The 144,179-nt window shown below is 40.8% G+C and overlaps 2 protein-coding genes across 3 annotated transcripts; one reads left to right on the plus strand and one right to left on the minus strand.

Moving 5' to 3' along the window:
* Positions 1-2,438: 2,438 nt before the first annotated feature.
* Positions 2,439-31,338, plus strand: rnf139 (ring finger protein 139). Its single transcript, XM_060823559.1, has 2 exons — positions 2,439-3,009; positions 27,567-31,338. Exons 1-2 carry the CDS (start codon positions 2,847-2,849, stop codon positions 29,396-29,398), a joined length of 1,995 nt encoding a protein of 664 aa, XP_060679542.1. The 5' UTR covers positions 2,439-2,846; the 3' UTR covers positions 29,399-31,338.
* Positions 31,339-40,987: 9,649 nt separating this feature from the next.
* tatdn1 (TatD DNase domain containing 1) lies at positions 40,988-99,464 on the minus strand. 2 transcript variants are annotated; one of them, XM_060823560.1, is made up of 12 exons: positions 99,386-99,464; positions 96,450-96,515; positions 92,480-92,529; positions 90,442-90,505; positions 87,499-87,642; positions 87,299-87,341; positions 81,239-81,324; positions 76,314-76,354; positions 73,895-73,971; positions 52,068-52,138; positions 48,495-48,621; positions 40,988-41,968 (listed from the first exon to the last, which is right to left on the minus strand). In XM_060823560.1, the coding sequence occupies exons 1-12, from the start codon at positions 99,426-99,428 to the stop codon at positions 41,866-41,868; spliced, it is 915 nt and encodes a 304-aa protein (XP_060679543.1). In that variant the 5' UTR covers positions 99,429-99,464; the 3' UTR covers positions 40,988-41,865. The 2 variants fall into 2 exon arrangements, with proteins under 2 accessions (XP_060679543.1, XP_060679544.1); XM_060823561.1 differs by having other exon boundaries at positions 96,450-96,494; positions 99,386-99,428.
* Between the last annotated feature and the right edge of the window lie 44,715 nt (positions 99,465-144,179).

A 144,179-nucleotide genomic window follows, 5' to 3' on the forward strand; every position in this document is an offset into this window, starting at 1 on the left:
GTAGATGTTTCAAGTGATGTGTGCTTGATGTCTGCCATGGACTGTATGCAAAGGCCTTCACAGCTGAAGTAGAGGTCACATGACTATGGCAAGCTAGCCAGTACATTACATATATTTGCAAACAGCATTCTTTTAAAAAATTCCATGTATATCTTTTACAATTCCAAGTTACCTAATAAATACACAGAATATTAAAATTCCTTAACAAAACAGTCTGTTGAAGGGTCATTGGACCCAAAACATTAACTCTGATTTCTCTCCACAGAAATGCTGCCAGACCTGGTCAGATTTCCCAACAATTTTTGTTTTTGTTTCAGATTTCCAGCATCTGAATTTCTTTTTTTTTTGCCAGTGTGTTTATTTTAGACAGTTCCATTTTTGTCAGTTTGTTTATGCAAGTCTCCTAATGGTACTATATACATTGTTCTTGTCAATTCATCTGCTATATGCTGCATTGATGTTTCTTTTCTGGGGAATAGCATTCCTATGGAGGGTTCTTTGACATAGTAATTTGTTGCGAATCAACATTTCTCTTGCTGAGGATCTGTGGGCCTCTGGGGCTGCTGGTCTTTCTGCAGGTGGTGAGGTCTTCCTGTTCAGCTGCCTGCAATGAAGACCCAGGTATGTGTGCAGATGCGCACATATGATCTAGGTGACAACTGCTCAACACAGATCCCAAATCGCCATGTGTTTCAACTCTTGTTGAAAGCATTGAATGTTTGCACTCTGACTGACTCTCTAATGCTTACCTCTGGCAATTATTTGTTAGATTTAATGCTGCACATCTCTATGACTCAAAGTGAAATTTGGCTTTCTACTCTTTCATCTTGATTTTGTTACTTGCATCTTTTTTTTCTGCTACTGGGAGCAGTATGATATTAGTCTTTGGACTGTCTTCTGTACTGAGCTTTTTTTTTCAAATAGCCATCCAATTAGACCTAGTCACCTGCTCTTTTTCCATAAACTGAACAACGCTACCTGCTGAGCAAAATGACACGAATAAACATCCAAAACGATCATGGAATACATTTTAATATAAAGCACACCAACTATTCTTTCTGAGTTAGAACTTACAATTAACTTAGCTTCAATATATATATATAAGTGAGTGCTGTGCAATGCAAAAGAGCTGATGTAATAATCTAGCAACAGGGTAATACAATTGGAATGAGTTATCAATAAACAAATTTTAAATTGACATAACTGGAGTTGTGCAATCATAGAACGATTCAGCACAAAATAAGACCAGCTAAACCTATTATACTAATTCTTTGTTGGAGCTAATTATTCCCCTGTTCTATCCTTTATTCTATTGTAGAATAGTTAAAGCACAGACAAGGCCATTCAATCTATCAAGTCCATGCCAGCATTTTGCAAGAAAATCTTGCTCATCACACTGATCTCATTCCATATAAGAACCATACAAATATATTTGACTTGAAACATTAACTCTGTTTTTCTCTATCCCCTGCTGATGCTACCAAGCCACTGAGAGTTTCTCTGGTACTCTCTGTTTTCGTCTCAGATTTTCAGCATCTGCTGTAACTTGATTTTGTTGTAGCTAAGCCTTCATCCTCTTCTCAAAGCCCTTTGAAGGTTATGGTAGAAGTGCTTCTGCCACCCTTAATACTATGCATTTCAGATCATAGCCATTGGTTGCTATGGCATAGATGCACATAAAAAGATAATGGAAGGACTTGCCTCTTCAAAGCATGAACCTTTGGTCCCAACTCCACCTTATGCAGGTTGACAACACCCATTTCCACCTGACATTGACACCATGAACTACAGATTAATATTCAGCTTTCAACAGGATTTGCAAGATCTTATTTATTTTTCCAAAATGTAGTAAACATTTTAAACTCTCAGCACTTTGGAATCAATGACTTTCAGGAACAAAGCAGGAAGTCAAATAGCAAATTCTTGATTATTCATAGTATCATGTGTACGAGACATGAATTTAAAATGTGGAAGCAATGAACACTAATGAATGTTCTTTACTATATTAAGGAAAAATTGGAAGGGAAGAATACGGGACATAGGTTTAAGGTTTTGGAAATGAGATCCAGGAAATGTGTTGAAGAACTTTTTTTTGTATGCAAGTAATGTGAATAACCCGAGATTGCTGCCTTATGAGGGCAGGGAATATCAATGACTTGAGACTTGTAAGTTTTGGGGATATTGGGAGCAGCGAGAAATAAATGATTTCATAAAGAAATGAAAAGGGGTCTTGGAAGACAAAATTGCAATGCTCCATGATAGAACAGGAAAGAGGGACTGAGTAGACTTTTCTGTACATGTATTCGTGGTCTAAGTTGCCTCTTGCCTAGCCGTAATGACTGGTTCTACCCGCTCACAAGTTACACCAAACATTGCTGCAACAATAAGAGTACACGGTCACGTGACAAAGTTCCAATAGGCACCACAGTGGGAATAGCCTAGGCCGATGTTAAGGTATCTACGCAAACTCAGAACTCTGTACGTGTCCCTCACACGCGGCGATCCCGCTGAACGTTCCATCCTGCATGTGATTGTGAGGTCACTGCGTCTTCTTCCTCAATCACCCTCCATCCGATTGTGACGCGTCGGTCTACGTGACGCGCCTTTCGCGTTGAGCGGGAGTCACGGTAGGCAGCGGGTGGCCCGGGCGATGGGGAGGAAACGGAGAGACGCGGCGGGACAGCGACACCCGGCCGACAGCTGACTTACCGCCAGCCAGAGCTCAGCTCAGCCCAGCCAGATAAAAAGGCGTTCGACACTTATACGCCGGCTGGCTGGCCGAGCCACCCGGTCAGCCAGCAGCGGACTTTGTGGTGAGTGGGCCGCAGCGCTGCCGGTGGTTACCCATGTCGGCGCAGTGGCTGTCGATGGGGAGTCACCTCCGCGGGGTCCTGGACGTGGCCTTGCGGGTCCCCTGCATCTTCGTCATCGACGCCATCTTGAACTCCTACTTTGACGGCCTTGAGAGCCTGTCCACGGTGGCTCGACAGGTATCACAGCGGTTACTGGGTGAGTAATTGCGGGAGGAGACCAGACTGCGACTGGAGAATGAGCAACGCGGAACCCCGGTGAATTAGGGTAGCCCTGTCCTCGTCGTGTGGTATCGCAACAACTCTGGATTAGTTAAGAGAAGGCTTGCCAAAAAGAAATTCTGCGTGGCCAGTTTGCAGCGGTGATCAAAGGGAAGGGCATGTCATTATTTCATAGAGCAGAACAGACTCTTCGGCCCTCGATGTTGTGCTGGCCTTTTATCTTACTCTAAGACCAACCTACATGCTCTTCATTGTATCATCTTCCATGTGTTTATCCAAGAGTCACTTAAACGCCCTCAATATATGTGACTATACTACCTCTGCTGGTAGTGCATTCCATTCACCAACCACTCGCTGTGCAAAGAACCTACCTCTGACATCTCTCCTAAACTTTCCTCTAATACCTTAAAATTATGCCCATTGTGATACCACCATGGGAAACTTCTCTGGCTATCCACTCTATTTATGCCTCTCAACATCTTGCCCACCTTTATCGAGTTATCTATCATACTACCTTACTCCAGTGAGAAAAGCCCTAGCTGCTTCAAACTTTCTTTGTAAAATTTGCCCTCCAGTTCAGGCAACATTCTGGTAAATTTCCGATGCACCTTCTCTAAAGCTTCCACATCTTTCCTATAATGAGGCGACCAGAACTGAATGCAGTAATCCAACTGTGGTCTAATCAGGACTGTATAGAGCTGCAGCATAACCTCTTTGCTCATCATTACATGATAACCTCTCTTTATCTACAGAAAAAAAAGCGCAAGTTGTATTCCTTGAATGTCTGAAAAAGCGCAAGTCAGTTGAAGTATTAGTTCAAACCCAGTTGAGGGTAGGGATCCTCTCAGATATGCTGCTCTGAGAGGAGATTTATGCTGAGTTATTTGAAACTTACCTTTTAGGTTGAGATTGTAAATTTGGAAAGTGCTGTCGTAGAGTGTGATTCTGCATAAAGTTTTTAGATTCAATCAGGAATCATTGCTGGTAGAGGGAGTAACTTTGTATGGTGTGACCTACCTCTCATTTGTGCTGGATGGTGTCAGACTTGAGTGTTAGAGCTGTGATTATTCAGGCAAGAGGAAAGTATTTCATCAACTCCTGACCTTCTCTGTAGATTGTAGCCAGATTTTGGGAATTTAGGAGAAGTCATTTACTAGTGAGTACTTACCATCTTACTGGGTCTTGTTGCCATTGCATTTTTCTGGCAAGTACAGTATGGTTTGTGAAAAGTAGGAAATCCTACCCTTTGGGGCACTTGATGTTATTACTGCTGACTGCCAAGGGTTATTGGTTAGATTCTCCTGGAAATTATTTTTGTCTGGCACTTGTGTATCAACATAATTTTATCTATCACTTAGCCCAGGCTTCAATGTTTTCTTAGTCTTGTTTCATGTGGTGTAGACTACTTCCTTTGAGCCATTGGTCATGAACACTCTGCAGCTGTCACTGAGCTAACTCACTCCTGAAGGAGGAAGGCCATTGATGAAGCAGTTAAAGGTTAGGTTGAGGGTGCTTCTCTGAGGTCTCCTGTATTGTTAAGCAAAGTTCGGGCTCTAGCAACTAACTTTTTGTATTGAATAATGGAAAGAGCCGTAAGAATACAAAAGCAAAAATGTGTAAAGGAGTGATGGATTATATGGAGAAACTTGAAATTTCTCCAAGGTGTAACATAAGAGTAAAGAGAAGACTGCATCAAAAATGTGCTGTCACATTTTTAAAAAAAAACTGAAACTAGGTAGTATTTTTGAAGCCTCCTCATTCCAGCCTATACAAATGTGCAAGTTAGGAGCAGGAGTAGATTGTTCTGGGCCCTTGAGTCTCCTCTGCCATTGATGAGATTCTAACTGATCTGATTGTGGCCTCTGATTTTGTTGCTTGTTCCCTATATCCTTTGACTCCCTTGTCAACGCATAAGCTGTCTAACCCAGTCCAAAAACTATCCAATAAATGTATGATATGTAGAAAATGTTGAGGGAAAAACTGCTCCTTTACCTTCCTTTAAATTCCCGTTTGTGTAATCTCTCTTTGTATTTAATCTTTGATTTTTCCAGTATCATTCTGGTTAAATCTATACCACACACTTTCCAAGACTGGTATGTTCTCCCTGATGTGTGATGCCAGAATGACTCATTAGTCCAGATGTGGGTTTAACTAGGGATTTGAACAGGGTTTTGCTGAAGCATATTTTCTACTCCCTTTGTATTCTAGTCCTCTAGATATAAACACCATACTTGCATTATCTTTTTGATTATTTTATCTGTTCACAATATTTTAATAACTTTCTTTGCATCTACACTATTTCTAGCTTTTCATTATTAAGGACAGTACCCTGTTCTGTCCTTTTTGGATCCATTTGATACAATCTGCTCATACAATTATTCTCAGTATTTCCATAACATTGTACTGCTTATCTTTGTGTCATAGTAAAGTTGAGAATGTGGATTTGATCATCAAATCAGTCAAAATGCAGCAAATACTTGAAGCTCCAATGCATATTCTTGTGGAATTCTGGATCAGTGGTGCTGGAAGAGCACAGCAGTTCAGGCGGCATCCAAAGTGCAGCGAAATCGACGTTTCGGGCAAAAACCCTTGTGGATATCTAGTATTAATCAGCCTCAGCATTTTGAGTACCTACCCTCTGTCTGCTGCTGTTCTACCAATTTCCTAATCAAGTTAATAATTTCCAGTTCCACGAGTTTCAACTTTGGTTAGTTATTTCTTTTGAGAGGGTTCATCAACAGCTTCTGGCAGCTCATTATAGATATAAAAAAAATGCCTAGACACTTCACTGTCCAATACTTTTGAATCGTCCTTTTAAAGTTTTCAATCAAATTTTTGACTAACATTTTTCAATTTTCAAAGTTTGCAATCCTCAATTCACCTATCTTTAATTATTGTCTTCATTTCTGGTATCTTGCTTGTTTATTACTAAGAAGAGATGTATGCTGTTGAAGCTTGTTGTCTTGCACTCATCAGGACAAACACAGAATGCCAAATTTCAAACAGTCTCAACAATTTGTATTACTACAGGGAAAAGGCAACTGTTTTGAGGTGATTCAGAAAAGATGCAAGGCTTTTGTTTGCAGAGACAAAGTCCTTGTGTATGCATTACACCTCTTTGATCAAGAGTAATTGAACCATATTGCAAGCTCAACTCACGGGTTAGTTGGTGTAGTAATCAGTGAATTTGGTATTTGCGATGTTTATTGTGGATAGTGTTTCATCCCACTGAAGTCAGCGTTTTCTCAATGTAGCATTTAACTAGCTATTTTACTTTTCCTTCAAGTTCAGTTGATGCCTGCAATTAATTCAGTTTTCTCCATGCACTCTGTACCTTTGTATAAAGAGCACTTATTTGGGGTCAGACATCTATGTGTGCTTTTTAGCTTTTTATTTTACACTGTTCTTATGAAGCTTTTTTCTTTACCTGTAATTTTTGAAACAGTTCCTGACTGTTACTGTACTTTGGTTTTTGAATCAGTATTTTGTCACTTTTACCATCCCTGCTCTGAGTGCTTTAAAGCCCTGTGATCATGCTATTCATCCTTTCTGCTGCCTTAATATAGTGCTTCTTGTTTCATGAATTGAGACACCACATTCCCACTCCTGCTATTCCCAACCTCCTCATAAACAGAAAATCAAGACAAAGCACAGCTGTCAAGATTTGAGAGGTTTTGACCATTTTTCTTTATTGTTGAGAGGTGCATTCATTTTTTAGAACAGATGATCAGGTGAAATTTATATCAAATTGACAATTTAAAAGTATAGACAATATTTTGCCATAAATTTAAAAATGCTTCACATGAACCAAGTTTTAAAATTATCCAGTAACAATTTTAATTTTGAAGCATTTTCTTTGGATACTTGACATTAAATTTTACTGTATTTTAGTAGAACATACTGTCTTTACACATTTACGCATTATTGTAATGATGTCTAAAATTTGTGGTTCAAAGTGTTTGTAATTATTATGCTACTTTGAAGATCATTGCATTGCAGAGACATAAAGGTACTTCAATGAACGAAAGCTCTAAGTGATGTAAGAAACTGTTAGAAATTAGCTGTTTTTGGCTATCAAAATTCTGAGGTGGGAGGGGGGGGGTGTTGATATTGTTGGTGAGTATCCAATCTATTTTGCAGCATTTCCTAAGTATTCCACTGAATTGGAGATTTCTTAATTTTGAAGCCAAAGCTGCAGGGAGGATAAATATAAGGGATCACATTTTTGCAGATTCAGGTAGTAAACGCAAGGAAGTTTTAAAAGAATGCCAGTGACTCTGAAGTGGACAAAAAAGATTTTAAGAGATGAACTATACGGGCTAGTGTGACTGCGTAACAGGGAACAGCTTTGTACCTTCCTGGAAAGTGAGTTTCAACAACAAATTGTTTGCATTTTTAATCTAGCAAAAGTGTTTCTAAGATGCTTTCATCAGATATTTTGTCATTGAAGAAAGTACTTGAGGTTCTTGGAGGTAGCTTTATCAGTGAATAAGATGTGAAGTTTCCATAGAGTATTCTGTAAACTTTCAAATAGTGGTAGAGAAGTAGTAAAGGGTCACTGGAGCTGAAGTATTGACTGATTTCTCTCCACAAATGCTGCCAGATCTGCTGTGTTTCTCAACCAATTTTGTTTTTTTGTTGAGAGAGCTAGATTTCTGGGGTAATGGTGACATTCTGGTAATCTCATTGGACCAATAATCCAATGCCGGGCTAATGTTTTTGGCACATGAGTGAAATCCCATCATGGAGTTGGTGGAATTTAAATGCAGTTAATAAAGATAATCTGGAGTTGAAAGCTAATCTCATTGCTAGGTTCACTCCTTTTGAGGCAAGGAAATCTGCCTGGTCTAACCTGCATTTGACTCCAGATGGTCAGTAATGTGGTTGATTTTTGACTGTCCTTAGTAAGTCAGTTTGTTCAAAGGCAGTTGTGATTCACAAATACTGAAATGCGTAGAAAAAAAGGGGAGAAAATCAGCAAGGAATCTGATACGCAAGAACCACAGAATGAATATTTGGGTGTCAGATGGTTGGATTGCTGAACCATTACAGCCTGTTTTCAATGCTTTTATTCTTCTAATGATTTTAATTCAATAGAGTGACTTGAGAGGGGAAGGGTCATACCCGCTCGATGTAGATTGAGAAAAAAGGTTTGCTTTCTCTAAAGATGTTCGTAAGCCAAGCTTTTTTTTACATTGGCTTATTTTTAATAGCTTTGTATTTCTTCATGTTCTTAAAATATGGAGGAATAGCCTTCAATTTCTTGAAACTCTAGATTATTTGTCTGTCTCTGATTACTAGTCCATTAATCTAACCATTACGTAATTGTCCTGAATGTGAGGGGTGAGATTTTTTTCAGGAGATTACATGTTCTGATCCACAAACTACCAAAAATACAAGTTTAAAATAAAAAACCCCTATCCTGTTTATTAAGATCGATCATTGGAAATAAAAATCCCAGTTGCACATTTAGTGCATTGTAAAACAATTCTGTGATTTTCTTGAGAAGAAAGAAGAGCTCAATATCCAACCTGCCCCCATTCCACCTGTGCACTCCCCACAGAAAGAAATTAAAAACAAACCACAGGGGCGGCATGGTGGCACAGTGGTTAGCACTGCTGCCTCACAATGCCAGGGACTCGGGTTCAATTCCTGCCTCGGACAACTGTCTGTGTGGAGTTTGCACATTCTCCCCGTGTCTGCATGGGTTTCCTCCGGGTGCTCCGGTTTCCTTTCAGTCCAAAGATGAGCAGGTTGGGTGTATTGGCCATGTTAAATTGCCCGTAGTGTCAGGTGCATTAGTCAGGGGTGAATGTAGGGGAATGGGTTGCTCTTCGGAGGGTTGGTGTGGACTTGTTGGGCTGAAGAGCCTGTTTCCACACTGTAGTGAATCTAATTACATACTTTTGTACGTCTTTGTGGACATTCTTATGAGAATATGACAATTGTCTATTTTTAATCAATCACCGTGCCGCCCCTGTGCCTTGGTGTGACGATTCCACAAGAAACATGCATTTGGACCAGGACTGCACAATCTGGCTAGTGTCTTTAAGTAGTTTTCCTCCAATGAGAAGGCAAAAGATTGGGAAACTATGTACGATGAGACAATTTGTGGAAGTGGATGTTATTTTACTATTTTGAATTCTGAGAAAGCTCTTGGGTCATGAGTTTCAGGATAAGTTTAAATTGATCACAGCTATTGATAACTTGCTGGTTGTCCATGGCTTTACAGTTATCAGTCTTCTCAGAAAGACCTTAAGTCTGGTATATGTCATGAACACGTGTTATTCTGTTGTCAGACTGTCACACTTTTGAAATCCATGTGTTAATAGCCAAAACTGTGGTTCCCTTAATTATGAAAGAGAGCTTTATTGATTGTTTTGATTCCCCTTAACCAAAAAACAGATTTGGCTAAGTGAAGAAACGCTTCAATTTGTATATCAATAATAATAACTCTTTTTTAGTGTGTATTTTTATCTTATCAGGCAGCTGGGTCATTGTAGAGCAATTGCATAAGAAAGTCATGGCTTTGTACAAGCTCTTGGTTCTGGTCCCAATATCTTTGAATTTTTGACACATTTATCTGTTTGAACTGGGATTGAAGTTCAGTCCAGTGAAGTCTATTTAATATTGTTGTCATAAACTATTTGTGCTGGACAAATCCTTCCAAACGCTGATGATCCTTCTATCTGCAAGAGATAACAGATATGAAGCAAAAGATCCATTTAAGTATACTTTGGCTGTGAAGGTCAATCATTGAGAAACAGGTTTTGGCACAGATGCAGCACGTACTGCTACCAAGTGATGTTACAGTTGTTTCTGATATTGGGATCCTTTGTCAAGCTGCTGTACCTACCCGTAATTGTGTAAGTAAGTCCATGGGAGATGCCACCATTTTTTAATTTTATTGTTCTGCCAGCTAATGACTCCCAAAAGCAATGTTCTGAACGTTCGTGTCACACTTGCAAGCATTTTGCAGCTGAGTCTTAGATGCTCTGGTTGACTGGCAGCCTTGAGTGTGACTTTCTTCCATCCCGTGGATGTGGCTAATCCACCAAAGCAGCCTTTGTTTGAAGCAGAGTTCCCATGTATGTTGCCACAAATCAGAGGTAGCATTTGTAGTTTTAATCCCTCCAGAATGTAGTCGTAATGTACTGCAGGTGGTAAAGGTGGTTTTTCTTGGCAGCTGTTGGTCACCCAAATTTCAGTCATATTCATCATTTCCTGTGAATGAAAGGATGCTGGACATAAAGGAAAATATCTGGTTTCAATTTAGTCACGTTGCGATCATAGATGTGTGAATAATAATACCAGTGCTTTAATTTCATTTCTAATTATCATTGCTTTTATGGAAGCTGTAGACACTGAATAGATTACCAGTACTTTCTTTATGCTAGAAGTCCAAAACAATTTCATAGGATAATTATTTTTGTACATTTAGTAGATTTTATTTTACATTAAAATTATATCAGCTGAAGGCTGGCTGAAAAATTTGGGAAAATGACCAAATATGTCCTTTCACAAAATGCAAGAAAATTTGAACCTGGCCCATTGTTATCCTATTGGGATTTGTTAATGATCCTCACTAGAATGATAGAAAGAGTCTTCAGCAGTGCTATTAAGCTGCTTGGCAATAATCCCTTCTCAGATGCTCAGTTTACGTGCTGCCAGGGCCATTCAACTCTACCCTTATTTCAGTCTCTGCCCTAACATGGACAAAAGTACTAAATCCCAGAGGCAAGAGTGACTGCTCTTGACGACATGACATTACTGACAGAGTGTGACATAAAGGAGCCCTAGCTAAACCGAAATTGGAGTTGAGGGGAAAGAACACGCAGTGGAAGCATACAGCAAGATGATTATTGAAGTGATGTCCTGGGATCTTCAGAAATTCCTCAGGGGAGTTGTTCTGGTTCACCTTTATTGATATTATCTATTTCTGTCAGAGATGTGATGGCACAATTAGAATTTGAATCTAGACCTCTCTTCCAGAGAAAGGGTCACGAGGGCTGTGCCACAAGAACCCTAATTTCTTAGGGTAGATATATTCAATCAACTATTACATGCCACTGGAACAGATGGGACTTGAACTCAGGCCTCTAGGCTCAGAAATAGGACACTACCAGTGCACCACAAGAGTCCCAGTTTCCTCTGGGTATATGTTTTCAAGTCAAAGTTTTGTTTCAACTCTTTCATGATTGGCTGCAATCCAATTTGTTTCTTGTTTATAGTTAGTTCATCAGCCTGTTAAGATGCATGTGGGACAGATGCATCTTTAACATGGTCCAACTGAAATTTAATTCCTGATCTCCTGTTTATTAGGCAGGGCTAATTAAGCCACACCACCTATTTCTCAGGGTTTTTTTTAAATTATTAAACCTACTGTTAATGCATATTAGTACACCTCGAGAGCAAATGGACTTTGAACCCTACTCTTTCAGTACCCCCAGATCCCTTAGGTTTTCTTTCTTTATTTAAATTATTTTTCTAATCAATCTATTCAGATTGTTGTAACACCTCTGGAGCAGAGAGGACTTGGACCTGGATCTCTCAGTCCAGCGGTAGGAATACTACAATAAGAGGGCCTAGATGCTTGGGGTAGTGTTCTAGATCAACTCTCTTAATCAATGATTTTCTCTCTGATGTCAGAAGTGGAAATGTTTGATTGTACAATATCCAGCACACTTCTCTGACTCAGACACTGAAGCAGCACTTGTTCAAATGCAGCATGACCTGGATAAATGGCTTCAGTTTCACTGATAAGTAATACTTTTGTATGTTAATTGCCAAACAGTGACTGTTTCAAACTGGGCCAGTCATGTAATGCTGTGACTATGATAACTGGTCAGAAGCTCTGAATTCTGTGGCAAGTACCTCATCTCTTGACTTCCCAAAGCCTTCCACCATCTAATTCACTCTAGTGAAGTATACGTGGGTGAGTGCAGCTATAAAAATACTTTAGTAACTCAACCATCCAGAACAAATCTGCCTGTTTGATTTTGCACACTATTCACTCACAGTAGCGAGAGCGTGTGCCATTGAAAGATGCATTCAGTAACTTATCAAGCTTCCTCTGACTGCATTTTTCTAAACCTGTGATCTCGCCATATAGATAGACAAATGCAACAGATGCATGGCAACATCACCTATAAATTCTTCACCAAGCCCGATACGATCTTGTCTTAGAAGCAAATTGTTGTTTCTTCACTGTTGCTGGGTCACAATCTTGGAACTCCGATCCTAATAGAATTGTTAGTGTTATTGTTTAAGAAGGCAACTCACTACCACCTTTTAAATGTGGTTAGAGATGTGTAAAAGGTCCTGGCTTGGCCACAGGTGCCCATATTCCTTTGGGAAGCTAAACTCTTTTCTGGGAGGTTTCCAGATTCTAGCAATCCCCTTCACTTATTTCCTCCTTTTTTTTTCTTTCCTTTAATAATCATCCCACTCATCAACAGCTACCACTGTCCATATTTTTTCTTTCCTGATGGTTATATCATTGAGTGTCTGTGCCATCATTGATATGAACATCATTTCCTCAAAATATCCTTTCCCTCCTTCGCCTTTTATACCCCCCCCCCCATAGTCATGTATGGCACTGCAAGAGGGTTGACTATTTTTAAATTTTAAAGTGCTGTTCATATCTGTAGAGTGTTGTAATTGTGTTATCTATCTATCAATCTTTGCATCATAGGCAGCAAAGCTGTTGACAAGTTATATTGTAGTGTATTGGCAGTTTGTAGTTTGACTGCAAAGATATTGGATGACAGCACTTCAATGTGTAAGGTATTTTTACTGGATTGCAAGTTGTTGCCACTTGGATTTTAGATCAGCAGGAGTCATAGAGATGTACAACAAGGAAACAGACCCTTCAGTCCAACTCATCCATGCTGACCAAATATCCCAACCCAGTCTAGCCTCATCTGCCAGCACCTGACCCATATCCCTCCAAACCCTTCCTATTCATATACCCATCCAAATGCCGTTTAGATGTTGCAATTGTACCAGTCTCCACCACTTCCTCTGGCAGCTTATTCCATACATGTATCACCCTCTGTGTGAAAAGTTGGCCCTTAGATCTCTTTCTATATCTTTTTTTTTCCCCCTCACCCTAAACCTATGCCCTCTAGTTCTGGATTCCCCAACCCTAGGAAAAAGACTGTCTATTTATCCTATCCATGCCCCTCATAATTTTATAAACCTTTTTATAAGGTCATCCTTCTGCCTCCAACGCTCCAGGGAAAAAAGCCCCAGCCTGTTCAGCCCCTCTCTAGCTCAAATCCTCCAACCCTGGTAACATCTTATAAATCTTTTCTGAACCCTTTTAGGTTTCACAACATCTTTCCAATAGGAAGGAGACCAGAATTGCACGCTATATTCCGACAGTGGCCTAACCAATGTCCTGTAAAGTCACAACATGACCTCCCAACTCCTGTCTTCAATACTCTGACCAATAAAAGAAAGCATACCAAATGCCTCCTTCGCTATCCGATCTACCTGCAATTCCACTTTCAAGGAGCTATGAACCTGCCCTCCAAGGTCTCTTTGTTCAGCAACACTCCCTAGGACCTTACCATTAAGTGTGTAAGTCCTGCTAAGATTTGCTTTCCCAAAATGCAGCACCTCTCATTTATCTGAATTAAATTCCATCTGCCACTTCTCGGCCCATTGGCCCATCTGGTCCAGATCCTGTTGTAATCTGAGGGAGCTGCCTTCGCTGTCCAGTACACCTCCAATTTTGGTGTCATTAGATTAGATTACTTAGTGTGGAAACAGGCCCTTCGGCCCAACAAGACCACACCGACCCGCCGAAGCGCAACCCACCCATACCCCTGCATTTACCCCAACCTAACACTACAGGCAATTTAGCATGGCCAATTCACCTGACCCGCACATCTTTGGATTGTGGGAGGAAACCGGAGCACCCAGAGGAAACCCACGCAGACACGGGGAGAATGTGCAAACTCCACACAGTCAGTCACCTGAGTCAGGAATTGAACTCAGGTCTCGGGCGCTGTGAGGCAGCAGTGCTAACCACTGTGCCACCCTTTGAGAAAATAAAAACATCTGCAAACTTACTAACTGTACCTCTTATGCTTGCATCCAAATCATTTATGTAAATGACAAAAAGTAGAGGACCCAGCACCAATCCTTGTGACACTCCACTAGTCACAGGCCTCCAGTCTGAAAAGCAACCCTCCACCAACAACTTCTTCTACCTTTCAGTCAGTTCTGAATCCAAATGGCTAGTTCTCCCTGTATTCTGTGAGATCTAACCTTGCTAACCAGTGTCCTATGGGGAACCTTGTTGAACGCTTTACTGAAGTCCATATAGATCACATCTACTGCTCTGCCCTCTTCAATCCTTTTTGTTACTTCCTCAAAAAACTCAAGTGGGAAAGAAGCTGTTCTCAATCGAGTTTGAGAGACATGATTTCCCACTCAAAGCCGTGTTGACTATCCCTAATAAGTCCTTGCCTTGCCAAATACATGTACGTACCGTCCCTCAGAAGTCCCTCCAACAACTTGCCTGCCACTGACATCCAGCTCACTGGTCTATAGTTCCCTGGCTTGTCCTTACGACCCTCCTTAAACAGTGGCACCACGTTAGCCAACCTCTAGTCTTCCGGCACCTCACCTGTGACTATCGATGATACAAATATCTCAGCAAGATGCCCAGCAATTACTTTTGTAGCTTCCCACAGAGTTCTAGGGTACACCTGATTAGGTCCTGGGGATTTAAGTGAAGCAGCTTTGGAATATATTCAGTCTTGCGCTAGTAAAATAATTTGGCATAGGTTATTCCAGCTTGCAGAAACTAAAGTATATAGGCAATGGTTCTCAAAATTTGCATTTGTTTCCTGAATTGATACTTTGCCCTGACACTATTAATAGTTAATTTTTCACTTCTCTGCCCATCCCTGATTACTTAAGTGGCCCAAGGTATATTGGATGCATTGGTTGTCTTTCAAGATTCTTTAGACTCTAGAATAATTCGTATAAATTAGAAGGTAGCTAATGTAACTCCACAATTTTTTTTAAAAGAAGAGGTAGAGAGATGACAGGGAATTATAGACCTGACATTGATAAGGAAAATGTCGAAGTCCCTTTTTGACGAATTAATGGCAGAGCACTTGAAAAACAGTGACAGGATTTAACCAAGTCAGCATGGATTTATGAAAAGGAAATCCTGCTTGAAAAATTCCAGTAAATTTGTAAGTATCTAGGGTTGGTGAGGGGGGGCCACTGCATGGAGTTTACTTGGACTTTTTGGGAGGTTTTTGATACAATTCCTCAGATTAGCATGTAAAATTAAAGCATGTAATGGATAGTTTAATGGATAGAAGGCTGGAAAGTAGTCTATAAGCTCAGGTTAATGCTCTGAGGGCAACATTTAAATTCCATTTTGGCAGCTGGTGGAATTTCATTTGGGGAACTGGTAGACTATTCTGAGGCAGCAAACAAGACCCTCAAATGATGCATTGCCTCCCAGCTGTCAGGGTCTCAATAGCTACAAGGCATTTTAAAGGAGGGGAGTGGTGGAGATAAGAATCACAAGACTGATTTCTGGCAAGGCAGAAGTGACTGATGAAAATAATTGAGTGGGAGAGCTCATAGAAACCTACATTATTTTAACAAAAGGCATAGATAGAGTAAATGCAGGGGGAATGTTCCTAATGACGGGGAATTCAGAATCTGGGTCACAGCCGAAGGATACAGGGTAGATTTTGTTTGGAGCAAGTTAAGGTTTCAAGACCAATATGACTCTTCGTTCTGAAAAAGTTGTATTGGACTCAGTTAACACTTCTTTCTCTTTCCACAGATGCTTCTGCGTTTCTCTACTGTTTTCTGTTTCCAGGTGCTGGATATCTTAAATGAAGTGTTCTGATTTGTATTTCATGGATTTAGTAGATTGTTGGCTTGGACATAAACACAAAGGGAGCTTGATAGAAGGCTGAGAGGACACATTTAAATTTGTGGGCAAGAGATTTGGGGGAGAAGGCAGGAGCAAGGAACAAAGTTTTTGTAAATGGAATGACCTGTCATGGTCTGCTAGTGGAATTGGAGCTAGACAGCCAATGGTTTCCAAAGGATATTGGCTGGGCATTTGAGGGATAAATGTACAGGGTCATGGGTTACATTGGAGGTTGGCACTGACTCAGCAGCCTTCCAGAGAGCTGTCAAGCATGAGTTAATGGCTCGAATGCCATCCTTCTGTGCTGTTTTGTATCTGAAAACTTCACTTTTTTGGTCTGCTCACAAGATTCCCTGGAAAGGTTACCCTATTGATTCAAACAAGTTTCCACTGTAAATTTTGCAAAAGCTTTGTTGTCAACTATCAGTGGTGTAATTGGGCAATATTCCTTTACTACTGTAAAATCTGGTCCACTCACTTGTAGCTTTTTTTGTCACTAGAACTTTGAACATTTTGGGATAGAAATTTCAAATAAATGACTATTTTAGTTGTCCCATTTTCATGTTGTGAATGCTTCCTTGTTACTAATGAGACTGTCAGAGTTATCACATTAGTGAGAGCTTTCTAGGTCCCAACTGCTTCTACAACTTAACAGTACCATTGAGTAAAGCATCCTGATCCTTCACTCTTCCCTGGTTTAAATTATAGCTCTTTCATAATTTAGAAGGCCATAGTCTCCTTATCAGGCCACTCGCCACTGCAATACTTGGTTTTATTTGATCTTGATAATGTAAAATCTGCACATTTGACTTGAAATCCCTTGCTTCACCCTATTTTGCAAACTGCCATTTTTTTGTGCATTCTGGAATTTTATCACTTTAAATATTTAAATATTTATACTGATGTCTGCAACATCAACAAATCTGTGACATCATTGGTAACTTGTTCCCAAATTTTGGAATTTTCTAAGCACCGATTTTGAGTTATTTTCATTTCTTGTTGATGGTGACAGCAAAGGAAGCTGTGATTCTATTTGCCCATCATGCCTATACTAGATCTCATATCTATTGCCAATCTCCTGCTCCTCCTCCTCCCCCCATATTTCTGTGTACCATTTCCATCTAAAATACTATGAAGTACCACCTTGAATGCCTCAGTTAACCTACCTCCACTACATGTCCTTATAGTGCACTCAATATCCTAACTGCTCACTGAAGTCTTGTTTATCTCATCTCATCATCCTGGGTTCTTTTGCACATCACTTTAAATCTGTACTCTTGTCATTTTATTTTTGAGCAGGAACAGTTCTTGCTCTATTCTATGCAGTGTGTTTTTTTTGAAAACCTCTATCATATCTCCTCTTAGCTATCTTCTCTCCAAGGAGAACAGTCCCATATTTTTCAGTCTATCCCCAATTGAAATTTCTCATTTGTGGAACCATTTTGTAAACCGCTTCGGCACTCATACAAATGTACTGGTAACTTTCCTATAATGTGGTACCATAACTTTACACAATACTCTGCCTAGAAGTCTAACAATTGTCTTGTATGAGTTGAGCATCACCTCCCTGTTGTTCTACTCTCTGCCCCCTATTAATAGAGTAGAGAACACTGCTTTATTAACTATGCTGCCATCTCCTCCAATGATCTGTGCACGTACGTACCCAGGGCCCTCTGCACCTGTACCCCTTTTTACCATACTTGCAAAAGGAATATGGAGTATTTATCTTCATTACCTTAAGCTATAGAGGAAATTTAAATCCTGCAAAACCAGTTCAGGTACTTGATCAGGAAGTAGTTCCTGAGGAATTTGACATGAAACTATATTTATATAAATTGTTTTTCAATGCTAATGCACTCCCTAATTGATCTAAAGTATACACCAGTGTAACCTGTTTGATGAAGGTTTTGTGGACTGCAATCCTTATCAGCCTTTGGAATAAAATTTGCATCTCTACGACAGACATGCATTTGTCTACCTCTGTGGATATGTATATTCCCATCCAAACATGAGAAACCCACACAGCTTAATGCTATGAAGATGGATCATTGTACTAGCTTTTACTTTTCTAGCAGAATAATTAACAAAACTCTAAGCCAACAGCTTGCTTTAAGGATTTTTTTTAACCAATACTATATGATAAAATAATGCATTGTTTTCTGTTCTTCTCCTTTCCACACACGTTTTGGTGTGTTTTATTTTCCTCGCACTTACACGAATGTTTCCATCTAACATCAGGCATCACCTGAGAGACCATAGGAAAAGTCAATGTCAATGTCAAGTGTATTTCAAGTATTTAATACGTCTGAGAATTGTTATGTTACTGCACAGTGTTCTCTCATATGATACTTTTCCAGGCCAACCTTTTAAGGCTTTGAGCCAGAAGGAAAGAAAAAAGGTCTTTTGATTTATTTACTGTAGGGTAGATTTTGAGATCTACAGTCATCTGCTAATTTTGAAGGCTTTTGAAACTGTTACATGGAAGGATTTGCAATAAACATGCTAAGTTGATTCTCAGTAGTGTCAAGCAAAAGTTGGCATTGATGAACATGAGCTATCAGGACAGTTGACAGAAACCATGTTGTTTGGAATAAGTTTGAGGAAGCATATTAGATGAGGGAGAAGCAAAGGTGTTTGAGGAAATTATAGAACTTCATTTTGTGCAGCAGACACTGGCCTCCAATGCCTAGATTATTAAAATCCGTGCATATGCGGTGTGGAGTTAGAGGAGTACCAAGATTTTAGCTAATAGAGCTGTGGGAGGACATGGACGCAGTATGGGTGAACCCATTGTGGGATTTGAAAATGGGTGAAAATGTCAATATTGTATCACATTCCTGGAATTTAATTATGGGCTTTATTTTTGCTCATTGGTAATGCATGTCAAGCAGAAATGTAACAAGTCAGTGTGGAGGGATCAGAAGAGATAAAGGAACCAGGTAAAATTACTTACTCTGGATTTGAATTTTCATTTTAATGAAACAGCAAAATAAAACAGTTTTCTATAAAATATCGTGGAAATAATTGAAATATTTTCAGATAAAAATTTTTAACAAAAATATTTTACATGATTTGGCCATGACTGGCTAGACCAGCATTTAATTGTCTATCCCAAGTGATCTTGGAGAAGATGTTGAATTACCTTCTTGAATTGCAGCAGCTTTTGTAGTGGATAGGGGAGAGATGGGAGATGCTTTAATAATTGGTTAATAATCTAGAAGTGAGAACTCCTGATAAGTACTTTGAGTAAAACCTTATCTGTTGGTAGTTGTAATAAGACTATTCATGTACTCAGATTTACTGCTTCAGATTTGGTTATGGGTTCCATTGCATGATCCTTGACTCAGTTCCTTCTTCTGTGGGATGAATTTAGTGCCTGTTGCAGTTATCAGTTGATTCTGGTGTTACGAATGTCAGCTGAGCTCCACAGTTGTTCACTTACAAGGAGATGATGTAGTCCAAGCACAGTCATTCTTTCAAGAAATACTCGTTCTCCATGCATTTCCTATTTAGAGTCATACAGAATGGAAACAGGCCCTTTGGTCCAACTTGTCTGTATACCCCAGACATTCCATTCAGAGCCAGTCCCAATTGCCAGAATTCGGCCCACATTCCTCTTAAACCTTACTATTTGTATACCTATCCAGACGCTTTTTAAATATTCTAATTATACTCCCCTTCTCTACGTTTTAAGCAAAGTTACAATCCATGAAAACAGTTTTGCAATTTAGCTGTTCTCCCTTTATCTATTCGTGGTAGTGTCACTTGTGAGAACGTGCTGCTCGGCATTATTTTTCATCTGAGCATATTACATTGGTGGAAACCAGCATCCTTACTTGATGGATTCTTAATAGTTTAATTTGCATTAGAAAATACATTCATGATGTCGGTGAAGTATAACTTCAATCATCCATGTTGACAGAGTTAAAAATCTCATGACATCAGGTTACAGTCCAACAGGTTTATTTGAAAGTACAGTAGGACATAGAATTTATAAGTAAAATATCAAGGTGTCATAACTGATGTGATGTATTAGTCAAACCTAGAATGGCTGCTAAGTCTTTAATCATTTAGAATGGGGATGCAGGTTTCGAGATATTGATAGAAATATTGCTGCATGGATCTAGGCTTGATTGCAAGGTAGTTTTTGCAGCCATTAAATTGTTTCTGGGAATACAGTTAACTGCAAATTATTTGCTGATTCCATTAACCTTTACCTAAAAACACAGGTAACCCAGGAAAGTCATGTGTTAATTTCTTTGACTACAAGTAATCGTTTTCTTGGTTAGGCTCACTTTGGTTGAGAAAGATCTGTTTCCATGCTGTACTTCTCTATGACAATAAGGCCTGAGGTTACCCCATGAGCTTAGTTCAATCTCTGTGGACTCAAACAAGTACCACAAGGTTGTGAATTGTGCTCATAACCACTTAGTACTGAAGTTCTGTGAGCTTAGTTTCTGATTCAAAACTCTCTTCATCTGAAACAGTCCTCAGTTTCCAAATTGGTTATACCTGCAGTTGGGAATAATGAATTTTGGCCTGTGGTGCCTGTTCTGAGGAGTGATTGGGTCATCAGATTAGTAATGAACTGTTGTGCTGTGCAAGAAAATTATACTTTAAAGTTGAATTACTAATTTTCTAACAAGTGTACTCCATTTTGCTAGAGTGCTGTTTCTAGTCAGTTATCAAATTTTGGCACTGATTTGTGGGAGATGCAACCTGTTCGTTCTTTTATCTTGTAACTAGCTTCCTGTCTATTATGCTACTTGTCTCCTGACCTTTAGTCATGAATCTTTTACTTAGTACAGGCAGTTTGCCTTTTGGAAATTATAGATACCATGTATTTGTTTGGTTAGTACAGAACTTGAGTATTGCTGAAAAATGTGGTATTTTGTTGGTTTCATCTCATGCTTATCAGGACAGTTGACAAACACAAATTTGAGGAAAACCAACATCTATACTGTTTGGGAGGAGAATGTTGATTTGTCCATGCAATGCTTCCAATGTACCAGTCAATGATGTTTTAACTGCCAATTTTAAAGAAGGCATTTACCCTGGTCAAAGCATTTATCCTGACAAGTGAACTGGCTGTCATCTGTTTTGTTGAGTTGAAATAGTGCAAAGACCCAGTGTTGCATATTAATAGCACCTTCCAATACATGCAAATGTTAGAGCCCAACTGACAATTCTAACTCTACAAAATAAATGCTGATCACTGGCTATTCTTTTAGGGCAGTGCTTTGACAAATCAATCGATCTGCCCGGTTTAAAATTTAAGCAAGGTAGTTGATTGTCATTAACTGGTGCATTCTTCACGGCTACATATCTATCAGTCAGTCACTTGGAAACTAGGCAGCACTATCCTCTTGTATTGCCAGTGTTGGTTTTCCCTTTAAGTTGGTATTCTTGCAAATTGCTGATGTCAGCAAAATGAGAAACTGTCAAAATGTCTATTTTTAGCAATATTGCAATTATCAGAATAATTTAAAGGAAATAATGTTATGCATTAAAGAGAAGTCGAGAAAAACATTTAATGGAGATGGTTCTGATAGAATTAGATGAAACAACATGAAAGTTTATTTAAATTGTTCACAGATTAAGGCGTAACGGTGTAGACCCATTAGAGTATGATGGTCAATTAAAAACGCCAAATAGATGAGCCTGAAGGCTTTGTATCAAATACATGAATCATTTGGAATGAGATAGATGAACTGATGGTGCAAATTGAAGTAAATTAATATGATTTTGTTACATGGAGATCAAAACTGGGAACTTGACATTCGGAGATATTTCTTTTGGGAAGACAGTACCTTTTGTGAAGGAACACTGTTATTAAGAGATGAAATGAGGACGGTTGAGAGACAATCCAGGTCTAGTTGTTAGACAATGCATTTTGGAGATAAATAATAGCAGGGAAAAGACTAAACTGGTGGTCGTAGTATGTAGAGCCCTCCCCACTGTTTCCAAACAGAATAGTCGTCATTATCTTGCTAGACCAAGGGGCTGCTCTCATTAGAGAAATAACTTGTAGTTTAATCTTCATGATAAGCTCAACTGGTGTGGGAATTGAACCCTTGCTGTTGGCCACAATTTGTATTGGAAACCAGCAGTCCAGCCAAATATCGCTAACCTTTTTGAAGAAGTCTGAACCAGAATGGGTTGAAGTCATTCAACAAGGTACCATAAGGTTACTATAAGATAAAACCTATGTTGGAGAGAGTATATTGGCATGGATTGAGAATTGGCTATTGGTAGGAAGCAGCACATGGGATTAATGGGTTCTTTTTCAGGTTGGTAACCTCTTCCACAGGGATCAGTGCTGGGACCACAACTGTTTACAATATATGGTAATGACTTGGAGGAAGGAAGCAAATGTTGTTGTGGTTCTGTTCGCCGAGCTGGGAGTTTTTGTTGCAAACGTTTCGTCCCCTTTCTAGGTGACATCTTGAGTGCTTGGGAGCCTCCTGTGAAGCGCTTCTGTGCTGATTCCTCCGGCATTTATAGTGGTTTGAATCTGCCTCTTCCGGTTGTCAGTTGCTGTCCGCTGCAGTGGCCGGTATATAGGGTCTAGGTCGATGTGTCTGTTGATAGAATTTGTGAATGAGTGCCATGCTTCTAGGAATTCCCTGGCTGTTCTCTGTATGGCCTGCCCTATAATAGTGGTGTTGTCCCAATCGAATTCATGTTGTTTGTCATCTGAGTGTATGGCTACTAGGGATAGCTGGTCGTGTCGTTTCGTGGCTAGTTGGTGTTCGTGGATGCGGGTTGTTAGCTGTCTTCCTGTTTGTCCTATGTAGTATTTTGTGCGGTCCTTGCATGGGATTTTGTACACTACGTTGGTTTTGCTCATGCTGGGTATCGGGTCCTTTTGTCCTGGTGAGTTGTTGTCTGAGGAAGCAAATGTACTGTAACCAAATTTGCCAATGAAGCAAAAATATGTAGAAAAGCATCTTGAGAGGGATACAAACACTTTATGGAGAAAGGTTAAGTCAGCAGGAAAAGAAGTTGGTGAGAGGAGTATAATGTTGGAAAATGTGTAGTTCATTTTGGAAGGGAGAATAAAAGACAAGTTAGTTGGAGAAAACTGGATCTGGGTGGGTTACTCTTCGGAGTGTTGGTGTGGACTGGTTGGGCTGAAGGGCCTGTTTGCGCACTGTAGGGAATCTAATCTAAACTGAAACGTGAAGAGACTTGGAGTTACTTGTGCATGAAACACAAAGATAGCACACAGGTGCAAGTAGTCAGGATGGCTAATGGGTCAGAATGTTGGCTCTTATTTCAAGGGGATCAGCGGACAAGGGTAAGGAAGTCCTACTGAAACTTTACAAGGTGCTAGTGAGACCACATCTGAATTACTGATAACCATTTAAGAGTGGGTACTGTTTTTTTCGTAATTCATGGGGCTTTGTGCATCTCTGGCTAGGCCATCATTTATTGCCTATTCTTGATTGTCCTCCGAGAGCAGTAAGGAGTCAGCTACATTGCTGTGGGTCTGGAGTTGCATGTGGACTAGATCAAATAAAGATGGAAGATTTCGTTAAAGGATGTTGAAAAATCTGGTTTACAATGATGTTTGACAGTGGTTACATGGTCACCTTTTAGACTAGCTTTTAAATGTCACCACATCCTGCTTTGAATGTCATAATAAACTGTTAATAAAGCATGATCTTCACTTTTGGAATCTGTATGGTAGCTAGTTTTTTCTTATTTTGATAACTTAAGGCCTGTAGTTCCCTGAAATGAAAATAAAGTACAGGAGAAACTCAACAGATCTAGTAGCAACTGTTTGAGGGTGGGGCGGTGCAGGCGAGAAAGAGTTAGCATTTTGAATCTGATAATCTGAACAGTTCTGAAAATCACATCAAACTTGTTTTCTCTTGCCACAGATGCTGCCAAATCTGCCTAGATTTAAGCAGCACTTTGTTTTTATTTCAGAGTCTGGTTTCTTAGTTTTTTTTACTTCTATTTTAGATTACTTGGCTTTCTTTCTTCACTTGTTGGGTGTGGATGTCACTGATTAGGCCAGCATTTGTCTCCCATCCCTAATTACACTGGAACTGAATGGCTTGCTGGACTGTTTGTTTGTTTAAGGACTGTTAAGAGTCAACCACCTTGCTGAGGTCTGTTATAGGTCAGAGAAATTTCTTTCCCTAAAGGACATTAGTGAACCAGATAGGTTTTTACAAAATTGACAGTGATTGCATGGTTGTTAGGTCGTTCAGCTAACCTTTTTGATTCCAGTCTTTGAATCAAAGGGAAGCAGTAGGTCTGTTACATTCCTTATTTGGAAAGTGGAAATACAGTCAACTCATATGGTGATCATTGAGCTGTTGTCTATACTGATTGTTTGAGAGAAAAGCTGTGCTCTTTCTGCTTTGTCTATAATTCTTTAAATTGCTTTTCATAATTTTAGAAACATTTCCCTTTGCAAGTGATGGCAGAAGTAGGCACCATAATGAGTTAGTCACTAATAACCAAAAAAAAATAAGGACGGTAAGCTAGCCAGTAATATAAAGGAAGGCTGTAAGTTTCTTTAGATAATCTAATCTAATTATTCATTAGATTAGATTACTTAGTGTGGAAACAGGCCCTTCGGCCCAACAAGTCCACGCCAACCCACCAAAACACAACCCATCCAGTCCCATTCCCCTACATTTATCCCTTCACCTAACACTACGGGCAATTTAGCATGGCCAATTCACCTAACCTGCACATTTTTGGACTGTGGGAAGAAACCGGAACACCCAGAGGAAACCCTCGCAGACACGGGGAGAATGTGCAAACTCCACACGGTCAATCGCCTGACGCGGGAATTGAACCCGGGTCTCTGGCGCTGCGAGGCAACAGTGCTAACCACTGTGCCACCGTGCCGCCCATTTATTTCAGTCTTCACTGTGGAAGACACGACTAATATCCCAAAAGTTTGAAAGTCTGGGCAGAGCTGAGTATGGTGGTCATCAGCAAGGAGAAGGTGCTAAAACACTGGATAGCTTGAAGGTGGATAAATCACCTAGACCTGATGGACTACACCCCAGAGTTCTAAAGGAGATAGCTGAAGAGATAGTGGAGGCATTAGTGATGATATTTCAGGAATTGTTCGAGTCAGGGAGCGGCCCAGAGGACTGGAAAATTGCTAACATGACACCCATTTAAAAAGGGAGTAAGGCAAAAGACTGAAAATCGCAGGCTGATTAGCTTAACCTCCGTCGTGGGTAAGATTTTGGAATCCATTGTGAAGGATGAAATTTCTGAATCTTTGGAAGTGTATGGTAACGTAGGGCAAAGTCACCATAGTTTCATCAAGGGGAGGTCATGCCTGATAAATCTGCTAGAATTCTTCGAGGATGGGCCAGTGGGCTGAGAAGTGGCAGATGGAGTTTAATTCAGATAAATGCGAGATGCTGCATTTTGGAAAAGCAAATCTTAGCAGGACTTTTACACTTAATGGTAAGGTCCTAGGGAGTGTTGCTGAACAAAGAGACCTTGGAGTGCAGGTTCATAGCTCCTTGAAAGTGGAGTCTCAGGTAGATAGGAAAATGAAGGATGTATGCTTTCCTTTTATTGGTCAGAATATTGAATACAGGAGCTGGGAGGTCATGTTGCGGCTGTGCAGGATATTGGTTAGGCCACTGTTGGAATATTGCATGCAATTCTGGTCTCCTTCCTATCGGAAAGATGTTGTAGAACCTGAAAGGGTTCAGAAAAGATTTACAAGAATGTTGCCGGGGTTGGAGGATCTGAGCTATAGGGAGAGGCTGAACAGGCTGGGGCTGATTTCCCTGGAGCTTCGGAGGCTGAGGGGTGACCTTAGAGATTTACAAAATTATGAGTGGCATAGATAGGATAAATAGACAAAGTCTTTTCCCTGGGGTCAGGGAGTCCAGAACTAGAGGGCATAGGTTTAGGGTGAGAGGGGAAAGATATAAAAGAGACCTAAGGGGCAACTTTTTCACGCAGAGGATAGTACGTGAATGGAATGAGCTGCCAGAGGATGTGGTGGAGGCTGGTACAATTGCAACATTTAAGAGGCATTTAGATGCCTATATGAATAGGAAGGGTTTGGAGGGATATGGGCTGGGTGCTGGCAGGTGGGACTAGATTGGGTTGGGATATCTGGTCGGCATGGAAGGGTTGGACCAAAGGGTCTCTGTCCGTGCTGTTCATCTCTATGACTCGAAGTAAGGAGCAGGTTAGACCAAGGAGAGCCAATGGATGTTATCTATCAAGACATACAGAAGGCTTTTAATTTGATGCTGCACAGGAGGCTGCTGAGTAAGATAAGGGCCCATGGTGATAGAGGCAAATTGTTAGCATGGATAGTGAGTGGGGATAAAAGGGTCGTTCTCAGAATGGTAGCCTGACAAGTGGTGTTCTGCAAGAATCAGAATTGGGACCACAGCTTTTCACTTCATACATTTATTGATCTAGTTGAAGGAATTGAGGGAATTCTGGCAAGGTTTGCTGATGATACAAAGGAACGTAGAAGGACAGAGTATTGAGGAGGTGGGGAAGCTGCAGAAGGATTTGGACAGGTTAGTGCAGTGGGCAAAGAAATGGCAAATGGAATACAATGTGAGAAATTGTGAGGTAATGCATTTTGTTATGAATAGAAGTATGGACTGTTTTCTAAATGGGGAGAAAATTCAGAGGTCTGAAATGCATGGAGACTTTGGAGTTTTAGTCCTGGATCTTCTCAAGGTAAACTTGCAGATTGAGTCTAGTTAGTAAGGCACATGCAATGTTGGTGTTTAGTTTGAGAAGACTTGAATATAAAAGCAGGGACATACATCTGAGACTCTATAAAGCTCTGGTCAGACCACATTTGGAGGAGTGTGTAGTTTTGGGCTTCATATCTCAGGAACGATGTACTAGCCCTGGAGCATGTTCAGAAGAGATTCAAGAGAATGGTCTCAGGAATGAAAAGCTTAATATATGAGGAGCGTTTGAGGACTCTGGGTCTAAACTCAATAGAGTTTAGAAGGATCGGGGGGATCGAATTGAAACTTACTGATTTAGCCTGGACAGAGTGGATGTTGGGAAGATGTTTCCTTTGATAGGAGAGCTAGGACCTGAGGGCATAGCCATAGTCTAAAGGGAAGATCTTTTAGAATGGTGATAAGGAGAGACTTTTTCAGTCAGAGTGGTGAATCTATAGAATTCACTGCCACAGAATGCTGTGGAGGCCAAGTCATTGAAGACAGCTTCTTTGATTGCCAGGGGCTCGAGGGTTATGGGGTGAAAATGGGAGAATGGCTTATCAGTCATGATTGAATGGTGGAGCACACTGTGCTGAATGCCCTAATTTCTGCTCCCATGTCTTATGATCTTATGGTCTGAATCCAGTGAGCAATTCAGAATAAATTTCTTTACCTAGAGAATGATAAAATCAAACTTGCTACCATAACACACAATTGAAGTGATAATTTAGATATACTAAAGGGAAAGCTAAATAAAGTAGAAAATAGAAAGAACTGTTGAACTTTGGAGAATTGTAAATTGTAAAACACTGGTCATTCAGCCTGGAGTTTAACTCTTTGTCTATATAATATAAGAATAATTTCCAAATTGTCTGTAATGCACTGAAACTAAATTTAAATATTTTTTCCAATCTTTTTCAGGTCTGTTACTGTCATGTGTTATCCTTGTCTTATCCCAAAGAGCACTCTTCAGACTGTACGCATTTGGCTGTGTTGTTCTACTTGCTGCAACTTCTGTGTTAGTAAACTACTACACCACACTTCACATTGATTTCTACAATGCATACTACTCTGCAGTGTTTGGGATGCAGTTATTACCACGCAACGGCCCGACTTTGTGGTTGGCCCTTATTGCAGTTCAGCTCACAATTGGCATTGGGTATGCAACATTACTGAGCATTCCATCAGTATTTTCTGCATTGACTGTGGTAAACTTCTTACTGCCTATACTAAGCCTGGCCTTGGAGTTACCAGCAGATATTCAAAATCTGTTAGTTGCCTTTTCAGGCATGTATATAACAGCACAGACTGTATTTTACGTAACTCTGAATTTAAAATGGTTTTATTATACAATAAGATATGTTTATTTACTGTTACGGCACATGTATCGTATATATGGATTACAAGTTATAGTGGAGGACACGTGGAAGAGGATTCGTTTTCCAGATGTACTGAGGGTTTTTTGGTTGACTCGGCTAGTGGCACAGGCTATTATTTTAGTTTATGTTGTTAAAGTGACACAAAGTGATTCAGAGAACAAAAGCTACTTTATTTCCTGGAGTGACAGCTGGGAGGTGCTCTGTAATCTCATTATAAGTGGGTGTGACTCAACATTGACCGTCTTGGGCATGAGTGCAGTTATCTCATCATTAGCACACTACTTGGGACTTGGAATCTTAGCCTTCATTGGGTCAACTGAGGAGGAAGATAAACGCTTAGGATTTGTGGCCCCAGTTTTATTTTTCATTTTAGCTCTGCAGACAGGTTTGAGTGGACTGGAACCTGAAGAAAGACTAGTTCGCCTCAGTCGCAACATGTGCCTTCTGTTGACTGCAATCCTGCATTTTATCCATGGAATGACAGATCCTGTGCTGATGTCACTTAGTGCCTCCCATGTTTCCTCCTTCAGAAGACACTTGCCTGTTCTCATGGTTTCCATTAGCCTTTTCATTCTTCCAATTGTACTCAGCTGCACCTTGTGGCAGGTCCACACACTGAACACTTGGCTCTTTGCTGTGACAGCATTCTGTGTCGAATTGTGCTTAAAAGTAATTGTTTCCCTTACTGTGTACACTCTGTTTATAATTGATGGGTACTACAATGTTTTATGGGAAAAACTAGATGATTACATTTACTATGTTCGTTCAACAGGCAATGTTATTGAGTTTATTTTTGGAGTGATAATGTTTGGAAATGGCGCTTACACAATGATGTTTGAATCTGGTAGTAAAATTCGTGCCTGTATGATGTGCTTACATGCTTACTTTAACATTTATTTGCAAGCTAAAAATGGATGGAAAACATTTATAAACAGGAGGACTGCAGTGAAGAAAATTAACTCTCTGCCAGAAGTAAGAGGCAACAGGTTGCATGATATTGGTGATGTGTGTGCAATTTGTTACCAGGAGTTCACCACTTCAGCACGCATCACACCTTGCAACCATTATTTCCATGCCCTTTGTCTACGCAAGTGGTTGTACATTCAGGATACATGCCCAATGTGCCATCAGGGAGTGTACATTGAGGAAAATCAGAATGAAAGCACAGTATTTGTCAATAACAATGGAAATATTCCGCAGCAGCCAGTAGTGGAAAACTTGGTGGTGGCGGCTGCTGCTGTTGATGCTGACAGTGATCTCAATGAAGACAATGACAGCATTGAATATGATGAAGAAGAGTGGACAACTCAAAATGGCAATGCACCAATGGAGGACGAGTACCTCGATGATGATACAGATACGAGTGAAGTATGAGACTCAATGATTGTAGGGATATGTTGCATAATTTAAAACAAAAGACTGCCAATCAAACATCAGGGAAGAAAGTGATTTTTTTTTTTGCTTATATGATTGCTTAGTTATGTCAGCCCAGTGATGAGAAAGGGTTAGGAAATAAACTACATTCCACTTATCATTGGAGTGTAGAATAGACAAAGCACAGCAGCTGTGAAAAGACACTGGTTATGGACAAGTACTGTTTTCAGCCAAATTATTTATTATGACTGCTGTTGTACTGTTTACCTCTTAAAGTTGCTGGCCTCTTGTTCAATCCTAAAATTTGTGTATACTGTACATGAAATAAAAGTTTGACTTACATAAAATTCCTAAAATTGCTGGCTGTGTTTAACATAATTGAAGATGCATGTAATGTAATTAATATCAGATTCTTTATGAACCTGCTTGGTATTACAGAAATGATCTTGCTGTTTTTGTACTGTTTTTCCCTACTTTTTCCAAAGTAAATGATTCAATCTGTTAGAGCCACACAAATGCCTCATGGAGGTCGCTTCTTTCTATGGGTTGAATTGGCAAGTATTAATGAGCTGTTGAACAGACTTGTGCCAAACCTACAAAACCATCAGAAGCCAAAGGACACCCTCTTGAAAATAAAAATGAATGCCGTGCTGGTTTTTTCCTGTTTTTTTTTCTTCCCATCCAGTCCTAAAGCTTTAATCTCACCAGTATTGTCTAAGCCAGTGGTTATCAACTTGGGATCCACTTATCACTGAATGGTCGCGAGAATGTTTTAAGAGGTCTACCAGAAATAAATTCTGTGCTGGCTATAATAATATCACTAAATCACTATCCAGGTCTACTAGGCAAAGTGCTGCTTAACTTCCCAAACTCACTTGGTAGTGTTGTCGAGTAGAGACACCCAAGGGTTCAGGTATATAATTCTTTGCAAGTTGTGATACAAGCAGACAAGATGTTTAAGGCGTTTAGTGCACTTGCCTAAATTTAGGATTTGGGACATTGAGGTTGTGTGGATGTTGGTGGGGCCACATTTGGAGTACTGTGTACAGTTCTGGTCGCCCTGCCACTGAAAGGATGTGAAATTGAAGCAGGTTCGGAAAAGATTTACCTGTATGTTGTTGGGAATTTTGAGGATAAGCTGGGAAGTTTTTCACTGGAGGGCTGAGTTTACCGGAGGTTTATAAAATCATTCTGGATGTAGATAAGGTAAATAACAAGTTCTTTTCCATAGGGTGGGAGAGTTAAAAACTAGAAGGCATATTTTTAAGGTGAGGGGAGAAAAATTTAAAAGGGACCTGAGGGGTGACTTTTTCATATACAGGGTAGTTCATATATGGAATAAACTGCCAGAGGAAGTAGTAGATATGTACACTTAGAACATTTGAAACCCCTTTTGGATAGGTTCATGAATAGGACAGATGTAGAGGGATATGGGCCAAATGCAGGCAATTGGAACTAGTTTGGGAAACTTGGGTGGCATGGACAGTTGGACCAAAGTGTCTGTTTCCATGCTGTATGAATCGAAGTTAATCTGCCCTGTTGTCAAGGAAATGGTGTCCAGTCTCGAATGTGCTCTGCTCAGCTTAATAATTACAGGCGAAGAGATAAATGCGAGCTAGTACAGCCATCAATATCATCAGTCTTTGTGCCACTTTACCAGCCTTGGTGACAATTTACCAACTTTATTATAACTCAAGCAACCTATACCAAAGTCTACTAAACTGAATAGAACTTGCCACTATCTCAACCTCCATTTTAGCCATAGCAACCAATTTCACTTATACTCTACCATCTTCTACAGAATTTTGCCAATCTCATTGACAGGTTATTAAAGTGATTATTCTCCAACTTAAACAATGTACCTTGTTTGTCAAAGTGAAAGTAAATCAGCAAGAGCAAAATTAATTACAATGCACAGGTTAAACTAAATGCTACCAAAATGGAACTGAATTATACCTCTAACAGAATTGTTGTTCACTACCAATTTTGTATTCAATCAAGCAAAATAAATATTTTTATTTGTGTAATTTATGCTTGTTTTATATTTAAATACCTGCACTACAAGAAGTCCGTGGAAGTGATTGGTGATCTCTGCAGCAGTACAGTTGAGAGCACTTCCTCTGAACCTGGCCTTGGGTGAATATTTGTTCCTGTGTAATTCTTAGCCTCCAGTTCCTGGACATTTTGTAATTCGCATACGTTGAAACATTTAGTATCTACTCAATCCAAGCTTTTCATAAGTTTTGTCAGGTTTAAGATTTCCAACCTGTTCAACCTTTTTGAAGCTGTAATCTGTTCTGGTTCTATCTATTTGAATCCTCTACAATGAGGGCCTTTTCACTCGCATCCAATTATCAACCACTATTTCCAACCCTAATTCCTTTAGATTTCTTTGACTCCAGTTTGTCAACACCTATGCCTGTATTTTCTATGTCGATGTTTCTAAAATGACCTCCTTTAACCTTAATTGCAGTGTTCATCAAAGTCCTTGGTTAGCTCCATGCTACTTCCTATATGCTGTTTCTTCTCTCCATATCATCTATTACAGAGACTGAAAGAATATTATGGAAAATGTAAAAATCAATCTGTTGAATCACATTTGCAAGAACACACTTTTTTACATGTAAGGCAGACCAACTGAAGTACAAGGTTTAGTTAATCAAAATAGGTTTTTTTTTAAACTCTTGTTTTAGATTTTAATTATGTTTGTGTATACCACTGTGGCATATAACTGCATATTGTAAAGGTTTGCACTGCAATTTCACTGGAAAGTGATGGAATGGCAGTTGTCAGGAACAATGATTGCACTGCCCACATACATCATACTGCAAATGGGTGTAGTATGGAACTGAAACCTCAAGTTATACAGGGTAGAGTTTGCCCTCAGCCTGTGGATAATGTCAGAAATAAGTGTCAGCAATACAATTACAACCCTGGGGTTGGAATCGGACTATACTTTAGAAATATTACTGCTTGTTTTGACTGTTCAAAGCTGCCTTGCTCATTTCCTGTCCTGAGGTTGTTCGTGTCTTGTGGTGAAGTGGATGTAATTCATAACACAGCGAACCTTGCCCTTGTTGAAAAAACTTGGAGACACCAAATCTGCAGCCGAATTACTTGCTATTAGATCAGGGTTACCTATGTCTTCCCCACACACTAGAAAACTCAATGTAACATGAATCTCTGCATTCATGTGCAGTTGCATTCTATTTCAGGAACATCTGTTGTCTCTTATTGATATCGCTAGGACCATTTTAACAGCCTGCCATTTTGACAACCATCTTTGCAATTGAGCTAATTACTGTAATTACATGGATGTAGTCCTGACTTCATCTTTTGGGCACATCTAACCACTTAGTAATTTATAAGCCTTCACAGAGAATGCCAGCAAGCTATTGAATTGCAACGTCAGAGCTGAATTTAATTTTGGCCTGGCCCATCATCGGTGTATGCAATTTATAGCAAATCGTTGCAGGGGGGAAAAAAAAATCAAAGACCCCAGCCATTTTTTTTCCCTTTCTTTCGTAGATTCCAACATTATTTTTTTGGTTGCAACGTTTGCATCTCCAACGCTGCTGGTTTGTGCAGCGACTTAGTCAAAAGCTGGGATTTTCCTGGTGCACGTGACACTGCCAGTTGCTGGACTAACATGATAATCTACCATGGGAAGTTTGAACTTCATATTTTTATTCCAGGAGCACATTTATTGATATGTTGGAATTTCCCCATTGTTACTTTATTTTTCTTTATACATGGAACTCTAGATAAATGTGATTTCATATACCTGAAACTATTAGTAAAATATCTGGCCTTACAGAAAACACAAAATCTTGTAAATTGGAGGTAGTGATGATGTTGAAGTAACTGCACAAGAACAGGAATCCAGAGGCTCAGGTTAATGCTCTGGGGACAAAGGCAGTCTCTTTCACCCTCCCCATTATAATTAAACATCATGACCTGGCATACCCACGAGAGCGTGGAGGAGAGGATGCAATGAGTAGTATCAAAGAGACAAACCTAAAAATAAGTTGTCAACATGGCTAAGCTATGGCACAAGACTACTAACATGCCGAACAGTGAAGACTGTATAGGATAGATGTAAGTGATCCCACAAAAAAATGAATAAGATCTAAGATCTGCAATTCTGGCTTATGCAATTGAGAGTGCAGAACAATTGAACCAATCACTGGAGGAGAAAAAAAGGTTAATAAATATCCCCACCTGCACAATGGAGCAACCCATTAATAGAAAGGAATATACTGAAGTATTTGCATCCATCAACAGCCAGAAATGCAGAAAAATCAGTTGATGTGTGTGAAGGAATTTCAAATGTTTACCACATTTAATTGTGTATCTCTGAAAGATCTGTCTCTATTTTAGGCTATGTCTTCTAGTCCTAGGTTCTTGAAGCAGCATAATAATTTAGCTGCAACAAAATCCTATCTGTTTCCCTCAATATTGTGCAATCTTGGTTCAGATGACCCTTCTGAATTCCAAAGAATAGAATCATACACCTTGCGATCTTTATTAACAAATTTTCCTTTGATCTGAGACATCATTGTAATAAATCCGTGCTGCACTCCTTTTAAGGTGAGTATATACTTCTTAACTATTCTCAATAGTCTATCTCCAGGGTTTTGTCTAGCTGTATCGTCTATCATTGTTCAGCAATTCATTTGCCATCTTGATTATGGGATTTGCACGCATCCGTGACTTTTTAATAATTGTGTGCATAGATCCAAAGTCTGAGCCTACACTGTTTCAAAAATTCATTATAAATAATGTGGAGACCAGATGAAGGGAGTACAGTTCAAGAGTATTGAATGGAGAGATTTGCTGAGTGGGGGAATTTAACTGTTTTCATGGATAATCTCTTTCTAAAAACTCTTCCAGTTCCTCGGGCTGTAGAGGACAGGAACAGGGAGATAATGGACTTGAATGTGTGGCTGGGAAGCTGGTGCAGGAAGCAAGGATTTAGATTCTTGGATCACTGGGGTATGTTTAGCGGTAAGGATAAATTATACAAGAGGGATGGGTTGCACCTTAATAGGTGGGGGACCAGCATTCTGGCAGGTAGGTTTGCCACTGCAACACAGCTGCATTTAAACTAAATACAGGGGGGAGAGGACCAACTGGAAGTTTAAGAAGAAAGTTAAAGAGTAAGTTAGGACAAGAGAAGTCTGGAAAGCCAACAGAATGGAGCAAAAAACTCAAAGGATCATGCCGTACGGTCAAGTGAAATAGGGATCGATAGGAAGGGTGAGGGGAGTAACAAATTTAAAATATTATATATGAATGCACAAAGCATTAGAAATAAGGTGGATGAGCTTGAGGCTCATTTGGAAATTGGCAGTTACGATGTGGGGTAACTGAGACGTGGCTTCAAGTGAACAGGGCCTGGAAATGAATATTCAAGGGTATACATGCTATCGTAAGGACAGACTGACTGGCAGAGGGGGTGGGATGGCCCTGTTGGTAAAGAATGATATTCAGTCCCTTGCACGGGGGGACCTAGAATCAGGGGACATAGAGTCATTATGGATAGAGCTGAGAAAGTCTAAGGGTAGAAAAACCCTAATGAGAGTTATCTACAGGCCCCCAAACAGTAGCCTGGATGTTGTGTATAAGTTGGATAAGGAGCTGAAATTGGCCTGTGGCAAAGATATTAATACAGTTGTTATGGGGGATTTCAACATGCAGGTAGACTGGGAGAATCAGGATGGTACTGGACCCCAAGAAAGTGAGTTTGTGGCTTGCCTCCAAGATGAATTCTTAGAACAGCTTGTGCTGGAGCCTACCAGGGAGAAAGAAATTCTGGATCTGGTGGTGTGCCATGAACTGGATTTGATCAGGGACCTCGAAGTAAAGGAGCCATTGGGAGGTAGTGACCAAAATACAATAAGCTTAAATCTGCAGTTTGAAAGGGAGAGGGTAGCATTGGAAGTGACAATATTTCATTTGAATAAGGGGAGCTATGAGGGAGGAGCTTGCCAAAGTTCAATGGTGCAATACCCTAGCAGGGATGGCAGTGGAATAACAATGGTAGGTATTTCTGGGTATAATGCAGAAGATGCAAGATCAATTCATTCCAAAAAGGAAGAAAGATCCTAAGGGGTGGTCATGGCTGACGAGGGAAGTTAAGGACCATATAAAGACAAAAGGGAAAAAGTATAACATGGCAAAGATGAGTGGGAAATCGGAGGACTGGGAAGCTTTTAAAGAACAACAGAGGATAACGAAAAAGGTAATACACAAAAGAAAAAATAAGGTACGAAGGTAAACTGGCCAAAAATATAAAGGAGGATAGTAAAAACTTTTTTTTAGGTTTATGAAAAGGAAAAAGAAAAGGTTAAGACTAAAATTGGGCCCTTGAAGACAGAAATGGGTGAATTTATTACGGGGAACAAAGAAATGACAGAAGAGTTGAATTGGTACTTTAGATCTGTCTTCGCTGGGGAAGACACGAGCAATCTCCCAGATGTAATAGTGACTGAAGGACCTGAACTGAAGGGAATTTATATTAGGCAGGAAATGGTGTTAGAGAGACTGTTAGGTCTGAAGGCTGATAAGTCCCCGGGACCTAATGGTCTGCATCCTAGGGTACTGAAGGAGATGGCTCTAGAAATCGTGGATGCATTGGTGATCATTTTCCAATGTTCTATAGATTCAGGATCAGTTCCTGTGGATTGGAGGGTGGCTAATGTTGTCCCACTTTTTAAGAAAGGAGGGAGAGAGAAAACAGAGAATTATAGACCAGTTAGTCTGACCTCAGTGGTAGGAAGAATGTTGGAGTCAATTATAAAGGACAAAATTACAACACATCTGGATAGCAGTAACAGGATGGGTCAGAGTCAGCATGGATTTATGAAGGGGAAATCATGCTTGACTAATCTTCTGGAATTTTTTGAGGATGTAACTCTGAAGATGGATAAGGGAGATCCAGTGGATGTAGTGTACCTGGACTTTCAGAAAGCCTTTGATAAAGTCCCACATAGGAGGTTAGTGAGCAAAATTAGGCACATGGTATTAGGGGCAAAATACTAACATGGATTGAGAATTGGTTGGCTGACAGAAAACAAAGAGTAGTGATAAACGGCTCCCTTTCGGAATGGCAGGCGGTGACCAGTGGTGTGCCACAGGGATCAGTGCTGGGACCACAGCTTATTACAATGTACATTAATGATATAGATGAAGGTATTAAAAGTAATATTAGCAAATTTGCTGATGACACAAAGCTGAGTGGCAGGGTGAAATGTGAGGAGGATGTTAGGAGAATACAGGGTGACCTAGACAGGCTAGGTGAGTGGACGGATGCATGGCAGGTGCAGTTAAATGTGGATAAATGTGTGATTATCCACTTTGGTAGCAAGAACAGGAAGGCAGATTACTAATTAAATGGAGTCAAGTTAGGTAAAGGGGCAGTGCAACAAGATCTAGGTATTCTTGTACATCAGTCAATGAAAGCAAGCATACAGGTACAACAAGCAGTGAAGAAAGCTAATAGCATGCTGGACTTCATAATAAGAGGAATTAAGTATAGAAGCAAAGAGGTCCTTGTGCAGTTGTACAGGGCCCTGGTGAGTCCGCACCTGGAATATTGTGCGCACTTTTGGTCTCCAAATTTGAGGAAAGACATTCTGGCTATTGAAGGAGTGCAGCGTAGGTTCACGGGGTCAATTCCTGGAATGGTGGGACTATCTTATGCTGAAAGATTGGAACGATTGAGCTTGTATATACTTGAGTTTAGAAGGCTGAGGGGGGATCTAATTAAGATGTATAAGATTATTAAAGGGTTGGACACTGGAGGCAGGAAGCATGTTTCTGCTGATGGGCGAGTCCCAAACCAGAGGACACAGTTTAAAAATAAGGGGTAGGCCACTTAGAACAGAGTTGAAGAGAAACTTCTTCACCCAGAGAGTGGTGGGTGTATGGAATGCTCAGCCCCAGAAGGCTGTGGAGGTCAAATCTCTGGATATTTTCAAGAAAGAGTTGGATAGAGCTCTTAAGGATAGTGGAATCAAGGGTTATGAGATAAGGCAGGAACAGGATACTGACTGAGGATGATCAGCCATGATCATAATGAATGGTGCTGACTCAAAGGGCAGAATGGCTTACTTCTGCACCTATTATCTATTGTCTAAAAACTCGTCAATAGTAACTTGAACTTTTTTTCAGTCTTAGTCAGTAGTAAGCAAGTTGCCTTATAATGGTCACCACAATTTGTTAATTATTTCCAAAGAGTCATATTAGGCTCAAAATGTTGGCTGTTTCCCTTTTCACAGAAGCTCAGACTTGAGTTTATCTAGCACTTTATTTTTATCACCCACACCAGTCAATCAGGTACCAATCATTTCACTTAATTGTACCTGCCCTCTGCCAACTGGCATGTGGCACAGGTAATAATCCAAATATTATCACTGTTGAGGTTCTGCTCTTCAGTTTGGTGTCAAGCTCCTCTCAGTGTCGAAGCAGCACCACTTTCCTAGTCTCATCTATGCCTTTGGTACCTACATGACAAATTGACCTTCCCCCTCTCACTCCAAGATCTCCCAAAATGTGGTAGGCAGCATAGCTTTCTGGACTCACGCTCTTGGCTGCACAGAATAGGGTCTATCTCACTTATTATGTTATCCCCTTTAACCACCCTCCCTTTCATCTGAACAAGCACAAAGAATCTCAAAACCTGTTGGACAATTGCAAAGACTGAGGCTCCTGTGCTTTTGCCCTGAGTGCCTGACTTGCATCACTTGCAGTCATCAGAACTAGTTCATCGAAGGTCAAAAGACCCACAACACCAGGTTATAATTCAACAGGTTTAGTTGAAATCACAAGCTTTTGGAGTGCTGGCCCTTTGTTGAACTATAACCTGGTGTCATGTGATTTCTGATCTTGTCCACCCCAGCCCAACACCTTTTTGCTCCACATCATAGTTCCTAGATGTGAGAAAAAGCAAAAGGACCACCCCTTTCCCTAACTGCTTTCTTCTCCAAATTGCCAGCACGCTGTTCCAAGCCAAACTCAAATGCAAAGTCACACTGAGATGTCTATTTATGTGTTAACATTTTAGCATAGCCCTCATTACAGAAAGTCAGTTTTCTTAATTAACTAATTTCAGAGTTGTTTAAGTGTGAGTTTGTATCTTCTAGTTTAAGTTTAGATGAAATTTAAACTTACACTGTGAATCACCATTAGATCTTAAATGTAAACTATGAACAAAAAGTTATTTTCTTAGATCTAGATTAAGAACTACCTTGCTGACCAACTGCCAGCTACACTGAGTTAATATTCCAAATCAAATATCAGTTTTGAAGAAGTCATATAGGAATCAAAATTTTATTTGTTACACAGATGCTGCTGGATCTGCTGAGTTTTTCCTGTAGCATCTTTACATGATTGATCTAAAATAGCCTTTTCTCTAGTTGATACTGCTCTACAAAACCAATCCAATAATCTCTGACACAGTCCAGAAATTCATCATCTACTGCATTAATACTTGTAGGTTTACTAAAGTTATATGCACATTTAAGCCATCCATAATTTGTACTATCCATGCTAGATATTTCATTGATTTCTTGATTCATACTACACCCTTTTCTTTGATGGTACATGACAATTGGGGCAATGAGACCTGCAGAGTTTCTCCAGCACTTTTTAAATTTCAACCCACTAGCATCTGCAGAACTTTGCTTTTGTTGTACCATGGTGGCTCAGCGGTTAGCACTGCTGCCTCACTTCCAGGGACCCGGGTTCAATTCCACCCTTGGGTGACTGCAAACTCTGCACATTCTCCCTTTGTCTACATGGGTTTCCGCCAGTACTCCAGTTTCGTCATACAATCTAAAGGTGTGCAGGTTAGGTGGATTGGCTATGCTAAATTGCTTTGTAATGTTCAGAGATGTGTAGGTTAGGTGGATCAAAGGTAGGGGGTGAGTTTGGGTAAGATGCTGTTTGGAGAGTTGATGTGGACTACTTGTGCTGAATGGCCTGTTTCCACACTGTAAAGATTCTGATTCAATGTTTGCTGCACCTTGCTGTTTCTTTGCTCCATCCATTTTCCACATTTTGTACTCATCTGAGATCCTCCTTTACTAATGTATTGATTTTATCCCTTATGATTAACACAGCATCACCATTTTGGTATATCTATTCAAAGTGTTGAATATCTTTGAATATTTAGTTCCCATAGTTTGCCACCTTCAACCTGGTTTTGTAATGGTAATTAAATCGCTTCCATTTACCTTCGTACTTTCAAATCAGCTATCTTGTTGCAAACACAGCATGTTTTCAGCTGGATGGCCCGTAACTTTGTATTTTTGACACTATTCTGCATTCTCAACTTAGTTCATGCTTACTTTCTTTCTACCCTCCTCAATTTCACTTGTCACTTTGCTACTTGCTTCCCAATTGACCTACCCCATTCATTCCCATTCTCCTGACAAGCTACCTTAAACTTTTCCCAATAGCACTAGCAGATATCCTGGTGAAGATTTTCATCCTGATCCTGTTCCAATGTCCAGTTTATCTAAGTTTCACCTATATCAGAATCCACCTCAATTCTGCAGAAATCTGATCCCTTCCATCCTTTACCAATTCTCCAGTGATGTTTCATCAAGTCAAATCTATATCTATGCTCATGAACATGTGGTACTGGAAGTAATTCTGAAGTGATTGCTCTCTAGATCTGGCTTTTCAGTTTTCTTCCTGACTCCCTAAAATCTACATCAGAACCTCATCCCGATACCTTCCTATACATTACTACCAATTTCGACCATGATCTCCAGCTGTTCACACTCCTCCAAAAGTGTGTCTTTCAGCTGCATTAAGTCATTCTTGACCTTGGCACCAGGAAAGCAATCCTGGAGTTAAGTTTACTGTCTCAAACACATACCTCTTCCTCTAGCATAAAGGTAATGGGAATATTGTAGGGGTGGGGAGAAAGTATTGAAGTGGATGATCAGCTATGATTATATAGAATGGCAGAACAGGCTTGCTCCCATTTGCTACTCACAATCGTGATACTTAAAGGGAATTTCTGCTCCTCTACTGGATGTTGGACAATCAACCTGATAGTAATGATGGAGGGATGAAGAAATTAGGTTGAGTTGGGTGTGGTCAGCTTACATGTAGAAATTTTGTTATTGTGTGATTACACCACAGGTAGCATTTCAATAAGAATAGGTCACCAAGGATAGATTCTGAGGGGACACCAGAGGGATCATGCAGCAGTGGGAGGAGAAGTCATTTTAGGTAATTCTTTGGCTGAAGTTAGGAGAAAAATTAAACTTTTATTATCTATACTGAAATCCATTTTTATCACAGTTTTGCCCTCTCAATCAGTTAACTGCATTTTTATGATTCCAACTATACTGCTTAGACTGCCACCTGCATAGATATATTATTTTTTTCATATCAATGTCATTAAAATAAATAAAATGAATATTTATGCCTCAGCATAAATCTTTGTAGAAATTGAATATAACTTGCAATTTTTCCTTGAACATGAGGAACATACAGAGATACGCACAAAAGAATGCTTCAGTGTTAGTGATTTGTCTTCGTACAAATGCTCTTTTTGAACAGAAGGAATGCTTCACTGTTGAGTATAAGTTTTATTTTCAAATGAATGATTATCATATTGATCTAGCAATACTTCCCACACAAGATTCCAGTAATTATGCCCCAGTGTTTGGTCATTATTATGGATTTTGTACATGATAACCACATTGTTCCATATCTTCTTCTATTTATATTTTGGCTCAATGGGCACTGGAACAAAACTATAATGTCTACCTCTACATATTCACACAATCTTAAGTTACAATAGACTTGTCATCATTGTCAGGGTTTACAATATATCCTAAAGATCAGAAAATAGATATCTCCGGTATATGCTAAAAGTGATCAGACAGAATTGCATATTGATGCTATGCTACCCACTCTGCTCCAAGCCAAACAAGTTGACCATAACATATCCTTGACCTTTTCATCCTTTGCATAAAAACTAAATATTTACTTAAGTACTGATCTCTGGTTAGAGGTTTACTATAATACATCTGTCACAATCATGATTATAATAAAATAATAATACAATACGGAAGTACTATAGATTCAGAAAATCCACTGTAAGGTACTTGCTCAACATTCTGTCAGTGAAATTATACTTTTGAACATGTTCAAGTAGATATGGGAGGAAAGTTGCCATTCATGCATTAGAGGGAGTCAGCTTTCCCATCACATCCAAACTGAAATTTTTCAAAAGTATCTTTCAAATGTTATCAAAATGAGCAATTTCACTGATTTTTTTTTTAAACAGAAAATGTATGGCTATGGTGGGGATAAATTCATATCAATCTAGAGTAGCTCATGCAAAAACTAGGTAGCACCATTCTGGAAATGAATGCCATTGCCAGCTGCCTCTTAAGTTGTGTCAACTTAATATCAATTGGTTACGATGTTTTGATTGTTGATCAACTATTAGGAAAGAAGACCTTCACAGTATTATTGTACATAGTGTTGCTCAGCTCTCGTGTGTCCTCTTCTCGCACTGCAGCCATTATCTCCAGTACTTGACTATAAAGAAAAAAAATTGTTACTAGGGAGAAGTGTAATAGGCAATTAGAAAGTTAGCAATGCAAATTATGTATTTCTAAACCTATTCAAATTTGATGTCTTAATATTAGTTTTGTCAGCATAATAAAATCATTCTGTAGGAAACTGCCATGTTTTTGCTGCAATGTGGTTGAGAAAAACTATCGGTGATACACATTTGCAGATGACAAAGACAGTTGGAAGGACAGATAGTGTTGAGGAAGCAGGGAAGCTACAGAAGGACTTAAAGCTAGGAAAGTGGTCAAAGTAGTGGCAGATAGAATATAATGAAGAAAATATTATAAGCACTTTAGTAGGAAGAATACAGATATAGACGATTTTCTAAATGGGGAAAGACTTCAGAAATTTGTGGGCGGCACAGTGGCTAGTACTGCTGCCTCACAGTGCCAGAGACCTGGGCTCAATTCCCACCTCAGGCGACTGACTGTGTGGAGTTTGCACATTCTCCCGTGTCAGCATGGGTTTCCTCCGGGGGCTCTGGTTTCCTCTCTCAGTCCAAAAACGTGCAGGTTAGTTGAATTGCTAAATTGCCCGTAGTGTTAGGTGAAGGGATAAATGTAGGGGAATGGGTCTGGGTGGGTTGCGCTTCGGCAAGTCGGTGTGGACATGTTGGACTGAAGGGCCTGTTTCCACAATGTAAGCAATCTAATCTAAAAAAAATCTGAAGCACAAGGAGTCCTAGTTCAAGATTCTCTTAATCCTAAGATACAGGTTCAATTGCCAGTCAGGAAGGCAAATGCAATGTTGGGATTTGTTTCAAAAAGGCTAGAATACATGAGTAAGGATGCACTGGGTGAGGCTGCATAAGGCTGTGGTCAGACTGCATTTGGAAATTTGTGATCAGTTTTGAGCCCTGCATCTGTGGAAGTACAGAGGTGGTTGGAGAGGGTTCAGAGGTGGTTCATAAGAATGATCCGTGGGATTAAGGGCTTGTCATTTGAGGAGCAGTTGAGGACTCTGGGTCTTTACTCTGTAGTTTAGAAGAATGAGGGGGTATCTCATTGAAACTTACAGAATATGGAGAAGCCTAGATAGATTGAACATGGAAAAGATATTTCCATTAGTAAGAGAGACTAGGATCCGACTGAAGACACAGCTTCAGGTTGAAGGGACAACTCTGGAGAACTGATGATGAATTTCTTCAGCCAGAGGGTGGTTAATCTGTGGAACGTATTGCTGTAGAAGACTATGGAGGCCAAGTCATTGAGTATATTTAAGACCGAGATTAACAGGTTCTTGATTAGTATGGGGATCAAGGGTTATAGAGAGAAAGCAGGACAGTAGGGTTGAGAAACATATCTACCATGAACAAATGATGGAGAAGATGCAATAGGCCTAATTTAGCTCCACTGTCTTATGATATCATGTTCTAATTTGTCATAAAACTGAACATTCATGTTCATTGAAATTTACAAGTTCAGTTCTTGGATTTAACGGACACAAGCTTCCTCGACATTATTTTTGTCCCTGTTTTGCATACATTCCCAACAAAGGAGAGCATCTACACTAGTCTTCAAATTCCATTTCAGCAGATCTCAGATAGCGAAGAATAACTGTTCCCGCTGAGCTGTGTATTTGTGTTGCTGTGTAACAATTCAGAACATACTGTTCACTAAACAAAATGCTGCACGTCAATGTTTACTTTAGGATCTGCTTACATGTGGCAATCACATAACAAACAGGCCATGCATAGCAAAGAACTTAGAAAAATAGAATCCCTAGAGTGTAGAAGCAGACCATTCAGCCCACTGGGTCCACTCCAAAGAACATCCCACCCTATCCCTATAACCCTGCATTTTTCTAGCCTGCATATCCGTAGATACCATGGGTAATTTAGCATGGCCAATCCACTTAACCTGCACATCTTTGTGACTGGAAACCCATGCAGACACAGTGAGGATGTGCAAATTTCACACAGTCACCCAAGGCTGGAATTGAACCCAGGTCCCTGGCACTGTGAGGCAGCAGTGCTAACCACTGAGCTACTGTTCTGCCCTTAGGGGAAGCATTGCAGAAGGGTCAAAGTCATGAAAACACAGACACTAAAATATACAGTAGTATTTAAAATCAGCACACTATTTGGAGGTTTCATAATGATTGAACCCATTGAAATGAATATTGCTCAATATTCATCAATCAACCTTGGCATAAATTTTATTGAATGGGTAAAGTGTTGTGAACCATTGATACCACATCATGGTTTTTGCTAATGCTTGCTGCATTTTGTAATGATGTTCCAACTTATTATTTTGGCTTTTAAATAAATGTTTCAAGGAGGGTACACAACTCAATGTTATCTTTACAAGGTATACAATGATATTTGAAATTTTAAATAAAGGAGTATCATTGCTATAATTGTGCTGTCCAACTGCTTTGAGTATAATGATATGATCAATAAACAAGATCACTAGACTGACAATCGAAATTGCTTAAAATGGTTTCTTAACCACAATACCAAGAAAGCACTCCCTTTTTTTTTTAAGAATTTGGGCATTTCTGGCTCAACTAGCATCTATTATCCATTCTTAACATTCATAAGAAGTAGTGAGCTGAACAGTTGTATTCATGTGTAAAAGACTTTAATAGGTGAACACAGAAAAGCTGGTTATAAGCTGTGGCTGAGAAGCATAAGGGCAGGGATTGTATTAGGGGCACATTAGCAATGGCAAATATGGGGAAAGGCTCAGGTAGAATGTGAAAGATATGGGAGAGTTAAAATGAAGAGTTCAGTTCAAGGTAAGTGCTCATTTGTCTATAGCAGGCTTGCTCACAAAAACTCAATTTATTTATTAATGATGACCAGGTTATTGGTTTAGAACACCCTTTACAAACAAGTCAAATCCAAATTTCAGAAATTAAGTACCATCAGCTCTGGGATTTGAGTTCAGATCTTCACTATTTCTCTTTCTCAGAGGGGATTCTCTGAAATAACACTCAGGTAATGGGCATTTGCAGGAACTTTCTCCTGCCCCAAACCAGAACAGCATTTGTAGGTTTCTGTACTATTAATTGTAGATATTTATTACTACGAAACTGTACTAATCTTTTAATTATAGAAAATATTCCTGGCTACAAACTCCTTTAGCGTTATTTACCTATGGAGAGCTGAAGTATGCAGCAATCTGGTCAGTTTCCCAACTTCAGCAGAAACTGTTAATGCATCTTGAGCTCCAGAAGATTGTCACTTAAAGTCATAGAGGTGTACAGCATGGAAACAGACCCTTCGGTCCAACCTATCCACGCCGACCAAATATCCCAACCCAATCTAGTCCCACCTGCCAGCACCTGGTCCATAACGCTCCAAACCCTTCCTATTCATATACCCAGCCTCTTAAATGTTGCAATTGTACCAGCCTCCACCACTTCCTCTGGCAGCTTATTCCATACACGTACCATTCTCTGTGAAAAAGTTGTCCCTTACGTCTCTTTCCCCTCTCACTCTATACCTATGCCCTCTAGTTCTGGACTCCCTGACCCCAGGGAAAAGACACTATCCATGTCCCTCATAATTTTGTGAACCTCTATAAGGTCACCCCTCAGCCTCTGAAACTCCAGGGAAAACAGCCCCAGCCTGTTCAGCCTCTCCCTATAGCTCAAATCCTCCAACCCTGGCAACATCATTGTGAATCTTTTCTGAAGCCTTTCAGGTCTCACAACATCTTTCCAATAGGAAGGAGACCAGAATTGAATGCAATATTCCAACAGTGGCCTAACAAATGTCCTGTACAGTTACAACATGACCTCCCAACTCCTGTACTCAATACTCTGACCAATAAAGGAACGCATACCAAACGCCTTCTTCACTATCCTATCTACCTGCAACTCCACTTTCAAGAAACTATGAACCTGCACTCCAAGGTCTCTTCGTTCAGCAACACTCCCTAGGACCTTACCGTTAAGTGTATAAGTCCTGCTAAGATTTGCTTTCCCAAAATGCAGCACTTCGCATTTATCTGAATTAAACTCCATCTGCCACTTCTCAGCCCATTGGCCCATCTGGTCCAGATCCTGTTGTAATCTGAGGTAACCCTCTTCGCTATCCACTACACCTCCAATTTTGGTGTCATCTGCAAACTTACTAACTATACCTCTTATGCTCGTATCCAAATCATTTATGTAAATACAAAAAGTAGAGGGCCCAGTACTGATCCTTGTGGGACTCCACTGGTCACAGACCTCCAGTGTGAAAAACAACCTTCCGCCACCACCCTCTGTCTTCTACCTTTGAGCCAGTTCTGTATCCAAATGGCTAGTTCTCCCTGTATTCCATGAGATCTAACCTTGTTAATCAATCTCCCATGGGGAACCTTGTCGAACGCCTTACTGAAGTCCATATAGATCACATCTACTGTTCTGCCCCCATCAATCTTCCTTGTTACTTCTTCAAAAAACTTAATCAAGTTTGTGAGACATGATTTCCCACGTACAAAGCCATGTTGACTAACCCTAATCAGTCCTTGCCTTTCCAAATACATGTACATCCTGTCCCTCAGGATTCCCTCCAACAACGTGCCCAACACAGAGGTCAGGCTCACCTGTCTATAGTTCCATGGCTTGTCCTTACCACCCTTCTTAAACAGTGGCACACAGTCTTCCGGCACCTCACCTGTGACTATCTATGATACAAATATATCAGCAAGTGGCCCACCAATCACTTCGCTAGCTTCCCACAGAGATCTTGGGTACACCTGTGGATTTGTTCACCTTTACCCATTTCAAGACATCCAGCACTCCCACTCTGTAATCTGGACATTTTGCAAGATGTCACCATCTATTTTCCTACAGTCTATATCTTCCGTATCCTTTTCCACAGTAAATACTAATGCAAAATACTCATTTAGTATCTCCCCCCATTTTCTGCGGCTCCACACAAAGGCCATCTTGCTGATCTTTGAGGGGCCCTATTCTCTCCCTAGTTACCCTTTTGTCCTTCATGTATTTGTAAAAACCCTTTGGATTCTCCTTAATTCTATTTGCCAAAGGTATATCATGTCCCCTCTTTACCCTCCTGATTTCCCTCTTAAGTATACTCTTACTTCCTTTATATTCTTCTCAGGATTCACTCGATCTATCCTGTTTATACCTTACATATGCTTCCTTCTTTTTCTTAACCAAACCCTCAATTTCTTTAGTCATCTAGCATTCCCTATACCTATCAGCTTTTCCTTTCACCCTGACAGGAATATACTTTTTCTGGATTCTCATTATCTCATGTCTGAAGTTTTCCCATTTTCCAGCCGTCCCTTTACCTGCGAACATCTGCCTCCAATCAGCTTTCGAAAGTTCTTGCCTAATACCGTCAAAATTAGCCATTCTCCAATTTAGAACTTCAACTTTTAGATCTGGTCTAACCTTTTCCATCACTATTTTAAATCTAATAGAATTATGGTCCCAAAGTGCTTCCCCACTGACACCTCAGTCACCTGCCCTGCCTTATTTCCTAAGAGTAGATCAAGTTTTGCACCTTCTCGAGTCGGTTCTGCAACACTTGGGCCTGCCTGAAAGGACTTAATGACAATGATCTCTCAAGCAGCTGCTTGAACTGCCTGAAATAGCTAAACTATTAAACATGGCTTAAGCAGCATCTTTTTATTTGACATCTGTTCAACAGACAAATAATTGATCCCATTTGCCTGATGGGAGGTTGTTCAGGATAAATGGAGACAGAATAATGGTTGGTACATGGTATGAAGTGACACAAATAGGGAAGAGGGAAATAAGGCTGGAAACAGGAGCATGCAAGAGCAAGAGACAATAGTCAACACAAAGAAAAGGGGCTACCTGCTTAAGTTCTGGGAACAGCTATTGTGGCATGAAGCTCAGCCAAATGAGGTGAGAAGCTAGCTACAAGTCAGGCAGCACCAACTAAATTGGTAGCAGTAGCTGAGAAGACCCAGCAGGGAGGTTTGAATATGCACGGTTTAGATGAAAGGGATAATAATGCTCAAAAAAAAACCATTGGAGGAAGTAATAAGGGCATCTAAAGAATACTTTTCACAATACTTGTATTATAGATTCCCTAAATCAATTGTGAAATGCATAGTGCAAAGCCAAAAGAGTGTTCTTTTTTGACCATTTGTCTTCTGTTTGAAGCTGTGTACCTGATTTTCTGCATCAGGGAATTATATCTTAAAAAGTACACAATTTTAATCTACAGGTGCTATGAAGTGAACTTCAGCCACTTTTTTTAATGTGTAGATTTACGAACTTATGCACATTGCATTACACTCTACCTAGAATGAAGCACAGAAAAGGAAACTAGATCTATTCCCTGTCTAGAAAACAAAGTAATGCCAGTGAAAGCCAAAACATGGCCTGGTTATTAAAGCATGCTGAATAACTGCTCTTTGTTCCAGTGTATTTTTGTGTCATGGAATTATGTCTCTAAAGGCAGTAACCATCTTGATAGAAAGTCTCAACAAAATACATTGGCACAAAACATGTTGAGAATTTGAACAACTGCATGGGAACATTTCTTCATACTCACACAATATGGCACGGTTCATTCCTATCCTTGAGGCAGTGTCCCTCTTCCCACTTCTTTTTTGTTGGAAAAGTGGTCGTCACATATTTAGCACCAGCATGTGTATTCTTTACTCCACACCATGGTGCATCTTTACAAACGTAAACAAAAAAGTTGAAAAGCTACAACCAAATGAATATCTGTTCAGAGCTTCTCAAACGAGATTGTTTCTTGTCCAGACAGTTCAATTGAAAGAAGATTAGTAAAACAGCTTTTCACTTCTGGAACTAGAGTTAAGCAAGAAATATTAATATATAGGGGAGTTTGATTTTAATTCAGACATAAGAATGCAGTAGTAAGTGGCCTTTCATGGTTGAAATAGAGATATATTGTTGGGTTTCTATTAAAAGAGCACTGCAATGCATCAAATACACCTGACCCAAGCAAGTCCATAAAAGAACATAGGAAGTAGGAGCTGGACTTAGCCATTTGGCCCCTTGACACTGCCTCATAATTCAAAAGGATCATAGCTAATCTTCTACCTCCACTTTTTTCCCTGTATCCTCATAACCTTCAATTGCCTAGGATCCTAAAAATCTAACGACCTTGATCTTGAATATGCTCAACAGCTCAGCATCCATACTTTTTGGAGGAGAAAATACCAAATGCTGACTGAAGAAATATCCAATCATTTTAATCCTAAATGGCTTCGCACTTAACCTAATTAATCTTTAATTAAAGACTGTCCAACTAGGCTTGGCAATCTTGGAACCTACCCTGTCAGGCCCTCGAAAACTTTTACCGATTTCAATGGGTTACCATTCTAAACTCCAGACCCATTCTTCACAACCTTTTCTCATAGACTCTCTCTCATCTCAGGAACCACCTTAGTAATCCTTTGTTGCATCCCTAAAAGGCAAGTACATTTTTCCTTAAGTAAGCAGAACAAATCTGTGTAAACACCACCTGATGTAGCCTCACCAAAGCCCTATATAATTGCAGAAAGATATTCTTTTCTGACTTAAGGCTTTTCCTTTGTTTTACAATAAAGACCATCACTTCATCACTCATGAAATTCACCAAAACGTTAAAATCCAATCTTTACCAATATGTAAGTCATAGGTGTATGGTGTTGAGATGTACAATTTAGACAGCACTGTAAACTCTCCTTGATCCACTAGTTGTTGATTTAACTTAGAAATCAATTGAACAAAATCAGACTCTACTCACAATGACAGAAAAAAAAACATACAGCCATGGTCTCCACCACTGACCATTTCTAATTGACTTCTGTTGTGGTGTGCAAGGTGATTAAGAACAGAGTATATTTTAGAATTGTGATTACTTTTTGCCCAAGCCCTTTGATAACCCATCCCACAAAACTGACACAATATCTCACAAAGTTTACTTAATAAATAGTGGAGTAATATAGTCTAGGAAGATTTAAATTTTCAATCCCATTCTTTGTGGAGTTCTCAAACTAAGCTGCAAAGAGTATCAGTCAGTTTGGGAAAAAAAAACTGAAGCTTAGAAGAATGTTGTGATAAGAGAGTAAAAGCTGTGAGGCTCCCATTCACAAATATTCAGCATTGCCCTCTGGAGGTACAGATGTGGATCCTGGGAAAAGACAGGGTTGCAATGCTCTAGTAATTGAACAGTATACATGCGGAGGCTCACTTTCTCTGCTCACAAGTAACATTACTTTGGTTAAATACTAAAGGGTAAATAGCATAAACCCACATCCCATTCAAAAATCAATACATGCAGGGGTGAGAACACACAAGTGAGAAAATTGCACTATGAAAATAATGCCCAAGTGCCTAAGCTATATAAACACAAAATGTATTTTGCAACTATTAACACTAGATAATTTACAAATAATTTAACCTTAACAAAGCAACAGATAGTCTTCTGCACATTCACAAATTAAATATTGTAAAACAAATAAATAATTATTGTTTTGTAACAACTTGGCTGTAAATAAAATTTATGAACATAATTAGTTTGCCATTGAAATTTTACTGTTGCTGTAAAGAAACCTTGGAGTGCAAGTTCATATTCTTTGAAATGGAATCACAGGTAGATAGTGAAGGTGGCATTTAGTAAGCTTGTCATGATTTGGTATTGGACTGGGGTGTACAAAGTTAAAAATCACAACACCAGGTTATAATCCAACAGGTTTAATTGGGAGCACTACTCTTCATCAGGTCATTGTGGAATAGAAGGTTGTAAGACACAGAATTTATAGCAAACGTTTATAGTGTAATGTAACTGAAATTATATATTGAAAAACGACCTGGATTAAAACTTTAAAAAGTTTTGTGATTTACATATGAAAGAACTGAAACTAACATAGCTATTCTAACAGATCAGAGACTTGACAAACAATCCAGATCTTTCTCAATATATAATTTTAGTTACATCACAGTGCAAACATTTGCTATAAAATCTTACAATCATACACTCCACAACCACCTGATGAAGGAGCAGCGCTCCGAAAGCTAGTTCTTCCAATTAAACCTGTTGGACTATAACCTGGTGTTGTGTGATTTTTAACTTTAGTAAGCTTGCCTTTATTGGTCAGTGCATTGAGTAAAGGAGTTGGGAAGTCATGTTTCAATGTACTGGACATTGATTAGGTCACTTTTGGAATACTGCATGCAATTCTGATCTCCCTACTACAGGAAGGATATTGTGAAACTTGAAAGAGTTCAGGAAAGATGTACAAGGATGTTGCCAGGATTGAAGAGTTTGAGCTACAGGGAGAGGCTGAATAGGCTGGAGCTATTTTCCCTGGAACAAGACAGACTGAAGGATGACCTTAGAAGTTTATAAAATCATGAGGGGAATGGATAGGGTGAATATCCAAGGTCTTTTCCCTGGTGTCAGGGAATCCAATATTAGAGGGCATATGTTTAAGGTCAGAAAAGATTTAAAGGGACCTAAGGGGCAACGTTTTCCCCACAGAGGGTGGTGCATGTCTTGAACAAGCTGCCAGAGGTAGAGGCTGGTACAATAACAACATTTAAAAGGCATCTGGATGGATATATGAATATGAAGGTTTTAAGAGGGATATAGCCAAATATTGTCAAATGGGACTAGATATCCTAATTTAGGATATCTAGATTTGGATGAGTTGGACTGAAGGGTCTGTTTCCATGCAGTAAAACTCTATGACTCTATAAAGTATACTTCCTACTGAGTTCTACAGACTGATTATATGTCAATTCATTGCAGTCTAAATCAGAAGACACAATAAAGCAATGTCATATAATATCTGGTTTAAAACGATTACAGGTGTGGAGGACAGTCCAGAAATTCCTGGTCTGTACTCCTCTTCAGTTGTATAATAGCAAACTGTATGCCTTATCTCAGAACACTATCACCCTTGTGATCCATTATGCTCTGTATATCAGAGCGATCTTTATTTTTTCAATCTAGTCAAACCAATAAAATTGTTCCATTGTTGTTAAACAAATATATTGGCTAATTGTTGTGCACGAAACTCTCCAAAGAGAAATTTAGTGTTTCTATTGTGGTCTATCCTTTATCCAAACATTACATTTTGGATAAATTGATATTTAAAAAAAAACTTACCCGTTTCTATCATCAGTCTTTCACTCGGGATAGATTTCATGGCTTCAAGATTGGACTCAGTTTTTAAGGAGCTAAAAGAATCAAATCTGCTCTTAATACATACAATACTAAAAAAATTATAAGCCCACTATTTATTCAGAAATAAACTAGATTTTAAATTTAAACAGATTAAATTATCGTTCAAATTATTTAATACCTGGTGTTACATCAATATAATTAACACTTATTATATTATTTCTTTACTAACCTTCATCTATTTATAGGAAGGTACAAGCTCTCTATTACACACTGTTCTATTAATTCAAACCTACTCAAATCAATAGTCAGCTTGAATTTTCAGAGTCATTTAGCAATCAAAAAACGAGTCCTATAATTTGAGCAGCAGAAGCAATTAGCAGTGAAGAAACAAAATCAGTCAGGACATTGTAATTCTTAATATTTCAAACACTTCTGTTAATTAAGTATTTTTATAAAAACTAAACTTGGAAGAAAATTTGAGCTCTGCATAAAGTAAAAAATGTTTGCTCTGACTGAAGGGATTGACTCAATTCATTTATTTTAGGTGAAACACACTTATTGCCTTTGCGAAAACCTATCAAAAATTTTGATGGCAAGGAAAGTAAGTTTTGATTATAACAAATTATTTAGTTATAAATGACTCTTCACAATCTACATTTATTATACTGTCTGCTTCCATCAAAATTTAGACTTTACTTAGATTTCAATTTTCAATGATTTGCATTGATTATAATGAACTCTATCCGAATATTAATGACACTACAGTCAAAACAGCACAGCAATGTCTCTATTTCTTCAGGAGCCTAAAAAAATTTGACATGTCCATAAAGACTCTTAAAAATTTTAAAGAGGCACTTTATCTGGATGCATCACAGCATGGTATGGGAACTTCTCTTCCCAAGACTGAAAGAAACTACAGACAGTTGTGAACATAGCCCAATCCTTCACACAAATCCACCTTCCATCCATTGACTTTTGTCGCATTGGAAAAGCAATCAACATAAATCAAAGATCCCTCCCACCTCTGATATACTCTCTTTCACTAGGCAGAAAATATAATACAGGTAGATCTTCCATAACGCGATAGATGCATTCTTGTGCAACCCCGTGCTATAGAAAAATCGTGCTTTAGAAACAGCGCTTAAAGTGTTGATGATGTAGCAACACATACAGCTTTATAGTAGAACAACCTGTAGTTTGTAGACATGTATGAACATATTCAAGAACAGCTTCTTTCCCACGAGATTTTTGAGGAAGTAACAAAGAGGATTGATGAGGGCAGAGCGGTAGATGTGATCTATATGGACTTCAGTAAGGCGTTCGACAAGGTTCCCCATGGGAGATTGATTAGCAAGGTTAGGTCTCACGGAATACAGGGAGAACTAGTCATTTGGATACAGACCTAGCTCAAAGGTAGAAGACAGAGGGTGGTGGTGGAGGTTTGTTTTTCAGACTGGAGGCCCGTAACCAGTGGAGTGCCGCAAGGATCGGTGCTAGGTCCACTACTTTTTGTCATTTCTGTAAATGATTTGGATGCGAGCATAAGAGATACAGTTAGTAAGTTTGTAAATGACACCAAAATTGGAGGTGCAGTGGACAGCAAAGAGGGTTACTTCAGATTACAACAGGATCTTGACCAGATGGGCCAATGGACTGAGAAGTGGCGGATGGGGTTTAATTTAGATAAATGCGAGGTGTTGCATTTTGGGAAAGCAAATCTTAGTAGGACTTATACACTTAACGATAAGGTCCTAGGGAGTGTTGCTGAACAACGAGACCTTGGAGTGCAGGTTCATAGTTCCTTGAAAGTGGAGTCGCAGGGAGATAGGATAGTGAAGAAGGTGTTTGGTCTGCTTTCCTTTATTGGTCAGAGTACTGAGTACAGGAGTTGGGAGGTCATGTTGCGACTATACAGGACATTTGTTAGGCCATTGTTGGAATATTGCGTGCAATTCTGGTCTCCTTCCTATTGGAAAGATGTTGTGAAACTTGAAAGGGTTCAGAAAAGATTTACAAGGATGTTGCCAGGGTTGGAGGATTTGAGCTATAGGGAGAAACTGAACAGGCAGGGTCTGTCTTCCCTGGAGTGTCAGAGGCTGAAGGGTGAGCTGCTCATCATTATCCAATGATAATGGCAAGTCGTCCAATATTTTAAATTACTGATCCATTTCAAAATGAATTACCCTAATTCAGAATAGTCAGTCAGTCATGCAGCCGCCTGCTATGGGCAACATTTAAAAAACAACTGCCCGGCAGCTGCAGACTGCAGGAGATCAAACAGAAATCATCTGTTAACACCTTTAAATCATCTAGACACAAAATCCAAAAAATCCATCAAGCCCACTTTGAAACCATCCTAGGCTTCAATCTATGGGACACCTAAAACTATTTAACCTATCCTTCCACATATATATATGTGTGTGTGTGTGTGTGTGTGTGTGTGTGTGTGTGTGTGTGTGTGTGTGTGTGTGTGTGTGTGTGTGTGTGTATGTATATACACACCTTTCAATGCATATGTGCCAGATTGGGTGCTTAAATATAAAACTTTTTTTAAATGTACAAGAAAACTTAATAATATGTTTTTTTAATAGTCATGTTACTTAAATAGTTAAGCTACTCAGTGAATTGGCAAGCTAACACTTCAAAAGAAACCTACTGCAGTCAATTAAGAAATGACTAAAGAAGACAGCCACTCTACCAAGTCCAAGGCGGACTTCAGGACAGGCAGCAGCGAAAAGTGGTCGATCAGAGGCTGATAACTAAATTTGGTACCCATGGGGAGGGCCTCAACCGGGACCTTGGGTTCATGTCACATGACAGGTAACCACCATTGCACTATATATATACACACACACACACACACACAGACACAGGCACTCCTACACGCACAGGCCTCCTATACACACACACACACATAGACAAACACGTACACAAACACACTTCCTCTCACAGACTTACGCTTTACATTCTCTCACACACACGCAGACACTCAACACCCCCCCCAACCCAGATATACACACACACATCCACTCTCTCTCACACTCACAACCCCCCACCATAGACAGACAGAAACACACACACACAAAACCCACATGCACACATACACTTATATGTTTGTGGGGTGAATTTGTACTTGCAGAGTTACAATGTACTTTGCTCAAAAATTGCATACATTCATGTAAGACTCTGTAGAATCAGTCTAAACATTATGACACAGACAGGGAACACAGGAGGCTAACACCTTCAACATCTTAATATCTTATCTGGCTGACACCAATTGTTACAGGTAACCTGAGAATGTAACTTTTAAAAAGTTTTGTGATTTACATATGAAAAAAGTGAAATTATCATGGTCATTCTAACAGATGAGAGACTCAACAAACAATCAAGGTATTTTTCAATGTATAATTTCAGTTACATCACACTGTAAAGTTTTGCTATAAATTGTGTCTTACAATTGTGTCCTCCACAACCACATGATGAAGGAGTGGCACTCCGAAAGCTACTGCTTTCAATTAAACCTGTTGGACTATAACCTGGTGTTGTGTGATTTTCAACAGTCTACCAAGTGTCTGTTTACTGTAAAATAATTGATGCATTGCATCAGTTGACCAAAATAATTTAAAAACTAAGGCCATTTTCTTTGCTCCCCTCCCTAGCAACCAATGCGACCCTCTCCCTGGTGCCAGTCTGAGGTTGAACCAGATTTTTCATAAACCTGGTGTCCTAATAGATGGCTCACCAACAACCGCATGTGTTCCATCACTAGGTCTGCCTACATATTATCTGACTCCATCTCTGCTGATCTGCTGCAAAAGTTTCATTCATGCCTTTTTTCAGTTCTAGATCGGACTAGTTCAATGCACACTTGGTCAGCCTCTGATGTTCATTCAAAAATCTAAATCTCACCTAATCTATTACATCCATCGCTCCTGTGTTCAACTCACGAACCTATATTAGCTTCTGATTTGGTATAAGCTCAGTTTGAAAAATATCATTTCCAAATTCCTCCAACGTCTCATCCTTGCTCATTTCTGTAACTTCATCCATTCTCACTATTCCAAGCTGACTCTTTTTAAAGCCTTGGAGGCACAATTATTCCACATTGGCTTTGCGGCCTCAGACACTGAAATCCAAAACACTTGAATTCCTCACTAAATCTGTCTGCCACTTTTTCTTCCTTTTACGCTTTAGATCAGTTAGCTCAGTTGGTTGAATGACTGGTTTGTGATGCAGGTTAGTACTAACAGCATGAGCTCAACTCCCATACTGGCTGAGGTTACCATGAATAAGTCTTCTTCTCAATCTCTCCCTTTGTCCGAGGTGCTGTGACACTCAGGTTAGACCACCACCAATCACCTCTCCCTCCCTAATGGGAGAGAAACCCTATGGTCCAGCAAAAAATTGACTTCACCTGTAAAATCTGCCTCATTGGCCAAGTGTTTTGAACACCCATCCTGACAATGTTTACATTGCTTCATGTCAAATTTTGTTTGGCAACACTGCTATGAGGTCCTTGGAGGCTATGTTAAAGGCACTATATAAATGTAAAATACTGTTGATAGGCTGTATTATAAGGTTGTGTGTTATTGCAAAAATATGTTAACGCATTATAAGATTTAAATGCAATACAGGAATTATATAAAATATTAATAACCCTGCCATTTATATAGTCAGCTCTCCTGTGGCATTGCTCATGACATGTCAAAGGATTCAATGTTTTAGGATTTGGTGGAGCAATATTTTTTTCTTGTGGACACACCATGTAAAAACCAGATCAGCAAAACCTATAAGAGATCTTTCACGATAATTGATTACTGATTGCATTGAATGTGAACATAAAAAGTATGATTTAAAAAATGAGATTAAAGAAATTATGAAAAGAGGCAGTTAAGTTTGTAAGTTTGTGAAATTAGATTTTTGAAACCTATAAATGGATAGATTATAAATATACATTAGGGGATGCATTATGCTTAAAAAAAATCCAGATCTCTGATACTTGCAGATTATTTCTCACTATGTTTTGGATGGGTTGGACCGAAGGGTCTGTTTCCGTGCTGTACATTTCTAAATATATATAGTTTAATGTATTACGTTACAATAACATTTTGTACTTGAAAGTTCTCACAGTGGGAGCTCAAGAATCAGCAGCAGATGGTGGAAGAGGCTGAGCAAAATGTTGGGGAAAGAGATGAGTAGGCAGCAGTTTGTATATAGACTCAAAGAGCAAGAAAAGGCTAGGGAAATTGAGGAGAAAAGATGGCAACTTGTCGGTAAAGGAAGCCAGAATGAACCTTGAATCTGGGCTGAGGGAGCCCTTCTATTGTACGTCTACTTATTATAACTCAGAATTTGTTTTTTAAACACACAATATATACTACAAGTTTAAACTGCTTTTCAATTCAACTATTGCTGAAACCATGACACAAATCCTCAAAACTGATTCAGGATCCCGATTTCTCTTCCAGATGAGACAAGAAATTACACGGTTACTTACTTCAGAATTTTTCAGGTGCAGCTTTCAAACTTCAATCCTGCAATGCACCAAGTGCAAGAGTGTTTGTAGGGAGCAGAGAGAAACATTGTAGAAGCCACTCATTTTCCCACCACCACCCCTTTAATGGACTAGCTGCCTCTTTGTAGTAAATGAACAGTTTAAATGCTGAAAGCATCAAGGCAAAAATACCCAAAACGAAGAGATATCACCATTGCTAACAAGGGAAGCCAAAGACATCATCAGATGAAATTAAAAGTCTTTCAAGTTCTTTAAAAACTTAAGCCTTCAAATTATTTCAGAATTCAGCAAAGGAAGAACAAGAAATTGATCTCGAAAGAGAATGGAATGAATTTGAATTTCAAATAAAGAGAGACATAAAATCAGATTGTAAAAATCTACAGGCACGTAAAAAGGAAAAGATTAGCAAAGACAATTGTCAGTAATTTACAGGCAGATGCAGAAAGGTTTATAATAGATATTGGTGGGAAGCGATGGCCTAGAGGTATTATCTATTGACTGTTAATCCAGAGACCCCGGGTTCAAACCCCACAGCGGGAGATGAAGAATTTGAATTCAATATAAAAAAAATTCTGGAATTAAGAATCCATTGCCAAGTATTGGAAAACCTAGCTGGTTCACTAATGGAAAGGAAGGAAATCTGCCATCCTTATCTGGTCTAGCCTACACGAGACACCAGATTCTCAGTAATGTGGTTGACTCTTAATTGCCCTCTGGGCAATTTAGGAGGGGCAATAAATGCTGCCTAGCCAGCCTTGCCCTCATAGTTTTATATTAATAGAAGCAGGAGTAGGCCATGTGGCCCATTGACCCTGGTACACCATTCATTAGGATCATGACTGATCTATCCATTGTCTCAGTTCCTCAGAAACGTTAATTCCCCTACCATGCAAAAACCAATCAAACTGTGTCTTGAATATATTTAATGAATATGTCTGTACTGCTTCCTTGGGCAGTGAATTCCATAGATTCACTACTCTCTGGGAGAAGCAGTTCCTCCTCATCTCTGTCCTAAATCTACTCTCCCTAACCTTGAGACCATGTCCCCTAGTCCTAGTCCCACCCACCAGTGGATACAAGTTGCCTGCCTCTATATTATCTATCCCTTTCATAATTTTACATGTTTCTATAAGATCCCCTCTCATTCTTCTAAATTTGAGTGAGCACAGATTCAGGTGGCTCAACCTCTCCTCATAGGGTAACCCCCTCATCTCCAGAATCAACTGGTGACCCTCTTCTGCATAGCCTCCAAAGCCAATATATCCTTCCTCAAGTAAAGAGACCAGAACTGCACACAATACTCCAGATGCAGCCACACCAACACCTTGGACAATTGCAGTAGAACCTCTTTGCTCTTAAATTCAATCCCTCTACCAATGAAAGCCAATATTCCGTTTGCCTTCCTGATTACCCATTGCATGTGCAAGTCAACTTTTAGCGATTTATGTACTCCTAAGTTCCTCTGCACAGTAGCACGCTGCAATTTTTCACCATTTAAATAATACTCTAACTGACTATTTTTACTTCCAAAGTGGATAACCTCACGTTTACCAACACTGTACTCCATCTGCCAAACCCTTGCCCACTCACTTAACCTGTGCAAATCTCTCTGCAGACCCTCCATATCCTCTGCACGGTTTGCCTTTCCACTCAATTTAGTGTCATCACCAAACTTGAATATGTTAGACTCGGTCTCCTCTTCCAAATCATTTATAAAAATCATGAATAGTTGCAGGCCCAACACTGACCCCTACATCACCACTGATCTCCAACCAGAGAAACACGTGTGCATGATTAAATGAAAAACAGAAATAGTAGCGAAGCCAAGTAAGAACTTTATACCAACTTTCAAAGAGAAAGATATAAAAAGTTTCTCAGAAATAATTAAGATTCAAGGGTCTAGTGAAAGTGTAGAACTGAAAGAAATCAGCATTAGAAATATAGTTTTGGAGACATTAATGGGATGAAAACGGAGGGCCTAAAGACCTTCACCCTAAAGAGTTGGCTACTGAGAGTGCATTCATGATCATCTCCCAAAAGTTTATTAATTCTGCAATGATGCCTGAAGATTGGAAGGTTGCAATGTAATTTCACTTGAATAAATGAGAAAAAAAAACAGGGAAACTGCAAAACTTGTTAGCCTGATGCTAGTAATAGGAAACACACTAGAATCTATTATAAAGTATGTGATTACCGGAGATTTAGAAAGTATCTGGACAGTATCAACATTGATTTGTGAAATCATGTTGATGAAGCTGATAAAGAATTTTGAGGATATTACTACAGAGTTAATAGGGAGAACCAGTGCGATGTATTCTGATTTGGATAAAGTCCTGTGCAGGAGGTTAGGAAAGCAAAATACATGAGATGCAAGCATGGATTGAGGATTCATTAACAGGCAGAAAGCAGAGTTTAGGAATAAATGCATTACTCTCAAGATTGGCAGGCTGTGACCAGTGGAGTAGCACAAATAATCAGTGTGTGACCCCAACTTTTGAAATCTATATCAATGATTTGGATGTGAGGTCGAATTGTGATATTTCTAAGTTTGTAGATGGTACTAAACTTGGTGGGAATGTAAGTTGTAAGGACCTTGCAAAGATGCTTCCAAAGAACTTAGTTTGACTCAGTGGATGGGCAAGAACGTGGCAAATGGAATATGTGAGTAGGTGTGAGGTTTCCATTTTGGTAGGAGGAATTATGGCACAGAGTATTGCTTAAATGCTGGGAGATTGCAAAGTGATGTCCAAAGGAACCTGGGTATCCTTGTAAGTAAGTCAAATGCAGCAAGCAATTCAGAAGGCAGACACTATGTTAGCCCTTATTGTGAGAGGGTTAAAGTACAGAAGCAATAAAATCTTGTTCAATTGTATAGAATACTAGTTAGCCCAGGCTTTGTACGCATTTCTGGTCCACGTGCGAAGGAAGAATATACTTGTCATAGAGGGAGTGCAGTGGAGCTTCAGCAGTCAGTTTCCTGGGATGGTTGGACTGTCCTATGAAGAGAAATTGTGGACACTGGGCCTGTATTGTCTCAAATTTAGGAGGTTGAGGATTGGTCTCATAGAAACTTAGAAAGTTTAGAATGGGATAGATAGAGTAGATGTATCACCAAGGTGAGGCTGCTAAAAACACGGAATAGCCTGAAGGTAGATAAATCGCCTGGACCAGATGGACTACAAAGAGACTGCTAAAGGAGATAGCTGAGATAGTGGAGGGTCCCAGAGGACTAGAAAATCACCAATGTGAACCCCTGTTTAAAACGAGAGGAAGGCAAAAGGTGGAAACTTACAGAGCAATTACCCGAACCTCATTCACAGGTAAGATTTTGGAGTCCATTCTGAAGGATGAGATTTCTGAATATTTGGCTAGGTTCTGAAGGATTTGGATAGGTTAGGAAAGTGGGTAAAAAAGTGGCAGATGGAGTACAATGTGGAAAAGAGTGAGGTAATGCATTTTGGTAAGAAGAATACAAGCATGGACTGTTTTCTAAATTGGGAGAAAATTCAGAAGTCTGAAGTGCAAGGAGTCTTGGGAGTTTAAGTCCAGGATATTGTCAAGGTAAACTTGCAGGTTGAGTCAGTAGTTAGGAAGACAACTGCAGTGTTGGCGTTTATTTGAGAGGACTTGAATATAAAAACAGGGGCATACTTAGGAGGCTCTATAAAGCTCTGGTTAGATCATATTTAAGACTATTGTGCACAGTTTTGGGCCCCATATCTCAGGAATGAAGAATATGAGGCGTGTTTGAGGATTCTGGGTTTATACTCAATTGAGTTTAGAAGCATGAGGAGTGGGATCCAATTGAAATATTGAATTGGCCTAGACAGAGTAGATGTTGGGAAGAGTTTTCCATTGGTAGGACAGACGAGAACCCAAGGGACCAGCCTTAGAGATAAAGTACTGGAGAATCAAAGGTTAAAAGCCTCCATTTGGGAATCGTAATTTAAAATAATAGTTTGCTTTACAAGTTCAAAATGGCAGCTGCAGTCACAGTGACTGTGAGAATATGAATTGCAAAAATGCAGGAGTCTCTACGTAACCTTGGAAATGTTTCTGTCTATGCTTGTTCCCAGTACTATGATTAGGCTGATCAATGGAATATTGTTAACCGGCTTGCTTTAATTACATTTTAAACTTATGAGAACACCAGATGTAGAAACATTTAAATCAATAGCTTTGTTTTGATTTATGGTGACCAAGACTAAATGTATTTGAATTATGAGAACTTAACTAAAGATAGAAACATTATATTGTGTGGGAACTGAAACATGCAAAACAGTTACGCACATAAGGGCGATAAAATATACTGCTATTTTGCTAGAAACCACAGATCTGTCTTAGTTCATCCAGGGATATCTTTATCGATACTCCGAACTATAGACTATTGATCTCTCGCCGGCTTAACCGAAAGAAAGTGTGTTTTGATACTGAAACTTTTGTGTGGTCCGTGACTTTTTTGAGTCAACATTTTGGTGCTGTGACTCTTTTCCCATTATAGGGAACGTTTCTCTGGACTGAATAAATGAGAGCCTGAATCAAGCATAACAGAGTGGTAAGGTGCCTCTTAAGTATTTTACCTCAGACCACTCTTTTTGTTCAGACAGACGACCTGCCCCATGCCCAGTGAAACTGGTACCTTGAAGGGATGGAACAAACCACCTGGACCAAGATTATAAGGTAATAAGGTTCTTTTTTTTTTACAAGATTGCTCTAGGTTGCTGCAGGGTGACATTGTCTATTCTGTATTGTTCCTGAGATAAAGAGTTGGGACTGGGGACCCCAGTCAGGGAAGTAGTCGACACTATCTGATGGATTCGTCTTAGAGAACTGCCTCCTTCGGAAATGGCCAGTTGATATTATGAGATAATAGAGAAAGGAGGGCAGGCTCTGTAAATGTCTCACTCTATAATATTGATATGGCTGGTTGAAATTTGTTTATAGTAGAGTAAGGAGTCATTAGGTACAATGGGACAGTCCCTCTATGTAGTTGGAAAGGGAACTCCTTTTCAGATTATGTGTAACAGAATACCTGATCAAGAAAATGATTAATAGGGGTTACAGGCCCCTCAGAAAAACTGGGCATTTTGGTAAATTCTTAGTGTGAGTGGGGCAACTCGGTAAATTGTAATATATAAATTAAAGTACATCCCCAGTTTGAATGACTGCACAATTGGGATAATCTGTGTGTGAGAGATACAGCTATCAAAAGAATGGGAAACAATGTCTCTCATGAGGCACACCCTCAGAAAGGAACACCTTTAACATACATGTGTGCTTATTACAGACCTGATTCCAAAATAAAAACTTTGTCAACAAGTGGGTGAAACGAACACAAAAAACTGAGAAACCATTTTCACCTGATGGTACATTTAATCGTGATTGCATAAAACAATTGGCAGAAATTTTGAAAAAAGAAATTGAAAAGGCAAAGGAAACAGAGACAGATAAAGAGACCAACTTTTGGTGTTGTGTTCACTGAACTAAGTGTTAACTCTTTGTGGACTGTTTTGAATGTACCTTTATTCATTGGTGGTTACATATGGTCTTGTATAATTTTTTTTTGTTCCCTGGAACTCAAGATCCGGAAATGTTTTGATTTAAGTCTACATTTTGGAAATCCAAGGTGATTTGAAAATGTAATCTGTGCCTGTATCAATTTGGGTCATGCATGGTTAATGTAATGTCCTTTTCAGGAACTATCAGTACTAGTGTAAAGCAAAATCTGCCAGGAAGTGTTGATTTACAAAAATTGGGTCATAAAAGTTAGTAAAAATTTCTTGGAATTGGAATTTATCACGTTTCAAATATCATTTTCTGACCACAGTGAATTTCCAAATGCTGTTTTAATGGGTAAGCTAATCTTTAATTCCAGATGATACAATTTTCTCACTGAAAATGTACTTTTTGAAAATTGGAATTTTTGAAATGCAATCCTGTTTTAACTACATTGATAAAATGTTTGAAAATCTGAAAACACTGAAGATGATATGGGGGTGACGTTGAACAATATTTGGGTATTGAAGGACGTGTGGGGACACCTGCCCTTGTAAGTGCTATTGCAATCTCTGTGATGCTTGCATAATAATAAAAAAAATTCTCTAGGCTATTAAAAAAACTCTCCCTTCTCTGGAAAGAAAAGGTAGTCTGCTGCTGTGGGTTTAAGATATAGACATTTCAACCAGCATACATAGTGTGGAGAGTGATTACTTCTTGACCCTATCAGTTGGGTTCACCTGCAAATATAACATTTACTCAATATTTAATAAAGACGATTATGGTAGCCAAAGAAGCAGTCATTTACATTTTATTGATACAATAGAATTACTGGAATTGACAGATTGACATGATAAGTCTAATCAAAATTTGTTTATCACTCGGTTAATTGAAAATAAAATTTATGCCTTAAATGACAGTTTTCAGTTTTGAGTTTGTCCTATTTTTGTTAATGTAAAAACAGGTACAATAAATAGATTATCTCAAAGGCTATAAATTGGTATGTTTGTGCTTGCAGACATTAAAATATTCATTTCCAATGTGGGCTTGACTATATTAATTGTATTTCTGGGTTTGGTGCCTTTTAATATCTGTTTAAAATTAATTTAAACTAATGAGGGTTAAATTGGAGTGCCAGTAGTGTAAGTCAGACCTACAGCAGTTCAGAATGCTTTAAGTTGCTTAGTCTTTCTTTTGAAGGCAGTGGAAAAGGAAATTGTAAATGCTGTATAAAAAATGGATTTCTAATTAACAATGAATTGTCTCAGCCACGAATTCAGTTTCCAACTCTCAATTAGAGGATATGGTTATATTAAGTCAATATATTTTAAACCATTTGTATTAGTACTGAATTACAAAATCAGAATTAATTGGCAAGTTCAATTGGTTTTTATACCTTTATACATTGTCAGTGATCTGTATTATTGCCTCATGGTTAATTTGAAGCATGATTGTAAAGATTAATGGTCACCTGGACTATCCCTTAAAACAAACTGAATATTGTACATGCAATTGCCAATGGAAGTAAAAGCAATATAAGGAAAAGTGTAGGAAGCAGAACCAGAGAAGAGATTTTAAGGGAGAGTGAGACTGGCTATATTCCTCATGCAAAGAACTGAACCACTTAATCCAGTCATTAGAACAAGAACAAGCCTTACTTCAACCTGTAAACATTAGTAAAGTACTGGCATACAGACCCAAACCTGGGGATTCAGGAGGGGACTATTGGGAGCGGTTTGGTGCCCGTTACAGAATATTTGCAGATGATCAAGCCTTTAATCGAGAAGGTGACTCAACTTTGTTTAACACTATGCTTTTGCAATATATTCCTTCTGGTGTCACTGACATGATTTGGACAAATAACATGAACTGGTCCAAGAAATCCCAGACACAAATGAGGTGAATGGTTATCTTCTACTGGGATGGCCAGAACAAACCCAAACCATGATCCAAGTTGCAGGTAAAAACAAAATACGTCCAGCAACCTCATGACCCCTATACCCAGTGTGCCAACTCCGATGTGGTTGATTAGGAGCAGGATACCCACTGGGGCTGGAACCTATTTTAGATGCCCGCCCAGTGACCACCACTGAGTGACCCTTTCCTGACGAACCTTGGAAAGGGGGACAGCCTTTGGAACTGGGAAGAAGACAGCAAAAGCCCCCAGGGACAAATGGCAGGCTGTTGTTTTAACTGTGGGAGATATGGCCAATGGAGAGCAAAGCGTCCTTATTGTGACCATGGAACTACTGCAGGGATTGACAGTATGTGGATGATTTGCTTGTTGTCGGCAATGGCATGTCCAGCTGTAAAACCAATACCGCAGTTTTACTGAACTTCTTGCCCTCCCTAGGATAGGATAATGTTGTTCAGGATATGTGCTTGCCACCAATTCTATGATTGTTGAGCAAGCAGCTTTTGAAACACTGCTGTCGGCACAGAAAGCCAAGTTTGTTTGCCCTCAATCATGCTTGCATATTAGCAATGGAGTATCAGCAAATATATCTACTGACTCTCACTATGCTTTTGGCGGGGCCCACTATTACAGAGCCTTGTGGGAACATGGAGGAGTTTTAACTTCCATGGGACAGCCTCTCAGTAATGCAGTTTTTGTGAATAACCTCTTACAGGCTTTGCAATTGCCAGCCAGTCTAGTGGTAAACAAATGTTCGGCTCACACTGGTCCAACGGCTACAGTCTCCAAAGGCAATGAGCGGGTAGATGCTGATGCTAAGCAGGCGGCCTTACACTCTGTACTTCTGGTTCCAGTGGGTCCCCAGCAAAACCTGGTTAGACACAGAATAAGCAAGGGTATGGCAGATCTGGGTGAGGTACAGAAATTACAGGAGGACGCCCCCTGCTGAGAAGCACAAACTATAGACTCAAATGGGGTGCTCCTTCGATACTAAAACCAAGCTATGGATGACCCCTGCGGGACAAGCTTGTGTTCCATCTTTGCTCCTCCCTATCTTCATTGGTTATATACATTATTGTACACACTTGGGCAAGGAGGGAATGGTTAATACTTTATTACAAACCTGGTGGCACCTGGATTTTCAGAAAGCAGCTAAGAGCTAGAGCATGTTTAATTTGTAAAAAGACAAATACTGGAAAAGGAATGCCCTGAGGTTCTGGAACCACACCCTTGCCTGGTGGCCTTTTACTTGTCTACAACTTGATTTTATAGAATTACCTCGAGTACATTGTTATAAATACTGTCTAGTAATAATAGATGGATCGAAGCCATCCCAATGAATGATAATACTGCTACAACAGCAGTTAAAATACTATTGAGGGTAATGATTCCCCATTATGGGCTCCCTGAAATGATAAGCTCAGACAATGTTCCACACTTTATAGCTAAAATAAATAAAGGGATCTGCAAAGAATTGGCCATAAAGCAACAGTTTCACTGTACTCACCATCCAAAAGCAGCTGGGACAGTGGAACGTGCAAAATGGTACTTGAAATAATAAGTTGGCCAAGTTAACACAAAAGGCAGGACTGAACTGGTTAAAGGTCCTACCTTTGGCACTAATTCCATATGAGGAATAGTCCCTCAGGGAGAACAGGATTATTCCCTGCTGAAATTGCATATGGGAACCCCATGTGGACCCCATGGGGACCTGGAGTGGTCAGACCTCCCCTTACTGAAAGATTGAAATGCACTCTCCAGGGGAGGAACTGGGAAAATATCCATAAGACCATAAGACATAGGAGCGGAAGTAAGGCCATTCGGTCCATCGAGTCCACTCCGCCATTCAATCAAGGCTGGTGGGCATTTCAACTCCACTTACCCACATTCTCCCCGTAGCCCTTAATTCCTTTTGACATCAAGAATTTATCAATTTCTGCCTTGAAGACATTTAGCATCCGGGCCTCCAATGCACTCTGCGGCAATGAATTCCACAGGTCCACCACTCTCTGGCTGAAGAAATGTCTCCGCAATTCTGTTCTGAATTGACCCCCTCTAATTCTAAGGCTATGTCCACGGGTCCTAGTCTCCTTGCCTAACCGAAACAATTTCCTAGCGTCCACCCTTTCCAAGCCAAGTATTATCTTGTACGTTTCTATTAAATCTCCCCTTAATCTTCTAAACTCCAATGAATACAACCCCAGGATCCTCAGCTGTTCCTCGTATGTTAGACCTACCATTCCGGGGATCATCCGTGTGAATCTCCGCTGGACACGCTCCAGTGCTGGTCTGTCCTTCCTGAGGTATAGGGACCAAAACTGGACACAGTACTCCAAATGGGGCCTAACCAGAGCTTTATAAAGTCTCAGTAGCACAACGGTGCTTTTATATTCCAACCCTCTTGAGATAAATGACATCTCAAGATGCCATTAAATCCGCTTAAGTTAACCAAAACTTTTCAAAGTTTACATTCACAGGTGCGTCAAGCCTATTGAGAGGGTGATGATTCGCTTGAGGGAGCCGACCCTACTGTAGAACCTGGAGATATTGTCCTGATTGAGAACTGGGACAGGGGAAAGGTGTTGCTGACCACCTCCACGGCTATGAAAGTACAAGGACAACCCCATTTGATTCAAGAACTGGCAGTAAACGAGTCCGTGAAGGAACAGACAAGAGTTAAGGAAGAAAAATGCTTTGGACACTGGTGTCTTTGGGCAAGATTTATTTTGGAGGCACAAGCATTTCAGATTGATACCTCTTTGTCTTTGGGAGGGGGTCTAAGGTGATCTATACACCATAATGCCTTTTTTGTATTTGGCTTATCAAAATGCCCAAATGACAGGAACGGCAATGGATTGTTGGGTATGTACTCATGTGCCACCCTAAGCACAGGGGGGGGTATTCCTTTGTGGTCTGTCATCTTTAGCTGGCCTGAGGTGCCCGAATGGCTAAGGACGCCAGAACTCTTCCAGTGAACCTGATAAAACTAAGGACGTGCGGGAATGGCAGTCAGCAGGGTATGATATGACCCTATTCAGGGATTGCTACAAACCTGGCTACAACAGATCCCATATACCCCCTTTTCTGTCATCATTAACAAGACTATTAACGACACCATCTGCTTTAGGTGAGATGGGAACCTCTCCAGTGGCATTTATATGGGGTCTAGTTGAAGTTCCTTTACTTCCTTTACAATCCCATGGACTGAACCTAGCCAAAGTTTGACTGGGGAGAGGGGGGTGTGGTGAATGAGGAAACTGGTGAAATCCACATTGATCCCATGTGGTTGCAGGGTCCCAAGGTGGAAGATGAGGCGTTCTTCCTTCAGACATGGGTGGTAAGGGTTTTATGGTGGAGACGGCCCAAGAACTGCACGTTCTTGGTGAAATGGGATTGGGGAGGTGGGGGAAGTTTTCCCCACCTTTTTCTCCATTGCATTGATGACTTTATCAGCGCAATCTCATGCTCCCACGAGAAGGTTGAATAGTTCATCAACTTCACTACTAGGTTCCACCCCGACCTTAAGTTCACTTGGACTATCTATGACACTGCCCTCCCTTGCCTGGACCTCTCCATCTCCATTAACGGTGACCGACTCAACACCGACATTATTACAAACCTACCGACTCCCACAGCTATCTGGAATACACATCCTCCCACCCTACCTCCTGTAAAAACACTATCCCTTATTCCCAATTCCTCTACCTCTGCTGCCATATCTGCTCCCAGGAGGACCAATTCCACCACTAGATGGCCTCCTTCTTCAAAGATTTCAATTTCCAGCCTGGTCCTCTCCTTCCAACCCACCAACCAACGGATACATCACATTATCCTCCACCATTTCCACCACCTACAAACAGACTCCACCATCAAGGATATATTTCCCTTTCCACCTCTATTTGTGTTCCGTAAAGACCATTCTCTCCATGACTCCCTTGTTAGGTCCAAGCCCAACAACTCCCCCTCCCCTCCTGGCACCTTCTCCTGCACCCATACCTCTCCCTTTACCTCCGTCCAAGGCCCCAAAGGAGCCTTCCACATCAGAGACTTACCTGTACTTCCACACACGTCATCTACTGTGTCCGTTGCTCCCCAGTGTGGTCTCCTCCACATTGGGGAGACATGATTCCAACTTGCAGAATGCTTCGGAGATGATCTCCAGTACACACGCACAAAACCCCACCATCCCGTGGCTGAACACTTTAACTCCTCCTCCCACACTACCAAGGACATGCAGGTCTTGGGCCTCCTCCTTTGCCAAACCCTGACCACCCGACGCCTCATCTTCTGCCTTTGGACCCTCCAAACACATGGGATCAATGTGGATTTCACCATGGTCCTCATTTCCCCACCCCCTACCTTATCCCAGATCCAACCTTCCATCTCAGCACAACCCTCTTAACCTGTTCATCTTCCTTCCCCCACCTCTCTGCTCCACCCTCCTCTCCGACATATCACCTTCACCCCCAACTTCATCTACCTATCGCTTCTTAACTACCTTCCCCAGCCCCAACTCCACCCCACTTATCTCTCAGCCCCCTTGGGCCACCCTCTCATTCCTGATGAAGAGCTTATACTCGAAAGATCGACTCTCCTACTCCTCAGATGCTGCCTGACCAGCTGTGCTTTTCCAGCACCGCACTCTTCGACCCAGATATTCTAGCCTAACCACCTATAATGGCGCCTATTTATTTGCAGACTGAAAGCCAATCCGTGGCTCCACCCAGACTGGTGGGATCATGTTATAAAGGTTTGTAGTTCCTCTCATTTGGGTTTTAGATGAGTTACCTTCACTCCGTAGGACTAAGAGGTACCTCACCGGTCTCCTTTTCTGGAATGGAATGTCTTCCCTTCCTATTGGACTCCATTTGCAGGGCAAAGAATTAAATAAGTTAAAGAAAATATTGGAAATTGTCACCAATGATACTGCAAATGCCCTGACTAATATCAAGGCTGAACTGGTCGCAGTCAGAATAGGGGCCCTTCAAAATCGTTTGGCGTTGGACTTTTTATTAGCTAAGGAGAGTGGCACTTGTGCCATTATAGGAATGTTGTACCTATATTCCTGACAGATCCTCCAATATCACTGATCTCTCCAACCACATTACCCAGGAGATCCAGAAAATCAGAGACGTAGATCGTGATGGGGTTGGTACTATCACAGCATGGTGGCCATTTGGGGGTCTCTGTGAATACTGGGTGCATTTTGTTACATTTTGGGATTACAGTACTGTAATCTTACTGTATTCGCCTGCATTCTCGCATTCACATGCTTATGGTCACTGATATCTGACTGTTATCATCATAGACTTTATGAATGGCCTGGTTGATCATAACACCAAAAGGAGGGAATGTTAAATTTTTGGGGAATCAAAGGTTAAAAGCCTCTGTTTTGAAAGTCTCTATTTATAATAATAATTTGCCTTACATGTTCAAAATGGCAGCTGCAGTCATAGTGACCGCGAGAACATGAATTGCAAAAATGCAGAAGTCTCTACGTAACCTTGGAGAGGTTTCTGTATATGCTTCTTCCCAGTACTATGATTAGGCTGATCAATAGAACATTGTTAACTAGCTTTCTTTTTCTACTTTTTAACTTATGAGAACAACAGATGTAGAAACATTTAAATCAATAACTTTGGTTTGACTTATGTGAACAAGATTAGATGTACTGATTACCAATTTTTAAATTATACGAACTTAACTGAGGTAGAAACATTACATTGTGCGGGAACTGAAATGTGCGAAATAGTTACGTACATAAGGGTGATAAAATATACTGCCTTTTTGCTAGAAATCAGTGATCCGTCATTAGTCCATCCAAGGATATTTTGACTGATACTCTGGACTATAGATTTCTTGCCAGCTTAATCGAAATAAAAAGTATGTCTTGATGTTGTGTGGTTCAAGGCTTTTTTGAGTCAACATTAGAGTAAGGGCAAGACCTTTTAGAATGGCAATAAAGAGAAACGTCTTCAGCGAGAGAGTGGTGTATCTACGGAATTCACTGCCACACAAGGCTGTGGAGACCAGATCATTAAGAATATCTAAGACACAGATAGATTCTTGATTGTCAAGGGATCAAGGATTATGGGGTTGAGAAACGTATCTGCCATGATTAAATGGCCGAGCAGACTTGATGGGCTGAATGGCCTAATTTCTACTCCTGTGTCTTATGATCTTACGCAGAAAGGATACTTCCTCTGGATGTGGGGTCTAGAACCAGGGGACAGAGTTTCATAATTAAAAGGCAAGCTATTTCAGATGAGGATGACAAGGAACGTCTTCACTCGAAATGGTGGATCTTTGAGATTCTCCATCCCAGAGGGCTGTGGAAATCAGACATTAACTAAATTCATGACAGAGATTAAAGGTTTCTAGTTACTAATGAATCAAGAGATATGGGTACAGCACAGTAATATGGCATCGAGGTAGATGATCAGCCATGATTTGGAATGGTAGAGCAGACCTCAGGGGCTGAACGGTCTACTCAGGCTCCTACATTCCTAAAGCTTCTTTGGGAAGCTGTACAGTGAAAGGTACATGGGTGAGGAGGTAGAGTGTCAAGTGAATGTGTAGAATGACAGGGGAGCATGTGAGGAAGTAGGAAATGAGGTGGTCATGCAGATAGTTTGGCTCATTTGGAGGCGGGGGGAGCAATACAGTTACTAAGGAGTTAGAACTGGTTTTAATCTGCCTAACATTCCCTGGATAATTATTCAAGTCATTCAATCAGCACTCTTTAATTCAAAATTGAAGACTTTTCAGAGGGTTCCCAACTCAGGGCAATTGCCCACTGGAAGTTTAAACTTCTCGGTCAATTCCCATGTAGTCAGTGCATCTTATCTTCAGGGTCCCCAATTTGTATCTTGTGGGGTACATCGGGTCTCTGAAATCTGAAGACTCAATGACATGGGCAAGTAAAACTAAACTGCTTCTCACTCCACCGTCCAGACTCAGAAGGATTTTGTATAGGGTGAAACTGGCAGCTACCAATGCAAATGAATAAACATGACTTTTGCCTGTCAAAATACATTTGATATCCCTTCTACACCCATGCAAAGGTCATAAATGACACTTGAAAGCACCCACTCCAATACTGTACTGATAAGCACATTGTTCAAAATAGTGAATAAAGATTACACACACACTAAACTATGATTATTTCAGAATAGATTAATAGAATACTTTCAGAAATACAATGAACATGTGAGAGTGTATTTGGGATCCAAAGTGGACAAATTGCAGCTTTGGCATTACACCTCAACTTCCATAGTTTTACCTACTCATTAATCTATATCATTTCAAACATTTCCAAACATTCTAGCTTAGGGTCACCTGCAAATTTAGATAAACAATAAATTGTACACTTAGGTCACAGGATACAGATGGCTAAAAAACTGGTGCTCAAGCTCAGATACCCATAAAACCTGTCACAAGACTTGCAAATTAAATAATGAATACTTTATCCTCCACTATCATTCTCCGATCACCTAATCAATTATTTCAAAAATAATTCTATTCAGTCCCTCAAAAGGGAAGCTCTTAGGCAGATCATTGGCCCCTGACAGTCTCCTGCAAGTCTGTTGCTGATACTTCCACCTCCTTCCTTAGCTCTCAGTTAGATAGCATTCAGAATTTTGAAAGGAACAGCATTTGCATCCTCCATCCTATGTTAAACTGGGCGGAGCTGTAAACTGGGCGGAGCTGTAAACTGGGCGGAGCGTATTTCCTTGCAGTCAACTGGCTCATTAAGTTCTTCAATGTCTGTTATGTACTTCACTGACTCTTCCAACCTTCACAAAAATATGGGTTCTTATGATGATCTGTTGGTTTGGATGTCACTTCAATATGACAATCATTCTAGGTGCTGACTATGCATCACAGGTCTATTAAGGAGTTGATTATCTGCACTAAATGACAATGATTGGTGATTCACCTCCACGTGATCGCACAGTTATAAGTGTACCGCATTCAAAAAAAGTCCTTCGGTTCATGAAGTCTGTGCCAGTAAAAAAAACAAGCACCTAAATATTCTGATCCAATTTTCCAGCATTTATCCTCGTAAGCTTTGGCACTGGAAGTGAACATCTAAATGCTAGTTAAATATTAGGAGGCTGTCTGTGACACCCTTTCAGGCAAGTTCCAGATTCCCACTACCCTTTAGGTAAAAATATTCTTCCACACATTTCCCTTTCTGTCCCTTGCCTTAAATCTGGCCATATCACCGAGGGGAAAAGTCTTTTCCTGTCTATCCAATCAATTTCCCCATAATTTTATTTATCTCAATCATGTCCCCCCTTCAGTCTCCTCTGCTCCAAAGAAAATAACCCCAGTCTATTCAAATCTCTCCTTATAACTAAAACTCTCCAGCCCGAGCAACATCCTGGTACAGCTCCTCTGCACCGTCTCCAATGCTATCACATCCCTCCTATAATGTGTCCTATGGAAATGAAACCAATCCTGCCTCATCTTTCTAATAATCCTCAAGCATGCTACCTGATCTGGAATTATATTATTGCTTACTGTCATGGGATTAAAATCTTGGATCTCTTTTCTCGGATGCACCATGGATTACATTGGTTCACAGCAGTAGCTCACCATACCTTTGCATGGATAATTAGTGATGGCAACAAATGGTGGCGAGGCAAATACATTGATATCCCAACTAAGAAAAAAACAACTCACTGTTGATAGTTCCAACAGAAACATCAAGTTCTTTAAGATCTTTTGTTGTTGCCTAATAGCTTCCCTCATAGCTAATAGACACCTGCTTAATGGATAAGTGATTTGCATACTCCGTTTTGAGGAACAAATTGCTGCTTGTTCTTTAAAGCCACAAATCAACACTAACTATAACTGAAACAGTATATTGAAACTTACCAGCCATTGATACCAATATAAAGACCCAATTCTACAAGTGCAGCAGCTTCTTCTTTTGTCCCATCGAAGGAGTGCACCTAAAAAAGTAAGAAACTTATAAACCATCATTTAATAAATAATTTAAAATTCATTAAGTCCTATCATTTAAGAGGCAATAAATTATAATATTAAATAAGATAAAAACATTACAAGAGTAGTTGGTATATACTTGTTACTTGAAAGCTTCCATTGTAGAACCAATTAACACATCAAGGTAACACCTACTGAATGTATTAGCACAGGCTCAAATCAAGTTTCAGCTTTAATAACTTAAGAATTTGACATGGTCACGTGGATTGGACCAGTGACCCGAGTGTCATTTGAGAAGGCTTAACAATAATAAACATTCAATTTACACAGGCAGACTGAGGATCAACAGAGAAATAAGTTCAGCAGAAACAAGAGATTGAGAAGAAATAGAATGGGAAAGAAGATATGTAAAGGCCAGTTAGGCCAGTTAGGCAGATGGCAATTGTGTGGTTCAGAATAACTTCGAGACCTTTAATTTCATTCTCATTTTGCCCACTTTATCTCCAGAATGCAACTTCATGCATAAGTTGCATGAAGATAGAGAAGGAATGTGTATAAAGGTTTGACAAGCAAGATAGCAAGTCACAAAAGAAAAGATTAGAATATCGGATGTAATAGAAATTAAATGCCATATATATTAAAAGAAATGGGATCCAATATGCCCAAGTAACAAACACAATCTCATTAATTCGGGGGAAGATCTTCGTACCCATTGATTTGCCGACAGCTCTGCATCAGAAAATTCCATGTTTTAGCCTGCTACAGTGCAGTTAGGCTAGCAATTCATTGTGGTAATGAGGGGGTACTGAATGGATTGAGAAAAGTGACTGAGTGATGGGGTGGAAAGGTAGGGAGATGGGGTTGCAAGAGTAGGGAAGAATGCTACAAGTAGGCTGAGGAGGGGACAATGGAAGGTTGCAAAGGTGGGGATGGGAATGAGGGGAACACTTTGGAGGGGATGTGAAAGAGGGAGATTTTAATTCAGGTATGAGTCAGAGGCAGGTTGAAATGGGGTTGAGAGAAAGAAAGAGAGCAGGAGGCTACTAAGGATGGGGAGAGAGAAAAATAGATTGCAAGTAAGCAAGAACAGTTTCAGTGAAGGAACTCTCAATTAACAAGGAGCTGGGAAAACTTTCAATCCCCTGAGGTAATAAATTACTTGCAAATGATTATGGTACCTTTAGCTTAAGGTTGTATATATGTACTCTACACAGCTACTCTCTGGGGAAGTAATGATGCTATTGTTAAATTTAAATCTGAGATTGAGATCAGAGATGCTACAAGAAGTGATAAATGCCTGGTTTGTTTATGTTTTGTAAATATGCGATGAAAATGTATTAGCTGTGATCTCAAAAGTCCGCAGGAGGTGTGTTTAGGCTAAGGATTTGGGCTAAGGTGTAGATGTGTGTGCCAGCTCTTTTGAAAAAAAACTTTTGCTAATTTATGCCAATTATGGCAATTTAAATCCTGTGGTATCTCAGAAATTAATACATTCCTTGTGCGTTGAAGAATTAAGTTCAATGGAGTTTATAATTACTGAAGGTATTTTTATTTTCTAATTTTGGTTCTGAGAAAGTGTAAGTACTCTATATGTCAACTGAAGCACAGTCATATTACAATGTGACTGCATTACCTAGTTAGTATGAATGAAGTAGACATTAAGGAAGCCCACAAATAATATTTTGTTCCCTAGCATAGAGGTGCCAAATTTAAAATAGCATGTTAAATTGAGACCTTGTCCGCAATACTTCTCTCTCTCTCAAGCAATATAACAGGTCATCTAGGCATCCATTTGTTTTCTGGTGAAAGAAAATTGCTGTCCAATAAGTTAGTTATTTATTATTATTGTCATTATAAATAATCATTTCACTGCAAAAGCAATCCATTGGTCGTGAGGCTATTTGAAGTACTTTGAAGAATTAAGACAACATTATATAAATTCAAGTTTTTCTTTCATATAATTCAATACTTAATACACTTTTTAGCTGAAAATATTTGGTTTGAGCATAATGATGGCTGTGTGCCAAAGACTAGTAGGTACATGTTTAATTTCACCACAGAAGTGATAGTTTACCAGACTGGATCACTCATTGTAGAACTCTCAAAATTCTCATTTCATTGATTTCTACAATAAGCAACTGGCCAACTCAGTGAAGACAAAAAGTTACATACATAACCATATGTTTATCACGAAACATAGGCCATATATTTTCACCTCTTAGTTAAAATTAATAAACTGCCTTACTGGCTTGGATATTTTCTATGCAATTCCTGAATGTAGTGTAACATCATATCATAAAGGAGGATATACTGTGATAGCCAAATTCCTGATTCCTTAGATTAGACTTACCACACCTCCAACACATCTGTCAATGTTTCTCTTCATTATATCTATAAAAGAGATTGAAAAGGCTGAGAAATTTCTTTACACATCATATATGATGTCTTCTTAAATCCAAGACTTCTGCATCACAATTGGCCAATTTCGAGCCCCCTCTAAGCCTGCTACATGACTGATTTGACTGAGGCCTCAACTCCACTTTCCTGCCTAGTCCTGACGGATTCTTAGTTAACCAGGGAGTTAAAAGCCAACTACCTCAGCCTTAAAAATATTTAATCACAAACGCCACTATTCTCTGTGGAAGTTAATTACACAGATTCATAACCCTCAGAGGAAAAAACATTCTCCTCATTACTATTTTAAATGGGAAATCCCTTATTTTTCAAAACTGTCCCCTAGTTCTAGACTCTCCCACAGGGAAAAGCAGTATTCTTTTGGCATTTACAATATCAAATACCCTCAATCTGACTATCTCTCATTCTTCTAAACTGCAACAGACTCAGACCTAGCTAGTCTAATCTTCCCTCACAAGATAACCCCTCATCCCAGGACCAATCAAATGAACCTCTCTGCACTTCTTCAAACACAATTATATCTTTTCTTAAACAAAGACTAAAATTGTGCAAATTACTTGAGATGTAGTCTCACCAATGCTCTGTAGAACTGCAGTAAAACTTCCTTTTCCATTCCATTCCCCCTGCAATAATTGACAAAAATTCCATTTTCCTTCCTAAGAATGTTTTAAACCTGCATTTGACTCATGTACCAAGACTGCAAATGTGTTGCTGGTCAAGGCACAGCAGGCCAGGCAGCATCTCAGGAATAGAGAATTCGACGTTTCGAGCATAAGCCCTTCATCATTCCTGATGAAGGGCTTATGCTCGAAACGTCGAATTCTCTATTCCTGAGATGCTGCCTGGCCTGCTGTGCCTTGACCAGCAACACATTTGCAGCTGTGATCTCCAGCATCTGCAGACCTCATTTTTTACTCATGTACCAAGACACCCACAAACCACTGTCCTTCTTTTGCAATCTCTCTCCATTCAAATAAAACACATTTCTATTTATTCATCCCGCCTAAGTGGACAAGTTCACTATTACCACATTATACTGCATTTGCCAAATTTTCATCCACTCACAACCTACATTCATTTAGGAGAAAGTGAGGAAGGCAGATGCCGGAGATCAGAGTCAAAGAGTGTGGAGCTGGAAAAGTACAGCAGGTCCGAGGAACAGGAGAATCGATGTTTTGGGCATAAACCCTTCATCAGGAATGAGGCTTGTGGACCAAAGGGGCTGAGAGATAAATGGGAGGAGGGGGTGGGGCTGGGGGAGGAGGGGGTGGGGCGGGGGGGGGGGGGGGGGGGGAAGGTAGCTGAGAGTGCGATAGGTAGATGGGGGGGGGCGGATTGAAGGTGATAGGTCAGAAAGGAAGGTGGAGCGGATAGGTGGGAAGGAAGATGGACAGATAGGACAGGTCAAGAGGGCGGTGCTGAGTTGGGGAGGTTGGATCTGGCATAAGGTGGGGGGAGGAGAAATGAGGAAACTGATGAAATCCACATTAATCCCATGTGGTTGAAGGGTCCAAAGGCAGAACATGAAGTGTTCTACCTCCAGGTAGTGGATGGTAAGGGTTTGGTGATAGAGGGGTTGGCCCAGGACATGCATGTCCTTGGGGGAGAAGGATGGTGTGTTAAAGTGTTCAGCCACAGGGCGGTGGGGTTGCTTCATGTGTGTGGCCCAGAGATGTTCTCTGAAGCATTCCACAAGTAGGCGTCCTGTCTCCCCATTGTACAGGAGACTGCTTTGGGAGCAATGGGCACAATAGATGATGCGTGTGGAAGAGCAGGTAGATCTCCGATGGATGTAAAAGGCTCCTTAGGGGCTTGGACAGAGGTGAAGGGGGAGGTGTGCACACAGGTTTTGCAATTCCTGCAGTGGCAGAGGAAGGTGGGTTTGTGGGGTTGGGAGGGCAGGGGAGGGGGGGGCATGGACCCGACAGGAGAGTCAGGGATGGCATGGTCTTTACGGAAAGCAGATAGGGGCAGGATGGAAATATATCATTGGTGGTGGGGTCTGTTCGTAGGTAACGGAAATGGTGGAGGATGACGCAATATATCTAGAGGTTGGTGGGGTGGAAGGGGAGAACCAGTAGTGTTCTGTCCTTGTTGCAGCTAGAGGATTGGGGTTCGAGGGCAGAGGTGTGTGAAGTGGATGAGATGCGCTGGAGGGGAAATTGTGGTCTCTGGAGGCCATTTGGTGTGTTCTGTGTGGAATTGGTCCTCCTGGCAGAGGAGGAGGAATTAGAAATAACCGATAGCATTTTTACAGGAGGGAGGGTGGGAGGTGTAATCCAGGTAGCTGTGGGTGTCAGTGGGTTTGTAGAAGATGTCTGTGTTGAGTTGTCACTGTTGATGGAGATAGAGAAGGCGAAGTCCAGGAAGGGGAGAGAGGTGTCCGAGATAGTCAGATGTACGCAATGTTGGGATAGAATGCGTTAGTGAAGTTGATGAACTGTTGAATCTCCTCGTGAGAGCACAAGGTGGCGCTGATACAGTCATCAATGTAGCGGAGGAAAAGGTGGGGAATGGTGCCAGTGTAGTTGCAGAAGATGGACTGTTCCACATAGCCGATGATGAGACAGACATATCTGGGGCGCATGGTTACCCCTTTGGTCTGGAGGGAGTGGGATGATTCATAGGAGAAATTATTGAACGTGAAGACCAGTTCAGCCAAACGAATGAGTGTGTCAGTGAAAGGGTACTGGTGAGGACATCGGGAGAGGAAGAAACGGAGGGCTTGGAGGCCTTCATCATGGTGGACAGATGTGTCTACAGACTGGACATCCATGGTGAAGATAAGGCACTGGGAGCCAGGGAAACAAAAATCATGGAGGTGATAGAGGGTGATGGTGGTGTCCCGAATGTAGATGGGGAGCTCCTCGACTGTGGGGGGTGGGGGAGGACGGTGTCAAGGTATGTGGAGGTAAATTTGGTGGGGCAGGAGCAGGCCGAGACAATAGGTCAGCTAAAGAAGTCAGATTTGTGAATCTTGAGTAGGAGGTGGAACCAGGGGGTGCAGGGTTCCTGGACTATGATGTCAGAAGCTGTGGGTGGGAGATTCCCTGAACTGATGAGGTTGTGTATTGTCTGGGAGATGATGGTTTGGTGATGGGAGGTGAGGTTGTGGTCAAGGGGGACATAGGAGGAGGTGGCCGTGAGTTGGCACTTCAGATTGCTTTGATCTACTACAATTTGCCTATCGTTGTAAAATATGTACAGGAGATGCCATCTCTCTGGCCCTACTCTCATCCCTGGAACATCTGAATAACAAGGACACCTACGTCAGTCTCCTATTTATTGACTTTAGCTCTGCCTTCAACACCAAACAAACTTATCTCCAAATTCAGATCTAGGGCTGTACTCCCCCCTCCTCTGCAATTGGATCCTTGACTTCCTGACCCGTAGACTGCAAACAGTAGGGATAGGTAACAATACCGTCTCCACTATAATCCTCAGCGCCTTACTATACTCCTTACGCACTCACAACTGTGTGGGCAAATTGAGCTCTGATTCCATTTATAAATTTACTGATGACACCACGGTAGTGGGTGGGACCTCAAACACGACAAAGAGACAGAGTACAGGAAAGAGACAAACAGCTTAACGGCATGGTGTAACAACAACAACAACAATCTCTCACTCAATGTCGGCAAACCGAAGGAGCTAGCCATTGACTTCAGGAAGAGGAATGGAGGACACGTCCCTGTCTGTATTAATGGTACTGAGGTGGAAGTTGTTTCAGTTGGGATATTTTCCTTTCAGGAGAAGCCAGCAGCAGGAGCCTTTTGTGACATGGTAGCTCAGTGGTTAGCACTGTTGCCTCACAGCAGAAGGTGCCCAGGTTTGATTCCAGCCTCAAGTGACAGTGTGGATTTTGCATGTTCTCCCCGTCTCTGCGCGAGTTTCCTCGAGGTGATCTGGTTTCCTCCCACAATCAAATGATGTATCGAAGGCCATGCTGAAATAGTCTGTAAAGTTCAGCATTGAGTAGGCTAGGTTGATTAGTCATGGTAGATGTGAAGTTAAGGGACAGAATTGCCGGGGGGGGCTGTCACAGGGAGAGACACCAAAAATAACCAAATGAATTCTGGAAGAATTTTAAATCCCTTTCCTTGTGGGAGAACAGGGGAACTGCTTTTGTGTTCATGATTAAGCAGACTGCTGATGAGTATTTGGTTCCTGTTCAAAGGAAATGGAATGAACAGGCAGGCTTTTAATGAATAGAGGGTCACTCACAAATGCCTCGACAATGGAACGGTATCCAGAAAAATATAGGCTGACAAGCAGTTTTCCATAATACTTTCCAAAATGCTGCTGAGCTAGGGGTAACTGAGAAACTGTTCCTGTATGCTATTTAACAGTCAGAAGTATGGAACTGTGATAAAATGTTTCAAAAGATTAGCATTATTGTGAAAATGATCTTTTTTGTAAAAATGATTTCATACGTTAGTAGCCTGTTGTGTTTGTCTGTTTGTCTGACACAGAAAACGTCTTAAAAGAGGAGATTTTGTCAACTGGTTTATTTCCAGTCACAATTTTGAAAATTTCTCTCAATGTTGTCAATCTGTTGGGAATCATAAAATCCACGTTGGCTGCTACCCTTATCATCATTGATCATACTAGAAATTTTGCAGCACTTAAGGGGAGATTTTACACGTTGAAACATTTAACCACTGAAGAACTTGACTTTGTATTTTGCTAGAAACACAGTTAGGAGAAAGTGAGGACTGCAGATGCTGGAGATCAGAGCTGAAGAAGGGCTCATGCCCGAAACATCGATTCTCCTGCCTCTTGGATGCTGCCTGACCTGCTGCGCTTTTCCAGCAACACATTTTCAGCTCTAGAAACACAGTGACTTTATTTCAACCATACCTAAAAATTCTGCATGTGAATTTCTGCAGTGTAGAAACAGAGGCAATTTAGTTTCTTCTGCCAAGTCAAACTGCTTTTCAAAGTATCTGAAAGAAAAGTATATTCTTAGTATTTCAATACAAAGTTTTATCAATTAAGGCTGACAAAAATTCACAGGCTATCAATTAAGGTCTTAATGTACACTTACATATGCTGATCACCAATAATGTTATAGTGAAGCTCAACATATTCTAATGTTTTCATTTGAAGGTCATTTTGGTACATAAAGAAAAGGATATTGTATAATGAATAGGGAAGGGCTCTTGTGGCACAGAGGTAGTGCCTCTACTTCTAGACAAGGAAGGTTAGTTTCAATTCCCACTGGCTTTTTTTTTTAAAATGTATTCATTTCTTTGGAAGTGGGTGTCACTGGCTGACCAGCACTTATTGCCCATCCCTAGTTGCCCTTGAGAAGGTGGTGGTGAGTTGCCTTCTTGAACTGATGTTGTCCACCTGCTGTGGGTTGACCCACAATGTCATTAGGGAGGGAATTTCAGGATTTTGACAGTGAGGGAATGGAGATACATTTCCAAGTCAGAATGATGAGTGGCTTGGAGGGGAAATTTAGGGTGATGGTGTTCCCATATATCTGCTGTCCTTGTCCTTCTAAATTGACATGGTCATGGGTTTGGAAGGTGCTGTCTGAGGATTTTTGGTGAATTTCTGCAAAACACACACTGCTGCTACTGAGCATTGGTGGTGGCGGGTGTGGATGCTTGTGGATGTAGTGCCAATCAAGTGGACTGCTTTGTCCTCAACGTTGTTGGAACTGCACTCATCCAGGCAAGTGGGGAGGGTTTCATCACATTCCTGACTTGTGCCTTGTAGATGGTGGATGGGCTGAGGGACAAAGAGTGTGGTGCTGGAAAAGCACAGCCGGTCAGGCAGCATCTGAGGAGCTGGAGAAGCCATGTTTTGAGTATGAGCTCCTCATCAGGAATAAAGGGAGTCAGGAGGAGGGTTCCCCACTGCGGTATTCCTAGCCTCTGACCTGCTCTTGTAGCCACTGTGTTTATGTGGTGAGTCCATTTGAGTTTCCAGTCAATGATAACCCCAAGGATGTTGATAGTGGGGGAATTCAGAAATGGTAACGCCATTGAATTTCAAAGGGCAGTGGTTAGATTGTCTCTTATTGGTGATGGTCATAGCCTGGCATTTGTGTGGCGCATATGCTACTTGCCACTTGTCAGCCTAAACCTTGATGTGGTCCAGTTCTTGCTGCATTTGGACATGAACTGTTTCAGTATCTGCAGAGTTGCAAATGGCACTGAATATTCAGCAATCATGAGCAAATACCCCCACTTCTGACCTTATGATGGAGGGAAGGTCATTGATGAATATGGTTGGGCCGAGGACACTACCCTGAAGAACTCCAGCAGAGATGTCCTGGTACTGAGATGATGGACCTCCAACAACCATGACCAACTTCCTATGTGTCAGGTATGACTCTAACCACCAGAGAGTTTGCCTCCTTAAGTCCATCAACTCAGGTTCTGCCAGGGCTCTTTGATGGCACACTGTTGAATGCAGCCTTTATGTCAAGGGCTCTCACTCTTTCTTCATCTCTGGAGTTCAGTTCTTTTGTCCATGTTTGAACTAAGGCTGTGCTGAGGTCAGGAGCTGAGTGGCCCTGGTGGAACCCAAACTGGACGTCACTGAGCAGGTTATTGCTAAGTAGGTGCTGCTCGATAGCATTGTTGATGACACCTTCCATCACTTTACTGATGATCAAAAGTAGACTGATTAAGTGGAAATTTTGCTGGGTTAGATTTGTTCTGCTTTTTATGTAGAGGACATACTTGGGAAATTTTCCACGTTGTCAGGTAGGTGCTGGAACAATACTGGAACAGCTTGGCTAGGGAAGCGTTAAGGTCTGGAGCACAGGTCTTCAGTACTATTGCTGGAACGGTGTGATGGCCCATAACCTTTGCAGTATCTAATGTCTCCAAATGTTTCTTAGTGTAATGTAGATTGAATCAAACCGGCTGAAGATTGGTATCTGCAATGCTTGGGACCATTGGAGGCGGTGGAGATGGATCACCCATGCAGTACTTATGGCTGAAGGTTGGTGAGAAAGGTTGCACCTTACCTTTTACACTGATGTGCTGGGCTTTTCCATCATGGAGGATGGGGATTTTTGTGCAGCCTGCTCCTCCAGAGTTGTTTAATCGTCCACCACCATTTATGGCAGGAAGTGCCAAGCCTGCGGAGCTTAGATCTGATCAGTTGGGTATGGGAGATCACTTAGCAATGTCCCCATGACTTGCTACTTATGCGGTTAGCATGCAAATAGTCTTTTTTGGTGATGGTAAGTTGGGGATATGCCAGGCCATGAGGCTGCAGATTGTGCTGAAGTACAATTCTGCTGCTATTGATGGCCCACAGCACCTCATGGATGCCCTGTCTTGAGTTGCTAGTTCTGCTTGAAGTCTATCCCATTTAGCACAGTGATAATGCCACACAATACGATGGAGGGTATTCTCAATGCTAAGGTGGGACTTCAACTTCACAAGGACTGTGCGTTAATCACTCTTACCGATACTGTCATGAACAGATTGCATCTGCAGCTGGCAGATTGACAAGGATGAGGTCAAGTATGCTTTTATCTCGTTAATTCGCTCACCACCTGCCATGGAACCAGTCTAGCAGCTATATCCTTTAGGATGCGACCAACTTGATCTAAAGTATTGCTGCCAAGCTAATCTTGGTGGTGTACATCGAAATCCCAGATCCAGAGGATATTTTGTTCCCTTGCCATCCTCAGTGCTTCCTCCAAATGTTGTTCAACATTGAGGAGTACCAATTCATTAGCCGAGGGAGGACAGTATATAGTAATTAGCAGGAGCTTTCCTTGCCCATGTTTAACCTGAAGCCATGAGACTTCCTGGGATCCAGAGTCAATGTTGAGGACTCCCATGGCAATTCCCTCCCAACCGTATATGACCATGTTGCCACCTCTGCTGGGTTTTTCCTGTTATTGGAACATGACATATCCAGGGATGGTGATGGCAGTGTCTGGGACATTGTCATACTCACAGAATCATACCTGACAGACAATATCAAACTGTTGCTTGACTAGTCTGTGAGACAGCTGAAAATGTGTTGCTGGTCAAAGCACAGCAGGTCAGGCAGCATCCAAGGAACAGGAAATTTGACGTTTCGGGCCAGAGCCCTTCATCAGGAATGGCTGAAGAGCTTCTGTGCAGAGGAGATGACCTGGGGGGTGCAGTGAGAGAGAGACTCACTGAAATCCTTGTAGAGGGAGGAAGAGAGCTTCTTCAAGGAAGGTATCCTTGCAAGAGGATTCGCAGTAGGCTAAAATCTTCGAGTAAAAAGTGAGGTCTGCAGATGCTGGAGATCACAGCTGAAAATGTGTTGCTGGTCAAAGCACAGCAGGTCAGGCAGCATCCAAGGAACAGGAAATTCGACGTTTCGGGCCAGAGCCCTTCTTCATCAGCTGTCTGTGAGACAGCTCTCCCAATTTTGGCACTAGCCCTCAAATATTAGTAAGGAGCATTTTGCAGGGTCGACAGGGCTCTTTCTGCCATTGTCTTCCGATGTCTAGGTCAATACCAGGTGATTTGTACAGTTTCATTTCTTTGAGACTTTGCAGCAATTGGTACATCTAAATGGCTTGCTAGGCCATTTCAGAGGGCAACTTAGAGTCAACCATTTTGCTGTGGGTCTGGAGTCATCATGTAGGCCAGAGCAGATGAGGGTGGCAGATTTCCTTCTCCTAAGGATATTAATGAACCAGATGGGTTTTTCTGACAATCAACAATGATTTCATGGATATCAATAGATTCTTAATTCCAGATTTTTGTTTTATTGCATTCAAATTTCACAATTTGCTGTGACAGGATTTGAAACTGGGTCCCCAGAATGTTACCTGGGTATCTGGATTAATAGTCTAAAGATAGTATCACTAGGCCATTGCCTTCCCTACAGTAGTGTGTAATAACATCTCTGAATAGGTTGACTATTAAATATACCAAATAGGATGGATCATAGACAGATGCAGATCACGTAAGCTAACATTTCTGATCACAGGTTGAATGTGAAGCAAGTCTTTTTCACTATCTATACAGATCAGTCAGGATTTAGAAAGTAACACTGCCTTGATGTCATACTGGATTGTAGAAGTGCCATACAGTAACCAATCTCTTCTTTCAAGGGCATCACTGGCTAAGCCAGAATTTATTCCTTATCCCATAACTGTACCCAAGGTGGTGGTAGTGAGCCACTTTTTGAGTCTTTGCAGTCCATGTAGTGTAGCTACAGCCTGTACAATGTAGGAGAAAGGAAATTCCTGGATTTTGAACTAAGTGACAATGAAGGATTGGCAATATGGTTCCAAGCCAAGGTGGTATAGGTTTGGAGGGGAATTTAGAAGTCAAGGTGTAAATAATACATATTTATTTTACTAAATGATAATGATTTATAAATTGTCAATCATCAACCTTATTCAGTCATATTTATTTTCTACAATGTTACCATCAGCTTTTATTCCTGGTTTAATACATATAAAATAAATATCCTGAACTTAATTCCTCGAAATCAGTTCCACAAAACCAATAATAATCGATGTTTCTTTTCTTGTGCTTTGTCAAAAATCATAATGCACAGTTAAATCTGGCCAAGCTCTACACAGGTTTGGAATGGACCTTTAATTATTTTACAAAAAAATGTCCTTATTTTAAATGTAAATTTGACACAGGTTTTTTGACAAATAAACTGAAATGGTTGTACCATCCAGTAGAAGACAATATCACAAAATAATGAAATTTCTAATGCAAAGAAAGATAACAAAATAACTGACACCATTTCTGTCATGACAGAAATGTCAGTGTTGTTTTCACAAATTTTTTTCCTGAAAGAAATTTATAAAAACTTGGGTGTGTAGAGCACAATTTCAAACTTCACAGATGATGCAAAATTTGGAAATATTGAGAAGAATAGCAAATGACTGAGGACAGGCTAGAGGACTGGACAGACGCTGCAGCAAATGAGAGAGCAAACCAGAGAAGACTGAATGATGCATTTTGGAGAAAGAATGAGGAGAGGTAGTATAAATTGAAAGGTACAATTCTAAAAGGAGGTGCGAAAACAAAGGGATGATAGGCTTAACGTACATAAATCATTGAAGGTGACAGAGGAAGTTAGAATCCTAGAATTTGTAAATAGACAAGAGGATAAAAAGAAAGTGGATGTGGTGATCTTAAACTCTACTCATCTTCATAGAGTATTGTGACTAATGCTGGGCACCACATTTTATAAAGTATGTGAATGCACTGAAGAGGAAGGATAAAAGATTTATGAGAAGAAGAGATCTCAATTGCATGACCACGTGAAGCTGGGACTGGTCTGCTTACAGAAGACAAGGTTGACAGGAGAATTGATGGAGGTGTTTAAAATAACGAGGGAATTAGACAGATTGGATGGGAAGAAACCATTCTTAATGGATGAAGATTTGAAAGTCATTTAAATTAAATCACAAAAGAATCAATGGTGACATGAGAAAAACCTCTTCTTCCCAGCGAGTGTTTCAGATTTGGAACATATTCCTGAGAGTATAGTGAATTGGATTAATTACAGCTTTCAAAAGGAAATTATCTGAAGAGAAAAGAAATTTGCAGGACTACAGGTTTGGAAGCGAGATTTGTGGAGTTGCTGTAGCATGGAAAAGACATGCCAACTGGTTACAGCACAGAATAAGACCATTCTATGAATCATTACATTATGAAGGCCAATAGGCAAATTGCAATTCAGCAGGAACAGCTTTTGTGCAATAACAATTTAAAAATAGACATAACTTTAATTGTTTAAAGATTTACATACGCGATTGTTATCTCTGCGCACAGAGATTTTTCATTTCCTTCTAATTACCCTTGGGACTATCCTGATAGGAACATGGAGATAATGTAGATGTCAATAATCTTTGGCAGAAAAAGAAATTTGGGAGGGGTATAAAACAGGTGTTTGTGACTTAAGCAGACAGCAAAAATAAAATTAAATACTTACTTTAGTTGAATCTCTTTAGGGCAGAATTCCAATCTATCAAAATCTACAGAAGTAAAAATTAAGAAGAACCAGTAAGTAACATGATTATCAATCATTAGCTATGTACCCAACCTAGTTACAGAAACTAACCATTATGTTTCCATGGGAAAACAATGTTAAATCAATCCTACAATAGGACAGGCATAATTTTTTACACTTACCCAAACCACATTCTCCAATGGCCACCACTTTCCCTTTGTTCTCAACGGCCAAAGTTTTAAGATCAGACAAGTACTGCGCTGGATTATTCTGCTCAAATTCACTACAGCGTGTAGGGTGACAACCAACTGTACTATAGAAAGAATCTGTAAGGAAATAGCATTAAGGAAAAACGATCATTTGACATGTATGGGAGATGTGTTTGATCTGAAGTAGCCATTTTGTCACATATTAAAAGCACGGAAAACCATTTTGAATCTCATATTAGGGTCTGCTTGCTAAGCTCACACTTTCCCAAGCTTAGTGAGGTGGTTGACCTTGCAGCTGTACTTATACCAGATAAATGAATTCTTTCCCAGCATGGGAATGTTCGTCTATTCCAAGAACCTACTGTATACTAACACTTGCTTATAAGCTACTAACCAACACCACTTAGACACTATGTGACTGAGACTAATGACTGGGCAAAGTACCTAACTTGCTCGTTATCCTGCAATTAATGGTTTGCTAATTGTTACATGATTGTAATATTTATAATCACATAACTCTCTGTATCTCATTGGAGTGACGTGTGACCGTTCGGTCAACTTGTCTCTCCCAGTGAGCTCATGAATAAATGAGTTAACAGTAAAGGTTTGTGTGGCACGATTACTTGTCTAAATTGGACCGCTACGAGCGATTCACCCACTGCATAATTCATTTCATCCCCAACAACATTTCCACAAGAATCATACACGTCTGTCAGAGAAAGCTCAGACTATTTCTCTGGCAAGTAAAAGATCAAGAAGATATCAGTAACATGTTTAAAATAATATAGAAATTAATAAGATATACACAAATACCACAGCCTTTTACAGAGCACCTTTAACATCCCAAAGTACTTCACGAGAGTGTTATCAAACAAAGTTTGACAACAGCACAAGGATATATTGGGACACATGATCAAACATTTTAAATACTGTTTAAACCTACTTACTGATAAACTAGGTGAAAGATTGCCTAAGCAAACGTCAGTGGGTGGGAACTCCAAAACTCAGGATCCAGTCAGCCAAAGCCACAACCAACAACACTGGTAGCAGGGCATCTCAAACAATTTTGTTTTTGTGTGCACAGACTGAAGGTACCATGTCATAGAGGTCATGAAAAAATACTGCAGATGTTGACAATGAAACACAAGTGAAAATGCTGGAGATGCTAAGCCAGTATGTCAGCATTTGTGCAAAGTGAAATCAAGTTAACATTACAGATTGGTGACCTTTCATAAAACTGGGAAATATTAAAGATGCATCTGTTTTAATCAAGTGCAGGGTGTGGAGACAGGGATCTTCACCTTCTCACTTCCTGTCATCCAGGCTTTCAAAATCCATTTCAGGTAAAACTGTGCATTAACTATACCTTATTCTTTAATAAATAGTACTTGTTGAATTTCACTGGGGAAGCCAAATGTAGGTGAGGTGAGTGCTTTGTTGAACACCTTCATTTTGTCCACTAGCATAATCCTGAGATTCTAGCTGCTTTCTATTGTAATTCTCCACTCCATTCTCACACTGATCACTCTGTACATTCTTCACCCCTCTAAATGAAGCTAAACCGAAGCATAGGAAATCTTTCAATTTTGCAGCCCATGAAATAGATTTCAATACCTCAGATTGTAATCACAGCTCAATTTTGCCAATACAGCTCTCAAGTTTGTTCCTTTGCTTCTTTTGTTACTAGTCTCATTGTCTCAATTATTTACCTTCAATTCTATCACAGACTTCCCCTTTTGTTCTTTACTTCTTTATTTGCTAACATTTCGAACAAATACCAGCTCTGAGAAAAGCTACAAGATCCCGAGTATTTTCAGTATTTCCTGTTTTTAATACACATGTCAAATGGTTACTTATATATCCATGCATTACTGAAGCTATTTCACATTTATGGCCAGAGAATAAAACAGCATACTTGAGTGCATGTTTAAATTCAAGTCCAATGCAAATTTCTGCCATTTTGACTATTAATGATCATAGTACTTTACCCTAAAGGTACTTTGCCATCAGATTATTAGCTTGCAAAACCTTTATGAACTTTTTTGAAAGCAAAACAATCACTGGAATAATGGTGAGATTACTGATTAATAGCAGGAGTAGCACTTCTGCTTATTTCTGGTAATATATTGGTACTTTACGTCCATTTTTAAATTTAGAAAGAGAAGTATTTGCGTTTAAATAGCATCTTATCGCCTATCTCTACAGTGTTCTGAGATAATATTGAATGAAATATTTCTGAATTGCAGGTAGGTAAACAAGGCAAATATTTCACAGTATCACAATAGTTACAGCACAAAAGGGAGCTGTTCTACTGTCTTTTTGTACAGTACAATCGAGATGTTCATTCATAGTGAGCTTAATGAGCAAAAAGAAATATGGAATAATGACATTGCTTATTAGCTTCTAAGCAAGAACTCAAATGTAAAAGTATATTCAAGCTGTTTCAGGACCTACCCCAGGTCAGCAGAATGGATTTCACATGAAAAATATTATCCAGAATAAACCCATGACTAAAATGTGATTCAACTCTTTTACCACAAATTATTTTCATGTTTTGTTAAACTGCTTTCAGACTCAAAGGCAGATAAAAGTTAATAACTTTTGTGACATAATTTAAATTTGATACTTTTAAATTCTGCAGTAAATCTGGCCGACTATAATTTCTCATTTTGTAAATGTAAAAGTGAAATTGCAGAACTGTACCAGCATGAGCAACACATGTTAGTCACAGCACAAAATTCAAATTATTTGTTATACTTTTTTTCAGTAACACTGTTGTTCCTTGGTACAGCTTAAATCTAAAGAATTATTTAATTGAAATCAACAAAACTTACATTGAATGCTGCAATAAGATTAATGCACCCCCTTGAGCATTTTCAAGAAATACTTTCAAGTAAAGCAGGTTTCATAACTGACCTCTTGTCTTTGCCAATTCCAGTGCATCTTTGCTATCTTGTAAACTGCCTCCTGTAATCATAAACTGAACAAAAGAGAAAAAAATATAATGTATGCTGAACAATTTGCCTATTTATCCTTGTTTGGAGGAAAATGTGTATTTAATATAATGTAGACTTACAGAAGACAAACAGAACAATACAGGAGACAGGACTGTTATCCTGTCACATAGATGGGAAATAATTACTGTATTGCATGATATAGGAATAATTTTCAATGCAGTTCTTCTGAATTCTATGCCCACTGTATTCCATGGCAGTCAATTGTTCAACTCGTGTTCACTGCAGAAACTAATCTTTAATAGTACATGCAGAATACTGGAAGTACAAAATAATCTAAACTACAAGTCAGGCTCAAAACTCTATCATCAAGCACAACTAGTGTAAAGACCATTTACAAAAAGTACATGTTAAAAATTAAAATAGGTTTTTAGCAAATGCTGATACTTAGATTAGAATAGAATATAGAATCCTAGCTCACATTTTCATGGCAGACATAGTTCCACAGGACAAACACCTTGACACTCAAACTACATTCAGGCCAGCACGGTGACTCAGTGGTTAGCACTGCTGCCTCACAGCACCAGGGTCCCAGGTTCAATTCCAGCCTTGGGCAACTGTCTGTGAGGAGTTTGCACATTCTCCATGTTTCTGTGTGGTTTCCCTCCGGGTGCTCTGGTTTTCTCCCGCAATCCAAAGATGTGTAGGTTAGATGAATTGGCTATACTAAATTGCCCACAGTGTCAGAGGTAAATGGGTCTGAGTGGGTTACTCTTCGGAGGGTCGGTGTGGACTAGTTGGGCCGAAGGGCCTGTTTCCACACTGTAGGGAATCCAACTAATCCACATTTCTATCCCAGCAGCCACAATTCAGTCTGGATAGGCCATTGACTATTCATTTCGAGAAATCTTTTTGCCATATTTAGGAATAAAATAGACCATTTCAGCTGTCAACCTAGCCTGCCATTCAATATGACCATGGCTTATCTTCTAATTTAATATCTTTTTTCCATGGTATCCCCATATCCCCCCTAATATCAATGGTATTTAGAAATCTGTCAGTCAATCGCTAATTTAAGCATGAGTAAGGTTCTAAAGCTGTCTAAGGTAGAGAATTCCAAAGATACAGGACATTGAGTTTCAAAAAAAATCCTCACCTAAGTCCTTAATGACTTCCCAATTACAAAATTGTGTTCCTGGTTCCAAACTCCCCTACCATAATCCTGCCTATTTCTAAGCATTTTCTATGTTTCGATAAGATTACCTCACACTCTGAACTCCATAGGATACAAGCCCGCTTTCCTCAAATTCTCTTCATAGAACAGCCCTGACATCTAGGGAAAAAGTCTGGAGAAACGTTGCTGCATTCCCTCTATGGCAATAATATCTTTTAAAGGTATGGGATTCTAGGTGTGATCTAACCAAGAAATATAACTGAAACTAGACTTTGCAATTCCTGCACACAAATCCTCTTGCTATAAAAGCTAACATACCAATATCCTTCCGAAGTGCTTGCTACACCACACCTGCCTTCTTGCTTTCAGTGCATTATTGGCAGGGACACCCAACTTCCCACCCATCTAAATTTTCTAACTTTTTATTATTTAAGAAATACTCCACCTTTCTGGTCTACCTCAGCGCACAATCTCACATTTTTACACTGTATAATCCATCTGCCACATTCTTGTCCATTAAGCTTGCGCAAATTCTCTTGAAGAGACTTCATATTTTCCATGTAGCACACATTCTTCCTCAGAATGCACACTTCGCCAAAACAATCTTCTAACGAATATTTATTTCCTTTAATTCCTCATTCTGCTTAATGCCTGGAATCTCTAAATTTGGGAGATCAGTAAATTTCAGAATTTCTACAGGCTTCAGTTTAATTATACTGAGTGATCCGGTAAATCAATTTTAATCTCTCAATATTCAAATTATATTCAAGTGGAATTCAAAATCAATATTTTGGAAACTCTTGACAGAAAAGAGAATTTTGTTTACCTTTTGAACTCCAGTTTTGACAGCTCTCTGTATTACATCCAAAAAATCATCTGTAAGAGTGCACAAACAGATTCTGTGTCCTATAACTTCTCATTCAAGAAAAGATATCAGGAGCTTTGATTGTCCAAGGTCCTGATAATTAAATAATGTTTTGATGCTGGAGATAATTGAATTTAGTATTGTGGTAGTAAGCAAAGGCCTATTATTTCTCAAGATATTAGAAGTTCATGTTCCTAGTAAGCTGGATTTTTGGCCACACAGCAATTACAAATTAAGTTTGCAATTTTATTTTTTGTTAAGAGGTGTGTTGCATTTCTAGACGTGACCTGGATTGCACCTGAATTGGAAGGGGACTAATACACTGGCAGAGAGATTTGCTCGAGCTGCTTGGGAGGATTTTAACTAGTAAGGTTGGGGGACTGGGTAGGGAAGTTGGGACCCAGGGAGATAATGAGGAATGAGGTAAGTTTGAGACTGGTACAGTTGGGAAAAGGAGCAAATCCTATAGTCAGGGCAGGCAGGAACAAAGCAGAGAATGAGGGAGAACTGACAAATTAAACTGCATTTATTTCTGGGCAAGAAGCCAAACAGGGAAGGCAGACTAACTCAGGGCATGGTTAGGAACATGGGTCTGGTTATCATAGCAATTACAGAAACGTGGCTCAGGGATGGACAGGACTGGCAGCTTAATGTTCCAGGGTACAAATGCAAGAGGAAAGATAGAAAGGAGGACAAGACAGGAGGGGGAGTGGTATTTTGATATGGTACAACACTACGCTGTACTTAGGGAGGATATTCCTGAGAATACGTCCAGGAAAGTTATTTGGATGGAACTGAGAAATAAGAAAAGGATGATCACCTTATTGGGATTGTACTAAAGAGCCCACTCCCCCTATCGCCCCCTATATGGAAGATACAGAATGAGGGGAAATAGATGGTGACATCTTTAATAATGTCCATATTAGAGGTGGTGGTGCTGGATGCCTTCAAAGGTGTACCCTAGAAGTCTGTGGGAAGCTAGGGAAATGATTACTTGATCCCTTGCTGAGGTAACTGTATCATCAATAATCACAGGTGAGGTCCTGGAAGACTGGAGTTTGTCTAACGTGATGCCTCAATGAGAAGGGTGGAAAAGAAAAGCCAGGGAACTACAGACTGGTGAGCCTGATATCGGTTGTGGGCAAATTGTTGGAGGGAATCCTTAAGGATAGGATATACATGTATTTGGAAAGACAAGGATTGATTTGGGATAGTCAACAATGGCTTTGTGCGTGGGTAATCATGTTTCACTAACTTGTTTGATTTGGAGATGCCGGTGTTGGACTGGGGTGTACAAAGTTAAAAATCACACAACACCAGGTTATAGTCCAACAGGTTTAATTGGAAGCACACTAGCTTTCGTAGCGACGCTCCTTCACCAGGTGATTGTGGAGGGCTCGATCGTAACACAGAATTTATAGCAAAAATTTGCAGTGTGATGTAACTGAAATTATACATTGAAAAATTGATTGTCTGTTAAGCCTTTCGTCTGTTAGAATACAGTGATAGTTTCACTTCTTCATGTGTAAATCACAAAACCTTTTTTTAAAGTTGCATTCTCGGGTTAGCTATTAACAATGGTGATAGCTAGACTATATGTTAAAGGTGTTAGCCCCCGTGTTCTCTGTCTAAGACCTGATGTTTAGATTGATTCTAATCTAAAAAGTGAGATAACAGAGTTTTACATAAATTCATGCAGTTTTTGAGCTCAAAGTTCTACATGAATGTACACAGTTTTTGAGCAAAGTGCAATGTAACTCTGCAAGTACAAATTCACCCCACAAAATATATGTGTGCATGTGTGTCTGTGTGTGTCTGTGTCTGTGTGTGTGTGTGTGTGTGTGTGTGTGTGTGTAAACTATCACTTTATTCTAACAGATGAAAGGCTTAACAATGTATAATTCAAGTTACATCACATTGCAAATTTTTGCTATAAATTCCGTGTTACGATCGAGCCCTCCACTGTCAACTGATGAAGGAGCGTCGCTCCAAAAGCTGGTGCGCTTCCAATTAAACCTGTTGGACTATAACCTGGTGTTGTGCGATTTTTAACTTGTTTACGTTTTTTGAAATAGCAATGAAGTGGATTGACGAGGACAGAGCAGAGGATGTGATCTATGTGGACTTCAGTATGGCATTCGACAGGGTTCCTCACAGTAAACTGGCTAGCAAGATTAGATCATGTGGAATACAGGGAGAACTAGCCATTTGAATACAGAACTGGCTCAAAGGTAGAAGAGAGAGGGTAGTGATGGAGAGTTGCTTTCCAGATTGGAGGTTTTTTTAGATTAGACTTAGATTAGACTTACAGTGTGGAAACAGGCCCTTCGGCCCAACAAGTCCACACCGACCCGCCGAAGCGCAACCCACCCATACCCGTACATTTACCCCTTACCTAACACTACGGGCAATTTAGCTTGGCCAATTCACCTGACCCGCACATCTTTGGACTGTGGGAGGAAACCGGAGCACCCGGAGGAAACCCACGCAGACACGGGGAGAACGTGCAAACTCCACACAGTCAGTCGCCTGAGTCGGGAATTGAACCCGGGTCTACAGGCGCTGTGAGGCAGCAGTGCTAACCACTGTGCCACCGTGCTGCCCGTGTGTGACCACTGCTTTTCGTCATTTATGCAAATGATTTAGATGTGAACACAGGAGGCATAGTGCTGCAATTTGGAAAGATAAATCAGGGCAGGACTTACTCACTTAAGGTCCTGGGGAGGGTGCTGAAGAAAGAGACCTTGGAATGTAGGTTCATAGTTCCTTGAAAGTGGAGTTGCATGCAAATTGAATAGTGAAGGCAGTGCTTGGTATGCTTGGGAAGTCCTGTTGCGGCTGTAGAAGACAATAGTTAGGGCACTTTTGGAATATTGTGCGCAGTTCTGGTCTCCCTCCTATAGAAAGGATGTTGTGAAACTTGAAAGGGTACAGAGACGATTTACAAGGATGTTGCCTGGTTGGGAGGGTTTGAGCTGCAGGGAGAAGCTGAATAAGCTGGGGCTATTTTCCCTGGAGCATCAGAGGCTGAGGGGTGATCTTATAGAGGTTTATAAACTCATGAGGGGCATAGATAGGGTAAATAGGATCCTTTCCTTGAGGTGGGAAAGTCCACAACTAGAGGGCATAAGCTTCAGGTGAGAAGGGAAAGATTTAAAAAAGGGCCCTATAGGACAACCTTTTCACGCAGAGGGTGGTACGTGTATCGAATGAGCTGCCCCAGAGGAAGTGGGGGAGACTAATACAATTACAGCATTTAAGAGGCATCTGTTTGGGTATATGAATAGGAGGGATATGGGCCAAGTGCTAGCAAACAGGACTAGATTAATTTAGGATATCTGGTCGGCGTGGATGAATTGGACCAAAGGGTCTGTTTCCGTGCTGTACACCTTTGTGACTCTGAAGTAAAATTGAATTTACTGAACCTATACAAAGAGTTAGGATACCCTTATTACCACTAGAGGTCACTCCATGATCATTCTTGCCAGCACATCAGAACTGATCCGTGATTTTTTTTCCCCCTGTAATGCCGCAAAAAGGCAAGTTCACAACCAATCACATTCTAAAAAAAAGGTGCTAGAGGTGCTAAAGTACTTAACCCATACCATATGAAGTGGTCACTCCTGGAGCTGTGCCAACAGCACTCAATAAATCAAATGCTAAACCACCTTACTCCCGTACAGCAAGTCAATAAAGTAACATGAAATTGGAGCTCATTATCTCACCACAGCTATTAATGCCCATTAAAGGGATGGGAAGGTTAGCTTACTGTTTACATATAAAATTTCATGGTTCAATTATATCCAATCAAAATAACATTTCAAACATATTAACATTCCATGCACAGACATAACAACAAATTTCACAAAGGTTCACAGTACTGATCTTTTAACAAAGAGTAAGTTAGTTGCAGTTACATGTCACGATTTACCTTGATGTTTCCGAGAACCACGATAAATCCCACGAAACATTGGATCTGTCAAATTTATTCCAATATCTGTTTAAAAAGTATTGAAGAAACTGACGTGCTTAATAAGAAATAAAGACAATAAAACAAACTGTGGACAAGAGAAAGGATATACACAAAGGGAAAATCTGAAAAAGGATATACACAAAGGGAAAGCCTGAGAAAATCAGAAGTTATTTTACATTCAGAACAATAGAAAAGCTATTAGGATTTTTAAAAAAGTGAGAAGTGATATTTACGTCTGCACTATGAATAGCGCTATGAGATTCCTGAATGCATTTACAGTTACAGGTAGTTCTTCTATAACACGCGTTTCATCAGCACAAATTGGCACTAATGTGATTGATGAATTGTGGACATTGTTTGCATACGCAAACTTCCTGCTGAATGGGCATACCAGGTTTTCCATAGCACGATCTTCTATAGAGCGATTTCTATCGTGGTTTCCCATAGCACGATTTTCTATAGCATGAGGTTGCAGAGGAACACAACTGTCACATTATAGCAGAACCACCTGTATAGTGCAGTAACAAATTTCCATGAATTGCCTATGCAGCATCATGAACCATTATAGGAATGAACTCTTGCACTTGTCAAAACCAATATTTTCTGAAGTGTCCTTCACCTTGGAATGGGAAATCTTCAAATAATGAGCTTGCAATATTAATAAACAGAGCTGGCTTCCATTTTATGAGTATCATTTGTCCATATCAGTGTTTCATCTTTATATCTGTATTTTATCTCGTAACTTTCACACTTTTTACTTAAACTTCAAAAATATTGTACTAATCTTAAATCTTGTTTAAAGCTAAATTTTGGTGCTGCTTATTTTAAAATTGGAATTAAAATCAAATCAAAAAGGAACTTAAATAAGTTTTATTAATTCACAGGAGAAAGTGAGGACTGCAGCTGGTGGAGATCAGAGGTCGAGTGTGTGGTGCTGGAAAAGCACAGCAGGTCAGGTAGCATCTGAGGAGCAGGAGAATCAACATTTCAGGCATAAGCCTGATGAATTTAGATATCTGGTCAGCATGGATCAGTTGGATTGAAGAGTCAGTTTCTATGCTGTACATCTGTATGATTATGATCGAGGGTGGGATCCTGGAAGAGCACAGCAGGTCAGAAGTAGCAGTATCCGAGGAGCAAAAAAAAAATCGACATTTCCAGCAAGAGCTCTTCATCAGGAATGAAGCTTGTCAGGCAAGGGGATGGAGAGGTAAATGGGAGAGAGGCTGCTGAGTGCGATAGGCAGGCGGAGGTGGGGGTAATGGTGATAGGTTGGAGAGGAGAATGGAACAGATAGATGGGAAGCTGACAGTCACTAAACAGTCACAATTAGGCCAGTTCTTTATTCCAAATATGCACTGATTCAAATTCTACCATCTGCCACAGTGGAATTCGAATCTTTTCCTCCCAGGAATTAGCATGGGTGTCTGGATGAATAGTCTAGTGACATTACCACTACGCCATTATCTTCAAATAATCACTAATCAGATGGCAGGACAAGTAGAAGGTCAGGAATCTGAATAGTAAGCTCTTGAACTGAGTCACACCTCACCTCTGCATTCCCTCATCAATCAAGAGACAAAGATGGAACAGACTGTACAGACTAAGTACTTGGGGTATTTACTACAGGAATGAAGACACTTAGAAAAACTGCTCCCTACAATTTTCACTCTTACTTTATGTCTTGTAGTAGTATATGATGGATTATAATGAGGTGGGCTCTCAAAGATGGAAGGAAGAGAACAATCTTTCCAACCAAGTAGGCATGGATGGATTTGAACATGGAAATTAACAATAGGAGTGGTCTCTCTAGCCTCCAGGACAGTGGAAAGGGTGAACAACATTACATCATCAGCATCGAGCTGTATGCTAACTTTTCCAGTATTCTCCTGCATTGCACACCTCAAGACTTCAAATCTTTCTTCTCTCTCCAGGAACCTTCCATTTCCTTTTGAGCATCCAACACGTTACTTGACCTATTACTATCACAAACTTATGCCTCACTGTAACTTTCTATAAATGTTGTTCTTCACTTTGTAAAAACCAGAACAAGCATCAATATTTCTCTAATAAGAAAAGATGATGTTTGTAGCTCAGGTTGAGGTTTAGGGTATAGGTTTGCTCGCTGAGCTGTAGGTTTGATATCCAGACATCCAGGGCAAACATATAAATAGAAAGCAGGAGACAACAGCCTTGCTTCACTTGGAGGTCGCCACTGATGATGTAACCTAGCCAGGTAATGAAACATCTGGATATCAAATCTACAGCTCAGCAAGCAAACCTACACCGGAAAAAAAATAATCTTGACAAGGTGAGACTTGGGGGAGTGATTGGTGGATGGTGAAAGAGGGAATGGTGAGACCTTCGGTGATACATTGCCTCCTTTGAGAAAGAGATCTTTGCTAGCACTCACTTGCAATGAGTGCCTGAGTCAACTGAGATATTTGTGGTTCCACCCTGTGAAGGGAACTGAAAACTCTGTGGATGTGACACTGCGTTAGGTATCTCACCTCATTAAGTCTGATTGAGCCTCTGCAGAATTTGCCCAGTAGGAAGACATGAGACTGAGAAGGCAGTGAGTGACACCATTGACATTGCCATCAGCGGGAGCAGTCACGTTGCTTCTGTTCTTGCTGATCAGTGCACAAGGTGCTCTCATTTAGGGAGCTAGGGTACCCGGGGGGAGAGAGCTGGGGCGGGGATGGGGGTGGGGAGAGGGTTGGGGGGAGGGGGAGAGCCGGGACCACCGGAGAGTGTGTATAGGAGGCGGGGTATGGGTGGGGGAGATGGGGTGTCCGGGGCGGGGAGCTGAGGGATCAGCCCCTCTCTCTCGGCTCGGGGACGTTGAGGGGGGCCCGGCCAGCAGTCTGCTCCTCCCTCCGGTAAACACTCACCGATGAAGGTTAAGCCGCTCCCCATTCTCCGTCCGGACGCCATCCGCTCCCGGAAGTGCTTCAGACCAGCTCTGACCTCTGACCCCTGACCCCGGGGGGGGGTTGAACCTGCGGCCAGAAGTCACAGTCTCCCTGGGTTGTGCTGAACCCAGAGGATCCTGCTTTACTGTAAATTATCGATTGATTCTGCAAGTTTCCGATGCGGGTCAGCCTGAGTAATCCGATCACAGTCAGTGTCAGTCAGGATACACTCACACAGACAGTGAGCCGGGCTGGCAAATGTTGTTCATTACACCGTGACCTCCAGTAAACAGCATCCAGGCTTCCCCATGGACAGGCTTTATTCCAGCGGAGGTGGAGTCGTGCCCGGGACCCAAGGAGTTGTCTGAAAATTTGGAGATTCCGAAGGATAACTCTATCCCTGGAACCCTCCAAAAAAATCCCCTTTTTAAATCAGAAAATGCCAAGGGTTCCTATACAATTAAGAAAAAATGTTTGTTCGGGAAAGGTTACCCGAGCAGACCCTGTCGTTATAGCTGGGGTAAAAGGTGAGGTCTGCAGATGCTGGAGATCACAGCTGAAAATGTGTTGCTGGTTAAAGCACAGCAGGTTAGGCAGCATCCAAGGAACAGGAAATTCGACGTTTCGGGCATAAGCCTGATGAAGGGCTTATGCCCGAAACGTCGAATTTCCTATTCCTTGGACGCAGTCTAACCTGCTGTGCTTTAACCAGCAACACATTTTCACCTGTCGTTATAGCTCCCAGGAACCAAACCCCCTTTTAACTGCTGTAAAGGCCACACTTTTTTCCCCAACCACACCCGCAGACCCGAACCCCTGCATCCCATTGAAGCCCACCCTGCATTCATCTGTTTCAAACTCAAACCCTTTTCAACTCCGAAGAGTCCGTTCCTCTTTCACCGTCTGGTGTTGACCCTCAGTTCACACGCTGCAGACCCAATCATTCCTTTCCCCCAGCTCCAGCCCGGTCGACCTCCATCACCATTTCCCAGGGTGCAAACTCTCACCAGAACTGACCCCTTCTTCCCCCAGTTACAGACCTTAACACCTTCCCCCAAACTGACACAGACATTCTCCAGCGCCAGTGCCAGACCTAATTTTTAAATTAGATTACTTACAGTGTGGAAACAGGCCCTTCGGCCCAGCAAGTCCACACCGACCCGCCAATGCGCAACCCACCTATACCCCTAACCTAACACTACGGGCAATTTAGCATGGCCAATTCACCTGACCTGCACATCTTTGGACTGTGGGAGGAAACCGGAGCACCGGAGGAAACCCACGCAGACACAGGGAGAACGTGCAAACTCCACACAGTCAGTCACCTGAGGCAGGAATTGAACACGGGTCTCTGGCACTAACCACTGTGCCACCATGCCACCCACTTTCTCACTACCCCCTTATTTCTTTTTTTCTACTTTAGGAAGGTCTATAATATATAACTTTTAACCTTATTTCATTTGTTTCATGCTAAACTATAATTACTGTAATGTTTAACCTTTAACTTTCTTCTTTCTTTCTATGTGGTTCTTAAGTTTCTGTACTTAGGTACTTATGCCTAAGATAGTAGCTTGTGTGACGACACTATACATTTTTTTCTGTACTTTGATATATGTGACAATAAAATCAAAATCATCACCCCATCATTTATCTGGCCACCTGACACCCTAACCAGTTGAGGCCCAATTTACTTGGAGCTCTGCACCCCTACTCTCCAGGTACCATAACTTCACACAATGCTATGCACTTAATTGTTTGAAAGTAGCTGTTGTGATTCTGGATCTTTACATTTTACAGCAGTCGACTAAATTTTAGAGCAACTTTAAATTTTATAGCAGATGGAGAAACTAAGCAACTACTTTGTTATCACAGAAGAAAATCTCCCAGCAAAAAACTAAGCAACCAAGAAACTGGTGAAACTGAGGAACTGAAATAAATTTATCTTCAAAAAGAGATAATTCTTGAAAAATTAATTGGATTATATGTTGGTAATATCCTGGACCAGATGAGCTGAATCCCAGAATTTTGAAGGAAATAGTTTTGGAGACAATGAATGTATTTGCTGTTATCTTTCAGAATTTTATAGATTCTGGGAAAGTTCCTGCAGACCCGAAAGTGGCAAATGTAAGCCTACTATTTAAGATTGGAGAAAGAGGGAGAATAGAAAACTACAGATCTGTAATTTGATGTTATTAGAGAAAATATTATAAATTATTACAAAGAATATGATAACTGGCCATTTAGAAAATAATGGTAAAATAATACGGCTAACAATAGATTTATGAAAAGAAATCATATTTGACAAACCTATTGGAGTTTTTTTGAGTATATAATTTGTAACAGAGGTAAAGGAGGTCCAGCCAATATGCTGTACAGGTATATTGGGATTATCAAAAAAGGTCTTTGATAAGATCCCACACAGGTGACAGAGTCTGTTTTCTTTGTGACCAAATGTAGAGTTGGGCCTAAAAATGCTTCCTCTCAGAACAAGTCATACACTATAATATGATTGCATTCTTCTCAGTTCATTGTATAGGTATTGTCATTCGGGTAGCTTTTTATTGCAGATTTTTGTTTATTGGATTCAGGTTGCAATATCTGCTATGGTACGATTTGAAAACGTACTTGGAATGCTCGCGCAATAGTACTTTTCAGTTTCAGTTTCAATTCAGTGTGTTTGCTCAGCGTAGGAACACCTCAAAGTGATCTCAGGCCCTTACATTTGTACTGGACATTCTTTGCGAGGACTTCCTATGTGAGATGAATCAGGAGGAAGATAGTTAATTTATCATTTGGTTTGCTCACCATCTACCCCTACGGCTACATTACTTTTTCCTCCTATCACTGTTGCTGACTTTCTCCTTTCCTCTGATGTCTGCTCTTCAATCTTGCTCTGTGACCATGGACTATTTCACTATCTCACTTTGTTATGAAGTTGAAGGCATATACTGTACTGTTAAGAGAGACAGAAAGCTGACAAACAATTGTGATGTCACAAAGTGTGCTGGAACATTGAAAGATACAACATTTTTGGCTATAATGTAGATACTGAGTTGTTTTCACAGCAATTCAAATTCAACCAATCATCTTACATTATGCCCCAAGATACTAAAACCCAGTCAAATTAGAATTTTACTGTTTTGACAACATCGAATCAATGAGACAATCCGATGTTTTGGGTTATAAAAAGCGGGTATTTTTGACAGTTAGCCAGAGAAAGAGCACCACTTGTCATTGTCATACAGTCTGCCTGCAAACCCAAACCTGGTCTTATATCATGCCTTATTCAAGTCACCTGCTTTTTATCCCTCCCCAGCCCATTTAATTATCTGTTATGTTCCCCCATTCTTAATATGCAGATCTCATACTTCCCTGTCCCTCTTGCCCTTGTGATTCTTTGCTCTGTACTCAAGTTTTCTCCCTGCATTCCCCAAAGTTCTTCCATTGCCCCCAATAATTATGCTTTTTAAGTTCAATTCGCTAATGTTCTTTTCTACCTAACCCATTTTAATCTAAATGTTGTGAGCTGTGCTCCTCTTGCCTTCCTGCTTAGGTTTGTTGGCATCAGTCAGCGTAGCTGCCTCACTTGGCCAGGTCAGGCTTTATCCTTTACACTCTAAACATTTGCACAACAAATGGTTTGGTTATGAAGGTGCCAATTACTGAAGAAGTGTGTACTCATTGGAACTTGGCAGAAGAAATCTCTCTCCCCTGCCAGGTACATGCCTCATACGTAGTTGGGTTTGTGAGTGCATATTCCCATTTTCACCTAACAAGATTGTAGCCATGAATTTAATTCCAGCAGGCTAGGGTGTTAATGAGCATTCAGGAAATGCTAATTAATACACAAGAGGTACCAACCATCAAGATCAGAAAGACCAACCTGCCAAATACGTTCTGAAAACTTAGTAACAAAACTTTATCCTGCCATCTGGAAACTGAGTTTTTTTCCTCTCCTGCCCGGTTAAGTTCCCGTGTCAGTCCTTCTAAAAGCACAAGGTCATCCCAGACGATTCTGCCCAGGAGAGTAGTAAATATAACTAAAGTGCGTGGCATTGGGGGTAATATACTAATGTGGATTGAAAATTAGCTAACAGATGGAAAGCTGAGAATAGCAGTGAATAGGCCATTCTGGAGGATTCCAGTCTATTATAATAATGAGGTATCACAGGGATCAGTGCGAGGCCATAGCTGTTCACCATTTATGTAAATGACTTAGATACAGGAACTAATTGTAAGGTTTTCTGATTTGCTAATGAACATAATTAGGTTGGATGTAAATTACGAGGATTTTGCAAAGTGAGCTTGGGCAGGTTAATGAATGGGCACACACATGGCAGATGTGATAAAATGTGAATAAGCCTGAAGTTAATAACTTTTGCTTGAAACAAAACAGGAATTAGAATATTTCATAAATGGTGAGAACTTGGGGAGTGCAAGTGACCAAAGGGACGAGAGTGTTCTTGTCCATGAGTCAACAAATGGCCGTTATTGCAAATTAATTTGAATATAGGAGTAAAAATGTCTGTGGCCTTATTAGGACTGCCTTGATGTATTGTGAGCAGGTTTGGTCGACTTATTCTAAGGAAGGATATACCTGTTGTGCAGGGAGTGCAAGAGGTTCACCAGATTATTTGCTCAGAGAGCTCAATTTTCTTATCTCAGAATTATTGCATTTCAGAAGGAGGCCCATCATGTCTGCACCAGTCTAGTACCTATTCTGGATCTGTTATGTTGTGCCAGTCTTTTGCCTTTTCCCCAAATCACTGCACACCATTACTATTCCAAAATAAAATCCAATGCCCTTTTGAATGCCTGAATTGAATCTGCCTCCACGATATTGACAGGCAGATTGAGGAAACTTCTCACAGAAATCTGTGAAGAAGAACCACTTTCCCCTGACTTCCATATCGTTAATATCATTGTGGTTTCAGCTCTTCATGAAGGGTGATGGATCAGTTTGTGAGAACTATAAGAAACATAATTTTCTGCCAACATGATGTGGAGGTGCTGGTGTTGGACTGGTGTGGACAAGGTCGCATGTCACATGATACCAGGTTCCAGTCTTACAGGTTTATTTGTAATCACAAGCTTTCCAAGCACTGACCCTTCATCAAGTGAAGTGAGGAGAGGAGCCAGGCACAGACTTTATAATCAGAGAGATCAAAAGATCATACAAATGCTGTGAGTGAAGTGTTGACAGGCTGAATAATAGGTCTCTGCAGGTGATCAACAGTGTCAGACAGTGTGAGTAAATTGCTAAAAATGTGTTGCTGGTTAAAGAGCAGCACGTCAGGCAGCATCCAAGGAACAGGAAATTCGACGTTTCGGGCATAAGCCCTTCATCAGGAATGAGGAAAGTGTGTCCAGCAGGCTAAGATAAAAGGTAGGGAGGAGGGACTTGAGGGAGGGGCGATGGAGATGTGATAGGTGGAAGGAGGTCAAGGTGAGGGTGATAGGCCGGAGTGGGGTGGGGGCGGAGAGGTCAGGAAGAAAATTGCATGTTAGGAGGGCGGTGCTGAGTTCGAGGGAATCGACTGAGACAAGGTGGGGGGAGGGGAAATGAGGAAACTGGAGAAATCTGAGTTCATCCCTTGTGGTTGGAGGGTTCCCAGGCAGAAGATGAGGTGCTCTTCCTCCAACCATCATGTTGTTCTGGCGATGGAGGAGTCCAAGGACCTGCATGTCCTTGGTGGAGTGGGAGGGAGAGTTAAAGTGTTGAGCCACGGAGTGGTTGGGTTGGTTGGTCCGGGCGACCCAGAGGTGTTCCCTGAAGTGTTCCGCAAGTAGGCGGCCCGTCTCCCCAATATAGAGGAGGGTGTGTCAATGAGTAAAGTGTGAGTAAAGTGTCAATAGCTGAATAACAAATGAAGGGATGACCTGTAATGTGATTAATTGAGGCTGAGTGATAATTACAAAAAAATAAAAATAAGGTGGTGCTGGAGACAAACCAAATGACTGGAGCAGCATGCTAGGTATAAGATTTGCATGCCAAGAGTTTAACCAAAATAACAAGTTATCCAAAACTCCACAAACTAATTAAGGTAGAGGGATCAAAACAAGTTATCAAGGTCATGATGTCAACACAGGACAGTAAGGGAGATTTTACAGAACAGTATGGTGGGGTCACATGTAGTGCAACATCTATGACTCTATGACTCTATCTATGAACCCAAGATCATGGTTGAGGCTGTCTTCGTGGGTATGGGACATGGCTGTCAGTTCCTGTTCAGTGATTCTGCATTGGTGTGTTTCTTGAAGGCCACCTCAGAGAATGCTTACCTGAAGATCAGAGACTGAATGTTCCCCAACTGGGAGGCAGCATTCCTGTCTGACGATTGTTGTGCGGTATCCATTCACCTGTTATCCTCACTTCTGCCCAGTCTCACCAATATACCATCCCTCAGGACATCCTTGCGTGCAGCGTATGAGCTGCACAATGTTGGTGGAGTGGCATCAGTGTCTGCCATAACTGTAGTGCATGGTGTGGAGGTAGTATCCGCGTTAATGATCCGGCGTGTCTTGCAGAGGTTGCCGTGGTAGGGTTGTATGTTATCGCGGTCAATGTCCTGCAGGCTGAGTAGTTTGCTGCAAGTGATGGTCTGTTTAAGATTTGGCTGTTGTTTGAAGGCGAGAAGTAGAGGCGTAGGAATGATCTTGGCGAGATGTTTATTGTCATCAATGACAAGTTGAAGGCTGTGAAGAATTTGATGTAGTTTCTTCACACCGGGGAAGTACTGGACAATGAAAGGTACTCTGTTGGCCGTATCCTGTGTTTATCTTCTGAGTAGATCGTTGCAGTTTTTCGCTGTGGCATGTTGGAATTGGTGACCAATGAGTTGAGTATCTTATCCTGTTATTATGAGGGCATCTACAGCGCGGGGAGTACCTATTTCATTAAGAACAAGGAAATTAGTCACTTTGCTTTGGTTGAAAAACTAATAACCAGGTTTAAACATAGAACACAGAACAGATAATGGAGGGGGCTTCCCAATAAGAAGCAGGCCTATCTTGGTGACTACCCCGAACGGTAGTCCATGGCTCAGGCGACAAATCCTAATCAAACATGCTTTCTACCTCCATAATACTGTCTTTGACTAACAATGCCACACCTACCCTCTTTTACCACCTTCCCTGATCTTACTGAAACATCTAAACCCCTGAAACTGCAGCAATCATTCCTGACCCTGCTCTACCCATGTCTCCGAAATGGATACAACATCAAAGTCCAACCCATGCTGCAAGTTCACCCACCTTAACCTGGATGCTCCTGGCATTGAAGTAGACACATTTCAAACTAATTTCCTGGCTGCTGGTACAGTCCTGGAACCTTGAAACCTTATTCATGACCTTTCTACTCTCAACCTCCAGTATATTGGAGCTACAATTTAGGTTCCCATCCCCCTGCTGAATTAGTTTAAACTCTCGCAGTGTTAGCATATCTCCACCACCGCCCCTCCCTCCCAGGATATTGGTACCTCTCTGGTTCAGGTCTAAACTATCCCATTTATAGAGGTCCCACCTACCCCAGAATGAGCCCTGATTATCCAGGTATCTGAATCCCTCCCTCTTGCACCATCCCTGTAGCCACATGTTCAACTGCTCTCTCTCCCTATTCCTCACCTTGTTGGCATGTGGCATGGTTATCAAACCAGAGGTGACAATTCTGTTTGTTCTAGCTCTAAGATTCCACCCAAGCTCCCTGAATTTCTGTATTATACCCCCATCACTTTTCCTACCTATATCATTGATGCCTATGTGGACCACGACTTAGGGCTGCTACTCCTCCCCTTAAGGATTCCGAAAATACGATCCGTGTCATCACGAATCCTGGCACCTGGGAGGCGATACACAAGCGTGAGTGTCTCTTGTTCCCGCAGAAATCCCGAGTCTCTCTCATTAGCACAAAATGTTGGCATATTGTAGTGTAAATTTGGTTCCCATTGTTGTTGAAAATGTGTTGCTGGTCAAAGCACAGCAGGCCAGGCAGCATCTCAGGAATAGGGAATTCGACGTTTCGAGCATAAGCCCTTCCCATGTACCTGGATGAAGATCTGGTTGTCGAAGGTGAAGATGTTGTGGTTGAGGATGAAGTTGTAGGATGGCATCTGGAAATTGGCAGTTGTTGGTGTTGAGTACTGAGGCTGCTGCAGCATTGCAGTCACAGTGAGGGATGCTGGTGTAGAATGCCAAAACATCTGTTGTGACAAAGAATGTTCTTGGTTCGACCGGTGCCGAGTTTCTGTAAGAATTATATAATGTCGTGACAGAAGATGTGGGTTCCTTGTACAATGAGTTTCAAGATGCCCTCAACACAGTCGAAATGTCCCATTTTCTGATAAGATGAGATGTCCAGCTGTGTTGGTTTTGTGTATTTTCAGAAGGTAGGAGAACTCTCCTATGCAAGATGAGAGGACATAGAATACTATAAAGGTCTGGATTAAAGATCTTGATCAGTCCATTGAGTTGATGGGTGTGTTCTTTGGTCAGATCAGCAGGTCATTAGCTGTAGTGTTCCTGGTCGTTTAGTTGTCATTACACTTCTTTGAGGTAGGCCATTCTCTTCTGTATGATGATGGCTCCTCCTTTGTCTGCTGGTTTGATTACAATGTTGCATTTGGTCTTGATGGTGTTGTGTGTGCTTGGGAGACCTTTTGTGTTACCTTGTGAGTACAGCTGATGAACCTGGCATTGACACATCTCCTGACGGTTTGAGCATTCATGTCGAGCCTAGGGCCACGGCCTTCTGGAGAGCTCCAAGTTGACTGTTTCTTCTTTGGTTGCTGCACCACAGATGTCTCTTGACTGTTTCAGATCGTTGATTGTGTCATTGGGCCTACTGTTGACATCTTGGGGTTTGTGGAAGAATTCTTGGAGGCTCATTCATCGGATGAATTCTTCTGTGTCTGCCACAAGACCAATGGTGGTGACACTTTGGTAGTGTGGCAGAAGTTGAGAAGTCAGCTGTGAACTTTGGTTGAAGGATGTGGTCAGGCAAATTAAAAATGGACTTCCCTGTGATAGTACTGATTTCAACTGTGGTATGTGGAGGCTCGGTCATTGCTGATGGTGATGTCAAGTTTCTCCAGTTTCCTGTTCTTGGTGTGCATGTAGGTGACAGCGTTCCATTGTCATGCCTGCTTGGCAGTGTCTCCTAGCATGTTATTCCAGTCATTTGTTTTATCTCTAGATTTTTTTTTGTAATTATCTCTCTGCCTTAATTACTCAGATTATAGGTCTTCCCTTCACTTGTTATTCAACTGCTGACACTTTATTTACACCGTCTGACACTCTTGATCACCTGCAGAGACCAATTATTCAACCTCGAGACTGTGGTGCTGGAAAAGCACAGCAGGTCAGGCAACATTTGAGGAGCAGGAGAATCCACTTTTCGGACATTAGCCCTTCTTCACTCCTGATGAAGGGCTTATGCCCAAAACGTCGAGTCTCCTGCTCCTCGGATGCTGCCTGATCTGCTGTGCTTTTCCAGTACCACACTCTCAACTCTAATTTCAGCATTTGCAGTCCTCATTTTATCCTATTATTAAACCTGTCTACACTCCACTCGCACCATTCGTATGATCTTTTGATCTCTCTGATTATGAAGTCTGTGCATGTGTGCGCTCTCCACTTCACCTGATGAAAGGGCAGCACTCCAAGAGCCTGAGAGTTCAAATAAATCCTTCCATGTGACTTTTGACCATTTTGCCAGTAGCAGCGCAGTGGGAGGAAGGACAGTGAGGACAAAGGGCATGCCAGGAAGGTAAATATAAAATTATATAAAGTTACCTCATGAAATGGCAGAGCGCACACTGAGCAGAAGCAGACATGGGACTATATTTGGGTGGTTGCATTACCCAAAACACTACTTGGGTAGTATCTCCTCCTCCTCTTCCTCTAACCAAAAAAAAACATTCTGTGTGCTAGATTGGTAAGGTAACGAGTTTATTTCATTCTTTATTTTTCTACAGTCTCTTTGGGAATTTAGAATAGTGGGAACGGCGGTTACAGCGGTTGAATGTTCCTCCTGCAGAACGTCAGACGTAAGGGAAGTACACCCAACTCCAGTTCCTTGAAAACTGCATTACGGAACTGGAACTGGATGGACTTTGGATCATTCAGGAGGTGGAGGGGGTTATTGTGAGGAGTCCCAGGGATATAGTCACACCTCAGGTCAGAGAAAAAGGCAGATGGATTACTGTCAGGGGACGGAAAGGGAACTGGCAGGCAGTGCAGGTCTCTATTTTGCTGGTCCAGTTCCCCTCAAGTATACCATTTTGGATACTGTTGGGGGTATGACTTACCAGGAGTAAGCCAAAGGGTATAGATCTCTGGCACAGAGTCTGCCCATGTTGCTCAGAAGGGAAGTGGGAGAGGAGTAGTGCATTAGTCATTGGGGATTCCATAGTTAGTGGGACAAATAGGAGGTTCTGTGGGAATGAGAGAGAGAGACTCACAGTGTGTTGCCTCCCAGGTGCCAGGGTCTGTGATGTCTCAGATTGTGTTTTCAGCATCCTTGAAGGGAAGGAGGAGCAGCCGCAAGTTGTGGTCCACATAGATATTAACGACATTGACAGGAAAAGGGATGGGGATTTTGGGCAGAAATTCAAGGAGCTAGGGTGGAAGCTTAGAACTAGAACAAACAGAGTTGTTACCTCTGGTTTGTTGCCTGTGCCACGTGCCAGTGAAATGAGGAATAGGGAGAGAGAGGAATTGAACATGTGGTGACAGGGATGGTGCAGGAAGGAGGGTTTTGGATATCTGGATAATTAGGGCTCATTCTGGGGTAGGTGAAACCTCTACAAACAGGATGGTCATCACCTGAATCAGAGGGGTACCAATATCCTGGGGGTGGGGAGTTTCCTAATGCTACTCGGGAGGGTTTAAACTAATTCAGCACGGGGATGGGAGTCTAAATTGTAGTTTCAATGTCCAGGAGGTTGACAGTAGTGAGGTCAGAAATATGGTCTTGAGTTCACTGGCAAGCAGCAAGGTGGTTAGAAGTGTGTCTACTTCAATGCCAGGAGAACCCAGAATAAGGTGATAATGTTGCAGCATGAATAGTACCTGTGATTTCAATGTTGTGGCCATTTTGGAGACATGGATAGAGCAGGGACAGGAATGGTTGTTGCAGGTTCTGGGATTTAGATATTTCAGTAAGAACAGAGAAGATGCTAAAAGAGGGGGAGGTGTGGCATTGTTAATCAAGGACTGTTTTACGGTAGCAGAGAGGACTCGTCGGTTGAGGTTAGAAACAGGAAAGGAGAGGTCACCCTTTTGGGAGTTTTCTGTAGGCCTCCAAATAGTTCCAGTGATGTGGAGGAAAGGATAGCAAAGATAGGGCAATACGGTGGCTGAGTGGTTAGCACTACTGCCTCACATCTCCAGGGACCCGGGTTTGAGTCTCGCCTCGAACGACTGTCTGTGTGGAATTTGTACATTCTCCCAGTGTCTGCATGGGTTTCCTCCCACAATCCAGAGATGTGCAGGTCAGATGAATTGGGCATGCTAAATTGCCCATAGTATTGCGTTAGTTAGAGGTAATTGTAGGGAAATGGGTCTGGGTGGGTTACTCTTCAAGGGGTCTGTGTGGACTTGTTGGGCCAAAAGGCCCATTTCCATACTGTAGGGAATCTAATCTAATCTATAATTCTGGATAAGCAGAAAACAACAGGGTAGTTGTTATGGGGGGGCTCTAACTTTCCAAATATTGACTGGAAATACTACAGTTCGAGTACTTTAGATGGATCAGTTTTTGTCCACTGTATGCAAGATGGTTTCCTGACACAGTATGTCGACAGACAATCAAGGGACAAGGTCACATTGGCTTTGGTACTGGGTAATGAACCTGGCCAGGTATTAGATTTGGAGGAAGGGGAGCACATTGGTGATAGTGACCACAATTTGGTTATGTTTACTTTAGTGATGGAAAGGGGTAAGTATATACTGCAGGACAAGAGGTGTAGTGAGGGGAAAGGCAGTTATGATGTGATCAGGCAAGATTTAGGATGCATAGGATGGAGAAGGAAACTGCAGGGGATGGGCACAATTGAAACGTGGAGCTGATTCAAAGAACAGCTACTGCATGTCCTTAATAAATGTGTGCCTGTCAGGCAGGGAGAAAGTGGTCGAGTGAGGGAGTTGTGGCTTACTGAAGTTTAATCTCTTGTCAAGAGGAAGCAGAAGGCATATGTTACGATGAGTCATGAAGGCTCAGTTAGGGCTTTTGAAAGTTACAAGTTAGCCAGGAAACACCTAAAGGGAGAGCTGAGAAGGGCCAGGAGGGGACATGAGAAATCATTGGCAGGTAGGATCAAGGAAAACCCTAAGGTATTCTGTGGGTATATCAGGAATAAGTGAATGACTAGAGAATGATTAGGGCCAATCAAGGACAGTAGTGGAAAGTTGTGCTATGAGTCTGAGTAGATAGGGGAAGCACTAAATGATTTTGTTTTTGTTAGTATTCACACTGGAAAAAGACAATGTTGTGAAGGAAAATACTGAGATACAGGCTCTTAGACTAAACGGGATTGATGTTTGCAAAGAGGAGTTGTTAGCAATTCTGGAAAGTGTGGAAATAGATAAGACGCCTGGGCCAGGTGGGATTTATTCTAGGATTCTCTGGGAAGCCTAGGAGGAGATTGCAGAGCCTTTGGCTTTGATCTTTATGTTGTCATTGTCATCAGGAATAGTGCCAGAAGACTAAGGGATAGTAAATGTTGTCCTCTTGTTCAAGAAGGGGAGTAGACAATCCTGCTAATTGTAGCCCAGTGAGCCTTATTTTGGTTATGGCTAAAGTGTTGGAAAAGATTATAAGAGATAGGATTTAAAATTATCGAGAGAGGAATAAGTTGATTAGGGATAGTCAACATGGTTTTGTGAAGGGTAGGTCATGCCTCACAAACCTTATTGAGTTCTTTGAGATGATGACTAAACAGGTGGATGAGGGTAAAGCCGTTGATGTTGTGTATATGAATTTCAGTAAGGCCTTTGATAAATTTCCCCATGGTAGGCTATTGCACAAAATACAGAGGCATGGGACTGAGGGTGGTAGTGTTGGGTGTGGGGTGTGCGTGGGGGGAGGGCGGTGTTGGACAGGGGTGGGGGTGCAGTGTTGGACAGGGCGAGCAGTGGTGAGTGGTGTTCGGGGGGGCGGGTGGCATTGGGAGGGTGGGCGGGGTGCAGTGTCAGACAAGGCGGGCAGATGGTAGGTGGGGTCGGGTTGGGGGCGGTTGCAGGGTGTTGTTGGACAGGGTTGGGGCGGGCAGGAGGCAGGTGAGGTTGGGGCGCGGGTCGGGCGTAATGTTGGACAGGGTTGTGAGGGGGGCGGTGTTGGACGGGAGCTGGGCAGGTGCTTGCGCATGGTGTGCTGCTGTCTTGTCTCCTGAATGCGGAGCAGACTTAAAATACTCTGAACCCCAGAAGAAAGGCATTTAATTGATTAACCGAATAATCGATTATGCAAACGAAACACTGCCTGCTCATCTCGTTCAGATAATCAAGGTTCCTCTGTATATAGATTCCTGAAAGTTGCCACCCAGTTAAGAAATGCGTACAGTGGGTTCGCTTGTATTAGTTGAGCGATCGAGTTTCGGAGTCATGAGGTCTTGCTGCAGCTGTATAAATTTCTGGTGTGGCTGCACTTGGAATATTGTGTACAGTTCTAGTCACTGCATTCTAGGAAGGGTGTGAAAGATTCGGAAATGGTTCAGAGGAGATTTACTAGGATGTTGCATGGTATTGAGGGAAGATGTTATTAGGAAAGACTGAGGGATTTGAGGCTGTTTTCATTAGAAAGAAAAAGTTTGAGAGGTGATTTAATTGAGACATAAAGATAATCAAAGTGTTAGATAGGGTGGACATGAGAGCCTTTTTCCTCAGATGGTGATGATGAGCACAAGGGGACATAGCTTTAACTTGAGGGGTGATAAATTTAGGACAGCTGTCAGAGGTAGTTTCTTTACTCATTTCTATAAATGATTTGGAAGTGAATATGAGAGGAATGGTTAGTACGTTTGCTGATGACACCAAAATGGGTGGTGTCGTAGACAGTGAAGAAGGCTATCACAGAATACCACAGGACTTTGATCAGATAGACCGAGGAATGGCGATGGAGTTTAATTCAGATAAATGTGAGTGTAGCATTTCAATAAGGCAAGCTAGTGCAGGACCTATACAATTAATTGTCGGGCCCTGGAAAGTGTTGCTGAACAAAGAGATCTAAGGGTATAGGTTTGTAGTTCCTTGAAGCTGAAGTCACAGTTAGGCAGGGTAGTGAAGAAGGCGTTTGGTACACGTGCCTTTATTGAGTAAATGCATTGAGTATAGGAGTTGGAAGGTCATGTTGTGGCTGTATAGGACATTAGTAAAGTCACTTTTGGAACTTAGTGTTCAATTCTTCCATAGGAAAGACGTTGTCAAACTTGAAAGGGTGCAGAGAGTATTTACGGAAAATATTTATCAGATTTGGAGTGTTTGAGCTATAGGGAGAGGCTTTAATAGTCTGGGCTATTTTCCTTGGAGTGTCGGAGATTGAGGAATGACCTGATAAAAGTTTATAAAATCACTAGGGGTATGGATAGGGTGAATAGCCAAGGTTCTTTCCCAGGTTGGGGAGTGCAGAGGTCAGAGGTTTAAGGTGAGAGGGGAAAGATATAAAAAGGACCTAAGGGGCAACACTTTTACACAGAGGGTGGTGTATGTATGGAATGCACTGCCAGATGAGGTGATGGAGGCTGGTACAATTACAACATTCAAAGGCATTTGGATAAGATCATGATTAGGGATGATTTAAAGGGATATGGAGCAAATAGACAATAGGTGCAGGAGTAGGCCATTCTGCCCTTCGAGCCAGCACCACCATTCATTATGATCATGGCTGATCATTCTCAATCAGTATCCTGTTCCTGCCTTATCCCCATAACCCTTGATTCCACTATCCTTAAGAGCTCTATCCAACTCTTTCTTGAAAGTATCCAGAGATTTGGCCTCCACAGGTTTCTGGGCAGAGCATTCCATACTCCCACCACTCTCTGGGTGAGAAGTTTCTCCTCAACTCTGTTCTAAGTGGCCTACCCCTTATTTTTAAACTGTGCTCTCGGGGTTCAAGACTGACCCATCAGCGGAAAATGCTGGCAAATGGGACTAGATTAATTTAGGATATCTGGTCAGTGTAAATGTGTTGAACTGAAGGGTCTGTTTCTGTGCTGTACACAGTGTGGCTCATGCAGCAAGTATCATTCTGACCACTTGCAACCTCTTAAACTCCACATGAAAAATAGTTTGACTTTCGCTCGATAACAATGAGACCAATATCTTTCATTGGTTCTCCCCAAGTCAACAATCTAAATCTTAGTTTTGTTTTTAATAGAATATTTTTCATAGAGAGAAAACCAAAAAATAAAAATATAATGATCATCCTTCACTTAATCATGTTATGGAGAATGCAGTAATGACTAGGAATCTTGTGGTGCAGTGGTAGTATTGCTCCATCTGAGCCAGGAGGTCTGTGCTCAAGTCCCAATTGCTGCAGGGGTATGTAATAACATCTCTGAACAAGTTAATTGGAAAATGTCTACACCTCTGCTGAGCTACAAGTTCATAGTGATGAAGGTTGTGAACCCCGAAAAGTAAAATGTTCTGTTTCACTGGCTTATCCTAGTGCTCAGAGGCAGTGGGAATTCAAGGGTTAAAGGTCCCCTATTGGAATGATTCTCTATGTATTCGACTGTATGCCTGTCCAGTGGCAGGCAGAGACCAGAGCTCACAGCAGGGGTCTGGCTGCCCCGAACCACCAAATCCGTCTGGAGCCATACATCTGTATTTCGCTCCCAGCCCTGAATTAAGATACTTGCTTGTTCAATATGACTGTCATCCCTAATCAGACATCCCATTAATCGTCTCCTGTTTCCATTCATATACTTGTTTGTCAGTTAACAGGAGTATGTGAGGACTAACCACACTACTGATATTAAAACCTATTATTGACCCCTTTATGAATTAGCATAAAATTGAGAATAGTACAGTCACAAGTTTCTGAGAAAGGTTTAATATTATCGCAGGATGGCAGCGATCTCCAGCTATTGTGAGAGTGAAAAACACATATTGTTAATGAGATTTTGCCCAGTGATGTCAGAATCCTTTGTATCAATTATATTCGAGCAAGATATAAAAAATGCTATTTACTTGTAAAATTCAGAGATTCATTGGGGAGTGCCTGCCTCCACAAGAAGACTGCCAGACTCCTTTGATGGCACTCTAGATCTCTCCCACGGATTTCAAAAATAAAGTGTCCAGGATCTGAAGCTGGTGTCGTCCAAAATTTACTCTAACGATAGTACTTACAAACATACAGCAAGGAGTAATTCTGAGAGTTGTAGTTTAAAAAAAATGAAATTATGACCGGGTATGGGCTTAGTGCATGGTATTAAAGGGAAAGATTCATCTTCATAGATAATCCTGAAAAAATAGTTTTATTTCCTGTCAACATCTGTTAAATGCTTTCTCATAATAAAGAAAGGTTGCATTCCATTAATATAAAGTTGAGTATCCTGGAAAAAGTGGAAAATGTGTGCTGGAAAAGCGCAGCAGGTCAGGCAGCATCCAAGGATCAGGAGAATCGACATTTCGGGCATGAGCCCTTCTTCAGGAAGAAATGTTGATTCTCCTGTTCCTTGGATGCTGCCTGATCTGCTGCGCTTTTCCAGCAACACATTTTCGGCTCTGATCTCCAGCATCTGCAATCCTTACTTTCTCCTATCCTGGAAAAAGGACTTACTGCCAATGCTTTGTGCCTTACACTCATCAGGACAGATGCAAGAATACCAAATTTCCAAGGGAATAACAGTTTATACAGCATGAGGACACAAATGCTTAGGTTGGCTAGTGGACTCTGGTTCAGATATTGCCATGAAGAATGAACCATGGAACAGTCAGCCCCTGAGGTTTAAATAATAATAAAAGACAAGTCAGCTCTGATTAAAACTTATCGTTCCACATCAGATGAAATTCTGTAACCGAACCGCACTTTTTGAACAATCCCAAATTTGCTAAGAATTACACTATGATCATGTTTAAGGTTATCAGTTGCGCTTGCAATATATGTTGTGGTTCTGTTCGCCGAGCTGGGAGTTTTTGTTGCAAACGTTTCGTCCCCTTTCTAGGTGACATCTTCAGTGCTTGGGAGCTCCTAGAAAGGGGACGAAACGTTTGCAACAAAAGCTCCCAGCTCGGCGAACAGAACCACAACAATGAGCACCCGAGCTACAAATCTTCTCACAAACTTTGAACTTGCAATATATGTTACATATGCCAGAATCTGAATGCATTCAGCGTGTTATACTCCACAAACACAAGAGCATGCACAAGGATTGCACTTTTATCAACTCAACTAAAGCTTGGGTGAGAATTATTCCCTGGTGCACTGTCCATGCCAGTGCTCCTACAAATCAAAGTTCACAAACCCTTCTTTATGTTGACAGCAATAATTGTTCCCTGATGCATTCTCGATGGCAACTTCCAGAAGCAGAACCAGTTCTGGGGCAGAAGTTTGTCTGATCTTTTATTAAGTGCTCCTATTCTCACAAATGTAATGCCCCACACCTTATATGTTCAAAAGCAACTTCCAATTTATGCCATCTGATTGTGGTTGTACAATTAGTTCCAAATTATGGAGTATTTGTACTTGGAACCTGGGTGCATTAGGACCTGTGTTAAGACAGTCTCACATGAAAGCTTCAATAACTATCAGAAGAAGATGTTTTAATCCTGTCTGTGTGGTCTGAATTTGTGTTAACATATTAGAAGGCACTCCAAAGAGACTCTAATCTATTGATGTTTGGCTCTAGACAAGAAGACAGGTTTTTCCACTTGCACATCCTTGCATGTTAATGTACTGTAAATCCAACATTTAATGTGAGAAGTAAACACAGCAAATCTGAGTTCTTAAACATCCATCAAGAATAACTACAATGACAATAAACTGAAATAGGATTTTACATCTGAAAGTAGGCAATAAATTAATTTCAGATTAACCTTGGTGCATGCTGTAATTAATATTCACACCATTAATCTCACTGTTAGATTTAACAAAGCTGAACTAGAACATGATACAATTATGTGGACAAAATTATATAAAGCATTATACATGCAGCTCACTAATACCAGCCAAAGAAAGCAAGCCATTAATATTCATTGGTAATAAGGCAATGAACTATGAAGAATATCATTGAAAATCATTCTGCATGCCTGTGTAATAATATTTTTAAAAGATAAACATTAAAAACACTGAGGGGGCTTACTGTTGAGCTACAAGCATTGTGTCACTTGTATCACAGAGAGATTTATTACTTGGGTTAACTTAAGCTGCCGAGTTTGATAGAATATACTTGATATATTATTAAGGGCTATTATTGAGTCATGATATTTATACTAACTGTAACGGAAGAAACAAACCATGAAGACAAGCAGTTATGCCCAGCATTGCACAGGTGAATATAAGTCTAAATCAATCAGAATATAAAAAGGAAAGCTTCTAAAATAAAATTACCTTTTTTGTGAGCTGTTGAAATGTGTGGGCTAAAGTTCCAAAATTTAAAGGCATATGCTATCCTGTAGAACTCCATAACTGTATATTTGTGTAGAGCAAAAGAATAGCATTTGTTATACCTATAAAAGCCATGAGGGGGTATATTCAGATGATGAGAATAATTCAAACTGCTGAATCCAACAAGGTTAGGCTTCAACTCAACCTAACAAGGGACTGCTTATGTGAATCTCATAGAAGTAACAAGAATGTTATGGAACACTAGTGAAATTAAGGGATATGTGAGTAGGATAAAAGAGTGGAATTGCTATAGTAGTCTAGTTATGTTCTTTCTGAATTACAGAGCAGACTGCAAGAGCTAAATGGTCAACCCTTGATTTAATTTCACATGTTTCAAATGATATGTTAGGAACTGAACATAGAATGATAGCTGGCACAAAAGAAAGGTTGAGATTGAGAGTATGATATTAATCGCAGTTATTTCTTAGTAATTGTTAAAAGTTGTTATGAAATCATAGAAGATAGTGACACGGAGAGGAGAACATTTGACCTGTTCAAATGCATAAAAAAACTTTTCAATGTGAATAAGGTTTCTGCTTCCACTTACGATTCAGCCAGAGTGTGACAGTTCCTGCCACCCTCCTTGTTGAAAACAATTTTCAACTCCACTCAGCTTCTTCTGCCAATTACTTTAAATCCATGTGCTTGCTTATTTTTGGTGAACTTTATGATGGAAATTAGAGCTTTGGCCAAATCGTTTGATCTAGCACAGAAGGAGACCATTAGGCCCATTGGGCCTGGACTAGGACTTTGAAGGAACTCTCCAGTTAAACCCATTTCCCTGACTTTTACAAAGCTCAACAGTTTTCCTCACTGGATAGATTTTGTACCCATGGACATGTACAACTTGTTGGGCTTGGGTGATCTGAACCTGCTGTCCCTCTAATTATGAGTGTATGACCTCTGACTGAACAATGCCATAGCATAGCAAATTTTAAGAAACTGTATTTTGGTAATTATTTTAGGGGTTTGAGGTAGTCGGGTATTTTAGCATTAGTGGCTGAACATTGCCTGAAAACAGTTGGCATGAAAAAGAAAGTCCATTCTCATATCACTTGATTGTGACATTGGATCTGTTTCCCAAATTCAGATAACAAATTCTTATGTAAGGAATGGGTTGATCAGACTGACTTGGTATCTGATTGTTTTTTTCATATATTGTAGTGATGTTAGCTCTTAGCCTTTATTAAGTAGGGAAATGTGATTTGATTTTATAGTTAGTGACCATTGAACATTTGAACTGAATCTGACCTGACACTTTGGCTTTCAGTGTGAAGTAGTCCATACTTAATAAGTGAATTTAATTAAAGGTATGTTGTTGCATGCTGGCTCCTAAATTTCTGCGAGCTGTAATTGTTGACAGTGGGTGCAAGGACAAAAGTTAATTTTCCAAAGAGAAACTTCTATGTAAATGTGATCTTTTAATTAAAGTTTCTGTAGAATAGGGTAATTAGCTGGTGTTATATGGTATAGAATCATAGACATACTTATAATTAAAGGTTTCACTGTGGAATAGCAATTATGCATAACAAGAGCAACATTATTGATAAGATAATGAGATCAGAAGTTACAATGACCTTACTTGGAGAGGAAAAAAGCTCCCAATGTAAGAAAGCATATTTATTAATTGAAGTTCATTGATAATACCAATTAGATTCTTATTATATTGAATTGCATTTCAACTTTTGATATATGCAAATTGTCATGCAGTCAGAATGAGAGAAATGTAAAAAAACATGGTAGCTTGTAATTAATATTTTGATCTGCAGGGATTTGAATAAGTGAAAATATTCCCATCTCCAGAAAGCAACTCAGTTATGATTTAACAGTGGCCTTCATTGAAGAAGTTATGCTTAAGTATTGCTGAAAAAGACACATTTCATCAAATGTTTTTATCTTACCAGTATATGTTGATTTATTTAATTGATGCATACTGATTATATATCAATATCAAGAATACCAATTAAAGGGGAAAACCAACATTTATATTTCGTGTCCAAGATGGAGGACGGAAAAATTTCTGACTGTAAGAGCTGTTCCTTTTTTTGAGGTATTGGAGGTGATTTCCTCGAATTCCAGGAGCAGCAATTACTGTTTTATATGCTGTTGCATTGTTTGGGAACTTTGGAAAATAAAGTCAAAACAACAGTAGTTTAAAAGGGAGAAGGGCAGACAAAGGAAGCACATGGTGAGGACAGTGCAGGAGAGAGAGAGAGGGAGAGAAAAAACCTGCACAGCCTTTGCTGTTTGAATTTGTGTATCGCTGGACATCGGAGTCCATCTGGGAAAATGAACAAACAGTGAAATTCACAACTAATCTTGGAGGAACTATTGGGCGAAGTTCACAGCACAGAACCTGATAAGTTAATTGTTGTTTTAAGTCTGTCCAAGAGAAAGGCTGCAGTAGTCGGTACAGTGGATTCTTTCTTGATGATATGTTTTTGGAGATAAGTATCTTGATTAAACTTAAAATATAAGCCATAGCTATTAATTTAACCTGGGGCAGTGTTTGTAGAGGAACAAGACGGTGTTATTTTCTGGATCTGTAGATTGTGAAGGAGCAAAACTGGCCTTTGCAGTGATATGTACTTCTTGTCAGATGTGGGAGTTTAAAGAGAGTTTAAGGGTTACTGCGGATTATATCTGCCATAAATGCTGTTGGATGTGAATCTTATCAGATTGAGTGGATCGGTTGGAGAGATAAATAGAAGCGATGAGGAATTTGCAACAGCTACAGTATGTGATGCATGACAGTTATAGAAAAGGGGGAAAGTCTCAGATACAGTCACATAGATGGGTTAACTTCAGGAAGGGTAAGAGAGTGAGGCAGCTAGGGCAGGAGTCTTTTGTGGATATACCCATTTCAAACAGGTATGCTGTTTTGGAAAATGTAGGGGGTGATGGTTCTCAAGGGAACATAGCACAAACAGCCAAGTTTCTGGTATTGAGACTGGCTCTAATGCAATGAGGGTTACGTTGGCTTCCAAGATTTCAATTGTGTTAGGGGATTCTGTAGTCAGAGGTACAGACAGACGAGTCTGTGGCCAGCAGAGAAAAAGCAGAATGGTGAGTTGTTTCCCTGGTACCAGGATCAAGGATGCCTCAGAGAGGCTGCAGAATGTTCTCACGGGGGAGAGGGCCCAGCAGGAGATCATTGTCCACATTGGAACCAACAACATTGGAAGGGAAAAGTTGAGATTCTGAAGGGAGATTACAGAGAGTTAGGTAGAATTTTAAAAAGGAGGTCCTCAAGGGTATAATATCTGGATTACTCCCAGTGCTACGAGCTAGTGAGGGCAGAAATAGGAGGATAGAGCAGATGAATGCATGGCTGAGGAGCTGGTGTATGGGAGAAGGATTCACATTTTTGGATCATTGGAATCTCTTTTCGGGTAGAAGTGACTTGTACAAGAAGGATGGATTACACCTAAATTGGAAGGGGACTAATGTACTGGCAGGGAAATTTGCTAGAACTGCTTGGAGGATTTAAGGTAGTAAGGTGGGGCGGGGCCGGGGGGGGAGGTGTGGGGGAGGGGAGGGGGATGGTGGGACCCAGGGAGATAGTGAGGAAAGAAATCAATCTGCGATAGATATAGCTGAGAACAGAAGTGAATCAAACAGTCAGGGCAGGCAGGGACAAGGTAGGACTAATAAATTAAACTGCATTTATTTCAATGCAAGGGGCCTAACAGGGAAGGCAGATGAACTCAGGGCATGATTAGGAACATGGAATATCATAGCAATTACACAAACATAGCTCAGGGATGGGCAGGACTGGCAGCTGAATATTCCAGGATACAAATGCTACAGGAAGGATAGAAAGGGAGGCAAAAGAGGAGGGGCAGTGGCATTTTTGATAAGGGATAGCATTACAGCTGTGCTGAGGGAGGATATTCCCGGAAATATATCCAGGAAAGTTATTTGGGTGGAACTGAGAAATAAGAAAGGGATGATCACCTTATTGGGATTGTATTATAGACCCCCCAATAGTCAGAGGGAAATTGAGAAACAAACTTGTAAGGAGATCTCAGCTATCTGTAAGAATAATAGGGTGGTTATGGTATGGGGATTTTAACTTTCCAAACATCAACTGGGACTGCCATAGTGTTAAAGGTTTAGATGGAGAGGAATTTCTTAAGTGTTTACAAGACAATTTTCAGATTCAGTATGTGGATGGACCTACGAGAGAAGGTGCAAAACTTGACCTACTCTTGGGAAATAAGGCAGGGCAGGTGACTGAGGTGTCAGTGGGGGGAGCACTTTGGGGCCAGCGACCATAATTCTATTCGTTTTAAAATAGTGATGGAAGAGGATAGACCAGATCTAAAAGTTGAAGTTCTAAATTGGAGAAAGGCCAATTTTGATGGTATTAGGCAAGAACTTTCAAAAGCTGATTGGAGGCAGATGTTTGCAGGTAAAGGGACGGCTGGAAAATGGGAATCCTTCAGAAATGAGATAATGAGAATCTAGAGAAAGTATATTCCTGTCAGGGTGAAAAGGAAGGCTGGTAGCTATAGGGAATGCTGGATGACTAAAGAAATTGAGGGTTTGGTTAAGAAAAAGAAGGAAGCATATGTCAGGTATAGACAGGATAGATCGAGTGAATCCTTAGAAGTGTATAAAGGAAGTAGGAGTATACTTAAGAGGGAAATCAGGAGGGCAAAACGGGGACATGAGATAGCTTTGGCAAATAGAATTAAGGAGAATCCAAAGGGGTTTTACAAATATATTAAGGACAAAGGGGTAACTAGGGAGAGAATAGGGCCCCTCAAAGATCAGCAAGGCAGCCTTTGTATGGAGCCACAGAAAATGGGGGAGATACTAAATGAATATTTTGCTGTGGAAAATTTAGTATTTACTGTGGAAAAGGATATGGAAGGTATGGACTGTAGGGAAATAGATGGTGACATCTTGCAAAATGTTACAGAGGAGGAAGTGCTGGATGTCTTGAAATGGTTAAAGGCGGACAAATCCCCAGGAGCTGATCAGATGTACCCAAGAACTCTGTGGGAAGCTAGAGAAGTGATTGCAGGGCCTCTTGCTGAGATATTTGTATCATCAATAGTCACAGGTGAGGTGCCAGAAGACTGGAGGTTGGAAAACGTGGTGCTACTGTTTAAGAAGGGTGGTAAGGACAAGCCAGAGAACTATAGACCAGTGTGCCTGATCTTGGTGGTGGGCAAGTTGTTGGAGGGAATCCTGAGGGACAGGATGTACATGTATTTGGAAAGGCAAGAACTGATTCGGGATAGTCAACATGGCTTTGTGCGTGGGAAATCATGTCTCAAAAACCTGATTGAGTTTTTTGATGAAGTAACAAAGAAGATAGATGAGGGCAGAGCAGTAGATGTGATCTATATGGACTTCAGTAAGGCGTTCGACAAGGTTCCTCATGGGAGATTGATTAGCAAGGTTAGATCTCATGGAATACAGGGAGAACTAGCCATTTGGATACAGAACTGGCTGAAAGGTAGAAGACAGAGAGTGGTGGTGGGGGGTTGTTTTTCAGACTGGAGGCCTGTGACCAGTGGAGTGCCACAAGGATTGGTGGTGGGCCCTCAATATTTTGTCATTTACACAAATGATTTGGATGCGAGCATAAGAGGTACAGTTAGTAAACTTGCAGATGACACCAAAATTGGAGGTGTAGTGGACAGCGAAGAGAGTTACCTCAGATTACAACAGGATGTTGACCAAATGGGCCAATGGGCTGAGAAATGGCAAATGGAGCTTAATTTAGATAAATGCAAAGTGCTGCATTTTGGGAAAGCAAATCTTAGCAGGACTTATACACTTAATGGTAAGGTCCTAGGGAGTGTTGCTGAACAAAGAGACCTTGGAGTGCAGATTCATAGCTTCTTGAAAGTGGAGTCGCAGGTAGATAGGATAGTGAAGAAGGAGTTTGGTATGTTTTCCTTTATTGGTCAGAGTATTGAGTACAGTAGTTGGAAGGTCATGTTGCATCTGTACAGGACATTGGTTAGGCCACTGTTGGAATATTGCATGCAATTCTGGTCTCCTTCCTATCGGAAAGATGTTGTGAAACTTGAAAGGGTTCAGAAAAGATTTACAAGAATGTTGCCAGGGTTGGAGGATCTGAGCTACAGGGCGAGGCTGAACAGGTTGGGGCTGTTTTTCCTGGAGCGTCAGAGGCTGAGGGGTGATCTTATAGAGGCTTACAAAATTATGAGGGGCATGGATATGATATATAAGCAAAGTCTTTTCCCTGGGGTCGTGGAGTCCAGAACTAGAGGGCATAGGTTTAGGGTGAGAGGGGAAAAATATAAAAGAGACCTAAGGGGAAATGTTTTCACGCAGAGGGTGGTACATGTATGGAATGAGCTGCCAGAGGATGTGGTGGAGGCTGGTACAATTGCAACATTTAAGAGACATTTGGATGGGTATATGAATAAGAAGGGTTTGGAGGGATATGGGCCGGGTGCTGGCAGGTGGGACTAGATTGGGTTGGGATATCTGGTCGGCATGGATGGGTTGGACCGAAGGGTCTGTTTCCATACTGTACATCTCTATGGCTCTATGACTCTAATACTGATTGGTTAGCAAATGGACTTTGAATGGTACAGAAGTTACCAATGGATTGCACTCATTTCTGTTGATTAACAGTTAACAGCAGGACTTTGTTTAAATTTTAAACCAGGTAGCTTGACTGTGATTGGTCAGGGCATTGCCTGAGAAGCGAATGCTATTATGTATTCTGTTGAATTGAGACAGATGATGGGTGTGTGCATGGTCTTTCTGCCTGCAAAGAACAGGGCCCTGTACATTAACATAAGTAACTTTCAATATACACAGCAAAGCCAACTCAGAATCTCCTGAATAGGTTTTCAGGATAATTCCTTGCTCATTGAGGATTATCCAGCAACTGCCCAATTGCAGAATTATATCTAATGTTAGACACTGTATTGCAAGTGTAGACTGGTTGGGTATGGTCAGTATCTTGCTTGTTACAAAAACCAAAATGGGCATGCTGTTTGATATGATCCAATAGTCTCTGGAATCTATGGCCTACATACACAACAACATTGAAACTCATAGATTACATTACTCATTTGTGTGATAGGCAGATGTTGTAGTGATTTAATGGCAACGTCCTCTTAGTGGCGAACACCGTTCGTGTATAAAAGCAGTGTGAAACAACTAACTGCCTTTATCTGTTGCTTGTACTTTTGAGTACTCTTTCCAGGTAATCTGAGTTAAAAATCACACAGCACCAGGTTATAGTCCAACAGGTTTAATTGGAGGCACTAGCTTTTGGAGTGCCGCTCCATCAGTTGGTTGATGACCTGATGAAGGTCCTGGTGATGTGTGATTTTTAACTTTGTACACCTCAGTCCACCAGCATCTCCAAATCAGGTAATCTGAAGTTGACAGGGCACTTTTCAACATGAAGAGAGTGACCACCTTTTTGGAATTTGTATGATGTACTGCAATAGATAATTTGATCACAGTAGTCTTTATCCTATAGAATGGCTTTGATGTCCTTATTTCAACATCAAGTTTGCACAGTGAACAAATGGCTCAGGCCCTATTTATGAGGCTGCCAATAAGGGCAACTTTATTAAACACAGAGCTGGAGTAATCCCAGCATGTATACTGACCAATTAATGTAGGCTTGCAGTTAACAATAGTAGAGAATCCCCTGACCAATTTCTCAACTTATACATTGAGGAACAGGAGCTAATTTGACTGTTCTAATTTTCAATCTTGTCTCATGCAGTATTAATTTTGGTTTTCCTCATGAATTGGTATTCTTGTGAAATATCCTGACAATTGCAAGACAAAAACCTTGTTTTTCAGCACCACTCATATTCTGTACCACCACACTAGATATTCTAAATGCATGAACCTAACTGACTCATGTGGAGTAACAATAACGAAACTTTGAAATTGGGCCTAAAAACTTACCATTTGTTAAGTACAGGAAATGTTCATATGTTGAATCTTGTAGTGTTACAACACAGGGTTAACTCCCCTGCTTAATTTAAGCCAGCAACACAGAAAAGATTTATCTTGTGTAGTAATCTGTGAAAATTCGAGAGGCCAAGAACTATTTAAAGTAAAAATTAACAACTTTATTTCTTATAGTATATTGGAGAATAATTAATTAACAACTATTTACAACTCCTCCCTCTAACCTCTCTTTTACCTTCCCCTTCTACAATACCAGTCTGATAAAATCGCTGATTAAGATTTATAAAACAAAACTTATTATCTCAAAACCAGGCAACTTTCGGTTCACCTCTCTATTCCGGTCTTCTTTTCTTCTTGGGGATTCTGCTTCACAGGTACTGATCGATAAAGCTAGCTTTAAGACAGCTATTTTTCAGGCAATCTTTACATGGTGGTTTGGGAGTTCTCCTCTCAACTGTTCAATTTTTCTCGGTCTTTTACCCCCCCCCAAAGCATCAGATTGTGTCATTGGCTTTTAATATTGTCAATATACTCAATTCAAACTTGATAGAAATTTGGGTTTTTTGGGGGGGGGTATAATTTAAACCGATTGGACTAATTGAAATCTGCTTTTGTCTCCAGGCAACTAGCTAACTCACTAGCTGGAGCACATGTTACATAGTGCTGTAACTGCTAGCTTTTAACTCTCTTAAAGGTACAGTGCACCTACATTTTCAGAACACCACTCCCCTTAAGAAAAAAATGAACCATCATGATGAAAAAATGGCTTCTTTTTTCTCTTTATTGAACACATTACCCTAACATACAGATAGCTTTAATATAAGTTCACCTTAACTTCTTCCCGTATACCTGTATATTTATAACATTAAATAAATACAAATCTCATATAAACTCTACCAGTTAAATCCGCAATAACACACCTGCAATTACATTCTTATGACCTGCAACATGCATGATTTTTAAATCAAAGTCTGTAACATAAGACTCCAATGAAATAGTCTCACATTTTTGTCTTTAAAGCATTCTAAGAACGTAAGAGGATTGTGATCCGTGTACACAGCTGTCTCCGACACATTGTTTGTGACATACATATTAAAATGTTGGAAGGCCAGGGGGACATAAATTTAAGGTGAAGGGTGGAAGGTATAGGGGAGATGTCAGGGGTGGGTTCTTTACCCAGAGAGTGGTGGGGGCATGGAATGCGCTGCCCATGGGAGTGGTAGAGTCAGAATTACTGGTGACCTTTAAGCGGCAATTGGATAGGTACATGGATGGGTGCTTAATCTATGTTCGGCACAACATCGTGGGCCGAAGGGCCTGTTCTGTGCTGTATTGTTCTATGTTCTATGTTCTAGTTCTTTTTTCGAGAGTGGAGTATTTCCTGTGGTTGGTGTTGATCTTCTTCAAAAAGTAACCAACTGACAGTTCAATCTCATCCTCATCTTCCTGTTGGACTACAGCTCCAAATCTTATGTCACTAGCATCAAAGGTGACTTTAAAAGATTATGAAAAATTTGCTATAGCTAAAGCTGGTTTGGTGGTTAATATGGCTTTCAAATTGCCAAATGTCTCCTAGCATTGTTCTGTCCACCAAAACTTTATGTTCTTCTTCAGCAAATCGATTAACGGTGCCACTATACTGCTGAAGTTGAGAACAAATTTCCGATAGAATCCGCTGGAGTCCTAAGAATCGAAGCATCTCTTTCTTCAGGGTTGGTCATGGGATTTCCTCGATGGCCTTTGTCTTTGTGTTCCATAGTGTCAACCTTCCATGACCGATGTTATGTCCCAAGAACATCACGTCTGCTTTCGCAAATTCAGTTTTGTTTAAGTTTATCACCAATTTTGCTTCTTATAGCTGTTGAAAGAGCCCTGCCAACTGTACCAGGACTTACAAAAGATCACTACATCATCCATATAGACTGCACAGTTTGTTAATCCAGCCACAACTCTGTTCATGAGTCTTTGGAATGTGGCGGGCGTGTTCTTCATTCCAAAGGGCATCACTTTAAACTGATACAGCCCATTTGCAGTTACACACGCAGAAATTTCTTTTGCCGACTCTAATAAAGGTATCTGCCAGTAACCACGCATTAAGCCCAACTTTCTCGATACAGCCCTCCAATCCAAGGAATTGGATATGAGTCCAATTTTGTAACGGTGTTGACTTTCTGATAATCCACACAGACTTGTTGAGTCCTGTCCGGTTTGGGAACTAAGATGATCGGCGAACTCCACTCACTCTGGCTTGGTTCGATGATGGTCTCGTCACGCATGGCCTCCACCTCCAACTAGACCTGTCTGGCTTTGAAGGGATTAAGCCAAAAGGAGTGTTGTTTTATGGGAGAAGTCCTCCCTATGTCTACTTCATGTAGAAGAGCATTAATCCTCCCCATCTGATTCTTAAATATGTCCTTATACTACAGTAACAAATCTTTCAAATGTGTTCTATGCTCCTGAGACAGATAGCTTACTAATCTATCCCACTCCTCAAGGACTTCTTCATTTTCTAATCTATTTTGAGACACATCAAAATCCACATCATCTGGCTTTGATTCCTCATGCTGCAGGGCAGTAACTACCGCCTGTTTCTCCACTTCTTTCTTTCTAGTATAGCATGGTTTCAGCATGTTCACATGACATTCCCAATACCTTTTTTGCATGTCTGGCAAAATCAACTTTTTCTCAATTTGATAAGGATCACTAAACGTGGCTTTGAAGGGATCTCTTATCACTGGTAACAGTATTAACACATCAGCCCCTCAGGAAATCTTCAGGAATCTCAAAGTTATTAATTTGCGATCGGCTTCACTCTATGCTGTGCCCTCTTTAGGTGCTGTTTAGTGAACTCACCTACTCAATTTAATCTTTCCCTTGTCTGCAATACATAATCTAAGTGTGAGATCTCCGACTTTGGCCCTGTCAATTTTTTTTTAATGAATTTCAAAGGGTCTCTAATTTGAAGGCCGAATATTAACTCAAAGGGAGTGAACTGAGTAAATTCATGTGGGGTATCTCTAATACCAAACAATATGAATGGGATACCTTTATCCCAATCATTTGGGTAATCCTGACAGTATGCTGTCAACATGGTCTTCAACATCTTTCTCATCAAAATGTGGCGTATTTTGATGTATTTGTATTTGTATGTATCACTACCTTCTCATTTAATCTCCATCCTGTTAACTTGACTTTGCTGTCTATGTCACAACTTCTCAAGTTCAAATACTTTCTCTTCTTGCTCAGCTAAGAACTTCCTCTCTTTCTTTCTTCCTCTCTCTCTGTCTCCCTTTCTTCTCTCTTTGCTCAACCAAGAATCTTCTCTCCCTCTCTTTTTCTCCTTCTATCTCTCTTTCTTTTTCTCTCTCTCCCTCTCTTTTCTCTCTCTTCTTTCTCTCTCTCTCTCCCTTTCTCTCTCCCTCTCTCTCTTTCCTTCCCTCTTTCTCTTATCTTTCAACTCCATTTTCCTCAGTTGTAATTTAAGTTTTTCTACCTCTACTGCACTTGTTTGTTTCTCTGACATATCTAAGCATTTGAGTAATTCCCTGACAATTTCAGCTTTACTTTTGTCCTTGGTTAAAGCTAAATCTTACTTACTTGTTAATTGTAAAAATATCGCCGTTTTCTTTCCTTCTAAATTTCCTTGGCAAATTTGAAAATCTTCTCCAAATCCCAGAGCATCTTTAGCAATTTTAAGAGCCATTTCTCTCACTTTTAATTTAATCATCCACAAGTCACCAACATTAAACAATTTGCCTCACCTACGTTTTATTTAAAGGTCTAGGACACTAACCTACAAGTGTTTAAATTTGCTGGGACTTTTCGTACCCCCAAATTATTCAAATCTGTCTAAACCAGTTCAAATCATGACCACAAGCCCCCAAACCATTATGACATGGGGTAAATATTCCTGCTTAATTTAAGCCAGCAACACAAATGATTTATTCTGTGCAGTAATCTGTGAAAATTCAGGAGGCCAAGATCTATTTAAAGTAAAAATGAACAACTTTAAATCTTGACGTATAACAGAGAATAATTAACTAACAACTATTTACAACTCCTTCCTCCAAGCTATTTTTTACCTTCTTCTACACTACTTGTTGGATAAAACCCCGATTAAGATTTACAAAACAAAACTTATTATTTCAAAAACAAACAGCTTTCAGTTGGCCTTTCTATTCCGGTCTTCTTTTCTTCTCCTTGGACATTCTGCTTCACAGGTTACTGACCAGTAAAGGTACCTTTAAAAGAGCTACTTTTCAGGGTGTCTCTACATAGTGGCTTGGCAGTTCTCCTCTCGACTGTTCAATTTTCACCAGTCTTATACCCCCAAAACATCAGATCATGTCATTGGTTTTTCAGATTGTCAATATACTCAATTCAAACTTGGTTGGAATTTGGTTTTTTTTGGGGTGGGTATGATTTAAACTGATTGGCCTAATTCAAATCTGTTTTTGTCTCCAGGCAACTAATTACCCTAGCTATCCCAGTAGCTGGACCACATGTTACATTGTATCTTATTGAGAACACTTGGTGCAGTCACTGTTAGCTTTTAACTCTTTTAAAGGTACAGTACACCCACATTTTCATCACAATAGTTACACCCTCCAGATGGGCGTGAGTTTGTAAGGGTGAGCATTCATAAGTTGGACATTTGTATTTTGGGGATCCCCTGTATTTGTTTCTTAATCTTCCATTGTCCTTGAAGAATTGGTAAAAACCCTGATACTTTATATACATTATGTTGCATATATGTCAGGATAAGACCTCACAATATATTAAATTGAAGACAAACAATAAATCCTTATTTAAAGCTGAAACTGAGTTCCTGAAAAATAGAACATCATATGAAAAATCTTTAAGTGAATATTTTCTCATTAAAAATCAAAAGTAGGTTGTGTTGTAGAGAGAAGTCAAAGAGGAGTCTTGAGTTCTGTGTTCAGCAGTACAAGCAATCTTTATTCAGAGCTCTTTTAACACATATGGGAGAGGCCAGACATCACTCCAGATCTGTCTTTTCCAGTTGTCCCCTTAATTACAGCTCAAATCATAGGAGAGGTCAACAGCACCCTAACTCTCCCAACTGAATACAACATTTTTACAACTTTCACATTACAATAATTATGTGCAACATTGATGTCATTGTTAGGCACTTGCCCCTCATCTAAACATTCAATCCAAGAAACGCAAGCAATGATAGACAACCCTATGGCCAGCCCTATGTCTTCCCATAATCTCATGATAACTACCAGATAACTCTGCCACCTGTCTTTGGAATCTTGCAATATATCTGATGGTTATACTCCTTCCCAAACATTTGCTAGCTGCATCATGTTAATTGTGAATAAACTGGACACTTATCACAGAGAACTCTTCCAAATTCTGTACTAACTTTTGTACAGGAGATTAGAAAGGATATTAATTTTACTAATTGTTATAGCATCTTTAAAATCAATTCTAATATAAAGTGACTACAGTTCAGTGACATAACTGGCAAATTGAGAACAACTCTCTCTCATTTCAGCCTGAGAGATCAAACAAACAGTCCTTTTAACTTCCAGCTGCAATTCCCATTCCCACTATTTGATGCTGTGAGTGAATTTTAAACCAGAGTTTAGTTCTTGAGTAAATCTTTTATTGCTTCTACTTTGAACATTTTTCATTACTAATTTTCTTTTAATAAAACATTTCTCTTTGAATTCCACAGAAGAGAGTGAACTTTACAAAGTGTAGTGATTGGAACCAGGTGGACATTGTTGACTACGAGCCCCTTAATTGGGGTTGTAAACCTAGGCCAATCTGGAAAGTCGGGGCTGATCCATTAGAATGAGGAGATTAGAATCATCTCACTTGAGGACTGACTCTGAGCTGGCTGGCTATAGTTAGTGTGCTGTGTACCAATAAGTAAAGGATGATTTGGTGATGGGACATTGGCCTCTGTAGTTATTTCAATGGTGACAGAAGAAAACAGGACATGCTTGAGGAGCTTTTGCTTCGAGTTGTTCTGGCATCATATCTTTATTTGGGAAGCTTGACTTGTTTGACACTGCTGTGAAAGACTGGCCCAGTATGTGGAAAGAATGTGATATTTTTTTCTAGGTAAATGACATTGGGACAGATAAGAAGCAACAAGTGTGGACCTGCAGAACTTGTGGTTATAGGGGGCTTAACTTTTCCAGAGGCACCAGACATTAAAACCTTCCAAGAGTTGACAGAGATGGTTAAGGAATATTACCACTGAACCTCCTCTAATCCTGAGATGTTATAGATTTTATTTGCCTATTAGAGAACCAGGGGAATCTGTATTGGGATTTTTGACAAAGTTATGATATCTGGCAGAGGCACGTGATTTTGGATTAACCCTGAATGAGATGCTGAGAGACCATTTGGTATGTGGGATTAATGACGTAACCGTGTAGAAGCGTCTACTATCTGAAACTAAGTGGACTTCAAACAGGCACTGCAGCTGGCATGGTCATTATAAAATGCAGTAAGTGGAGCATGGGAATTACAGGGTATTCCAATGGAATTGGACACCTTCATCTCCCCAACTGATCTTGGGAAACACCACTTGAATGTAGGCAATCGCAGAGCCTCATGCAAGATGTGTCCTGAGCAGGATCCTAGGCTAACCCACAGCAGAACCCCAGTTAACACAAGCTGAGCCTTGGCCAAGTGGCTAAACAGTTTTTTCAGGATCTGGGCCAGGAAGCCATTGTAGTTGCTGTCGATATGCAGACACAAGACAGCAAATGAGTCCTACAAGACCTGACTTGAGTAGGAAAACTCATAGACTTGTGCCCAGGAGAGTGAACACTCAGAAAAGTTCCACTACATGTGGGTTGGAACAATTAAATTACTAAGTGACACCCAAATTGAACCTAATTAATATGAATATTTGCTTAAATGGTCACCGAGTTAATGTAGAGGTTGATACCCGTGCAGCTGTATCTGTGATTGCAGAACCTGCCTTTAACAAGTTCACTCGGGACTTCACCCTTTAAGCTTGTGCAAGACCTAAGACTGAGAACATCGACTGGGGAACTGTTACAAATTAAGAGTATGATTTCCATTCTGGTCTCTATTGGAACAGAATTGGTTGAGAAAGATTCACCTAGATTGGCTCAACATTTTTCAATTGGAAAATGGCTGCCTCAGTGAAGTTCGAGTGAAATACCCAGAAGTTTTTCAAGAAGGGCTTGGTACTGCAAAAGGGCCAAAGCCACTTTATATGTTAACCAGAATGCAATTCTGAGATTTTGCAAGGCCTGCCCATTGCCTTTGCCTTGTGGACAGAAGTAGAGGCCGAAATCAGGAGGCTGGAGAGTGAAGGGATCATCAAACCAGTGCAGTTTGTAGAATGTTGGACCAATTGTGAAGCCTAATGGCTTGGTTCGCCTTTTTGGGGATTTTAAGCAAGTGGTAAGCCACTTCTCTCAGCTGGATAAATACCCAATCCCTTACAAAAGGACTTGTAAGCAAAATTGGCAGGGGGGCTGTCCTTTACGAAGCTGGACATGAGCCATGCCTACCTGCAATTACGATTGGATGAGAAATCCCAGAAGCACCATACAATTAATACTCATAAGGGTTCATAGCAATAAACAAGACTGCCACTTGGAATATCATTAGTCTGCACCCTTTTTTAATGGATTGTGGAAAACATTTCACAAGTGCTACCCCAGGTTGCCATTTATCTGGATGACATACTAATAACAGGGAAGACCAATAAAGAGCACTTGGAGAACTGGAACATAGTACATAAACATTTCTCCCAGGCGGATATGTGCCTTAGAATGGGAAAAAATGTGTTTTCCATGTGCCCCAAGTGACCGACTTGGTTAAAGATTTGAGAAAACTGGGTTACAGCCATTGGAAGAGAAAGTGAGGGTGATCAAGAGAGTCTCAGCAGCCACGTCTGTACTGGACCTTAAGTTCGATTAGTGAATTATTACGGAAAATTCATATGTAACCTTGCCTCCATCTTGGCACATTTACCCCTGCTATTGAAAAAGGGTCAGCCTTGGAAATGGTTGCAAAGTAAAGAAGCAGCCTTTCAGGAAGTGAAAAAGCAGCAATCATTATCTAGGATGTTGTCATGCAGATGTGCAGCATGGAAACAGACCCTTCAGTCCAATTCATCCATGCCAACCAGATATCCCAACCCAATCTCGTCCCACCTGCCAGCACCCGGCTCATATCCCTCCAAACCCTTTCTATTCATATACCCATCCAAATGTCTCTTAAATGTTGCAATTGTACCAGCCTCCACCACTTCCTCTGGCAGCTCATTCCATACCCGTACCACCCTCTGTGTGAAAAGGGTGCACCTTAGGTCTTTTTTATATCTTTCCCCTCTCACCCTAAACCTATGCCCTCTAGTTTAGATTAGATTAGATTAGATTACTTACAGTGTGGAAACAGGCCCTTCGGCCCAACAAGTCCACACCGACCCGCCGAAGCGCAACCCACCCATACCCCTACATTATCCCTTACCCCTTACCACTATGGGCAATTTAGATTGGCCAATTCACCTGACCCGCACATCTTTGGACTGTGGGAGAAAACCGGAGCACCCGGAGGAAACCCACGCAGACACGGGGAGAACGTGCAAACTCCACACAGTCAGTCGCCTGAGTCGGGAACTGAACCCGGGTCTCCAGGCGCTGTGAGGCAGCAGTGCTAACCACTGTGCCACCGTGCCGCCCACAAGTTCTGGACTCTGTGACCGCAGAGAGAAGACTTTGTCTATTTACCCTGTCTATGCCCCTCATAATTTTGTAAACTACTATAAGGTCACCCCTCAGCCTCTGACACTCCAGGGAAAACAGCCCCAGCCTGTTCAGCCTTTCCCTATAGCTCAAATCCTCCAACCCTGGCAACATCCTTGTAAATCTTTTCTGAACCCTTTCAAGTTTCACAACAGTTTTCCAATAGGAAGGAGACCAGAATTGGACGCAATATTCCAACAGCGGCCTAACCAATGTCCTGTACAGCAGCAACATGACTTCCCAGCTCCTGTATTCAATACTCTGACCAATAAAAGAAAGCATACCAAATGCCTTCTTCACTTCCTATCTACCTGTGGGTCCACTTTCAAGGAACTATGAACCTGCACTCCAAGGTCTCTTTGTTCAGCAACATTCCCGAGGACATTACCATTAAATGTATAAGTCCTGCTAAGATTTGCTTTCCCAAAATGCAGCGCCTTGCACTTATCTGAATTAAACTCCATTTGCCACTTCTCAGCCCATTGGTCCATCTGGTCAAGATCCTGTTGTAATCTGAGGTAACTCTCTTCGCTGTCCACTACACCTCCAATTTTGGTGTCATCTGCAAACGTACTAACTTTATCTCTTATGCTCACATCCAAATCATTTATGTAAATGACAAAAAGTAGAGGACCCAGCACTGATCCTTGTGGCACTCCACTGGTCACAGGCTTCGAGTCTGAAAAACAACCCTCCACCACCACCCTCTGTCTTCTACCTTTCAGCCAGTTCTGTATCCAAATGGCTAGTTCTCCCTGTATTCCATTTGATCTAACCTTGCTAATCAGTCTCCCATGGGGAACCTTGTCAAACGTCTTACTGAGGTCCATATAGATCACATTTACCGCTCTGCCCTCACCAATCCTTTTTGTTACTTCTTCAAAAACTCAATCAAATTTGGCCCAATATGAGCTGAAGCGGGAGGTAGTGCTGACATGCGAAGCCTCCCCATACGGTATCGGGCTAGTGTTGGCTTAGCAGTGGCCCAAAAGAGAGGAACGTCCGAAAATGTGCTTCCTAGACTTTGGCTGATGACAAATGCAGGTGTGCCCAGATAGAGAACAAAGGTTTGGCGGTCGTCTTTGGTGTGAGAAAGTTCCACCTGTACCTTTACGGATGGGAATTTGTAATAGTAACAGATCACAAACCCCTGCTAGAGGTACTGAAGGAAGACAAGGGGGTGCCTCATAGAGCTTATGGTAGAATTCAGCCTTGGGCTCATATTCTCAGCACGTCCAAGTACAAGTTAAAACACCATCCAGGAAGCCAAGTGGTTCAGGCAGATGCCTTGAGCTGTCCCTCACTGGTACATACTCCACTGGTGATGCCTTCCCTGCAAGGGTCCGTTTTGGTTTTAAACTTACTGGACACTGCAGACAATATCCGACTGTGGACACTGTGGACAATATCCGAGTGAAACTGAAATAGCTGTTGGCAATGGGGGAAACAGAAGGGCCATCACAACCAGGATTGAAACCTTTATGGACCCAGTGAGACCAGATCACCGTAGACAATGGCTTATTACTGTGGGGAGCAAGAATGATTGTCCCGAGTAAAGGTCACCGCCCAGATACTGGTCAAACTCCACCTGGGTCATCCAGGGGTTTCCAAGGTGAAGATGCTAGCAAGAAGCTATGTCTGGTGGCCTGGGTTGGATGCTGACATAACTGCATTGGGGCAGTACCTACAATGCCAATAAGGACAGAAATTGCCACCAGCAGTGTCCCCACATTCATGGGAATGGCCAGATAAAAATGTGTTGCTGGAAAAGCGCAGCAGGTTAGGCAGCATCCAAGGAACAGGAGATTCGACGTTTCAGGCATAAACCCTTCTTCAGACTTATGCCTGAAGTGTCGAATCTCCTGTTCCTTGGATGCTGCCTGACCTGCTGTGCTTTTCCAGCAACACATTTTCAGCTCTGATCTCCAGCATCTGCAGACCTCACTTTCTCCTCCAATGGCCAGGTAAACCCTGGACTCAGTTGCCTGTTGACTATGTCTGTCCTTTCATGGGCCCAATATTCCTGATCATTGTGGCTGCCCATTCAAAGTGGTTGGACATGTGTTAAGTTCATTCAGCAAACTCAGAAACTGCGAGCATTGTTCGTGATACACGGACTCCTGTCAGCATTGGTCAAGGACAATGGGAATTTGAATATTTCCTCAAGTCAAATGGCATTCAGCACATAATGACAGCTCTATACTGTCCATCGTCCAATGGTCTAGTGGAAAGAGCAGTCCAAACACTGGAGACAGGCTTAAAGAAGCGGCCTACAGCGTCACTTGATACCAAACTGTTCCAGTTCCTGTTCCTGTTATGGGACCATCCTGCACCAAATAAGGGATAGCTCCAGCAGAATTGTTGATGGGGAGAAGACGACGTGCCAGGTTAAACTTATTATTTCTAGACCTGAAGGAGAGGGTGAAATGGCAACAGGAATGCCGATGCCGGCCACATGCTCCTCTAAACGAAAGAGACAATTCCATTCTGGGAATGAAGCTTGGGGCTGGAACCATGGAAATGGCCCTATATGGTACGCCGGTGAGGTTGACATGAGGTCAGGCACATGGATCACCAGAAAGCTGTTACTTCCCAAACAGGGCAGGAGCAAAACATATATGGCTTCTCAGACCAGCCAGAAGGCCTGGCCAAAACAGTAGATACTCCCCCTCCGTCTAGTGTTAAAGAAACCTCATAGTCCAAAATGGATGCTATTGCTGCCAGAGAAGAGGGGGAGACTTTTCCAAGATGTTCAAAATGCAAGAGATGGGCCACGATCTGGTACATGCCACCTGTGTCTGAGTCCAGGTCAGAGGAACTGGACCTGGGTGAAAGCGTCAGAACAGAAGCTACAAGGGAAAGACCAGGCCTACATCCCTGGACTCATGGTAGAAAGGAATGTAATAATTTGAACCAGGTAGACCTCATTAACCACAAGATTCTTGGTTGGGATTGTTAACCTGGGTCAATCAGGAAAGCGGTGGCTGACTAATACAACCAGAAGAGCCTTCGCTTCAGTCACGAAAAGTTCCCCGGTTTGATACAGACAGAAACAGCACTGTCTCCTCATTATCCGAGCAAGGTGTGTTGTTCTCACTTTTCAATTAAATGTGAACGCAGTCTGTTTAAGGGCCCTCTGTGGTACAGTGGTATGCCCCTACCCTTGGACTAGGAGGCCTGTGTTTAGGTCCCGCCTGCTCCTGAAGTGTGTAATAAGATCTCTGAACAGGTTGATTAAGGAAAAATAATATAACCAAGAGAATTGTTCGCACTGGGCTTTGCTTGTCACTAATTCCTTTGCTACATGGGTGTTTTTTTTCTGGTATTGGAAGATCAATTTACACTTGGTGTTTTCATTGTGTCTTGCACGCACGCACGCGCGCGCGCACACACACACACACACACACACACACACACAAAACGTGTGCTGGGGAATATAAGCACCACTACTTTATGACAGTAGTATAGAAAACAATATAACCAGGAGATTAGAATCTCCTCAGTTCAGGACTGACTCAACACTGGCTGCCCACAGCCAGTATAATGTGCACTAGTAAATAAAGAGTAGCTTGGTGACAGGACACTGATCTCTTGTACAGTTCTTTCACCAAGCCATTAGATGAAACTTGTCAAGATTCCACATATAACTTGGGGACATAACACATTTTCACTCTGTATTTTGTAATCTGTCTCTGTCACTCTTCCCTTGATCTTTGGATATAAGAATATGCACTTAAGATGCAATTGTTTATCTCTCCATGTTTTACAACCTCTTTGCTCTGTTACAGGTTGTCTGTTTACATTTCTTATGTTTTCTTCCTTAATGATGCAGTGAGCTTCTTTTACTGCCTGCAAATATTTGCTCTTGGAATTCAACTAACCATAAGATATAGGAGCAGAAATTAAGCCATTCAGCCCATCGAGTCTGCTCTGCCTTCAGTTATGGCTGATGAGTTTCTCAACCCCATTCTCCCATAAACCTTGATCCCCTTGATATTCGAGACCCTATCTATCTCAGCCTTAAAAATACTCATGATTTGGAAATGCCGGTGTTGGACTGGGGTGTACAAAGTTAAAAATCACACATCACCAGGTTATAGTCCAACAGGTTTAATTGGAAGCACACTACCTTTCGAAGCGTCGCTCCTTCATTAGGTGGTAGTGGGATTACCATCCGATGAAGGAGCGATGATGAAGGAGCGACGCTCTGAAAGGTAGTGTGCTTCCAATTAAACCTGTTGGACTATAACCTGGTGTTGTGTGATTTTTAACTTAAAAATACTCAATGACTTGGCTCACACAGACTTCTGTGCAATGAATTCCATAGGTTCACCACTGTCTGGCTGAAGAAATTTCTCCTTATCTTCATTCTAAAGGTCTTTCCTCAGTACTCTGTGTGTTTTAATTAGATCCTCCCCATATCCTTCTTAACTCCATCATGTATAAACCCAGAATCTTCAGATATTTCTCATAACCTTTTCAAACTACTTTGTTGTTTGTCTTGCTAATTTATAATTACCTAAAAAGTTCAGAATACTGTAGAATCAGACTTTTTTCCTACATTTTACTAAATAACAAACGTGTGACCTTGGCTAATCTAAGCTTTTCAAAAATGGCCCTTATTACAATTTTTGTGTATCTTTAGAACTGCCTGTTTACAGAAACCCGAATGATTCCCTAATGTTTCTTCTCATTAGGGCACTTTTATGACTCCCCACAGGATCTTTCATTGTCTTATTCAGTAACTTTGTATGGAGACCACATATCTGGCTCTAAACATCTGGCTCTAAACATCTGCTATGTTTCGGCCATCTTGTTTCAACCAAAATGTGTCAGGTAACCACCTTGTCAAATTTAGTCAAGGGCCACCACAACAGATTGTTCTAAAAAAAATACAAATGTTATGCACCCTAAAATAAAATATGTTATGTTGCTAAATGCCTACATTGGTCAAAGATATAATTTTAAAAATAAAATTTACAAACATGTAATAAATGTGCAACTCACATGATGCTCACCCTCTGTTGCTCCAGTTCTGCTCCAAAACTTTTCACTCATCATACATTTGCAGCTCAATCTGCCCAGTCACTGCAGATTCTTCCTCTCATTGACTCTCTAATCCCAGCCTCTGCTGCCATCTCAACCTTCCTGTCACTGTCAAACATCTGTTTCATGCCATGTACAGCTTTCTGATCCTTCCTGCCCCATTGCTGTCATTCTCCCTCAACTTCCTTCCCTCTCCCAGATCTTTGATGTAGCACAGGGCACAAATTAGTGTTAGACAGCAAGAAGGAGAGTCAGGGAGCATCAGAGGCAATTTCAGTGGTTGGGTCGTACAGCCCTATGTTCGACCTGTCATGAAACAACTTTAAAACTCAAAACACTAAATACGAATATGGGCCCGATAACTAATGATGGTCAGCAGAGAATGACTTAAAACTAGCTACCTCATGAAGAGCAGTGCTCTGAAGGCTTGTACTTCCAAATAAACCTGTTAGAATATAACCTGGTATTGTGTGATTTTTCATGTAAAGTAGGGCAGTTCAAAGTAGGTGCAAATGTGTTGCTGGTCAAAGCACAGCAGGCCAGGCAGCATCTCAGGAATAGAGAATTCGACGTTTCGAGCATAAGCCCTTCATCAGGAATAAGAGAGAGAGCCAAGCAGGCTAAGATAAAAGGTAGGGAGGAGGGACTAGGGGGAGGGGCGATGGAGGTGGGATAGGTGGAAGGAGGTCAAGGTGAGGGTGATAGGCCGGAGTGGGGTGGGGGCGGAGAGGTCAGGAAGAGGATTGCAGGTTAGGAGGGTGGTGCTAAGTTGAGGGAACCGACTGAGACAAGGTGGGGGGAGGGGAAATGAGGAAACTGGAGAAATCTGAATTCATACCTTGTGGTTGGAGGGTTCCCAGGCGGAAGATGAGGCACTCCTCCTCCAGCCGTCGTGTTGTTGTGTTCTGCCGGTGGAGGAGTCCAAGGACCTGCATGTCCTCGGTGGAGTGGGAGGGAGAGTTAAAGTGTTGAGCCACGGGGTGATTGGGTTGGTTGGTTCGGGCGGCCCGGAGGTGTTCTCTGAAGCGTTCCGCAAGTAAGCGGCCTGTCTCACCAATATAGAGGAGGCCACATCGGGTGCAGCGGATGCAATAGATGATGTGTGTGGAGGTACAGGTGAACTTGTGGCGGATATGGATATGGATATCCCTTGGGGCCTTGGAGGGAAGTGAGTGTGGAGGTGTGGGCGCAAGTTTTACATTTCCTGCGGTTGCAGGGGAAGGTGCCGGGGGTGGAGGTTGGGTTGGTGGGGGGTGTGGATCTGACGAGGGAGTCACGAAGGGAGTGGTCCTTGCGGAACGCTGATAGGGGAGGGGAGGGAAATATATCCTTGGTGGTGGGGTCCGTTTGGAGGTGGCGGAAATGGCGGCGGATGATACGTTGTATGCGGAGGTTGGTGGGGTGGTAGGTGAGAACCAGTGGGGTTCTGTCTTGGTGGCGGTTGGAGGAGCGGGGCTCAAGGGCGGAGGAGCGGGAAGTGGAGGAGATGCGGTGGAGGGCATCGTCGATCACGTCTGGGGGGAATCTGCGGTAATTTTTAAGCAGTTTTTATTCCAGAGCTTTTTCCTTCAAATAAACTTTCCTGTTTTAACAGTTTAGTCTCCCCATGAAGATCATGCTTTGGGACCATTATCTTCCTATAGCCCAGGTAATAGAAAACTTTATTTTTTTAATCCTTGGTCACAGAGACAGACCCTCAGTAACAACAAAAATGTCTGTTTTTGTTATCTCGAGTTTCTATGTGCTGACAGTGATCTCGCAACCAACAACCTATGAATCAAGAAACTGATGGATCAAAATTGAAAATCTGGAGCAAACCGAATTAAAACCATTTCTGTTCCTACCACACAGTGGCACCAGAGAGCCTTTGGACGCTTAACATCTTCTGATACTACAGCACACAGAAGACAGAAAACTGGATTTTCCAAGAGGTAGCATTTACTTTACTACTTTACTATTCTCCTTTTAACACTACCATCTATCCTGTCAAGACTCTTTAGAATCATACATTCTTCAGTCAAGTCATGCCTTACCTTCTAAACGTCAATGGACACAAGTCTAAAGTATCCAATCTATCCATATAAGATACCAACCATTTCAGGTATTTCAGGACATTTTCCAATGCACTTAGGTCATACCTCAATATAAGGAGATCAGTACTCGAGCCTTACCAAGGTTCTATGTAAGCGAAGCATACCCTCCCTAGCTTTGCATTTATATGTCCTAAGAAAATATTCTCTTAACTTTCCAATTACTTGAAGTACTTGTATACTAGCCTTTTGTGATGTTTGTACTTGGACTCCCAAATCCATCTACATCACAGAGCTCTTCAATTTCTCACCATTGAGATAAAATGCTTCCTTTTAATTCTTCTACCAAATGGACAACTTCACATTTTCCCACATTACACTCTTATGTGTCAGATCATTGCCCACTCTATATTCTTTGTAATCTCATTATGTCTTCATCAAAACATCCTTTCCTACCTATTCTGTGTAATCAGCAACCGTGTCTTTGGTCCCTTCATCCATATCATTAATATAAATTGTAAGTAGTTGCAGCCTCAGCATTGATCCCTGGCGGCACACTACTTGTTACATATTGCCAACCTGAAAATCTATTTATGTCAATTCTCTTATCAAATGTCTTCTGTAAATCTATAACAAAACATCCATCAACACCTCTTTATCGATAACACATGTTCCTTTTCAAACTGTTCACAGCCAGTGGAAATTTGAAGTGTAGTCAATTGTTCTTTTTTAAGTAAATTAATTTGTACACACTGAAATCCCATTTTCCACATGATGTTGTAGCATCTTTTACATTCACTTGAACAGGCAGATATGGCTTACTATGAAAGGTTCTGCCTACCAAATGCAGAGCTCCCGAATTATGGCACTTTCAAACCTTCTCAGTTACATCCCATTATATTTTTGTAATTTTGTATTTTCTCCCATTGACCATTACTAACTAGTCCCACTAGTGGATCACCAACTGAAGTATATAATTTCTTAACTAAAATTTCATAACAAAATTTGGCCTGGTGATTATACCTTTACTTGTTCCTCAGATGGCAAAGTTGCACTGACACACCACAGGAAATTGACTTTCATTGTTGATATCTGTTCTCATTGTGAGGAAGCTGCCAAGGGAAGAAAATTGATCCACATTGTCCAGCAGATCATTGTGAATTTTGTTTGTCGGGGACAGTGTTATGTGACAGGAAGAGGTTGGTCGAGGATCTTTGTCTTCCATCTGTTTAGCCGACGGGCCATTCTATCAATGACCTCTTCGTATACATTAATGATGCTTTGAAAGTGGCCTCTGCGTGCACATACATGCAAGTGTCAGCTCTGTACAGTTCAGAAGTTGGCATTGAAGTTGCATTTATCAAGGACAGAGAGTCTGTCAGTGCTCAGTGGAAGGAGCACTTCAAGGATTTCCTCAAGCAAGACACAGTCCCTGTCCACCTCCCACAGCTTGCTGCCTGTCACCTCCTCAGTACAAACCAGCACAACATAAGGTTGAAAAGTCCATCTGGTAGTTGAGAAAAGAAACAAAGTCATTAGTGCAGATCAAGTCCCTGCTGAAAACAACAAGAAACATGCTCACAACAAGTACATGACCTCAATTCCTTCACTTGGAAGGAGGAGATCAGGAGAACAGCAGATCTCTGAGACTCCATAATTATGACCATCTTCAAAAGAGTTAGAAATCTTCCTGCTCTCCAACACCAAGAAGGCTGTTGCAAATATTTGCCTTAATCTGCTCCTCCCAGTGTCCTAAAGATTCCTTCTGGAGTCACATTGCAGATTCCGTCCAATGAGAGGCACAATGGCCATGATTTGCACAGTACGTAAAAATCCAAGAAAAGTGCAGAGAGCAGAGTAATATTATAGATGGACTTCTTCAAGCTTACAAAGGCCTTCACTTCAGATCCATCACAGATCTAACACATATGCAAATTGAATCAAACAAGACTGTGTCATTGCACCAACAGTCTTCCACACCTTGCTTGTCACAAGTCTCCACCCATCTGCATGAAGTTTCCTATTGGACTGGAGTTTCTCCAAAGGACAAGCAACAAACTTTTCAATCTGCCTCACCTCTAATCTAAAAACATGACCATCTCAACCTCTGTCATTGAGGCACAATCTAGCAAGGCACTGAACTCCACTCATCAAGACAAGGTAGGAAAAGCTTGCATTTACTTCCATGACCCAAAATGCTTGGCAGCCAAAGATATAGGTAGTATGGTGGTGCTGTGATTGGGCTAGCAATCTAGAAACATGCCAACTAGGGAATTTAAATTCAATTAGTTAAAAAAGTCTGATATGAAAAACTCTCACATTTGCATCAGTGAACATGGAACTGAATTGTAAGGAGTGGGCAGAGTTGCAGAAGACATAAAAGCTTAAGA

The sequence above is a fragment of the Hemiscyllium ocellatum genome, chromosome 4 (assembly GCF_020745735.1).
Source record: "Hemiscyllium ocellatum isolate sHemOce1 chromosome 4, sHemOce1.pat.X.cur, whole genome shotgun sequence".
NCBI classification, from domain to species: domain Eukaryota; kingdom Metazoa; phylum Chordata; class Chondrichthyes; order Orectolobiformes; family Hemiscylliidae; genus Hemiscyllium; species Hemiscyllium ocellatum.

Excerpts from the sequence above, each read along its gene's own strand:
- rnf139 (XM_060823559.1), top strand. The coding sequence starts at position 2,847 with ATGTCGGCGCAGTGGCTGTCGATGGGGAGTCACCTCCGCGGGGTCCTG. Across the intron at positions 3,010-27,566 it reads GGTATCACAGCGGTTACTGG|GTCTGTTACTGTCATGTGTT; the intron begins GTGAGTAATTGC and ends AATCTTTTTCAG.
- tatdn1 (XM_060823560.1), bottom strand. The coding sequence starts at position 99,428 with ATGGCGTCCGGACGGAGAATGGGGAGCGGCTTAACCTTCATCG. Across the intron at positions 90,506-92,479 it reads TCAAAACTGGAGTTCAAAAG|TTTATGATTACAGGAGGCAG; the intron begins GTAAACAAAATT and ends TCTTTTGTTCAG. Across the intron at positions 52,139-73,894 it reads TATATTGGTATCAATGGCTG|CTCCTTAAAAACTGAGTCCA; the intron begins GTAAGTTTCAAT and ends TGATTCTTTTAG.